General features: G+C 41.9%; 25 protein-coding genes across 25 annotated transcripts; 14 read left to right on the top strand and 11 right to left on the bottom strand.

Moving 5' to 3' along the window:
• Positions 1-11794: 11794 nt before the first annotated feature.
• On the top strand, positions 11795-14456 carry K441DRAFT_685699 (homoaconitase; the record flags this gene model as incomplete). The annotated part of the gene is made up of 7 exons (XM_067651915.1): positions 11795-11806; positions 11910-12453; positions 12507-12568; positions 12635-12911; positions 12962-13497; positions 13548-13905; positions 13963-14456. 7 exons carry the CDS (start codon positions 11795-11797, stop codon positions 14454-14456), a joined length of 2283 nt encoding a protein of 760 aa, XP_067506559.1.
• Positions 14457-18212: 3756 nt separating this feature from the next.
• Positions 18213-18650, top strand: K441DRAFT_549325 (uncharacterized protein; the record flags this gene model as incomplete). The annotated part of the gene is made up of 1 exon (XM_067642998.1): positions 18213-18650. One exon carries the CDS (start codon positions 18213-18215, stop codon positions 18648-18650), a length of 438 nt encoding a protein of 145 aa, XP_067506558.1.
• Positions 18651-19397: 747 nt separating this feature from the next.
• On the top strand, positions 19398-19601 carry K441DRAFT_550148 (uncharacterized protein; the record flags this gene model as incomplete). The annotated part of the gene is made up of 1 exon (XM_067643043.1): positions 19398-19601. A coding segment is annotated over one exon (204 nt), but the record flags the coding sequence as incomplete, so codon positions are not given.
• A 2007-nt stretch (positions 19602-21608) lies between these two features.
• Positions 21609-24031, bottom strand: K441DRAFT_631913 (uncharacterized protein). The gene is made up of 3 exons (XM_067646328.1): positions 23490-24031; positions 23156-23418; positions 21609-23067 (listed from the first exon to the last, which is right to left on the bottom strand). The coding sequence occupies exons 1-3, from the start codon at positions 23996-23998 to the stop codon at positions 21845-21847; spliced, it is 1995 nt and encodes a 664-aa protein (XP_067506556.1). The 5' UTR covers positions 23999-24031; the 3' UTR covers positions 21609-21844.
• A 16301-nt stretch (positions 24032-40332) lies between these two features.
• On the top strand, positions 40333-40990 carry K441DRAFT_656401 (uncharacterized protein). The gene is made up of 4 exons (XM_067648002.1): positions 40333-40471; positions 40502-40658; positions 40729-40768; positions 40826-40990. The coding sequence occupies exons 1-2, from the start codon at positions 40364-40366 to the stop codon at positions 40601-40603; spliced, it is 210 nt and encodes a 69-aa protein (XP_067506555.1). The 5' UTR covers positions 40333-40363; the 3' UTR covers positions 40604-40658; positions 40729-40768; positions 40826-40990.
• Positions 40991-44240: 3250 nt separating this feature from the next.
• K441DRAFT_549106 (uncharacterized protein) lies at positions 44241-46658 on the bottom strand (the record flags this gene model as incomplete). Its single annotated transcript, XM_067642988.1, has 3 exons — positions 44241-45501; positions 45550-46138; positions 46196-46658. The coding sequence occupies 3 exons, from the start codon at positions 46656-46658 to the stop codon at positions 44241-44243; spliced, it is 2313 nt and encodes a 770-aa protein (XP_067506554.1).
• Positions 46659-49106: 2448 nt separating this feature from the next.
• On the bottom strand, positions 49107-50357 carry K441DRAFT_675522 (uncharacterized protein; the record flags this gene model as incomplete). The annotated part of the gene is made up of 3 exons (XM_067650864.1): positions 49107-49776; positions 49837-50116; positions 50168-50357. 3 exons carry the CDS (start codon positions 50355-50357, stop codon positions 49107-49109), a joined length of 1140 nt encoding a protein of 379 aa, XP_067506553.1.
• Positions 50358-50672: 315 nt separating this feature from the next.
• On the top strand, positions 50673-51764 carry K441DRAFT_675521 (uncharacterized protein; the record flags this gene model as incomplete). Its single annotated transcript, XM_067650863.1, has 4 exons — positions 50673-50695; positions 50747-50785; positions 50839-51058; positions 51147-51764. 4 exons carry the CDS (start codon positions 50673-50675, stop codon positions 51762-51764), a joined length of 900 nt encoding a protein of 299 aa, XP_067506552.1.
• A 243-nt stretch (positions 51765-52007) lies between these two features.
• K441DRAFT_28390 (Sybindin-like protein) lies at positions 52008-52981 on the bottom strand. Its single transcript, XM_067640946.1, has 3 exons — positions 52818-52981; positions 52649-52771; positions 52008-52593 (listed from the first exon to the last, which is right to left on the bottom strand). Coding segments are annotated over exons 1-3 (468 nt in total). The 5' UTR covers positions 52820-52981; the 3' UTR covers positions 52008-52250.
• Positions 52982-53105: 124 nt separating this feature from the next.
• K441DRAFT_656395 (UBC-like protein) lies at positions 53106-55367 on the top strand. The gene is made up of 9 exons (XM_067648001.1): positions 53106-53303; positions 53357-53390; positions 53444-53538; positions 53591-53612; positions 53661-53757; positions 53828-53839; positions 53892-54060; positions 54112-54965; positions 55015-55367. Exons 1-9 carry the CDS (start codon positions 53271-53273, stop codon positions 55019-55021), a joined length of 1323 nt encoding a protein of 440 aa, XP_067506550.1. The 5' UTR covers positions 53106-53270; the 3' UTR covers positions 55022-55367.
• Positions 55368-55544: 177 nt separating this feature from the next.
• Positions 55545-56766, top strand: K441DRAFT_606689 (uncharacterized protein; the record flags this gene model as incomplete). Its single annotated transcript, XM_067645410.1, has 2 exons — positions 55545-56021; positions 56125-56766. 2 exons carry the CDS (start codon positions 55545-55547, stop codon positions 56764-56766), a joined length of 1119 nt encoding a protein of 372 aa, XP_067506549.1.
• A 318-nt stretch (positions 56767-57084) lies between these two features.
• On the top strand, positions 57085-59143 carry K441DRAFT_656394 (uncharacterized protein). Its single transcript, XM_067648000.1, has 3 exons — positions 57085-57943; positions 58344-58592; positions 58653-59143. The coding sequence occupies exons 1-3, from the start codon at positions 57131-57133 to the stop codon at positions 58935-58937; spliced, it is 1347 nt and encodes a 448-aa protein (XP_067506548.1). The 5' UTR covers positions 57085-57130; the 3' UTR covers positions 58938-59143.
• An 859-nt stretch (positions 59144-60002) lies between these two features.
• Positions 60003-62336, bottom strand: K441DRAFT_28302 (uncharacterized protein). The gene is made up of 3 exons (XM_067640939.1): positions 62321-62336; positions 61896-62210; positions 60003-61578 (listed from the first exon to the last, which is right to left on the bottom strand). The coding sequence occupies exons 2-3, from the start codon at positions 62117-62119 to the stop codon at positions 60144-60146; spliced, it is 1659 nt and encodes a 552-aa protein (XP_067506547.1). The 5' UTR covers positions 62120-62210; positions 62321-62336; the 3' UTR covers positions 60003-60143.
• Positions 62337-62380: 44 nt separating this feature from the next.
• K441DRAFT_712490 (uncharacterized protein) lies at positions 62381-62979 on the top strand (the record flags this gene model as incomplete). The annotated part of the gene is made up of 1 exon (XM_067653921.1): positions 62381-62979. A coding segment is annotated over one exon (599 nt), but the record flags the coding sequence as incomplete, so codon positions are not given.
• Positions 62980-64906: 1927 nt separating this feature from the next.
• K441DRAFT_549869 (uncharacterized protein) lies at positions 64907-67217 on the bottom strand (the record flags this gene model as incomplete). The annotated part of the gene is made up of 3 exons (XM_067643033.1): positions 64907-65355; positions 65462-66890; positions 66951-67217. The coding sequence occupies 3 exons, from the start codon at positions 67215-67217 to the stop codon at positions 64907-64909; spliced, it is 2145 nt and encodes a 714-aa protein (XP_067506545.1).
• A 730-nt stretch (positions 67218-67947) lies between these two features.
• Positions 67948-70185, bottom strand: K441DRAFT_28256 (uncharacterized protein). The gene is made up of 2 exons (XM_067640936.1): positions 69286-70185; positions 67948-69103 (listed from the first exon to the last, which is right to left on the bottom strand). The coding sequence occupies exons 1-2, from the start codon at positions 69954-69956 to the stop codon at positions 68053-68055; spliced, it is 1722 nt and encodes a 573-aa protein (XP_067506544.1). The 5' UTR covers positions 69957-70185; the 3' UTR covers positions 67948-68052.
• Positions 70186-74821: 4636 nt separating this feature from the next.
• Positions 74822-75193, bottom strand: K441DRAFT_490102 (uncharacterized protein; the record flags this gene model as incomplete). The annotated part of the gene is given in 2 exon segments (XM_067641973.1): positions 74822-74923; positions 74939-75193. Coding segments are annotated over 2 exon segments (357 nt in total), but the record flags the coding sequence as incomplete, so codon positions are not given.
• Positions 75194-79219: 4026 nt separating this feature from the next.
• Positions 79220-81422, top strand: K441DRAFT_656383 (MFS general substrate transporter). Its single transcript, XM_067647999.1, has 3 exons — positions 79220-79830; positions 79892-80426; positions 80477-81422. The coding sequence occupies exons 1-3, from the start codon at positions 79640-79642 to the stop codon at positions 81314-81316; spliced, it is 1566 nt and encodes a 521-aa protein (XP_067506542.1). The 5' UTR covers positions 79220-79639; the 3' UTR covers positions 81317-81422.
• A 589-nt stretch (positions 81423-82011) lies between these two features.
• Positions 82012-83874, top strand: K441DRAFT_549737 (uncharacterized protein; the record flags this gene model as incomplete). Its single annotated transcript, XM_067643024.1, has 3 exons — positions 82012-82320; positions 82383-83180; positions 83248-83874. 3 exons carry the CDS (start codon positions 82012-82014, stop codon positions 83872-83874), a joined length of 1734 nt encoding a protein of 577 aa, XP_067506541.1.
• Positions 83875-87094: 3220 nt separating this feature from the next.
• K441DRAFT_549696 (uncharacterized protein) lies at positions 87095-88841 on the bottom strand (the record flags this gene model as incomplete). Its single annotated transcript, XM_067643022.1, has 4 exons — positions 87095-87441; positions 87498-88332; positions 88367-88503; positions 88667-88841. 4 exons carry the CDS (start codon positions 88839-88841, stop codon positions 87095-87097), a joined length of 1494 nt encoding a protein of 497 aa, XP_067506540.1.
• Positions 88842-94209: 5368 nt separating this feature from the next.
• K441DRAFT_656376 (uncharacterized protein) lies at positions 94210-95683 on the top strand. Its single transcript, XM_067647998.1, has one exon. It carries the CDS (start codon positions 94237-94239, stop codon positions 95539-95541), a length of 1305 nt encoding a protein of 434 aa, XP_067506539.1. The 5' UTR covers positions 94210-94236; the 3' UTR covers positions 95542-95683.
• Positions 95684-96134: 451 nt separating this feature from the next.
• K441DRAFT_28058 (uncharacterized protein) lies at positions 96135-97601 on the bottom strand. The gene is made up of 3 exons (XM_067640926.1): positions 97132-97601; positions 96623-97008; positions 96135-96485 (listed from the first exon to the last, which is right to left on the bottom strand). The coding sequence occupies exons 1-3, from the start codon at positions 97353-97355 to the stop codon at positions 96469-96471; spliced, it is 627 nt and encodes a 208-aa protein (XP_067506538.1). The 5' UTR covers positions 97356-97601; the 3' UTR covers positions 96135-96468.
• A 300-nt stretch (positions 97602-97901) lies between these two features.
• On the top strand, positions 97902-100019 carry K441DRAFT_549610 (uncharacterized protein; the record flags this gene model as incomplete). Its single annotated transcript, XM_067643015.1, has 1 exon — positions 97902-100019. The coding sequence occupies one exon, from the start codon at positions 97902-97904 to the stop codon at positions 100017-100019; it is 2118 nt and encodes a 705-aa protein (XP_067506537.1).
• A 353-nt stretch (positions 100020-100372) lies between these two features.
• K441DRAFT_27947 (uncharacterized protein) lies at positions 100373-101452 on the top strand. Its single transcript, XM_067640922.1, has one exon. The coding sequence runs from the start codon at positions 100726-100728 to the stop codon at positions 101350-101352; it is 627 nt and encodes a 208-aa protein (XP_067506536.1). The 5' UTR covers positions 100373-100725; the 3' UTR covers positions 101353-101452.
• A 538-nt stretch (positions 101453-101990) lies between these two features.
• Positions 101991-103619, bottom strand: K441DRAFT_549457 (argininosuccinate lyase; the record flags this gene model as incomplete). The annotated part of the gene is made up of 3 exons (XM_067643006.1): positions 101991-102235; positions 102293-103201; positions 103346-103619. 3 exons carry the CDS (start codon positions 103617-103619, stop codon positions 101991-101993), a joined length of 1428 nt encoding a protein of 475 aa, XP_067506535.1.
• Between the last annotated feature and the right edge of the window lie 36046 nt (positions 103620-139665).

Raw genomic sequence — 139665 nt, 5'->3', positions numbered from 1 at the left:
ACAACCTATTAAAATACTAAAGAGACTATAGGAGGTTATATTATAGGACTTTATTATTAAGTTACTAAAGTTAAGAGATCCTATTACTGGACAAGATTATAATATAATCTTAGTAATAGTAAACAAGCTTATAAAGTAAGGATACTTTATAGCATATATAAAAGAAATTTTAGCGGAGGATATCGCTAGAATTTATGTTAAAGAAGTATTCGTAAGATATAAAGTACTAGGCAAGATTATATTAGATAAAGATCTAAGATTTATAGCAGCATTCTAGGAAGTGTTCTTAGTAGAGTAAGGAGTTAAAGTAGTAACTTTCACCGTATATTATCCGCAGATAGACAGTTAAATAGAAAGATTAAATTAGATACTAGAATAGTATTTAAGGTATTATATTAACTATACATAGAATAATTGGGTATTACTATTACTAGTTATATAGTTTGTATATAATATAACACCTTAAGAAGGAATAGGTATATTACTATTTAAAGCGAATTATAGATATAAGCTAAGAATATTGTTATTACTATAGTAAGCAAAGAAAACGAGTAGTATAGCTAAAAAAAGAATAAAGATACTAATAAATCTTTATATAGACCTTATAGAATTAGTAAAGAAAGTATAAAAGAGAATAAAAAAGTACTATAACGCTAAGAAATCTAAGGGACTAGATCTTAAGGAGGGAGATAAAGTATGGCTACTATATGAAAATTTTAAAAGTTAACGACTAAGTAAGAAGTTAGACTATATTAGACTAGAACCTTTCAAAATTATATAGAGAATTTTACTAGTTATATTTAAGTTAAACCTACTAGCTAAGATAAAGATCTACTCTATATAGTATATTGCAATACTAGAGCTAGCATATAGGAATATTAAGCCACTAGTTTATAAAGTAGATACGTATAGAGGATAGGAAGAAAATAAATAGTAAGTTTTAAAGATTATTAGTTATAAGGACACTAATAATAAAATATAGTATAAGGTTAAGTAGATAGGCTATAATAAGACTACTTAGGAGCTACTAGAGAATTTAAAAAATGCTATAGGAAAGGTATAGGAGTATTAAAAGAGATTAGGTTAGATAGCATTAATAAAGAAGGATTGCTAAAGAATAAGTTGCCTAAGGGGGACCTAAAAAGAGTAGTTGCTAAACTACTTAGATTTATTTTCTTCTCTATTAAAAGAGAATCCATTCTTTTATCGCCAAGTTCCTATAAACCTTATTCTATAAGTTTTTACTTCTTAAAACGGACCTTCTTATAAACCTTCTTAAGACGGAGTAACTAAGTAGACGCCGTAATGCGGGCTTTTAGGGCCTTTTACTTTAGGTTACAAGAATATTCTAACTTAGTAAGGGCTTAAGATAGTTTACTATCTAGCTATGCAGTAATAGATTAAATATAAGACCTTAAGATAAATTAATTAAGGAACTAGACAACTATTAAGAGTAATAGGTTATATATATTTAGTATTAGAGATAAAGCGAACGTTATAGGATAAATAAATATTTGCTTTAGTGCACTTTAAGTAAGAAAACGGTTATTGTAAAGATAGACTTACTAATATAATATAAACCAACCCCTCTTTGTTACGGACGCTTTAAGTACTATATTATAACTACTTAGAGAGAAGTTAGAAGAAGCTAGTTAGTTAATTCAAGCACGGTTTAGGATGGAACCGGTAGAACTATATAACGAGGAATAGTAACCGAGGTTATATAACATGCTACGTATTAAACAAAAGGAACGAGAGGAACTTACGTACCTTATATATAAGACGTATATTACGTATAAGAAGGATTTTATAGAAGTACGGTTGTGTATTTAAGGACCCTTAGTCCCTACCTAGATAGTTCCTTCCTTATAGTAATTCTTAGAATACAATTAGAGTTAATCTATTAGGCAACCACTCCACTAGTTATTATTACGTTGTTAACTACTATCTTTGCATTTCTTATACACCTAGCATATTAATAAGCCCATCGTAGTTCCTGCTACAAGGTTCCGTTACATAATTACTACCTAGTTACGGTATTAAATATAGAAGTCAAATAATATGCCACTAAAAGCAGCCACTATAACGCTATTGACGGCGGCAACTATGTTAAGGTTAGGGGGTGACACTAGTATAGCAGACACTAACTTGCAACAACCTATAACGATAGGATAATTATAAGAAATAGTTAACTAGTTAATAGAGAATAATATAGTACTTAAATAAAGGATTAATGGAATAGGCGTAGTAAAGGTTAAGTTACCATCGATTAAAAGATTCTTAGGAGAGAGATTAAAGCTTAAAGGATTCCTTACGTAAATGCACTTTAAGGTTATATAAGAGGGAGTAAAGCTAGCGATACTTATGGATTAAATAGCGTATGCAGAGTTATTTTTAACAGGAAGAGCACTTAAATGGTTTAAGCCTTACCTTATAGAGATATAAGTAAACGGAATAACAACTATAAACTAAGAGGTACGGTTTATGTTTTTAAGCTAGAACGGATTTATAGAGCGACTTATATAAATGTTTAGAGACCTAGAGGCAGTAACCACGGCGGAAAGAAAACTCCAAGATATTACGCAGTAAACCTTAGCAATTAAGTATATAACGCAGTTTTAAACATTAGTAATATAAGTTAAGTGGAATAATAAGGCGCTTATAGTATAGTATAAGTAAGGACTTAAGGCTAAAGTCTAGAACGTAATTATTCTAATAGAAGATGCGGATACCCTAAGGGATTTAATAGATTAAGCGATAAAGATTAACAATAAGATCTACTAAAGGGAACAGACTAAGAGAGGTTAGGATAGAGTTCTATAGTTATATAAGACGTAGAGTACGCAACAACTAAAGCTAAGTTAGAAACTATAGTATGGCGCAGAGCTAATAGACCTAAGCGGTACTAAAGAAGCCTATAAAAGATAGAGTAAGAAGCTATAGAAACCTAGAGGTTAAGGATTTAGTAATTATAGGACTAGGAAGTATAGGCTAAACTAAGGATCTTAGTAGCAGAAGACGTTTAGGCAGACTCTATAATAAAGTTAATAGTTTAGAGACGGAGCTTATATAAATTGCGGGAAATAGGGTTATTTTGCAAGGGATTGTAAAGATAGTTAGAGTTACTATATAATAAAGGGAACCTAACTAGCAGAAGACATACACGTATAGAGGGATAATAGTGTACTATAAGGAATAAAAGAGTGTTTAATTAGAAGTTTTGCGTTTTATTATAATAACGTATACTAAATTTATAAAGACACTAAGTATAGCGTAAGCTATTGGCTATAGGAGCTAGCACTTGTAGAATATAGAGGAACTAATAAACTAGTTCGCAGATCAGATATTAAGGACGATAAATTTAATATAGGCGAAATATTTTATAATAATAAGGCAACGGAAGCAGCTTACTAGGAGTATATAGACCTCGGAGATATTATACTAGAGGTAGAGGATAATTCCACTATAGAATAGGGAATATTAGTAGGGATTGAGACCCCACTAGATATAATGTCTATCGCTTTGTAAGACGCAAGAGAAGTAGGATAGTGAACCACTTTGGCACTTAATAAAGGCAAAAGGCCAAAGGCTTAAGATTCTTAAGACGAGATAAGAGACGACTAAGATTCTTAAAGTAAGATAAGGCATACCTAAGGACCTATAACGGACGAAAACCGATAGAGTAGGGCAGTAGCTTAGTTTAAAGATATATAAATAAGCTTGGGATAAGAGTTCCTAACAGTATAAGATTCTTAAGATAAGATAAGTAAGATTTAAGACTCTTAAGATGAGATAAGAACACTATAGACACCTAGTTAGACTAAGGCGGGAGCTAAGCTTAAGATAGAAGCGAGCTTAGGATTAAAGAATCTAAGGGATTAAGAATTTGGAGTGTAAATTAGAACACCTATAAGTAAGAGGTAAAGAGCTTCTTTATAGATTAGAGAATCTATAATATAAATAGCAGTTAGACTAGGAGATAAATATATAGACCCAGAAAACCTACCAGGGGAATATAGTGTTTGGCCTAAAGATTAAAAGTTTAATACTAAGATTAAGAAGCAAGAAGACTTTAAGGATCTACTTATAAGACGCGGAAAATAGGAAACTATAGAGGAATTTAGGGTAAGAATTACCTTATAGCAAGAACAGAAACTAGATAAGAGATCTAGTATATTAGGACGTATAAGGAATAGAGCGCTAGTATAAAGGATTACTAATAGACCTAGAATAGGCATACTAAGAGTTAAGTAGCTTACCGAACTAGAACAAAAAGAGGATTTAGGGATTCCTACTAGGTTCAAGGAACGACATACTAAAGGCTGTTACGATACAGCAATAAAGAGATATTTTGTAAGCTTTGCAGTGTGTGGGAATTGAACGAGCAACTTGATTATAAATCTATGGAAATCGAGTAGACTATATACAAGAAATAGGTGGCAAAAGGGTGTCGGCGAAGCCGACGACGATGTACCATTGCAGCTGAAACGATGTACAATTGCAGCTGAAAACAAGGGTGGTGAGTCATAAGGTAATGCGAGCCTCGGTAGTCGGTTACATATTTCCTTACGGATGAGCCGTATACACTTAAGTAGCTATACTAAAAGTGGTATAGGCAACGACGTAATAATAAGTGGGAAGATTTCTATATGTAGTTAGACGAAAAAGTTGTCCAAGACCACCTAATTATAAAAAAGGCTATAACCTATATTAAGGGAGCCTTAATTATAACATTAAAGGATCTAGAGGAGTAATTAGAGGACTAGAGAAGCAAAAGGCGAATCTTAGTACCTGCGAACGAAACTATAGCGCTTAGATTAATATAAGACAGGTTTAAACTTAAGGATAAAGACAAGCTAAGAGTTAACCTAAGATATTAAGTATATTATATACTATTGTGGATAGTATATGTGGATGATGTGTGCAATATATATAGAGCACTAAAGAATAAAAATTGGAAGTATCTAATAAGGATATATTAGATAACGGATGAGGCAAAGTATTGAAATGCTAAGTATATATATAGTTAGCACCCTATAGAAGTTTAAGAATAAAGGGACTTAACACTTTAACCAGGAAGATTCCTTACGGAAGAATGCCTAGATAGACGACAATAGTGGGAATATCTAGAAAACACCTGTCTATGGCATATTAAAGACAAAAAGCGAACTAAGTATTAGCTTAAGTTAGACTAAGTATAAACAGGATCTAGTAGCTAATAGTTGGGAAAAGTAGAGGCCTATAAAACCAAAGGGAGCTAGTAGTAAAGCCTTAGACCCTTAAAGGAATTTAAGGATAACACCTAAATTTATAAGTTAAATAGCAAGATTAACAGTTTAAGGCACTAATAGATAGTAGAGTAATAAGGAACCATATCTTACTAATAGCAGTTAAAAAAAATGGGATTATTACACAAACAGAAGGAACGTCCTTACCTATTAGTAACAATTTTAGGAGATCCGATAGCCTACGGAGGAGGTATTATTAATCTTAAAACAGGACCTATTTAGTTAACTATTAAGGGAAGATAAATTGAGATGTCTTTTAATATATTACTATTAGGGAATAATAAGGCAGTACTAGGAATGCCTTAGTTATAGGAATACAATTTAAAGATTAATTGGATTACAGGTTAGGTCGATATTAGGGATATTTAACGCCATAAAATGCAATAATAAGCTAAGTTGGTATAGTACTAAGTAGGAGCGACCTATAAAGAGATAGAAAAGGGACTAAGCTATATACTAAAAAGATACCACAAGTATAGCAAGAAATTATAGTTACTTAAGAGTAAAAAGCTATTAGAGTATATAGTATAGGACTATAAGATAGAATTAGAACCAGGAATAAGTTAAAGGTTCTTTCTAATTTATAAGCTTACCAAAGAAGAAGGTAGAGCATTAAAAGAGTTTATCTAAGAAAACTTACAAAAGGGATATATTAGACTATTGCAGTTATTAGCGGGTTATCCAGTACTGTTCGTACTAAAGAAAAATAGTAAACTAAGACTGTGTATTAACTATAGACAGTTAAACAGCATTATAAGAAAGGATAGGTATCCTTTACCCTTAATTAGCGAAATCTAAGACAGGATAGGCAATGCGCAAATCTTTATAAAGATAGATCTAAGATAGGCGTACCATTAAATTAGAATTAAGGAAGGCGACGAATAAAAGGCAGCTTTTAGGTTAAAGGAAGGACTATATAAACTATTAGTTATACAATTTAGGCTTATAAATACACTAGCAACGTTCTAAAAGCGTATTAACAATGTATTAGGAGAATACTTAGATAAATTTATTATAGTATATCTTAACGATATTATTATCTACTTAATAACTAAGGAAGAATATAGAGAATATGTTAAATAGGTCTTAAAGAGACTATAGGAAGAATAGATGCTAGTAGTAATTAAGAAATACAAGTTCTTTACTAGGAAGACCAATTTTGTAGAATTTATTATTAAACTAGGCCAACTCAGTATAGATCTAAAAAAGATTAAGGCTATAGTAAATTGGTAGGAACTAGAGAACGTTACGCAATTAAGATTATTCCTAGGGTTTTATAATTACTGCAGAAGGTTTATAGCGCAGTAGTTAAAGAATATTAAGCCATTTACGCGATTAATAAAGAAAGAAGAACTATAGGTATGGGGAAAAGAGTAATAAGAGCTATTTAAGGAAGTTAAAAGGTTATTTACCCAGGAGCCAGTTCTTAAGATCTATTAACTAGGACTAAAGACGGTTATAGAGATAGATATATTAGACTTTATACTAGGGGTATACTTTATGCAAAAACATCTAAATAGATAGCACCTAGTGGCATATTATAGTTGGAAGATAACACTACTAGAGTTAAACTATGATATTTATAATAAGGAGTTATTAGGTATAGTTACAGCACTAAGGGAATAGAGAGCATTCTTATAAGATATAGAGAAACTATTTATGGTTAAGACGGATTATAAGAACCTAATAGGATTTCTAACGATAAAGAAACTTAACTAAAGATAGGTTAGATAGGCAGAGATACTTATAGAATACCATTTCGAGATTTAGTATACTAAGGGTATAGACAACACACGAGTAGATACGTTAAGTCGAAAAGCTAAACTATAAAACAATAAGAAGCCATTAGGGGCTTTACTGCGAAAAGACACAGACGGATTAATTAAATACAATTACCCGAAAATTATAGTAACTTAGGAAGATAAATTAAAGGGAGTTTATAAGTCACTAGAAAGCTTTTAGGTATAAAGAATTCTAGAAGTACAGCTAGAAGATCTATAGTTGGATATATACGAAAACCGAGAAGTAAAGTACATCCTAAAGAGTATAGCTAAGCAATTTATAGAGGAATTCTATAAGGGATTAACTTAAGGATATAATAAAGCTACGGGCTTAGTGTTAAGACTCTAGGAGGAATACATTATTAACAGAATCTAGAGGATAGCTAGAAGGGTTACTAAGGAATGTTTAGATTGCTAAAGGAATAAACTAATAAGGCATAAGCTATATAGAGGGCTATAACCTGTTAAAATACTAGAGAGACTATAGGAGGTCATATTATAGGACTTTATTGTAAAGTTGCTAAAGTTAAGAGATCCTATTACTAGACAAGATTATAACGTAATCTTAGTAATAGTAGACAAGCTTATAAAGTGGGGATACTTTATAGCGTATATAGAAGAAATCTTAGCGGAAGATGTTACTAAAATTTATATTAAGGAAGTATTTGCAAGATATAGAGCATTAAGTAAAATTATATTGGATAGAGATTTAAGATTCGTAGCAGCATTCTAGGAGGTATTCTTAGCGGAGTAAGGAGTTTAAGCAGTAACTTCTACCGTATATTATNNNNAGANAGANGGTTAAANNGAAAGNTTAAANTAGACACTAGANTAGTATNTAAGNNATTANNTTAANNANNNACAGAATAATTAGGTATCGCTATTACTAGTTATATAGTTTATATATAATATAACACCTTAAGAAGGAATAGGTACGTTACTATTTAAGGCGAATTATAGATATAAGCTAAGAATATTATTATCGCTACGTTAAGTAAAGAAAATAAGTAGTAGAGCTAAGTAAAGAATAGAGACTTTAATAAATTTTTATATAAACCTTATAGAAATAGCTAAGGAAGTATAATAAAGGATAAAAAGGTACTACGACGCTAAGAGATCTAAAGGACCAGATCTTAAGGAGGGAGATAAAGTATAGCTACTATATAAAAATTTTAAGAGTTAACGACTAAGTAAGAAGTTGGACCACGTTAGACTAGGACCTTTTAAAATTATATAAAGGATTTTACCGGTTACGTTTAAGTTAAATCTACTAGCTAAGATAAAAATCTACCCTATATAGTATATTGCAATGCTAAAGCTAGTATACGGGAATATTAAGCCACTAGTTTACGAAGCAGATACGTATAAAGGGCGAGAAGAAGATAAATAGTAAGTTTTAGAGATTGTTAGTTATAAGGACGTTAACAATAAAATATAGTATAAGGTTAAGTAGATAGGCTACACTAAAACTACCTAGGAGCTACTAGAGAATTTAAAGAACGCTATAGAAAAGGTATAGGAGTATTAGAAGAGAATAAGTCAGGTAATATTAATAAGGAAGGATCGCTAAAGAATAAGTTACCTAAGGGGGACCTAGGAAGAGCGACTGCCGAACTACTTAGAGTTATTCCCTTTATTATAGGAAGAGAGTCAGTTCTCTTATTACTAAGTTCCTAAAGACCTTATTCTATAAGTTTTTACTCCTTAAAATAAACCTTCTTACAAACCTTTTTAAGGCGAAGTAATTAAGTAAATACCGTAATACGAGTATTTAAGGCCTTCTGTTCCGCATTATAAGAACGTTCTAACTTAGTAAGGGCTTAAGACAGTTTACTATCTAGCCGCGTAGTAGCAGATTAAATATAAAACCCTAAGACAAATTAATTAGGGAACCAGATGACTATTAAGAGTAATAGGTCGCGTATATTTAGCATTAAAGGTAGAGCAAATGTTACAGGACGAACGAATATTCGCTTTAGTGCACTCCAAGTAAGAGGACGGTTGTCGCGAAGAAGAACTCGCCAATGTAATATAAATTAACCCCTCTTTCGCACAACGAGAATATAGAGACGGCATAATCTTACTAAGAGATAATATCATAGTAATAGTGCGGGCACGACGTTGGGCGTGTAAAGAAGAAATTGCTTTAGGTATAATAAGTAATAATATTAACTAAATTAATTAGACGGATATTATACCTCTAGTAAACAACTTAGAGATATTTTAAATCTTTAAGGATAAAGATAAAGAAGAGGGAGATGGTGTTATAGACGCTTTAAGTACTATATTATGACTACTTAGAGAGAAGTCGGAAGAAGCTAGTTAGTTAATTTAAGCACGGTTTAGGATAGAACCGGTAGAACTATATAACGAGGAATAATAACCGAGGTTATATAACATGCTATATATTAAACAAGAGAAATAAGAGGAACTTATATACCTTATATATAAGACGTATATTATGTACAAGAAGGATTTTATAGGAGTACGGTTGTGTATTTAAGGACCCTTAGTCCCTACCTATATAGTTCCTTCCTTATAGTAATTTTCAGAATATAATTAGAGTTAATCTGTTAGGCAACCACTCCACCAGTTGTTATTACGTTGTTAACTACTATCTTTGCATTTCCTACACACCTAGCCTATTAACGAGCCCATCGTAGTTCCTGCTATAAGGTTCCGTTATACTCTTTTAAACAGCAAGAATACAGAGACGGTATAATCTCACTAAGAGATAGTATCGCAGTAATAATATGGGCACGACGTTGCGCCTACGAAGAAGAAGGAGCTTTAGGTATAATAAGTAACGATATTAACTAAATTAATTAGACAGATATTATACCTCTAGTAGATAACTTAGAGATATTAGGAATCTTTAAGGACAAAGATAAAGAGAAGGGAAATAATATTACGAACGCTTTAAGTACAATATTATAACTACTTAAAGAGGAGTTAGAAGAAGCTAGTTGGTTAATTTAGGTATAGTCTAGGATGGAGCTAATAGAGCTATATAACGAGGAATAGTAACTAAAGTTATATAACGTTATACGCAGTATACGTAGTGTATAAAGGGAACGCATGTATAATACGTATAATACGTATATTACATATAAGGAGGATTTTATAGGAGTACGGTTGTATATTTAAGGACCCTTAGTCCCTACCTAAATAGTTCCTTCCTTATAGTAATTCTTAGAATATAATTAAAGTTAATCTATTAGGCAACCACTCCACTAGTTATTATTACGTTGTTAACTTTAATTTATATTACCTATATACTTAGCCTATTAACGAGCCTATCGTAGTACTTGCTATAAGGTTCCGTTATAGTAGTATTTATTAGGTTTTTGTATTACCTTTTTTATAAATATCTTAGCGTCTTATATTTTAATTTTAATAGATAGTAGCTCTTCCGCTTACTTATCTATAGTTATATAGTTAATAAAGGATAAAATATTATTAGTATCTACCTTATTAAGGTCGTTATAATCTTTTAAGCCACTAGGCTTCCCCTTAGGGGTTAAGGCTAGGGCTAATAAGTTAAATTCTCCTAGAGTTAATTAGCGGCGTAGGTTAAGTATAAGTATTAAATTATTTTTTAGGTTTAATATAGTAGCTAATAAGGAATATTATTTTACTATTATAGGTTCCTTAAAAGTATAGAGTAGGGTAACTTATAGATACGCTGCTTTTAATAGCGCCTACGGTATTATAGAGATATAGAATTAATTGTAGGCTAAGTATTAGTAGTAAAAAAGGCGTAACGTAATGTTATGGGACGGGAGCAGTGGCTACAGAGTGTATGTATTCGAGGAGTCTATAAGACGTTGCGCGATCAATCGTAAGGGTCGAGGGCGTAAGGAGGTGATATACCTACGCGTAGCTGATATAAGCTGTACGCGAGGTATACGCGAGAGCACGGGGTTCTCCTATGGAGGCCCCTACGGTGGGGTTCCGTAACATAAGGAGGACAGTATTTATAAAAGTAGCGTTTCTTTATATAAGCCTTTTCTTCCTCTATTACCATATAAGTATATATATAAATTAAGAAGACTTATTTTAAGATATATGTTATATAAGTAATTAGGATTAAACCAGTATTAGCTTTAGTCTAAACACTACTTAAAAGGGCGAAAAGTATATTAACTTTAAAGGAATTATTATTATTAAAGTTTTTAGGGTAAATTTTACTAGTACTAGCTATATTTATAGCGTTATACAATAGGGGGTAAAGGTTTAGTTTTATAGTCAAAATTTTGCGGATATTTAGATGTTATTTAGATATTATCTAATATCCGGGCTATTCTTAAATAGGATTATTATCCGCCCGACCGGATAGGATAATCTATCCTCCGCAGGTCTAGCCCATATATAATTGGTGCGCACGGGCCACATTTTATAGGACGTTATTATCAGTGCAAGGGATAGCGACGTGCGTTACAAACGTCGGCTAAAGTGTCTCAGACCACAACGGCACAGATGGCCTAAACTGGTTTAGTGCCATCGGGCCGGATTTATCCGGCCTCCCATTGTGGGACAAGATAGTTCTAATAACAACCGTGTGATCAGCTGACCTGTTGATTACGTTACCGATAATGATCAGAATCCTGTGAGGATCACGTGACAGTGCGAAAATTCCTATGCCGACCATGGGCTCGTCCTCCCACTCCAAAATAGATTCTTCTGGCATGGCCCACGCCAAATTTCGGCTTTAAACTACCCATCATGGCTGTACCTGTATGTTCCTGTACCAGCAATTGATCGGCTCTTATAGGAAAGAAGCGGCCGTCGCCGTGTTCTCCCTTCTAACCTCCAAGAAACACCACTCACATGTCCTTAGTGGAGGCCCATTGCTTTCAATACCGTCACCGTCGTGCAGCTACACTCTCAGACCCTCATTACCCGCTCTCGATCGCTTTCCCTAGTTGCGTCCCAGTCCCGCGCCTACACCTCCACCCATCCACGATGGCAACACACCTTCCCCTCGCAGCTTGAGAGCACCCTCAATGCCACCGCTCCCCTCTCCTCTCAGAAGCCCGCCATCCCGGTCAATCCCCAGACCCTCACCGAAAAGATCGTCCAGCGATACTCTGTCGGCCTCGGCCCTGGTAAAATGGTCAAGGCCGGCGACTATGTTACACTTGCCCCTCACCATTGCATGACGCATGACAACAGTTGGCCAGTGGCTTTGAAATTCATGGATATTGGCGCCTCCAAGATCCTCGACAATCGCCAGGTCGTCATGACTCTCGACCACGATGTCCAGAACAAGTCTGAGGCCAACCTAAGGAAGTACCGCCAGATTGAAGAGTTTGCCGGCAAGCATGGTGTGGATTTTTACCCCGCTGGCAGGGGTATCGGCCATCAGATCATGATCGAGGAAGGTGAAGATTTCATCCACACTCACGATTGACGGGTGACGTTAACGGGTCGATAGGATACGCCTGGCCAGCAACACTCACCGTCGCGAGTGATAGCCACTCGAACATGTACGGGGGTGTGTCTAGTCTTTTAAGTTGCATCTATCGAAGCATTCCTGCTCCCGAGTACTAATTCGGTCTCTAGGGAACCCCTGTTGTACGAACCGACGCAGCTAGTATCTGGGCCACTGGCCATACCTGGTTTCAAAGCCCCCCTGTTGCCAAAATCACTTTCACTGGTATTCTCCCCTCTGGTGTCACTGGTAAGGATGTAATTGTCGCCCTCTGCGGTCTCTTTAACCAGGACGAGGTTCTCAACCATGCTATCGAATTTACCGGATCCGAAGAGACTATGGGAAGCATCCCCATTGACGACCGTTTGACCATTGCCAACATGACGACTGAGTGGGGTGCCTTGAGTGGTAGAACATTGATATATAAACACATATACAAACACTAATATATGACGTAGGACTATTCCCCGTTGATGAGATGCTCATCTCCTGGTACCGCGCTAAGGCCACTACCGCGGCCATGTTCGATAGTCCCTCTAAGGACCGCATCAACCACAAGCGAATTGACGAGATTGTAGAGAACCGGCTAGTCGCTGACCCTGGTGCTGCGTATGCCAAGGAGCTCTACCTCAACCTGTCCACTCTTTCCCCGTTCGTCGCCGGTCCCAACTCTGTCAAAGTCGCTACCCCTCTAAAGAGCCTCGAGGCTAGGAATATCCGTCTGGACAAAGCCTACCTCGTCTCCTGCACCAACTCGCGAGCTTCTGATATTGCTGCCGCCGCTCGTGTCTTCCGCGAGGCTGCCGAGGATAACAGGCCTGCTAAAATTCACCCTAGCGTTAACTTCTATATTGCTGCGGCCTCCATTCCTGAGCAACAAATTGCTGAGGAGGCCGGTGACTGGCAGGTCCTGCTTGACTCAGGTGCCCAACCCCTACCCGCGAGCTGCGGTCCCTGTATTGGTCTCGGTCTCGGTCTTCTTGAGCCCGGTGAAGTTGGTATAAGTGCTAGTAACCGGAACTTCACGGTCGTATGGGTGCCAAGTCCTCCAAGGCTTACCTCGCCAGCCCTGAAGTAGTTGCCGCAAGTGCTCTTCAGGGTAAGATTGCTGGTCCTGGCTGGTACCAGAAGCCCGAAGGTGTTGAGAAGGTTATTATCGGCGAAGGAAGCGGTGATCATATCACTGACAAGGCTCTGTCCATCGAGGATGCTCTCAACAAGGTCATTGGTGACGTTGAGAGCATGATTGCCACTGCTGAGGGCACTAGTAAGCAGCCGTCCAGCCCCACTACCGCTGAAGACGAAACCTTAACCAACATTCTCCCTGGCTTCCCCGAGAGGATTGAAGGTGAGATTGTTTTCTGTGATGGTGATAATATTAACACCGATGGCATCTACGCTGGTAAGTGAAACCCCTTCCTCTTCCTGGAATTCAAACTCTATACTGATTATCTAGTAGGCAAGTACACCTACCAGGATCACATTGGTAAGGAAAAAATGGCCGAGGTGTGCATGGAGAACTATGATCCAAAGTTCCGCACGATCGCCAAGGCTGGTGACATTCTCGTTACTGGCCATAACTTTGGTTGTGGCTCCTCCCGTGAGCAGGCTGCCACTGCTATCCTGGCCAAGCAGATTCCTCTCGTCGTTGCTGGTAGTTTCGGTAACATCTTCAGCCGTAACAGTATCAACAATGCCCTCTTGGGTCTTGAAGTGCCCCGTCTTGTACGACGTCTGCGCGAAGCTTACAAGGACGAGGCTGAGAGGCGCCTGACCCGTCGCACTGGTTGGAAGTTTCTCTGGGACGTCCGCCGCTCTAAGGTTGTCATTAAAGAGGCAGACGGCTCTACTTGGGAGCAGAAAGTCGGCGAGTTGCCTCCTAACGTGCAAGAGATTATCGTCTACGGTGGTTTTGAAAAGTGGGTTAAAGCTAAAATTAAAAATCATATGTAATAATATCATTTCAATTTAATAAAAGTTTGACATTTTCAAAGTCTGAGCAAACCTGAGCCAGGTCTGACGTGGAAGGAGGTATACCGCTTGAGCCGAGGCTGAGCACATTAGTTGGGGCCCCCAATTCTGGGACCCCGCATTTTGTCTAACGTGACCTCCAGCTCTCAAAGGTATGGCATTGTGATAAATATCAAAGCCTGGTATGTTGAAATCCTCGTATGCCACAGATGCCATACGTGATCGGCGCTGTTTAGTAAAGGACGGGATCCACTAGGCGTGCCAGCAGCTGACTCTCGTGACAGGAAGAGGTCACTCAGAGTCTCCCTTCCCCTTCGCTCGCTGAATAAAATCCTTCTTAGCCCGTGGCATAATTAATGGAGAGAGAGTCGGGAATGGAAGTAAAGCTATCCCTTAACCCGTCGTCTTTGGTCCTACGTTATCGATAAGGGACCAGCCCAATCAGAGAACTCGGTTCAATGCAAGTGCTCAATTAAATTCAGTAGCGAATTCTCTAAGGACCCCGACGGGTTAAGGGATAGCCGCAAGGACATAGAAAATATATGTTAGATAAGTTAGACCTGCCAGAACGTCTCATATGTTGAGGAAAAAGATGAGAAGAATAGGTTACTTATTTTTATGATGTACTGATCTCTGCTGTTAGCCACTTAACGAGGAGACTTTAGCTTTATCCCTTGCACAGATAACAACGCTCTATAAAATGCGGCCCGTGCGCACCAATTAAAGAGGTGCATGTATAGACGGTAAGTCGTTCTGCCGCATCGCCAAACCAAAACTCTTAAAAGTTTTGATGTTCTCCGCGCACGGACCACAAAATATAGCACCTTATCTGTGCAAGGGATAGCCTACTTTTAGTCTGTTGTCCTCTCTTTGGTCTATCTATGGACCTCTCTAATATAACACCCGAATAGTCTTTTCGATCTCTACAATTCCTCTTCTTCTCTAGACCAGAGAGACTGCTATTTATAGCTGTATAAGAATCGACGTGCCATGTTCTCATACTTGAAAGTAAATGGCAACCTAAAGAAAGATGAAAAGATTAGAGCTCTTAGCGAATTAATTATATTAGAAGAAAAATTCTCAGGCTGTAACAGTAAAGGAAATTGTATCAAAACATCGGACAAGAATTGGGCTGGCCGCTGAGAACGAGGCTAGCTGAGAACGAGGCTGGCCGCTCAGAAGTCGGCTGGCCTCCTTTAGCTCGGTTGGTCTCATTCTAAGCGGTTTGACGAGCTAAAAGAGACTAGTCGTCCAGGTTCGTCTAACCGCTCAGAATTAGGCTGACCTCTTTTATTAACTGCAATAGCCTTTTCTTTTTAAATGGTTATTTTAAGTGGATAAAAAGGTGTCTAGAAGTACATCCCTATAGATAATTACTATAAAATGCATTATAAAAAAGCTGTGACTTTATATTTTACGGCTATTAAAACACTTTTATAGAGTTTTAGAATAGGATTTCAACTCCGCGGACAACGCTAAGGTACTTAAGACTTATTAACTTCTGGTAGGTAAACAGTGTAACCAAGCGCTGTTTAATATCTTGAAAGACTTCGCTGATAGGAGTGACGTATATAAGGTAATTGTAATTGTCCATAGTACCGCCGATGACAACACTACCTAATTCGCCAAGGCTAGATAATACAAACGAACCAGAATCCCCTTTACGGGAGAAATCGTATTTATTTCCTAGAAAACACCATTCTACCGACTCGCCATCGGTGTTAGGTAGCATATAATGCGACCGTATAGTGTTGAAGGCGCCGGTAGTATAGCTGGTCGTATTTACGCCTTATAAGAGCGTCTGCACGGTTTATAGCGCCCGGTCTATATATAATTAAGAAGTTAAACTAAGATAGGATATCTACCTAGCGTGCCTGCTAAGCCGTAAGGGCCTTTATTGTTATAAAGTATTCTAGGGCCTTATAATTTAATACTACCTAGATAGGTTTAGGGGTCCCCTCTATATCACAGCGACTTAGTCAATCGAGGCACGAGCGCCGTTTAGAACGTATGTAAGCCTGTACAATTGGAATGTCTATGGACCCGGATATCAAGATGAGGAGTAGAAGAAGGTCGTGGAAAGGACACGTCTATATACATGNAGCTAAGACGTAAGCGAACCCCCCTAACTAGGCCTTATCCAGGTTACGCGCGTTAGTGCCGTAACACTCTAGCTATATACGCTAGTGCTAAAAGCTAGAGATAATAGCTAGCATTTCTTTATTATAGATATAGTAGTTTAGCTTAGTATCTATTATAGTCTTTAAATAGTATATATAAGCTTTTGCAGTGTAGGTATTAAATAAGCAACTTAATTATAAATCTATGGAAATTAAGTGTAATATATATATAAAAGTAGACCCCGAACTCTAAAGCCTATAACTCATTTTAACTATATCCGAGACATATAAGGGTAGTGCTAATGCTAGTGAAATAGGGTAATATACAAGGTCCGGTAGTTAGTTACATACCCCCCTAGATTTGACGGTGTAGTTAAAGCTATAGAAAGCAAAATAAAGGTAGAAACCGTACCAAAAATAGGAAATTTAGATACAAATTAGGAGTGGCACAGGGTAGGGTAATAGTAAGGCCGTTAGTAGAAGGTTTGGCCGAGATTTCATTGACACGTAGAGCTGTATTAGATACTCTATTAAACAGTTTTAGTAAACTACTTAGTTGTATAGAGGCAGCTTTAATTGTATTTAAGATATCGTCTTAAAGTCCTTATAGTGTAGTGTTTAATCTATACGGAGGTCGCTGTCTAAAGTTTTTGCATCTTCCTAATTAGGAAGTTATGCGAATGCGCACGCACAATCATAGGTGCGTAGCTATTAGCCTACCCTACGTAAATTTGGTCACGATCTCGCTATAAGTGCGTAATTTTTAGCACTAGTACGTAAGCCGCAATACTGGCTGCGTAAATTGTAGTACTAATAATTTTTAATAAATTTTAAGTTATAATAACTACTTTAATACTATTAATAATATTATACCTTTAATTTATAATTTATATAAAAATATAAAAATAAAAATATACTAATATATTAATAGAGTTAGTAAGTTAACTTCCTAATTAGGAAGGTGCAAAAACTTTAGACAGAGACCTCCGTAGTTAAGGTAGTTATTTAAGCTGTAATCGAGGTAGATCTTTGATCTGTAATCGAGGTAGATCTTTTAAAGCTATTCAATTGCATTAACGTGCTTATAAAGCTGCTTAATTGCATTGATATACTTTAGACGCTGCTGTTATTGTAGGGGATTCTAGTAACGTTAAGACGTCGTATTTGGTGATGTTGAGACGTCGTATATGGTGATGTTGCTGTTATCGCAACTGGTGCTTTGGAATTAAAATCAATTGTTCCGGTATCTGTTTCCTGGTTTTCTAAACGGTTATCGTACGGCTTTGGTGACGGTGGTTTCTCAATTGAATATTATTGACCTGTCACGGATTCCGGCCTGGCGGCCCTCACGTACGTAAGCCTAGCGAGCCTTGGCACCCTACAGTATATAGATCGCAGGTGCCTACGTACGGAGGACGGCCCAGAAAGAAATTTCCCCTTCCTATTTGGGAAAAGCGCGGTTTTAGTGCCAAGACCCCACCAAAATATACAGAATTTTTAACTTCGAGCTTTGTAAAAGCAACTCTACGCCAACTTTTTAATAGAATCTACTCACTTAATCGCTTATAATATCCTCTATATACCTTCTACTGTTTTCCCTACTATTTTTAAGCCCAAAATGCCTTACTACGGCCTTGCAACGAGGGCGCAGGCCATAGTAATAAAGGCTTTAGGTACACCCCTAAAACTAATCACTCAAATTACTGGGATTAGCGGTAGGCACATCCGTAACCTAGCAAAAAAGGCAGTAAAGAATAGTTGGAACGCAAATTGGGTCCTCCTTAATGACCACCTTAAGGATAAGCCCCGCATAGGGCGTACTAAAAAGATTACCCCCAATATCGAGCAGAGAGTCGTTAACGCCGTTATATGCGATTATTACGGGCGTAAAAAAAGCAGCAAAAAAATCGCTCGCGAAATAGGTATCTCTGCGGCGTCCGTTCAAATTATACTTAAAAAGCACGGCTTCCGTAAAATAAAGCCAATAAGGAAGCCTGGATTAACTGCAGCTATAAAGAACGAACGATATAGATTTACACTGGCTTATCATTATTAGACGTTAGAAGATTGGAAGGCTGTAATTTGGTCGGATAAGACAAGCGTCGTTTTAGGCCACCGTTGAGGGGGCTATTAAATATGGCGACGATCGAATAAAGCCTGCGTACGTAGCTGCGTACAAGAACGGTAGAAGGGGTACTCTGAGTTTATGTTTTGGGGTTGCTTTACATACGACTTTAAAGGCCCTTACTATATTTGGAAGCCCCAAATAAAGAAGGAATTTAACGAATTAAAATCTATTATTAAGATCTGGAATTAAGCTCTAGAGCTAGAGGCATATAAGGCCTAGAAAAAGAATTAAGCAGCTAAAAGGAGTTTATATAAACTACGTTATAAGAGGCGAATAGGCGGCGCTCCTACTAAATAGAAATTTACGGCGTTGTACGGAGCTTTAACTTAATTAGATAGAGGTAGAATCAACTAGTAGCGATATTTAACGAATATTTTAATACTAAAACTTTTTCCGTTTGCCTAGAGTCTTATATACTTAAATCCTAATATGATTATATAGGAAGATAAGGCTACTACTTATATTACAAAGATTTACTAAACCTACTTTAACGCCTGCGAGATTTAACGTTTTCTTTAGCTAGGTAATTCGCCTAATCTAAATACAATTAAGCCCTATTAGGGCTACCTAAAACGGATTACTACAAAAAGAGGCCCACTTACCTCCCGCGCAGCTACAGAGAAGGCTTGGCTTATAGCTTAGCAAGATCTTAAGTAGTGGCGAATTCAGCAGTAGATCGAGAGGATTCCTTACCATATTGAGAAGATTATAGAACTTAAAGGAGGTAATAATTATAGAGAGGGAGTAGATGAAAAGCAGCGAAGCCAGAAGCAGCTCCGTAAGGAAGCCAATCATAAGCTCTCTATAATTGTTAAGGTGCTTAAAACGGGCTACGAGATATTACGCAATCACTGTGGTCTACCTAACGCCTATCTATAATTCTTCCTACCTACGCAGAGCCGTAAGGAAATTAAGGAGATCACTAAGGAAGACTGGCAAAAATTAGCTGATTTGGTTGTCCTAAATCGACGTCAGAACACTTAAGGCTCTGGCTTAATTGCAGATCGACAGCTCTATAACCAGAGACTCCAAAGAAACGATCGCAATCAGGTAATTAAACGGGTAGAGAGCTAGGCAGTGAGCCAAGAACAACAGAGGCAACTAAGGCCTCAAAAACCTCGAAAGCCTGTAGAATATAAGGTGCGGTGGAACGAGGTCAATCAGGTAAATACTAGACACTAAAACACCACGTTTTAGAAGCTATATAGACAATATACTGGTATCAAAAGCTTCAATTAAGCTGATTGAGTTGATTTTGGTGGGGTCTTGGCACTAAAACCGCGCTTTTCCCAAATAGGAAGGGGAAATTTCTTTCTGGGCCGTCCTCCGTACCTCTTGCACCTCCGTGCAATATCCTGTCGTGTACTATAGTCAATGCTACGACGTTCACAGAGCCTCCTGACCTCGTTCCGTGACATGACCCGAGGTACGAGTGGTCTATATTTTCGGGTCCTAGATTTCAAAATTTGCCAAGCCAGGTCCTAATTAGTTAAAGAAAAAACTTGCGCGCGGTAAGTTATGGCAGAATCCACGTGACGAATATTAAAATATTATAAACATCAAAATATCCTAGTATTGCGCCTTCCTTTTTATTGACACCTCTATTAATACTACTATATATATAACAGATCCTGCTGTAATTAAGTATAGCAAGTGCTATATCCGTAGGCTACCTTAACTTTATTAAAGACGGCCCTTTAAAGAAGCTTTTAAAGCTATGCTAGTTATATTAGTTAAAGGCGCGTCTTCCCTATATACTACTTCTACTTCTACTTACTTTTCTAGGCCTCTAAATATAATTTAAATAAGCGGAAAGCTCTTATAGAGTTAGGTTCTACTACTAAGAATCGTCCTATAAGGCGCTAGCGAACTGCTCTACCTAAAAATGATACTAAGAATGCCTTCTTACCTCGCGGCCAGAATAGCCAAAATACCCCTAAAATAGCTTAACGGTAGAAGACAATTAAGGTAATATAATGGGAGCACCGCGTCCGTAATCGGCGGAGTTAAGCTTACTCGCCTACTCTTTTGCTATATACTATAGATAAAGCTCTAAATGGCCTAAATACGTCCTTGCTAGAACTAGCTCCTATACCTACTTTACCGCCAATACCTACTCCGACTACGGTCATACCACTACCCGTTTTAGCTGTTAATTAGGAGCGAATTGAGAAGTTTAGGAGTATACTATAGGCTAAATATATAGAGACGTGTAGTTGTTATAAGAAGCAGTGGTTCTAAATAGGCCTAGCTACAGAAGGTAATAATATAGGTGTATATAAAGCCTGTATTAAGGACGCTAATAGTCTTAAAGATCTAACCCTTTTTCTTCTATTTAGTGAAAGTAACGGGCTTAATCCGGGGCCTGTTCCTAGCTTCCTACCTATACTTACCGCGGTAGAGGAGCTTCTAATTGCGCGCGTATACGTTTATCTGCAAGTCGTGCGTATACGCGGCCAGTAATATCGCTATACTAGCTACGTCTGCTGATTTGGCCAGAACATACCAAAGACTTAGAGGCAGCTACTACGGCTACCTACTAAACTTAATATACTGGTTGTGAGGCCTATAGTAGTAGAGGGTGGCAAATATCTAAGTCGGCGGTTTACCAAACGGTATACCGTAAGGCGCTCTACTATATTACTATAGCTTTACTTTCTAAAGGTTAATTATCCTAATTATCGCGATATTAAAATATATAGCACCTAGCTTACCAGCTTACCCGAGAATAGCTCTATATTAGATTAGCTACCTTATATTAATAAGCTAGGGTCCAATTCTAGTGGCCTAATAGCTTCCCCATAGTGGTTCCACGCCAAAAGCACGTGAATACTCAGAATAAAAAGATACCTTCATTCCTAAAGATACTTAGAAATTTCCCAACACCTCCCGTACCCAATATTTTGCGTATCCAGGCGACATGTTACATATGCTCACGAACCTCCTCTAAATCATTTCTACCTCCGATAGCCTCAAGAGAAAACCCCGAGTACGCTCGGTGTAAAAGCCTTGCAGTCGAACCATGGCCTGTGCAAGCCTCAGGACGCTTTACCCAAAACAAGTCACCTCCTCTTGATAGACAATGCCGACCATTAGTCAATAAGGCCTAGTCTCGCTCAGCATTAGGCATGAACTAGCTCCGCCTGCCTGTCCGTAAAGCGTAGTTGAACTTTCAATGCCTCGGCTTTCTTAACCAGGCCATCTTCCGTCAACCCATGCTGCTTTACCTCCTCCAGCTCCTTTCTCCCAAGACCCAAAAACACCAATGCCAGCGGGTTCCCTCGCCATGTCTTTACTCTCGTACGACGAGTTTTCCAGGCGGTACCTATCAGGGTGGTGGTGCTGAGGAGCCAGAGCCCCACAGCCGGAATGATCCATATCCAGCTGACGGTAACTATTGGTTGGCCAACATAGGTATCTCCAATCGCCGAATTTGTTGTGAGATTGAATGAGTTGTCGCGAATGGTCTTCGTCATTCCCATTGCAAGACAGGTCATAGTACACGCGGCCCAATCCGACACCGGATTGCCAAAAACATCAAACCCGGAGCAAGGTTGATATATCGCTTGCATCGCATCTTGTGGACTAGCAGGTACGTTTTGGGTTCGATTGTCGGATAGAAACGACAGGATTTCAGTAACGTCGCCTCGAACAAACCCGTTAAGCAAGGCGTTGGTGTAGTATTTCAAACCTAGATATGTACCTTGGTTCATAAAGAATTTTATGGGGTCGTTTCTTGATATATTCAGAGGCACATCTATTGTAGGTCCGTTTAGTGGTGATTGGTGATTGCTATCGAAATTATAACTGTCCCAGATGGTATCCGCATATTCAAGAAAGAAAATTCCATTATACCCTACCCCTTTAAAAACGGGACTTGAATAAGCGGTCGAATTGGTATATTTCAGAACACAGGGAACCAAGGCGCATTCTGAGGCGTTTATAGGGGTCGTAGAATTAACGAAGAATGTATCGTAGGCCGTGATTGACTGAACAACCGCAATTGGCGATGTGTAGTTGGTATACACCAGGGGCTGGAAGCTAGTATTCATTGCCATGAGGTTATATCGAGAACCCTCAACGCCTCCTAGGTTAAACCCATTGGGCAAGGAAACGTCACAGCCCGTGACACCCGGCGGGTCAATCCCAGGTTTGGAAACGCAATTCTTCGTCAACCTGGAAGTAAGATCAGAACAGCGCGAGCATACACCAAGCGATGAATATCCTTCCCAAGTGCAGTTTCCCGTACTGCAAAAGTATGATGGTATGCTCCAGGATCCATAGGGGTCTGTAGCGTAGATGGCAGCCCAGATGTTTGCTTTCATTTCCGGGTCGACGTTGTAATCTTAAAGACGTCAGCGTTGATTCAAATCGATAGGTTAAGCATCTAGGAGCATCTGGCTCTCTGACGGTAAGGGACCATGTAGACCTACAAGGCGCATTCCCAGGAGTTACTGCTTGGTAGGTTGTCGCGTTCGCTATCCTTGCAGTTTGCAATTCAGGGGGGAGTGGAATACTCGAGCCATTCGAAAACCCCATTGTCCAATTCGCATATAGCTGGTCAGTGTTCGGAGGAAGGGGTTTATGCAAATTTGGGTCACTGGGGTACATGATTGGATAGGTAACAAGGTTCTGAGTGAAGAACGAGAAGCCTTGGGCTGCAATAACCGCCAACGCTCCCATCACTGCGAAGTGTCTGAGGGGGTATCCGGGGTTTTAGTATATCGCCTTTCCAAATTCCTAGAATAGGGGAAAGTGAGGGTTTACCTTGCCTTGAGACTCCAAATAAGTTTGACACTGTCAAGCAGACTCTGCCTCGATGCCGCTTCAAAATATATTAAGTCTGTGAGTGTTCTTTCCTTTTCCGCAAACCAAACCCACTTGAGCTGGCTGAGGCATCTTGTGATAGGAATTAGCAGACAAAGCCTAGCGGCGATGCTTATCGCCTCAATGATGGAATTGAGAGTTATGTGTGCTGATTTGTCCCGAAACCGAGCTATTTTCCCATGGTAAGTGTAAGACCAGCGAGGTAATGGACTTCTGTCGAATTCTTTGAGCAAAATACACAGGCCTGAAATTGCCAGAGCGGATCCCAGCACACCAAGAAGTTCCCAGATCCACCAGTCGTCAGCCTTGGAGGTCGATACAATATCGCCCTGCAATGGTGCGGCGCTGTCGTGAGTTCCCATCTGCTTACAGGGACTAGCAATCGGTTTATTATGCATGCCAGTGACCGGCTCCTTAGTCGGTAAGCTAGAAATCTGTTCTTTGGCCATCTTGGCGGCGTGGGATTAAAAAATTGAACTGTATAATTGTGATGAAATGAAGGGAATTGCAGCCTTGTAGGGCACTAGAAGGCTATATAGCAAGGTGTCGATCGGTAGTCCGTGCACCGATGAGTAAGTAAAGAATGAGGACTGTCTATTCAACTATGAAGAAAAGAAGCTATTTATACATGAGGTAGGTGTCTGAAATAGGAAAGGGAGGGGTAGTAGTACAACCGGAATAGGAACAAGGATAGGATAATAGGCTAAATCTAACCTGAATCGACACAAGGAATATCGGAACATATATACATAATTCTTAGTATTGCTGGGATGTAGCTCTCCTGGCATCAGGGTAGCTGAACAAAAAATCAAAGTGGAATGTATTAGTCGATGGCGTATATTACCGGCTAGATGTTAACTATGGCCCCCAATCGAGTGCATTGGTTAGACTTGCCACTAGAAGAGTCCGCAGTTGTTGAATGGTTCTATGCATACTAAGACTCCCTACCTAACGCATGGCCCCCACCTGACGCACGATTTCTCTCACCCTACTAAATCTATTTAATAGGCTAAACATTAATAAAAACTAATAAAATTTATATAGTATATGGATATTCTATCCCTTAGCACGGTACTTTACGTCCTACCGGTATCGATAAGAGCTAGCTAATAAAATCAATAGGATTAAGGCTCCGTGGCTATACGCGTACTTTTAATTCTAGTATTCGCGCACAGACTACTTAATTATAGGACGCTACCGTGCTAAGGGATAGGTAGTTAAGAATAAAAGCTTTTTTTTTTTAAAAAAAAAAAACCAGTAGTTGTTTAAATATTTAATTTTAAAATTTATAGTAGTTTTTATGTAAGGGGATCTTATAGACAGGGGGCTATAAGGACACGATTGGAACAAGATAGATTGGTAAGAGAGACGAATCCTTAAGGAGGTAAGACCTCTAGGATCATAGAGACTATATACTACGGGCACGTGCCTCCGGCACGTGACCGGCGACCATCTGAGGGGCGTCTGGGGGTTATCTTAAGGGCAACCTAAGGTGTCCACAATAATATCCCTTACATTGCCCCCCCCCTTCTTACGGTCAGCCCCCGATTACTATTACCTTACGGTAGGGAGATTATAAGGGCTTATCCCAGAAAAGGTTCGGAGAGATGTCGGAAAGGTATTAGCATGCCGCTGTATATTATCTATCTATCTAACCCCTACTTTAAACTCCTAAAAAACCTCAATAAGGAAAAAACATAACTAAAGAAAAGACGTAAGGATTGCTAGGAGACCTATTAGAAGCCTACTAGAAGTATGCCGGTGACTACCTAAGCTAACATAGGGATTTTTATACAACTCTGCTTCTAAGCCTTTATGCCGGTCTGTAATTAATTATAAGTATTATAGGTAATTTAGTGTTCTAGTATAGTTCCGTAGAACCTTTAGTATAGGATTTAATATATAAAGCCTTGGCTTGCCGTCGTCTTTAACTACTAAAATATAGTCTATAATCTTTTCTTATAATCCTTTTCTTGTAATCCCCTGCGTCACTAACGCATTACTCCTATATTTACCCTTAGGTTATTAAATGCGGTTAAGGTATTAATTAGTTAGTTAAAGAAACTTATCTCTTAAGATTTAGTATATGTGGTTTTAAATCTAGTAGTCCTATACTATATATTTAGCGTAGCTCTACTACCTAGTAAATAGGGACATTTTATAATAGCAATTATAGCTATTATGCGATTGTTAAAAACGTCTATAATGTTATTCTTTAATACTATAGTATCGTTTTAGGCCTAATTTAACCTATATATGTCTTTAATTTAACGTCTTAATTGCCTTCCCCCGGCCGCGTAGTCAGTTTTTATAAAGAGGTAATAGTTAAATAACTTATACGCGTGTTTCCTTCCTTTTAAATAGCGCTATTATAACGGAGTTATATTGGCAAGGTTACGGCTATTTACTAAAAGGGTATTAGAAGGTAAAGTATAAAGACACCTTATTTATTAAGCTGCTCCTTTTCTTAAACACCTTACTTCTCGCCATTAACTGTTATCTAATTTTAGACGTATCTTTAATATATCATTAAGATTTTCTTCTTTTTCATTAATAATTCAATATACCTCTTTATTCTCCTACTAACTGCTCTTCTAAGTAAATTCCACAGCGTATCCTAGCCCTACCTTTATATATAGAACCCTAACCCCTACTAACCCACAACTAGTGCTAGTCCTACCTAAATGATTTTGCCTATATATCTTTAAAAGACTAGAAATCTAATAACAGGATTCTAGAGGCTTATAATAAGACGCACTGCGTCAGATCTAATACCTTCAGTCCTTATAATCAATGCATGCGTACTAAAAGCGGCAGTTATATTAAAGTAAGTTTTTCTATCCTTAATAGATTTTCATTACTAACTTTAAGCTTCAATAATAGCCTAGGCCTAAGTAGCAACGTTCCTTTAATATCCTTAACTACTATATCGCCCGGGCTCTCTCTTATTCTAGCGCAAATACTAAACAACTTAGCCGAATTTAAGACTATACTACAGCTATCTATACTGCCCATAATTCCTAGCAAGCTAGCCAGCAACGCCTAATACAAAAGTAAGGTTAGTATACTAAGAATAAGATAAGGGATAGGGGTAATAAAAAGAAGGTTGCCGTTTACTATAAAAAAAAGTTCGCGTATATGCGTTAAGTTTTAAAAGAGTATAATATAATATGGTATTAGGTAGATTACCCTTCGGGTACCTAACGGATAGGTAACTAACAGTTGCTATAGCAAGGTCTCAGTAGTTCTAGACTATACCAGCCAGCTAATGTCTCTATTCATTCTGGGCTTAAGCGTATCTTTATTAACTATAAGCTTACGCCGTAAGAGCTTTGTTAGTATTGGTTTGGACCTAATATTAATATTAAGCGTTTAAGAGTCTCTACTCTAGCTACACCTTATTATCCTACCCCTATTTTTATGCCTACTTATACACCTACTAAGGCATCTAGATCCTATTCTCGTTAGTTATTACTTAATAGCCCAATGGATACTAATCCTACTCCTAATAATAATAGGGCGTAGTGGCTTTTTAGATTGGGCATTTATAGTTTAGACTTTTAGAATTTGTTCTTATATATAGTAGTAATTAAGGACCTTAATTAGGTGCTTAGGAAGGCCTTAAAAGGCTTTCAGGAAGGGCTTAGGAGCCCTAAAAACAATATTCCTAGTATAGATTAATGAATAGGAATGCAATTCTAGCAAAATACCCTATTAACTCTATGCTATATACATAAAAAGGCTAAGGACCTGTCCTACCTTAGGCTATATAGCCCTAATCCTTATAGTTTCCGGAGCTTATCCGTTCCATATCCGATTTAACCTATTTACTTTTTTCGCGAGCTTTCTTTATAGGTTGCGATAACACCATAGTATTAGAGCGCTTTCTATAATTTATAGATTGTAGACCTTAGTCCTAATATTCTTTTAGAATATCTTTATAATAATTAAAATAATTCTCTGGTTTTTATATAGAGTCCTTAGCGGGCTAGCCTAGCTATTTAACTTTAAATTAAAGCTTATTCTTAATAGACTTATAGCGTAGTATAGCTTTAACCTTGTACCGCTCGCCTACTACCTTAGGGTGTTTAATTAGGCCTAAACAGAAGTTCTTTTCCGGTGGTAGTCTATACTATAGCTCTAGTAGGTTTATATAAAACACTAGATGTATATGGGCTATAGATAGGGGTAGCTGGAGATAATAGGCTAGCTTGCTAATTTATTTCTTAACTTAGAAGGGACCTAGGTATCTTATATTGAGCTTCTTTAATAGTTAATAGGTCTTAATATTTGTTAAACGTAATAGAACCTTATCGCCTACTCCAAAATGCTTATCCTAGTGCTTATGGTTATACTAAAGTCTCTACTGCTCTTAGGCATCTTATAGGCTCTACTTCGCATACTTCTATTACTCCTCCTATTCCTAGAGGTATCCTTGTACTCTTTAGTAGATATCCTTAAACTTCCCGGTAGGATCCTATAACTAATTATACGGCCTTAGCCAATGATTATTAGGTATACTATTAAACCCAAATAGTTGGACGCTATAGGCAATTTAAATTAGTGCATACTTATATAATATATATTGCTTTAAATTATAAGCATACTCTATATACGGGAGTAGCTCGCACTAGTTGTCTTACTAGTAGTTTAAATATATCTATAGGTAAGACTCCAGTTCCTAGTTCTGGCGTTCCATTTACCTATCCGTCTATAGGTAGAAAGCTATACTATAACGGTGGTCTATCTTTAAATAGAAGTATAGATCCAACCAGTACTAGCTTATAAAGACGCTGCCCCTATTAGTAATAATAGAGTACGGCTAATTTACTTTAAAAAAGCATTTCTCCTTAATTAGGTTGGCGAGCTCTTATACGTTAATTATTTTGTTAACGGGAAGGTATTAGATATACTTTAAAAACCTATTAATAAGTATAAGGACTGAATTATATATTTATCCTTGGCTATCTTTAAATAGCAGGAGATCCGTAATAAAGTCTATGGCGTAATATTATTATAGCTTACTAGCGGGGGGAACTAATTTAAGTAGACCCTATGGCTTGTGCCTGCGGATCTTATATACTTAACACTTCTTACAATAGCTGATGTACTCCTTTACTTCCTAATTAAGCCTTAGCCAATAGTATTTACGCTAAAGTAATTCTACTATCTTTACTTAACTATAGTGGCCGCTTAAAGGATCATTGTAATTCTTTATAAGAATCTTCTATTATAGATTTGCTTCTTATAGCACCTAAACCTTACTACCTTTATATAGTAGGCCTATCGGGTCTAGTTCCTAATAGTGGCGCCTAGTAGCTTCCTTTCCGTTATATTTCCAGTCTACTTCCGCATTAAGAATAGTATAGAAAGCGTTTCTCTATTATACCTTACGGATAAGATCCGTTAACCCTTTAGATAGTTTCTGGGTAAAAGCTATTTTGTTTTATACTATTTTAAGTACAAGACTAGATAGTACTATAGATCTTATAACTCTTTAATACGCGTATATTAGGAAGGCCGCTATAAGGTTAAAGTCCTTTAGTTATTATAGGGCTCCAAGTTCTAATTACTCTATAGCTTTACTATTAGTTTAAGGGGATAGCTTAGTAATTAGGGATAGTATATCACTAGGTTCTAAGAATGTATTAGGGACGTCCTGTCTAGGTATATTCGGACCCTCATTAGCAACGGACCGGGTACTAGCCGGAATATTAGTGGAAACCGATGGGGCTTATACTACCTAAAACTTAGTATATAGAGCTATAGGTGTTTAAGCATCCTATACCCAGAGCTTATTCTATAATATAGGGAGTAAGATATCTATTATCTATTTTCCTTCTCCCGTTTTAAAGCCTTTAGTATAGTCTGGCTATTATAACGGTCCATTAGCAGGGTTGTTTTCCCCTAGCTTATATTTAATCTTAAAATCAAATCGCGTAAGCTCCTCTGCCTATTTGGCTTATTAAGGTATAAGCTCCTTTATAGTTATAAAGTAGCGTAGATTATAGTGATCTGAGAGTATATAAGTGGTATGGCTCGCGTGCTTAAGGTAATATCACTATTATTTAAAGCAGTCAACTATAGCCAGCAGTTCCTTATTATGGGTATAATACCTAACTTTAGGTCCCTAGAATTTTCTACTATAAAATGCTACTAGTCTTTAATGAAGCTAGGTAGCGTCCGGATGGCTATTGGGTTATAGTAGGATACTAATAAGGGCAAAATTTAATATATTAGTGATTATTATTAATGGCTAATCTAGGTCAAAATGCCGCAGTAATAGAGCTTCCGTAAACTTTACACGAAGTTCCTAAAAGGCCTCCTAAACCTTTCTAGGCTATAACTATAGCTTATACTATTTAGTTGGTCCCTTTTTAGTTTTCTTCCTTACCGCCTTTAAGCTTTTTACTCCTTAGGTTAGGTCTTAGGAAGCTTCCATAATATAGTTAGATAGGTATTAGGTAATGTCTGAGTAGTTATAGATAAAGCGCCTATAGAAATTAGTAAAGCCTAGAAACACTTAAATATCCCAGTAGCTCTTTAGCTTTGGCTACTCCTGGATTATCTGCGCCCGTACTAGGTCTATAACTACACCTATAGGCGTTATAATATAACCTAGGAACTTAACCTGCTTGGTGTTAAAGATATACTTTAACGCTTTAGTGTAGAGGCCCTAATTATCCAAATATTCCAGCACTTCGCGGACGTGTTACTCGTGTTAATCCTTATCTTCTAAGTAGATAAAAATATTATCTAAATAGATGACGTATATGCGGTTAACTAGTCCCCCTAAGGCTTTATAAATATATAATTGGAATATTATAGGCGTATTAGCTAGCCCAAAAGGCATTACTAGATACTTAAAGTAGCCGTATTAGGTCTTAAAAGCGGTCTTCTACTTATCCCCTTCTTTAATACGGAGCCTATAATAGGCGTCTTATAAATCCAACTTCGTAAAGATCTTCGCCCTAGATAGTTAATCTAGCATTTCACTAACTAGTAGTAGTAGGTAACGGTTCTTAATTATAATCTTATTAAGACCGCGATAGTCTATATATAGCCTTATAGTTCTATCTAGTTTTAGGATAAAGAGGATTAGTGCGCCTAACGGCAACTTATTAGGCTAGATCCATCCCTTTTCTAGTGAGCTATTAAGGTACTCCCGTAGGATCTTAAGCTCTTTACGTAAGAGGTTGTAGATAGGAAGGTTTAGTGGTTATTTACCTTCTTCTAGATTAATTACGTAATTATACTCTAAGTTCTATGGTAGGACTTTAGCTCTCCTACCTAAAAATACTCTTAGTAAATCCCTTAGGCCTGCTAGAATATTTAACAAATTAGGGTCGCGTTTATCCTTTATATTATTATTAGGTAGGTCCTAGAGCTCCCTTAGGATACTTACGGGCAGCGTTATGCGCTGTAGTAGTTGCTTATATATGGTTGCTACTATACGTTAAACCGTTTTATATAGTAGCCAATAGAGGGTAAGAAACTCCTTAACGCAGTGTTTAAAGTACCGTAGTATACTCTCCGCATATTACTTAAGCCAGAGTAACTTATAGCGGTTAAAGTATCTTATAAGATCCTTAAAATCGCCGCCTCCCTATAATATCTCCATAACCTATCCAGTAGTTCCCTATAGGGTCTCCATTATAGAGGGGTTGTTACCTATACTAAGCTTTATATCTATCTTGCCATCAAATAGGGGTTAGATTTAATACTCCTTTAGGTATAGAGCGTACACTGTTTTGCCTAGGGCTACATTCTTTAGGATATCCTTTAGGCTTATTAGTAATATACGCCCTTCCAAATCTTTATTGTTCCACTATTTAAAGGCTCCTGTTTTAAAGCGTATCTTAGGATCTACTTCTATAAGCTAAGGGTATCTAAGGATAAGGTTATAACCTATAAAGTTAGCCACCTAGAAGGGTTACGGGCCAACCGCCTTAGTGCGGTTGTGTATATTGGCTACTAACACTATAAGCTTATAGGTACTGTATAGCTTAATCCAATACTTATCTAGGAAGCCTATAATAGGTTTCCGCCACCTTTATAATAGGATGAGTTTATACTCTTTTACCAAATTATATTATATAAGATTAATTTCGGCGCCGCTATTATATAGTGCTTGGAATTATTATATCTTACCTATAGGGAGTATTATTTCTAGCTTAACAGCAATATAGAAAGTTTCTTCTTCCGTATCTTGCCCTAGTTATAGCCAAGAGAGGTCCGCAACTAGGGCTTTTCTTTTTTTAGATCGTTAGTGCAGTTATTACCCTGCTTATTTTTCTAATAAGATTTGCCTCTAGAGTTTTTTCTTAACTTCTTAGAGTGTTCCCGTAAAGGTGCTAGACGGGTATTAGGTTGGCCCTAGGAGTCTTTCCCGTTATTTAAAGTTCCTAACTTTAACCCTTTTAAAGTTCTCTTTAAGAACGGCTTCTTTAAAGGTTAGGTCTACCCTATATTACTACTAGAGTGCCCACGTTTTTAGTAACCCCCTAGCTTCTTACCGGAAGAGGTCTGGTTTCTTACCGTATCTTTAGCGTTTAGAACTACTCATTTAAAATCCGTATATATAGTAATCCGCGATAGGGCTCCTATACGCTTTATTTTGTTATAAATTACTAGTTTAATTTTAGCCTAAATAAACCTAATCTTCTCCTTTTTATAGATGCTACCGTCCTTATTTTTAAAGGGCTCTAGATCTATCTGTTAAGTATAAGTTTCCACAAAGTTTATAAACTAGCGGAAGTTATAGCGGTCCAGCTATATCCCATTCTAGAATAGCTCTGCATTATTATATTGTATAATATATAGATCTTAAGTCTATTTCTTTAGGAAGGTTTGTAGCTATGGCTATATAGTGATTTGCTCTTTATTAAGCTAATTAAGTGTGATCTAGTTTAGTAATCGGTCTTTAATCTTGCTAATAATCTAGCGTATACGCTCTTTAGTATTATCTCGTATTATTAGCATCTTAAAAAAGTTATCTACCTCACGAACCTAATCGTCTAACTATTAGGCGTTAGGTCTATAGCGGAGTTCTAAACTACTAGAGGCCTTAGCCAATTAGTCTATATCCTTTTTCCATTTATAGCATAGATAACTCTTTAAGTCTTTTATACCTTTTTAGGTAGGTACTAAGTAGCTTCTAGAAAGCCCTTAGCCTTAACTAGGTTATAAAAAAATTTGCCTAGCTTAGATTAGACCCTACTAGATCTAAATTTGCCCTTAGAGGGTTCTAATATATTTATTAGTAGCTTTCTCCTATATAGCTTCTAAGAGCCTTATAACAGCTTTCTAATATCCGTCTTAAAGGAGATTGGTATAGGGCTCTTAACCTTCTAAACTTGGGCCTAGGGAGGCTCCTGCTATAGAGGTAGTATTAGTACTAGTAGCTAGTGTAGGCTTCCCAACAAGGCTTAGGTCCTAAGTTAGTAATTGGCTTAGATTACCTAAAGGAGTAGGCCCGCTTAGCTCGTAAGCAGTCTATATACCGCCACTATACTAATTATAGGCCGGTGGTCTTTTAGGAGGGTTCTGGTTGGTTCCCTAGTTAAACGCGTTAGTATATTCCTCTGGCATTTCTGGCTTAGGGGAAGATCTTAGAGTTGCCTCTAGCGCTTAATCTTCTAATTGGCCTAGGTAGGGCTAGAGGGGTTCCAGTTGCTTTTTGGCAGCGTTGCGACCGTCATAAAGGGTATCTGCGTTTTCCTTAGCGGTAACTGTAGGTATATAAGAGTCTTTAAGCTCCTAGAGCATCTAGGTATTAGGGCTTATTCGGCCATCTTGCCCAAAGGGTTATATTATCGCAATCTTTTACTATTAGAGGGACCTTCCTGCCTTTACGCGACGGCTTTCCATAAGGTATCCGTAGGGTTTCTATTTAGGTCATCGCGAGATTTTTAAGGGAGGATAGTAGTTATAAATAAAAGATATAGATAAACAATCTGGTCCTTAGAGCCGACTACCCTTCTAAAAAAGAGTAGGAAGGATTTAAATGTAAGGGGATCTTGTAGATAGGGGGCTATAAGGACACAATTAGAACAGAATAGATTGGTAAGAGAGACAAATCCTTAAGGAGGTAAGACCTCTAGGATTGTAGAGACTATATACTACGGGCATATGCCTCTAGCACGTAACCGGCGACCATCTAAGGGGCGTCCGGGGGTTGTCCTGAGGGCAACCCGAGGTGTCCGCAATAATATCCCTTACATTTTGAAACTTTTAAATATAACTAAAGTATTACTATATATAATTTTATAATATTAATATATAAAGGCTTATAAAAGCTTATAAAATATAATAAAAGGTTTTTTTTAATCTAAAATGCTATTATAATAAAGTAATTAGCTTAAAGAAATACTAAATTTTAAAGTTTTAAAAAATTCTTATATTTTAATATAGCTGTATAAAATATATATTATTAAAATTTAAGTGTAAAAAGCTTTAATTTTTGTTAGTTATAGAGGTAGCCCTACTATAGAGGTGCGACGGGTGCTATTCGACATCAGTTTTAATGTGTATTATTACTCTCTAGGGACCCCTATAGGGGGTCAATTCTCTTATATATATTAGGGCTCTTAAAGCCACCTTAAATAAAACAGATTACTTATATAATTCTATATCTCTACCTACTAGCTAGCTTATATTATTTGTAATACCTACCTAGCTAAAAGTTATAAGCCTAGTAACCTTCTAAGCACTAGGGAGATCTTAGTAGCTAGACGAATACCACTAAGCCTCTTTAAGCATAGTTTGTTATAAAATATCGCGTGCTTTACACGTAAGCGCGTCTCTTTACGCAACCTTAAGAAAATAATAAAAGCCACTATAGCACCTACAACAACGGACTCTACTAATCCTCTTTTGCTGACCTAAAAGGACTGGCCTTTATGGTTTTAATTTATCTGCTAAGAAGTAAGTTTTACGAAGATCTAAGACTATATCGACCCAGATAAGACGGAAGACGAAATTAAGGAAAACACTAAGCTAAACATACCCTTAATAGCAGCAGCTCCTACAACACCCGCAATAGCTTTAGTAGCTCCTATAGCACTAGTAGCAGCTCCTATAGCACCTACAGTAGCTCTAGCAGCAACTCTATTATCTACTGGAATAGCTATACCGGGATATTAAGTTAACAAGGATAATAAACTTAGCAGTCTTTAGAGATATAAAGAATGCTCTTTAAGCTCTATAAGCTCTAATAATAAGACTATATAAAGCGGGAAGAGAAGCTCTATACCTTTATAGCACTGTTATATACTACTATAGGCACTAACTTCTCAGGATATCTTAAAAACCTTACTACACTATATTCGATTTTAAGGCAGCTAAAAAAGGTAGCAAAGCCATCTTAAGCTACATTATAGTAAATGGTATTAGACGATCTTAAGAAACGGAAATAAGGGCCTAAATGTTAGACTCTAGAATCTTAGCTTTAGCTTTATATTACTATTATATAAAACGGCGAAGAGCTAAAGAAAGGGTTAATAGAGGTAATAGAAGGCAGTGTTATATAAGCCTTTGTCTAGGACTATAAGGAGATCTATCCAGCTCTATATTATGCCTTTATTTAAAAGGTAGTAAAGAGGTTAAAGAAGCTTAAAATGGCGACGATAATTAAGGAATTTAACCTCCTCTATAAGTATCTAAATATAGAATATAACGCCTATACTATACTTTTAGGGCAGCCATCTATAGATTCTATAACGTCTATTATTCTAGTACCTTCTTAACCACCTAAGGTAAAGTGCTTTACTTATGGTTTACCCTATAAGCTAAAGAATTATAAGTAACTATTTTAGTCTCTTTAAGGTCTAAACTTTATACCGAATAACGAGTATTTAAGGAGGTATTAGGAATGGCTTAAGGTCCTAATAAACAAGCAGTATTATAATAAAAGGGTTAAGCAGATTAAGAGGGAAGGCCCTAAGTTAAGGACGTCTATGTTAGCTTCGTCTACTACTAAAAAGATTAAGGATCTAGACAGGCCCCAAGCTATAGCGGCTGCTATAATAATATCCTTTTTATTATTAATATTATTAAGGATTATCTAAATCTGTTTTTAATTAATACCTAGGGGTATAATACTACAGCAGACACCCACTTTTATAACGATATTAGATACTTCCGTAACTTTAAGCTAAGTATATCTATAGCAATAGCTAGAGATTCTGGGGCAGAAATTTATGGATACAATAATATTAACTTAGTAATTAAGGTAGGAAAATAACGCCTAACTTAGTATCTAATATTAAGGAACGTAGTATACACTCCCTATTTTTATACTAATCTAATATCCGTAGTAAAGCTCTATAGGGTTAGAGTAATTATTAACTAAGCTATAAACTATCTGCGCTATAAAGATAACGGAAGCCTATTTAGTAACCTTATAGAATATAGAGGTCTCTACCTTATTAATAATATCGCCTGCTTACTACCTACTCCTATTACCTATACTATATCTACTAGATTCTTTAAGACCTTAGCATATAATAAAGTATAGTATTAACGCTTACTACACTATAATATAGAGTTAGTAGATTATTTACTAACTGCGGTAAATGGGGTTAAAGTAGTTAAGACGAATAAAGGAAGAACTCTATATAGTATACTACTTTATAAACCATATATTCTTAAAAAGGTAATACAGCAGATATCTTATAGAATATCTATAAAGGGAACCTACTCTTTTAAACGTATTTACTTTAATGTTATTATAAAGGAAGACGGGTTTAATGGAGATATATATATAGCTTACTTTTGGTATAATTATATAAAGTACTATTATACTTTTCCTATTAAGAACTATAAGTAAGAGATACTGCTCCTACTATTTAAATTAATAATAGCATTTACAAAGAAATTTAATGCTTAAGGTATCTATATTTGGTATATAGATAAGGAGTAAGGTATAGGGGCTAGGGTAAAAAACCTTATTTAACTTAATAGAGGTGTTATTAAGCAATCAACGCTATATACCCTAGCTTAAAATGGACCTATAAAGAGGTTAGGGAGAGCTATTTCTAAATAAGTAAGGACTGCTGTTATTAAAGCAAAGTTACCCGTGGATTTATGGCCCGAGTTTATGCTTCTAGCAGTATTCCTACTTAATTAAACTCCTATTAAGTCTATTAACTAAAAGACCCTATTTAAGATGCTTTATAAACGGAAGATATAGCTAGCAGGACTTTATATAGCTGGATCTTTAACCTACGTACTTATTAAACACGGTATTCCTAGGAAGATAAAGTTTAAGCTATAAGCCTAGGTAGGTTATCTTGTTAGTATAGAAGCGTTAAATATCTATAGAATATAGATACTAACTACTAACCGTATTATCCGATCTTGTAATATATAAATTAATAAGTTAGGGAGATATTAATCTCCTATTATACCAGAACACCTTATTGTCTTATAGGCTTAAAAAGATTGTTTTTAACAAGTTTAGGACCTACTAGATAATCTTTAAGATAGTAGTAAGGACTAGATAGAGAACTTTAACAAAGAACTAGATATAAGACTACCGCATTTAGCAAATATTAACGTTACTCCTACGTTAAAAAGCATTTAGATCTTAATAAAAGAACTTTATTAGCTACCTACCCTAAAGCTAACTCCAGAACCGTCTATACTATTAGCGTCTTTAGCGCCTTAGTAATTACTATTTACTACGGCATCTACGCTATAGATACTATCTACTACTTAGTTATCTTCTAAAGTTACTAAACTACTATTTATAGATCCTACACCTTATTCCAAACCTTAGACGACAGCAGGCTTATTATTAGGGGGTAAAAGATATTTTAGCCGTAAAAAGCGGTTTATAGTAAAGAAGAAAGATATGCTAAATTAGGATCTATAACAACGAGCCTTTACGGTTTAAATTAATAATGGTAATATTATTAATCCAGATACAATACTATTGGCTTACGCTTTCTATACTACTGCTACAAAGATATACGGACATTGAAATGACTTTTTACCACCACTAGGGTTATAGAAAGAGATGCTTAATTATAAGTACGCTATAGAGTTTAGAGCAGCTACTTATACTAAGATAAAGGCCTTAACTAGAAAGCAGACCTAGGACAAGGTACGACTAATTAAAAAGGTCTATCGACTTCCTACTATATAGGTCTTTACGTATAAGGAAGATTTAGATAGCTTTATTATAAGATTTAAGGCTCATCTAGTCGTCTATAGAGACCTTTAGGCAGTCTTATAAGAGGAGGTTAAAGCTATAATAGCAGCCTATTAAACCTTTTATCTACTTTACGCTCTTATTGCTAGCTTTAACCTAGATATTATACAGATTGACGTCGTTAACGCCTTTATTAATGCCTTAGTTAATAATAAGGTCTACCTTATTCCCCCTAAGGGTATAGACCTACCACCTAGATTCTCTCTATTTAAGAAAGGCAATATACAGACTACAGAAATCTCCAAAATTATAGTTTTTAGAAATGTTTGCTACTCTACAAAGTATAAGTTTAAAAGCTATACCAGAAAAGCTATATCTCTATATACACCCTACCAAACCTATTTTTATATTCTTCTACGTTAACAATATCCTAATTATAGGACACCTGAGCTGTTAATAGTAGATAGAGGATATCCTAAAGTAGCTATAAGATTAATTTAAGATCCGCTAAATACCTTAATTTATATTATTCCTAAATACTCGTATTATATAAGATTAATAAAAGGGAAAGCTCTAGCTCTGTTTAGATTAATATCTTAAAAAGCTAGTCTTAATATACTATCTAGAATATCTAAAGCTATTAGCTACACTACTATCGGGCTAGAAATTAACGCCGTATAAGGGAGAAGCTACTCTAAATCAGACGAAAGGATATTAACGTTATATAGGTTCTGCAATATATCTAGCATCTACTATATAACCAGACGTTGCTTTTTTAGTTAATAGGCTAGCTAAATTCTTATAAAATCCGTCGCTAGCTTATCTTACAGAGATTAATAAATTACTTACCTATCTCTACAATACCAGATACCTCGCTCTTAAGTTCTTTATTATTATGCTATATAAGATTAAACCAGGTTCTAAAAGCTACTTTTAATACTAGCTTTATTAATAATGCTCTAACACGTTAGAGCTTATAGAGCTTCTTAATAAGCTTATTTAATGGGCCTATAGCATAGCAGGCAACTAGATAAAAGGTAGTTACTAAGTTTACTATAGAGGTAGAACTCCTAGCTCTCTTACACGTTAGTAAAAAGGTTGAGCATATAGTTCGGATTTTTAAAGCCATTAGATTTAATCCTAAATAGGATATTATTATTAATTATAACAATTAGTAGTTAGTACAGATTGTAATAAAAGAGACCTCTACAGTATCTACAAAACTCTAATATATAGATATCTATTAATTCTAGCTTCGCCAAGAAGTCTAAAACGGAAGCTTTATTATATAATGGGTACTAATAAGTAAGATAGCTATAAATAGACTAACTAAAGCTCTATTAAAGCAAAATCATTAAAAATTCGTTAATGTGGTAAGGCTCCGCAATATTAGATATCTGGTTAATTAACGCTCAGCAAAACTTACTACTAGTACGTCTCTCCCAACTACCTAATCCGGTAATTTAGCTAACATACTATGCCAGATTTAAGGGGGTGTGTTGGCCACGGAGGTAGCCCTACTATAGAGGTGCGACGGGTGCTATTTAACGTCAGTTTTAACGTGTATTATCACTCTCTAGGGACCCCTATAGGGGGTCAATTCTCTTATATATATTAGGGCTCTTAGAGCCACCTTAAATAAAACAAATTACTTATATAATTCTGTGTCTCTACCTACTAGCTAGCTTATATCATTTATAATACCTACCTAGCTGAAAATTTTATTTAGTATACATATAATATATTAGAAATTTAAAAACAATTCTAAAAGTAAGAGATTAGTAAACTAATATATTACTATTATGTAAATAAACTAAAATATTATTATTTATAGTTACTAATACTCATATAATACTATATATATAATAATAAAAATTTATAGCTATATTATAGAGTTTTTTATTATATAATAATATTTTAAGTATTTCTTAATTATTTTTTATAAATTATTTTTTATAAAAGCTTATATTAGATAACAAAATACTATCTATAGTATATATTTATATATATAAGGCTAAATATATTATTATATACTATTTATATATATTATTAAGCTTAATAGATAAGAGTGTTTTTAATATTCCACTTTTTGACTTAAAAAAGCATCTCTATCTTATATATATTAGTAATTTATAATATAATATAATATTTTTTAGTTATTAATAGTTATAAAATCTTTTAAATTTTTTTTTAAAAAAAACTATAATTAATTTACCTATAATAAGTATATATTAAATAGTTTTAAGTATATATAACTATTAGAGGTTATAAAACTTAAAAAATCAAATTCTAAATAGTTATTTTAATTTTTATTATAACTGCCTAAAGTTTTTATATATAAAAATTGTGCTATATATTAATATTTTCTATTAAGAAATATATAAGAAGCTTCTTATATATTATATCTATAGTATATTAAAATTTTAGCCTAATAGCTTATAGGGTTGTTATGTTATAGAGGGATAATAGGGTAGAAAAATCGTGCGTCAGGTGGGGGCCGTGCGTCAGGTGGGGAGTCTCAGTAGCAGGCTCTCAAGGTAGCGAATTCTCCGGATGTAAGCAATTGCTTGGCAGCCAACACAGCTCATCAATATAACGCAAAGATAGATTAATATACACCTAATTTTTACCCAAACCTGATCCTTTCTTAATATTTTCGATGCCCAATCCTCAAAAAAGGAAGCGCACGCGCTTTTTTACTCCACTACCTGTCGTCGCAGAGGATAGAGATGGCCACGCGCAGCTTAAGACCCCACAGCGCTCTGCTGTCTTTGCAGTCCTATACTTCTGCCAGTAGGAGGCTATACCTTGTTCTCTTAATAAACTAAAGGAGCACTTTAATATCCCTAGATCTACTGCCTCCGACGTCTTTAGAAGTAAGCGCGCTTATTATCTTTAGCACTTAGATAAACCGGACCTTCGCGGAGCACCTTATTAACTTATAAACTTAGACGCCAACGTAATCGTAACGTATATTAATTAGTGCCCATTTAAGGAGAAAGGAGACCTATAGCTAGAGCTTGCTTTTAAAGCTAGTGTAGACACTTTAGAGGGCAAGGAGAACCTCGTACGGTAGATAATTTAGTAGCGCGTTATAGAGGTTTCTGGCATTAAGACTTACACAGCTGCTATTAAAGAAGATTATCCGCCGCGTATAAGGGAGGAGTAAGTATAGTAGTGCGTTATTTAGTTAGAACTCTACCCTTACGGCGTATACTGGAGGAAGGTAATCTGGTGCGATAAGATCTATTAGGCTACTGGTCCTAAATATATACATAAAGTAAAAAGGAGGCCTGGTAAGGAGGAGAGGTAGAAGCCCTTAAATATTTAGTATAATAAGGATACGTACCCAGACCCAGAGAAATAGCAAAAGTTCCACATCTTCTGCGTCCTAGGCTATGATTTTATATAGGCAATTAAGTATAATATAGGCAACTTTAATGGCAAGATAAACTTAAAGATGTATATCTTTAAGATTCTTCTTAAGTTATAGAAGGAGATCCTAAGAAGAGAGCTTATCCTATAGTAGGACTGAGACTCTACTTACGTCTCTAAAAAGGTGCTTAATTAGATAGATAAACACGGCATGGATTATATTAAAGGGCCTCTAACCTCGCCAGATTTCTCTATAATGGAGACTTAGGTAAAGCTATTAAGGGAGAAGTTCTATTAAAGAAGAGTTATAACTGGGTAGGCTGGCGTTAAAAGGTTTTATTAGGTGTGGCGTAAATTAAAGCCTAAGAAAATTAATAAAACAATTAATAGCTATCTAGTAAGGCTATATAAGTGTATAGAGCGTACAGAAGGCCGTGCAATAAAATATTAGATGTAAATAAATAATTAAAATATCTTATTTGGCTGTAAAATAGGTGGTGTTAAGATACGCCAAGTATTTGCTTATATCCGGAGAATTCGCTACCTTTGAGAGGCAGGGCCCAAGAGAAGTTCACAATTCGAGCGGCCAAAAATTCAGCCGTTGCGCCCTCTCAGAAGCGTATCAAAAAGCCATCATAAAAGCCCACCGCTCCTTTTGATCATGCGGACTGCACAGCCCCTTCGTGCACCTTGTGGTTAGTGTGCAGAAGGCTTTTAGTTCTTTGCCTCTCGGGGAATTTGCTTCAAGCGGATGCAATTCTCAAAAGCATTTTTGACCGTGTTCTGGCCGCTTAGTGGCTGAACATGAAATGCGCCATGTTGCAGGTGCTAAGGCAAGCTGAATGTGTCGGCGTTTTCTTTTGCCCCGTCCTTGTGGCATGTAGGGGTTGCATACTGCTGATGCCTAAGAGGCTGAGCAGAGGGAAAAAGTGCGAGTGTGTAGAACGGTGATGAGCGGCCCCAGAACGTTTCAACTTTTCGTTTCTGCAATTAGGTAAGTCGTGTAGATGTTGACTTTGGGAAAGATGCTAATAAAGGCCTAGCGCCCGGAGAATAACCAAGCACGACATACTTGGCCTCGCTTGGGGAAAAGCTTGAGCCACCGCCTTGTTCTCTATGAACCATTTTTGGGGTTGAGGAGACTCCACATGTTATGGTCATGCAGCTGGCTATCATACATTTTATTGGTAAACCGAAATCGTACTGCATCTACTGGTTGGCGGCGAGGCTTTCGCCATCACCCAACCATACGAACAGTATTCTGAGTCGAGTTTGTTAACTAGACGCGGTATCAGGAGGTATTTGTAAAGCCCGTGTTCTGTCTCCACCATTCTGTGTCGGGCCCCACGGAATGTTCAATTTTTGCTAACATTTTCTTTGGAGGCCTCCAAAAACTTGTCTAAAGTGCTTATTCTATCAAACACCAAATGGATACATCTTATACGCTTCATTCTTGTTAAAGCACTTGATAACCTTTGTAACAAAATTCAAAAACGCTTCCAAAGCCGTACTGCCGGATGTCAGTAAAAGTCACCAAGACATCACCAAAAAACTGTCTTCCAATGCTCTCCACTTTTATTGACCCTTGCTCTTCCCCAAAACCACCCTCCCTACCCAACTGCCCACTAACTTCAAACCTTCCACAAAACTATTCCCCTGCCTCCTCCAGGCCCCGCCCTAAACTTCATCCAGCACACTCCCCTCGCCCCAACTCCCTATACTCCACATGCTGACCGCGGTACTCCTCATATTCATCTCTGGAGTTGAAGAAACTCTCGTCCGGAAATATCATCAGGAAGCCACCTTCTCTCTCGACATCCTCGCGCGCAGGCCAAGGTGGGGTTGACGGCGATGCGGTGCTCGGAGACGACGAAGCACCCTCGATTTCGCGAGGGCAGCCATGCAGTTGAGCAGCTATTTCTGTACTCACGGAGCCAAGGGTGAGGCGACGAGACCAGCGACCAACGCGGCTGGCTGATTTGGAGTTCGGTTTGCTGGGTTGAGTCAGCCGTTTTGTCGACTGGGCTTTGGTCTTGAGGGCCGGAGCGCGTGGGGTGCAGTGAAATGCTGCGAGCGAGAGAGAAGGATATACTACGTGTCTTCTGACGGCGGAGGTCGGCGTCGCTCATGATGGTGCTGGGGATGAATTGAAAAAGTATATTGATGAGCATATAGTTAGATGTGCACGCTCAAGATCGCACTCCTTGTATACTTTGATGCGTCTTTTACAAAGACCTTTTCCTTGCAAAGCAATAATTGAAACACTTGAGTGTGCAATTGGATGGTAATGCAAAGCCAAGAACGGCATACTTTGTTTAGACAAACTCTACTCATTGACTACGGGGGGCTGCAGGGATGGATGTCATTGTAGACAATTTCATCCACTCAAACGCAGGCCTAGGTGGAACTCGACCATGGAAATGTTGTCAAGATCATCTATTGATTGAGCAATTCATTGGCCGCAACTCGGTCCTTGCGGGTGCAGATAGCCTTAATCGGGCGAAGCAGAGGAGGCAACGAGAGTCAGTTCATGTGATTGGGGAGTCAAGCCGCGGACGCCCAGATAATTGCTGGACTGACCACAACGGGGATCCTAGAATATCAATAGCAAGTATTGATCAAAAAGATTATAATGGCACGAACGAGGGCCTTCCACCTAAGTTCACATTGCGAAAGAAGTGTATATTGAAGATTTGAGTGACGTTTTATTGCCCAGGCTCTCGAAGGGTGATATTCTAGTTTACATTCTTCTTCATCCTCAACTAGCCTCCCCTAGGATAGAAAAGAGATGGGTTGGAGTACCAGCGCCAAACGCAAAAAAACATGGAGGAAAACATGTTTTTGGGTTTTCTGATGAATGCGTGCCGCTCCCGACCAATGTCAAAAACGTCCAAAAGGCTTTCATATCCTAATCAATCAGACCCATAGTCTCAATCATCATACCCATAATCCATCCATCAAAGTGTCCCATTACTGCGTCATCTGAGCCATCACATAATGGCACAATAAAACGCTAAATGCTAAACAAGATGCAAATATTTGTAAATCCTCAACACAACGTATAGGGTGGAGGAAAGAAATAAAAAGACAACGAACAACAAAATCAGGAACGCGTGTATGTCGCGGCGCGTATAGATGAAAACATGCCAGTAGCAACTTTACTAGTGATGCTCAAAGCCACCCATCATATCATCAAAGTTTTGTTCATTGTAGAAAGGCTCGAATTGACCGCCACATTGTGTCAAATCCGGAAACCAATCAACGCCGGTGGCAGACATTATTCCCGCGTTTGAGTTTGAGTCATACAAGGTAAAGTCAGTAGTGGGCCGGCCGAATGTACCAAGGCCGTCCTCAAAGCCTTCATCAATCTGCATTGTGCCCAGGTGCGGCGAGAAGAGAGTGACATCCGCTTGAGCACCAGGAGAAAGGTGAGGAACGGCAGCGACGTTGCTAACATTGGTATTAACTGGGAAAGGGCGAGTGAAATCAAATGCATCAAAACCAACACTCATGGCAGGTGTCGGTTGTTGGATATTGGTAGCATTGAAGGTCGGGTTGAGGCTGTTGCTAAAGACATCATTGTGGTTGATCATGGGCTCCTCAGGAGTTACGGCATCCTCGAAGGAAGTGGGTTCATTTGGAGAATGACTGGAAGAATATGTCATTACTGAACCAGCCGTGGTTACTGAATCTCTGCGATAGTCTTCTTGGAAGTCTCCGATGCTCATGGCAGGAGTATAGCCATAGCCACCGAACTCGAAGTCTGGGTATTGCGGCAAGGAAGGAGACGGTGCGAATGGAGTCATCGGAGTAGCCAGGGCAGACACCGGCGTGTTGACGTAAGGGGTAAGTGGGGTTTCAGGGCTGCGCTCGCTCCCTGAGGTTGCTTTCTTCCGACCATTGCTCTTGGACCGAACATATTCCCAACCGTGTGCTTTTTCCATGTGTTGCTTGCAGTTAGACTCCCGCTTGGAAGCATACGTGCAAGGAGGATACAGACACTTGTACTGCGGTGGAGCAGCGGAGTGCTTGTCGTTGACATGCCTGTCACGTTCTTTCTCGGTTGGCCAACCCAAGTCGTAGTACTTGCATTTCTCTTCAGTGCACTTCCATGGACGAGAGTGGGTCTTCTCGTGTTTCGTCAGGTCACAAGGCCGCTTGAACTCTTTCTTGCAATCGCGGCACACGTGCAAAACATCTCCAGGCTTCTCTGACTTTCTCCGTCGTGCCATTGAACGTCTGACACCATCATCATCAGCATCTTCTTCGGATAAGGTCCTCTTGGCAGATGAAGATGGGCCATAGGCCTCATCTGAAGGGCTCCCCTCCACAATGGGAATGACCTTGCCGTCCTTCTCACGAACTAGTTCGGCTGGGCGGCCGTTATGGCTGAGACCACCTCGCAATGTTATCTTCTCGCCCCTGTAATGATGTGAGCTTGGCAACTGATATTGGGGAAGTGGATCGTACGGTGAATAATCCATCTCGTCCAATTCTTCTCCGTTGGCTTCTTTTTGTCGTGTAGCGGCCATAATTGCTGCGTACCGCCGAATCTGTTCAACAAGATCAAGAAAGTAGTTGTTAGTGTAAGGGCGGTCAGTCGGTAGGCGTTGATCTTGTTCCGAAAGGCAGTCGACAGTTGCGTGAAGCAGTTGAATCGATCGCTCGCAGAAGCGGAGGTACGAGGCTGGTGTTGCCGAGAACTCCTTTACGCAGCGAAGAATGCAATGAGCAATTGCACCTTCAGAATCATAAACAGTTTCACTCACCGGAGCCAAGAATATCAGTGTCTTCTCAAGATCACGCAAATTGGAAATGTTCTTATCTCCAATCCTTCGTGGAACGTCCTGGATGAGAGGGTGGAAGTCCTTCAGTGTATCCTCTGCAAGGATTGGTTTGATGATGTGGTCGTGAATTTGCTTGCACGCATATTCACCCAGTGTGTGCTTCTCCTCCGTGGAACCCAATGCCGAGAAGGATCTGGTAATGGCAGAATGGGTGCTGGTAACGGAGGTAGAGATGGAACCACGAGTGCCTGAGCGAGGGGCACCATGGTCGCCTTTATGTACATCAGTGGACTGAGGCTTGCATGAGTGAAGGGTGAATGGAGTCATACCGTATTTGGAGCCGCTGACACTTGAGCCAAGACCGCTGTCGGAAGCGTGCTGGTGGGGGCTACGTTCAACCGAAACGGACTTGGTGTCTACGTCCATAGGATCGGCGTTCAGGGTGGTGTGGTGGAGCATGAAGCTTGGGAGAGGGAGCACTTCGGGATCATGCAGAATACTGGCATCCAAGGCCGATGATGAGTGACCGGCCAGCGTCTTGTCGAAGCGCTCAAGTATGTTTGCTACACGACGTACGCCGGCGTCATTGAGTAGCTCTTCAAGGTTGTCGGTGTGGGAACGCTTGGGCATGAAGTGACGGTTGTCAAGGCCACATAGTTCCGATGAGATGTTGGTAGGGGAAGAGAATGTGCCGCTCTTGCGAAGGGACATGTTATGAGTGCTGAGGGGAGTCATTTGGGGACTCGTGGCCTTAAAAGCGCGACGACGGGGATGAGTCTGGGTGGAGGACATGTTGGTTCTGACTAGTCCGGGGGTACTATCGCTGCAAATGGTGGAACAATTAGCTGAGTTTCCAACGCTTCTGGCGTTTCCCTGTTTATGACTCACAAAATAGGCCGGATTGAGACTGATAGTTCAAGCGTGTTAATCGGACGAGAGCTAAGGGCGGGAGTCGGGATTTGGACCCGAATGCTCAAACACAGCCTTCCGGGAGAAAGTGGGCAAAAGGATGGGTGAAAGAGAGGCTGTGACCTGCTGCTGAAGTGGACGACTCAATCAGGCCCGAATGAATGCAAAGATTCTTCAGCAGGCCAGTTGATCAAGACCTCATCGAAGGTTGATAATGGAGGCGAAGAGAGTTGAGGAAGTGGAGCGAGGTGAGATGAGATGAGAATACAAGCTCTAGCGATGGGACTGAGGCCGGCAGGCAACAAGAAGGGCGCTGAAAGGAGAATGGTATGAAGGTTTGGACAGTAAGGGTATAAGAAGGGCGGCGCAGCAGTGTCCAAACGCAGGGCGGCGGTTAAAAAATGGTAGCAAATTAAGGCGGCACTGGTGAACAGAGTCCAAGAAACGGTGACGACGCCTGACGACGAGTACCTGACGAAGAGGATGAAGGGCAGGAGCGGTTGGTTTTGTCAATGGGGGACTCGGGGGGAACTTGGGGTGGGTTGAGGAGTCGCGTCGAAGTCTTTACGCTGTTGCCTAGAGGTGGAGTGAACTAAGCCATAGCACGGACCAGTGCGCGAGCTCAAATAGAGCTTGATGCCCCCGAGTCCGACCGTTCACCTTCATTTTCAAGTTATGCAGGAGGGCGTCAGGAGCATGGTAGCGGCGTGCGTCGATTCGCTGGCTATTCGCTCGCTGTGGGCAGGTGCGATTGTGGTGAACAAGTGTGCAATTCACCAGTCCGCCCTTTGCCCTCCAAACCGCCCCTCCAGCGCTGCAAACACGCTGGGGACCGGCGGTCAGATGTCATGCGACTCTAGCTTCACCGGGGCGGAACGACTCTTAACCCTGCAAGGGAGGTCTTGACCGGAAAGATAGAGGAACACAGCACTGGGAGCGGTGGGGGCCAAAACACCCCGAACCAAACCTCCATCTGCCAACCAGCGGCCATGAAGCCCTCCAGGGCCATCAGCTAAGCTCGTGGACCATTTCTAATCTCCACGCCTTCGGCTGCTTCGGGCTCAATTAACAATCATTTTCCTCGCCCGCGAGCGCGAAAACTCGTCGACTGGTTTCACCCTTTTCGCCGACTCGGACCTTGCTCAGGTCAGCAAGTTGTGCTCAAGCCTCAGGAGCACTGGGATGCGCATCCTCCGCAGCAATCAATCGCCCTATCAGCGGGCTTAGCTCGTACTGCTTGCACCTCCACAACAGCCCACAACCGCCTGCAACCCGCGCTTGTGGTGGCTCCCCCTCGCAACGATCCGCTTGGTCCGTTTTAGAGTATGCCCTGTGAGTCAGCCTTGCACATTGCACCCGGTGGGTCCCTCTCGCCACAATTCTCTGATCACGTTTGGGCGGCGATCACTATGTTTTTGCATATCGCATTGACTCTATTGGTCGTGTCTGAGCAGTCGGAGCTTTTCTATTGGATTTTAGTCGCTTGCGCGGTATTGACCTCTTTCTCCACGCCGCAAATCTCGCCAAGCCGCGGTGTGCATTTCTGGACAGGGCTGCGTCATTGCGTTTACGAACAACTCCTGTAGTTGCAGCTGCATGCCATCTTGGCGGTCTTAGAATAATATAAGACGGACGGCTCGTAACGATGCGGGGGATGATGGACGTTGACAGACGCCGAAGGAAGATGTTGTAGTATCGAACGCGTATGTGATGATGCCCCTCTTGCCAGTACAGAAAGCCACTTGAATGGGACATTTCTTGGTGCCTGGCACCCTCAACATCAAGCTCAACACGGGACTCGAGAGACCACGTCAACCATTTGATACCTCTTATCACGCCTGGAGGATTCGCTTTTCCACAAAATTCACCCTGGATGTTGGTGCTACTCGCCCATGTGACTGATCTTGCTACCGATCTGGGATGATCTTTTACTGATATGCACGATTTATTGATATTTTAAAACTAGCGCGACACGTTTACAACGAGAAGATTGCAGTTCTTTGTTGGAGAACCCATCCTGCCGTATTGCATAGTGGAACAGGACATTGTTTCAGACGTATGCAGAGAACGAATCCTTCGCGCCCGATTCATTTGGGAGGAAAACTTTTCCGGTATCCGACAGACTTTGGGACTAAAAAGGCCAGGTGTGCAAATGCATATTGCTATCAGGATGGAATGACTCCGTGAATTGAAAGATGCTGAATTCTGATTGGCTACGTCGCCCTTAGTGCAAACTCCATCCAGCTATGACTCCCTTTCGTCCCAGGAAACGCCGTATGTTCATCCCTCTTCATCCAAATTAATTGGTCAGAGATAACTGGTCAACATAAACTATCTTCTCGCTCTTAGAACCCTTCCTCCGGTACCTGTTGGTACCGCGTTTTCCCTAGCTGCTTTCGCTGCAGCAGCTTTTCTTCCTGCTGTCCCTGCTGCTACACCCTTTCCGGCCGCTGCCCTTGCTGCCCTTGCTACTAGTGCTTGGTCTGTGTTTTTCTTCGTGATAATCGTCGTACCGGCGCTAGAATCAGATGCACTGCTCCCATCACTTCCTCTCCCCCTGCCATCCACCTTTGTAATGGCAGTAGTACCCGCTGCAGCGGTGACGGTACCTTTACCTCGTCCAGTAGCCGCAGATGGAACAATAGTAGGTCCACCACGAGCCTGTCTACTGGCTGCCCGGCCTGTACGTGCCACTGGCTTCTCCACAGCTGGAATGACGGGAACAGATGGTTTAAGTGGGGAAGTTGGCCGCGCTAGGTACGATTTCGGAGGTGACATTGCGCCGGAAGACTTGAAAGGAGATCTTGGGAGAGTTCGCGAGTTGTTCGATTTGGGCGAGAGAACTTGCGAAGGCACAATCTTGCGTGACGCAGTCCTTGTTGCGCGACTATTTGCAGTCACTGGTCCTTGGGCTGCTGTAATGGTGGTTTTGGCACGTTTCTTAGGCATCATTAGGTCATGGTCGGTGTGCGTGTTTTCCTTGTCGGAGGCCATTTCGTTGCTGTGTTGGAGTATGTATTAGCTCCGTTGAATGTCTGAAATATAACGATTGATACTCTACCTTGATCGCTTGGTGCCTCGGAGGCGAGCTGGACTTGTCAATTCAGATGCGGGCTTATGCGCTATTGCTGGCCTCGCTGCTTCAGCAACATGGTGCTTAGAGGCAACAGGTGCTACTGGTCTAGTAGGATTGGCTTGTTCGGAGTATTTATTTATTAAATCCATGATATTAGTAGTCCGCAGGGCCTGAGGTATGCGATTTACGCGTATCTCGAGGCGCGACCTTAAACCTTGGGTGTGGAGACCGTACTGAGCTCGTAGTTTTCTTGCTCGTTCAGTGACTAAACACGTCATGAGCCTAAATCAGGAGTGGAGTGGTATCCAAGACTCACTCTCTAACCGTAGGTTATCTATAAGCGCCTGCTTCTGTGCTTGTGTTATTACTGCTTTCCGCCTTTTCGGGCTCCTATCTGGTGTTCTGAATGGGCTGGGCGACTTCATTGTCACGGTTTTTGATGGGATCGCGAAAGAAGATGCTTCTGGTTGTGGGGACTTTTGCTTTCGTGTTCGTAGCGGAGCCATTGTGGCATTCAAGATCGCAATCTAGATCGCGATATGAGCAGGTTATTGTCGAACTAATTTGGGAATGAAACGGGCTCTAAAAATGAAGTGTTGGTTAAAGTTAGGCATTCAATGTAAACAAACCGTTCTCTTGGCGCGGCGAGTGGGGAATATTGTTTTGCCGAAACGCCGTCCTAGGTCGTTCACTAGTCTTCGAATTAAGCTCATGCTCTAGCCTCTGCCTTTGCTCTTATTCATCTCATATTCTGTGATATCCGACTCTTTCCTCCTTAGTAAATACCTCTCAAACTTACGCTCCACTCCCCAACATTCAAGATGGCAGAAGCGACCATGATCGTGTACGTACAACTCCATAGCTTTCCGAAGCTTAATGGCTAATATCTCTGTAGGGTCGACAACAGTGAAAGTAGCAGGAACGGAGACTATGCGTAGGATTCTGTAACATATTTGAGTTTAACCGCCTCTGACAGACCACGCATAGACCCTCCCGATGGGAAGCCCAAGGCGATGTTGTCAAACTGGTCTTCTCCACAAAGACGGACGTAAATCCCGAGTCCTCGGTCGGGTTAATGAACATGGGCGGAAATACACCGGAAATTCTCACTACTTTAACGACGGATTTCGGCAAGATATTAGACGGTTTGCACAGGACGAAGATAAAAGGAAGCTCACATTTCTCAACGGGGATCAATGTTGCAGCGGTACAACGTCCTCCCTAGAAGCGACTTGAATATTTGTCTACCAAAGTTAAATTCTTGGAAGCTACAAACTAACTACCTACGAATATAGCTTGCGCTAAAGCACCGAGAAAATAAGTCTCAGAAGCAGCGCATCATCGTCTTTACCTGCAGTCCCATCGCCGAAGACGAGAAATCGCTCATTAAGCTCTCTAAACGCATGAAGAAGAACGGCATCAGTATAGATCTCATCGCTTTTGGCGAGCTTGGGGAGGACAACGTCAAGAAGCTAGAAGCATTCAACGAGAACTGCCAAAGCGCCGAGGGATCATATCTCGCCGTCATCCAACCAAGCTCGAATCTTCTTCGTGATTCTATTGTTACGACACCAATACTAGCTGGTGATGGTGTTGGTGGAGGTGCAGGTTTCGGAGGTGGTGAAGGCGGCGAAGGCGGCGCGAATCAGTTCGAATTTGGTGTGGACCCATCTCTAGATCCCGCACTAGCAATGGCCTTGAGGATAAGCCTCGAGGAGGAAAGAGCAAGGCAAGAACGTGAGGAGAAGAGAGCAAAAGAGGCCGAAGGTAAGACTGAGTTGGAGAAGATTCCAGAGGGCGACGAGAAGCAGCCCTTATTAGATAAGGATGGTGAGCCTGGTGGTAGTGGAAGCAAGGAGGGTGAGGGAGACGAGAAGAAAGATGACGATTCGGACAAGATGGACACGGCATAGGTTCGGTGTTAGCGGCGTTCCAATGCTCACGGGAACGATCTAGAAGCACTTCCGGCGTCATGTTGTATATTATATGCTCTTCTAGTGAGGAGTGCTTTAAGATCACATAATCTAGAAATATGTGAACCTTGATCGCCATCTATTCTCTATTACGCTCATAATAACAATCAGGTCTCGTCACAATCATAAACTATCCACGCATCTCCAAAGTTCCAATTCATGATCATTCAAGAGGTGACCCTTGCTTGCTCTTCTTCACCAACCCCCTATATTTGATTCCTTCAACTACGATATTGCCCCATCCCTTCTTTTGGAGAATCTCAAGACCGTGAATATCCTAGTAGCCGCAATACTTCAGCAAATCACCTCTACAAGTTCCTCGGAGCAAATCTTTCACATGAACCCTATCTACTTCGCCCAGTAAATGTTATTAAATAGCATGCAGCGCAATCCCCCATGTGTCTCTTAATCTAGCAACCTTCCATCCTAACTTCTCACCTTCACAAATCCATCCAATCCTCGATCAAATTTCTCGCAACGTATTGGCATCTCAACTGTGTAGAATGGATTCTTCATCACGAAGTCGGAGTACAACTCATAAATCCTCCGTATCATGGAGTCGATATTCGGCTGCTGTGGTTCTGTGAATAGCAGAAACTTGACACCTGTGAGCGTCTGAAAGCATTGCATGCGGAAATGTGTTGACTCGAGGAGTTCCAAGCCGCTAGGACGTGAGGCAAATGGGGAGGGAGCGAGAGAAGGTGCTGTGCTGGCTGGGTTGGCGGGGACGGGAGGGACGGGACAAAGTTGTTTGGTAATGGCGTGCATTCTAGTAATTGAAAGCTTAGTAGGGCGGCCTTGCATAATTTATGAGTGGATATTACCCGTGGAATGAACCGGCGAGCATGAGATAGTCGTTGCTGGTGAGTTTGGTAAGGCCAGAGTGGAACTCGCGGTTGTAGATGAGGCCACCCGCCTTGCTGATGATGAAGAGAGCAAAGACGACCCTGATATCAGTCAGTTGAAGAGATCCCAAGGCCTGAAATGTATGACATTTTGGTTTTAGGTATGCAGTGAAGATGAAGCGGGGAATGGTGGTGCTGGAGCCACAGAGTATCCTGAGCTCAGGCGGACATCTGTTAGGTTCATGGCCTCATTATGAATTGTGGTTTAACTTTCGTAGTGTGGTGAATCCGCAATGTCAAGCCTTATAAGAAGGATCACTCTAGGAACTCTCGCTCCCCACGACGCGACGTTTGATGATCCGCGGCTAGAGTCACCGCCTTCATTCGCTGTGGCTGAACGTGTCGTTTTCTGCCACCAGGCAAGCACCTCACTCTTCAAAGCCTGAGGAACGAGCCTCGTCCAACTGCCTAGAAAACTCAGCTGCAGGTCCACATCCATCCTGGCGACATAGATTTTCGCCCTTCTTATCTTAAATACCTCTGATTCTCAGCAGTTGCAGTCCAAATATTCTTGGCCGCTCTCGCTATCTAATCCGGACCCATGTCTAACCAGTCTATCCTACGTATTACTCGCGTATGCTAAAAGTTACCCTGCCTCTTTGTCTTAGAGTACTGACACTTTGACAGGAACTGAGCGAGATCCAGAAAGGACCTGACCTTTGTAAGAATATAGAAATAAATGGTCAAGAATAGCTGGCTGACTAGTTGCTGTAGCTCTCGCTGTAGCCTGTCGCGATATCGACGTCCGCTATGTCAGAGCCCTCATCATAGGGCCGCCAGATACGCCTTATGAGTTTGGATTCTTTGAGGTTCGACAACACCAATCCTTCCCTTGAATGCCAACTGACAACTACATCTTAGTTCATTGTGAAATTCGCTAGAGGTCAGATCATAGAATGACTCATTATCAACACCTTTTGACATCCCATAGATTACCCCACAAAAGCTCCAGCTGTGACAGCCATAACCACAAATGCTGGGCGGACTCGTTTTAACCCGAACATCTACGCACAAGGCAGAGTCTGCTTGTAAGTACCACTCGCTCGCTTCGTCCTATCATCCTACGTAGAGAGATAAGACTGATGTATTTTGTGACAGGTCAATTCTAGGGTCCGGGGAATCTTTCTCTCATATTCGCGGAGATTTACTGATGTGGCAGCAGCACTTGGCGAGGCGAGCGAGGCGAAGAATGGTCATCCGCCCAAGGCCTCGAATCTATACTTATATCTATTCAGAGTCTGATGTCTCAGAATCCATATGAGAATGAGCCAGGTTTTGAGGACGCCAAAACAGACTATGACAAGAAAAATCAGGAGGCATATGTTGCAAAGGTAAGTGCTTCAGGAGGAGCTTTTGATGGCTTGAGTACTAAATATATTTAGATCCGGCATGAGACTTTAAGGATATCTATCATAGAGCGACTTGAAGACTATCTAGGAATTGGTAGAGAGAAAGTACCAGGCGTTACGGTCTACAATGCTGAAGAGGACTATCAATCTAACGCATCGGACGCACCGTTTGAGCCATTCAAGGATCTGTGTAAACGACGATTCCTATGGTACTATGATTCGTATCTTCTAGCCATCGAGAGAGAGTCTGAAAAATATAAAGATGGACAGCGATTTGAGAAGATGCCGTTCGAAGGACCGGGCAATATTATGGACGGCAACTTCCAATATTCTTCTTTGAAATTACGCCTTCAAGCTATCTACGAAAGATTGAACAAAGAGGCGGAGGTGTGGGCCGAGGAGGGCAAGATTGCAGTCCAGAAGGAGATGAGTATTGCAAGCAATCTCCAACGACAGTTTGAGCAAATTGTCGAAAACTACAAGAAAAATGACAGCGTCACCTTAGACTTGGAACTCGTAGACAAAAACCCGTTCGTTTGGCAACTCGTTCTTTTCGGTAGGCCGATGACAAACCTTGACGGTGGTATGTTTCGTATTAAGATATACTTGAGCCCCAAATTCCCGGATGTTCTACCGCGTATCAAATTTGAGACGCCAATCTTTCATCACCGCGTGTCAAAGGATGGTATTTTATGTTACGATCCGACCCGCAAAGATGATCTCAAATCGCACATAGAGGCAATTATTGAGGCTGTTGAAGAAGAATCGCCTGCGTACGATCCACGAACGTTAGTTAATCCAGATGCTGCAAAACTCTTCTGGGGTACGCCAGAAGAGAAGAAGCTCTACAATCGCAAGCTGCGGAGGTCTGTTCAAGAAAGCACAGAGTAAGTTGGACCGATCACTTATATCACAGCTCGCTGATCTGCTATTTAGATACTGACCGCTCTCCAAAATTCTCATATGGTCTTCTTCGGCGTCACAAATATTACTGGAGACGCGGCAGTTCATATGGCGCATTCTTTCGCGTCCGAGCTTTTTTGATACCCATATCCTGCTAACACATCCATACATTCAAGTTGCACACATACATGGCCGGAGTTCCGTGGCTCGGTAGGGGGAAAACCATGGGTATTTCATCTTTTATGCATCTGCAATTTGCTCACTTAGATGTTTGACGATGGCGACTCCTCCCTTTGCAAGCATGGTGTTGGTGCGTGATTTAGTTCTGCAGTTTGTCCAGTTATGAGATGCATTAAAATTGAGAACCAAATTTAATGGTAGTTGCAATATTCAAACCTAGTGAATAAGATGCTGGTGATCTTCCTGAAGTCTTGAGGATATATACCCTGTTCGGGTGGTGGATAAATTCCAGGGTCCAAGCTTCATTTGACGGATTTTGGCGACCAACTCTACCCAAGCTCCATACACTCACTACTCTCGAGATTCCTCGATTGAACCTCACGATGTCTGCTTCTAATGCCCCGGTGAAATCTCTGGGACACGTCCTCATAACGGGCGGTTGCGGCTTTCTTGGCCACCACATTGTCAACCTCCTTCTAGAGCGCCACCCCTCAACTCGCGTCTCCGTCCTCGACCTCCGCACGACCCACAATCGAAATTCAAGCCCCAACGTCTCCTATTACGAGAGCGATGTTACAGACTCCGAGGCCACCAAGACTCTTTTTGCCAAGCTTAAACCCGACGTTGTCATACATACAGCCGGTTCGCCTCTAATCGCAAAGAATGAAATACATTACAAAGTGAACGTGGAGGGGACGAAGAATATTCTGAGCACGGCGCAAGAGAATGGAGTCAAGGCATTTGTGTACACAAGCTCGGCGAGCGTTATATATGACCCGAAGTCAGAGCTCATTAATGCGAACGAGACATATCCGCTTATAACGGGAGACGCGCAGCCCGAGTATTATACTACAACGAAAGTAGGTCGGAGATATGTATCCCATAAGTTCTGCAGTCTTTGCGGAACTTAATTATCCACTCCTCTTCTCTAACGAATTACCAATTATGCTGACGCTTGCCTAGGCCTACGCCGAATCTGCCGTGCTCTCCGCCAACCGCCAGCGTTCAAACTTTTTAACATGCGCGATTCGCCCTGCTGGTATCTTCGGCGAAGGCGACGTCCAATTACTACCTAAAATGGTGACAGCTTTCCGAAAAGGTCAGACCAAATTCCAGATCGGCTCAAATAACAACCTTTTCGACTTTTCCTACGTCCGGAATGTTGCACACGGCCACCTCCTTGCTGTAAACGCGCTGCTCCAAACCTATAAGATGATGCCAATTGTTCCCCCGGACTCTAAAAGGGTGGATGGTGAGGCTTTCTTTATCACCAATGGCCAGCCTGTCTACTTCTGGGACTTTGCCAGGGCGGTATGGCGGGAGGCAGGTGACACACTACCGATGTCTTCAGTGTGGCATTTGGGAGAGGACTTTGCGTTTGCTGTGGGCGGAACTTTGGAGTGGTTGTTCTGGGCAATGGGCAAGACGCCAAATTTGACGAGGCAGCAAGTCAAATATTCCTGCATGACAAGGTATTACTCCATTGATAAGGCGAGGAGGAGGCTAGGGTATTGGCCTATCGTGGATTTGGATGAGGGAATCAGAAGGGGCGTAAGATATATTCTGGAGCAGGAGAAGAGAGACGCGGAGAAGAAGGGTCAGTAATAGCCTGTGGTGCTGTATTGATATTCTTGAATGTTCGATTTGGTCTTTGATAGATCCTAGGGTTGTATGGGTTGTAATGGATGTATGGACGTGTCAGCGAATTGTAAATATTTCACTGAGTACGGCTTCTGTCTTTTTATAACAGAGCTAGGGGGCTTCTCAAATACCGGGTCTTCTCACGTATTATACATATTTTGACGAGAGATAATTTGTTTTGCGTGAAGGGATACCCAAAAGCGGAGCTCCGATTAGTCACCCACTTTTATATCCGCTCGCGAAGCTCAACGCGTTCCTCTGAAAACTTCCTCTACCAAAACCCCACTATGGACTTCGCACCTCTCGTTCACCGCCACATCCTCACATCATGCCCAATATTTCACTCCCTCCGTCCGCCTTCGAAGCGCTAGAGCTCCCACTCGACTCAATATCTGCCCTGACCTCTAATTCACCCTTAACCGCAAGCTCCAGTGACGTCCCGTCATCCAGCTCTCAAGCTCTCCAAGCACCCTCCACTTCCACCTCCCTCGACCTACCCCGCAACGCGACCTCCATCACACTCTACGCCGAGCTCCTCCTCAACATCCGTACCGTCACGCTCTTCGCCTCCTTGCGCACCGTGCACAGCCGCGAAACCAAAGCCGAGCTCTCAGCCGACGGATCGTCCATCACCGTCTCGCATGAAGGCGAGAGCGCGAGCATCCGGCTGCCAACGCGCATGCAGGGCGGCGGGGACGCGGGGTTGTATCTCCCCGCTGAGCCGCCAAGCAAAGAGCTGACGCTGCGACTGCGCCTTGCGGAGAAGGATGGGCAGAGGTTGCTGCGGGGTCCGGATGGCGGGTTGCACGAGCGAGAAGGGAATTGGGTTCCGTGGGGTGCGAGTGAGCTTAATGGCGTGGCGGACGCGAAGGTCGTTTGTAGAGCGTGTGAGGGCGAGTTGGTGGGGGGTGGGAAGGTGAGGGAGTGGAAGGACCTACCGAATGAGAATTGGGCTGAGATGATGGATTTCTGGCACTGTCATAAGCCGAGTGAGCACAGCCATCATGGACACGNGCATGGCGAGGAGATAGGTAAGACGAAGGGATACGCCGCCTCCAATCGGCTGAGAGCTGTGCAAGGGACCGGCTTTGTGGATTTGGGTGCGTTTTTAGTGAAAGAGGAGGATTGCAAGAATATAAAGGTGAGGATTATTTTTGCTCCTTTGGTCCCCTTAGATCGTTCGTATTTATCGAATTCTCCCCAAACCGCACGCGTTAATTTTTATCTCGACGCCTTTCACTGCTATATCTCTCGCTATGGGCGACAAGAAGGTGGCCTCCGCCGTACCCCATGGCTAGGTCATCGATACAATCGCCCCAGATCAATAGTCCCGTACACCTGCAGCGCACCTCTGCGTACCTTCCTCACGGTTGACGGGTTGCGAGGTGTTCGCTGGACAGGGGCGGCTTGAGGAGTTTCACCGCCTGTTACCCCGAGGTCCTTGGGACTGGCGGGATAATCTTCAAAGCTACATATTTACCCGTTCCACGAATTCATACTGCATGTTTTCCTCACATGTGATACGATCTGACCTCTTACAGGCTGTAGTCCAGAAGGAGAGTCAGCCGTGTAGATTGGTTTGTGGTTCCTGCAACGCAGAGGTTGGTATAGTAGATGATCGAGCAGAGGGATGGAGAATTTGGAAATGGAGTGTAGCAATATCGTCTCCGAGGAAGGTAGAGACGTTTAGCATGCAGAAGTGGATATCAGCGCACTTCTTCGCTTTGATCGAGAATCAAGGCGTAAGGAAATTCAGTGTCCGGCCTGATGAGGAAGAACCATCGCTGCTAGTAGGCCTCCCACTTCTTAACGGTTTCGCCCGTAGTCGTGCTGATAGCAGCTGCAACTAGCTCTGGATTTTCACGCCGGATCTCAGTTTCTCTAGCTCCGCTGCTCGCCCCAGCCGAGAAGATCCTACACGCGCCATGAAAGTGTTCTGGCAGCCGGCTGCCTCTTCTGAGGATTCTTCAGAGCAGCAAAGCTTCTCGGTGGAGGAGGTAGCGTTCCCCACACCTATGTACCGGGCATTGGACGAGGCGCTGAGAGAAAGTGGGGAGTTGCTCCCTGCAAGCGCGAGGAAGTTTCAGGGATGGAATGTTGGGCTACTGGAGAGGTTCGAGCTAGCGAATACATAAACTTTGTTCTATCCCGTCTTCGTTTTATTGAGCCACGACGCATGTTTCAGAGATTGGAGGAGAGGAGCTGCAGTTGTCACGCCAGATGCGGCCTTTGTATATGAGTTTGCTGCTTGGCTGAGAGACAGCATCAATGTTGCTGGAGGATTGCTTTTAAATATCGGGTTTTGCCGTCGTAGAGCAGCAATGTAGACAGGCCTCCGGCCCAAAGCCTATTGGATCAGCGATGGGCATGCGAGTGATAGCCCATATAGGAAATCGTCTAAAACTCTATGTTCGGGTACCGAGAACTTGCACACACGTGCTTCCGTTTTGCGCAACCGATGTCGGCGCGCACATCTGGTTGGAGGATCGGAGCTGTCAAAATCTGAGACCGGCCTTTTCTTTTCGCTAGGTTCCATGAAAAAGGGCAGCCATGATCGTCGTCACTGCTCCAACGAGTTTGAGACAAGGTAGCACGGATAGTGGCTTATTGAATGTTTCTCTTGTATATTACTTTTACAGCGCTTGAGGCAATGATAACCTGCATATCAACCGTTGAAGCCAACTAATCGCGGTGAACAAGATGCTAAAGTTTCTCGAAAACAGGCAGTGCATCAATAGCATCTTGAATTCCAACGCTACAACCGCCGAATTATGCATATTAGGCCTCCCCCTCAACAAACACGCATCGATGGCTGTCTGTTGTTGAACAGCTGAACTATTGTACTCCAGCAATGCCTCCCATCCGGTACCTATACGCAATGTCTCGCGTTTCGACTACAGGGAAAATGCCGCTCATAGCCCCTATGATGAAAGTGAAATTGGCTGAGAATACGCCTTTCCCAGCACAAGGCAGAAAATAAGCAAAATAAGCAATACAGCAAAACTCCCCCCTTTCGCCCTGGCTTCGCCCCCTCCCAAGTGCAAAGGTCTGCCATGACATAATGTAGAGGATATTTAGTTTCCCTGTTCGTGCAAAAGCACGCCCGGAAAAATAGTAAAACGCCCGCTAGAAGTGCAGCAAAATAGGATTAAAACATAAAGCAAGTGAGAACACTTCCCGGTCATGCAATTCATCAATCACCCTTGGGTAAACTAGTGGGGAGTCCGCATCCATAAAAAAGCAAATAACCTCAAACTCCGTTCTCCTCGCTTTTTGCTTCCCTATGCTGAAAGAAAAGAGGTCCAATCTGAGATCCGAATTCGAAAGAGCTGAAAGTGGTCTCACGCCCTTTGAAGCGTCTTCACTTTCTTCAGGAACCTACTCACAAATCCCTTGTGGTTGTGAGATTTGACGGCAAATGCGCCTCTCGTGCCTGTCATGTCGTCTGATAAGTTCAGCTCTTCGAGAGCTAATGGATCATCTCTTCCTCCTTTTTGTCCTTGCCAACCATATAGCGCGTCCTCATCCGCACGTAGATCCGGTCGCGTGAGCGTCATGCGTAACGTCATTTCACGATTCCCTGTCATGGCCTGCGCATACAAATCTTGCGTCTTTGATCGCCCGTGCATTGAATGCATGGATGGCAGGCCCGCGGAATCGAGAGAGGAGAAATTGGATGACGGGAGTCGTGCTGTATTATAGCGAAAGGGGAGGGGGGGGTCGGAAGGGGTGATAGGCGAGTCGAGCTCTCCCATTGATTCGTCATCTGTTTCTGGCGCCTCCTCGAGAAGTGAAACTTTGTCGTCTTTCAGGAATGTTTGGACATCGTGGCTGATTTTGCGGGAGTCGGTGGCTGGTCTGGTGGTGTCCATTGAGGTGACATTGGTGGGGCCACTTGTCGCTGGGAAACCAAATTCGATGGCCTCGTCAAATTTCTGTGGAGACGCTAGGTATAGTCGTAACTTCATTCGGGCCTCGGGATCTTGGTAGTGCTTGGCTTCTGGGTCGATGATAGGCATTGACGGCTCGCCAGAATATCGCGGCGCTGAATGAGAAGCAGCACGTGGCCTCCATGGTTGTTGAGACACTGAGAAGAGTGGAGGTGCTGAAATTGGTGGTGCCGAAGAAGTCGAGTGACGACCAAAGGGGATAGCCGTGAGAGATAGTGTTCTTCGAAACGACGAACGCCTAGAGCGGTGACCCCGCGAGGTCTCTGGAGGCGGCATCTCGTCAAAGTGTATAAAATTTTCCTCAACCACCTTGTCGGAGTCGTCCTGACTGTGGTTTAGCACCGAGTCGTGCGAGAATGACCTCCGCCTTGACCTGCCACGGATAGGCGAACTGTCCTGGTCCTTGTCGTCGTAGAACTCTGGCTGGTGCTCCTCCTCGAGGTATGCTTGCACAGGGTAGGCAGCGTCTGTCTGTTCGTGGTGGTAGAACTGCTCGTCTGCAGGGTCGAGAATGTAGGTCTCACACCGTCCAGCCAAGAGCACCTGCTCTTCCCGTGAAAAATGACGCCGTCGTACTTTTTCCGGTAGAGAAAGGAACCATTGAGCTTCCGCCTGAGATATATTGTACTCCTGTCGTATTGATTGCTGTTTCCTTAGTCGACGGCGAGCACGAGTCCCGGACCTCTGCGGACCATTTGTTGCACCCAAAGCAGCGCGTAAGGGAGGAGCGTGATGAGACTGTCCCAGGATGCTATTCCGGCGAGGCTGCTTGACGGCGGAGTTTTCAGCAATTCGAAGTCGCTCAAGGGACGAGAAATATTTTCTCCTGAGGGAGTAAACGGTTAGCGAAGGGGTCGGGAAGGTTTGCATGTGCGTTGTCAGGTACGGTTTGCAGGGCGCGTGTGGGGCAGTTGTTACAGGTACACGCAGGTGCATGTCGGTTGCCTTTTTGCAGTGTCTTGGGAGGACCAATGCGGGCAGATCATGCAGGAGTTGGTGCTGTGAGACGACCTATTGACCGCCTGTTTGGCCAACGCCCTGGACCACTTAGGGCCGGTGGATGGAGGACAGGAATGGCCAAATTACTCGAGACAATAGATGCGATTGTGACGGGATTGAACGAGACGCATTGCCTTGACTTACTGCACGGAGACGGGGAGAGCCCCGTACTCAGCTTCGGACAGCAATGGCGGCTTCATGACGCTGGCGTGGGAGGAGGATGTCGGCGAATGAGGCGGCTTGGGGGAGATCGCCCCTGCTGTCGACCGGAGGGAATTGAACCTTTGTGCTGAAAGAAACAGCAGCGACGACGGAGCGGCAGTCGGCATTATAGAGGGAGGAGCGGCCCTCAAAACGGGCGCAGGCATGTTGGCCTTGCAGGACGCAGATGTTGTGTTCAACCTGTAGCCATGAACTGGCCGGGGGGGTGGGGGTGGATTTGCTTTCAGGCGGTGCGGACTGGTAGCGAATAATTAGGGCGGGTTTAAAGCTGCCTTGTGAAGTGTGAAGTAGTAGGCCCTGTCAGCCACGCTTATCAAGGGCAGCGAGTCTATGTCCAGTAGACGTACATTTTTCTAATTCTTCTTAGTGCTAAGCTTGGGGACTTGGGAATGCGAGCTGTCTCTGCCTCGCGAGCCGTTCCTGGCGTCGTTGCACGCTGTTTGGCGGGCACCTTTGCACGGCCCCCGGCTCGTTAGCATGGAAGATCATTGGAGCGCGGGGGAGCTTGGGCGGCAAGGACGCACCAGCGGGCAAGGAGAAAGCGGCGGCTTGGTTGGGGATGGCCACAGCAGCCCTTGCACGAATGCGCCCACTGCACGTTCACCTGCTGTCGAATGAAGACAGCCAAACTTCTGTGCTGAGCTCACGCTTTGCAGAGCTCACGCTTTGCATCCGTCAAGGCATGATGGATGCGGAATGCGAAGACGGGCAACTGAAGGACGTGCAGAGGCTGATGGAAGAACAGGAGAGAGCAAGTCCGGAGGGCAGTCTAGAGGCTACGCTGAGCCCATTGATGGGCAGGCTCGTTGCTGGTGGTGACGAGCCTTCCGATGTTGAAGAAACCCCTAACAAACGGGCTCCCGTTAAGCTTAGCTTCGTGAGCGACATAGCCGCTGGCTCAAGGGAATCCTTGGTAGCGTCCACCCCCCAGGCAGCCTTGCCTGCAGGCATGCCAAAATCTATGCCGTGGCGCCCCTTACTGCACGCAGAACAGAAAGCAAAGTGAGATGGCAGTTGGCAATTGACAGTTGGCAGTTGGCAGATGGCAGATGGCTCCGTTCCTGTTAGAACATGCAGCAGCCGCCACGACCTCATCCTCTTAGCCGTGGAGGCACAAGCGATATAATATAAAGCTCTTGGAGAACCTTTAACCTTCGGATGGCAGAACGGGGGTCGTCAGTGATAACCAGCGCGGTGCAGCTTCGCCCAGGCACAGCATGACCGGCACGCTAGCGGAGCCATCTTGCAGTGGCCAACAAAAGACACCCACACACCAATCTCATCCCTCTTGCGGGATGCTCAGGTGACTAGCCGCTCTCTCAACGCCCAAACAGTGCGAATCTCCAACCGTTCCACCGCAAAAAGAAACCAGATGGGGACATGGCGCCAGCCCAGCGAATAGAAGCGTTTGGCCCTTTTCTTTAGAACAACGGTAACGGCTAAATTCTCCGCCCGCAGAACTTGTTGCACACGTCGAAGAAGCCTGCAAGAGAAGAAATTATCCATGAGCCATCTGGACCCCTTCTGCAAAACATCATGACTCTCCCTACCGCCCCATTTCCTCATAAGCCGCCATCCCTATGCTCGCGTGCCTCATGACCAGCGATCAAACGTCCACCACCACCACCGCCACCACCTCTCGTCCCTACTCGCTACGCCTCGCCCACCGCCCAGCAGTTCTAACTAGAGCAAGTCCCGTTCCTGTGTCTTGCAAGGTCCTCCCTATAATCTACCGCACTACGCAACCCTCTGCTCGGTTTCAGCAAGCATGTTTGGCGACTCGCACCCGCAAGGACCCTCTCCGCAGGAGCCTCTCTCGAGCCCGGGTGTGACGCCCAGCGAAAATCCACTGGGATCAAGCCTGATTCTCTCTCAATCTCATCTTCTAGCCTTCCATTCAAGTCCAAGCCTTTTCGGCTTTCTAGACGTTTAAAATCCTGCCATCACCATAGCCTCGCCAGGGTTTTTCCAGTTACAACCAATCCGAAAATTCGTCCAACATCTCATCACACCATCTCCAAAAGAAATTTCCACAAAGCCCGATAGTAGATCAACAAGGCGCCGATTTCATACCGTCTGATAAGCCTGATTGCCTGCGAGTCAGAATTCAGGCGTGCACGTCGGAGATGACACCGTCGAGCGGGATGCCCCGCCCATTTGCACCTCTTGTCCCTGCTACTCCCGTGCGTTTGAGATGATATACATCGAGATAGCTATCGGCTATATTTAGCTGTGGCCGAGCTACAATACCATGTATTGCAGCTGCACCTCAAAGTTCAACCCTAGTCTCCCGATTTTCAACTCTACTTGGAAAATATGTGTCTGCTTATCTGGCAAAAACAGACTGCATGGCCTGCAACTGCTCTTACACACTCTGTACCGTGCAGCTCTCTAAAAGTAGGCCGTGAGCTCGTTTCAACCCCTTGTATAACGGTACAACAAGCCTAGATAATTGACGCATTGGGTTCTGTGGATAAGCCGGGGGGTATCTCTGAAATCAAATACATCTCTCTTCCTCTCTTGCCGCCACTTCGAATAAATAGTCTTCCTGAACCCAAAATACCAAATTCCTAACACGACAACCCAAACTCCTCCTTACATTCCTTTTCCAGCATGTCGTCGGCGCCCGAGGAAATCGAGTATTAATCCAGCCATGTAAACTAATCGTCCGTCCCAACCGACAGATCCCTTGCATCTCTTGACTCTCCCTGCATCGATTCGGTACTACACAAACTGCCCCCTCAAAGCCCAAGCCCGCGTCCCTAATTTTCCGAGCTGGCGGGCGCCAAATCAAACTCGTCCATCAGTCGCATTAATTTCTGCTCGCCTCAACTCCGTACGAGGCCACGAACGTCTCCGGCTTCGCTTCACACCCAGCCCCTTTCGTCAATCCCGGCCTCTTCAAACCTCCGCTTCTATCTCTCCCAACTGCCTCACACTCCCGCCTCCATGCCTCCAATATCATAGTAATATTCCTCATCTAGCTCCTCCCTCCCGGGCAAGACGGGCTCCTCCATGCCCACATCCTCAAACCTGACGTTCAGCAACCGAATCTTCAGCCCATAGCTACCGATTAGGTTAACCAGCTTATTCGTATCAGCCGTGATCGGCTGCTGGTTCAGCAGCATCAGCAGGCCATCGAGCCACTCGGACGCCAGCGTGTGCGTCTGCGGGTGCAGCTGGAGGAGCACCGACTCCTTTTGGCCCGAGCCGGACGAGTCGGAGCGCGAGTGCGCGTTCTGCGCCGAGGGCAGGTAGCCGTGGATGGTGATCTTGGTGCTGGTGGAGGCTGGGAGCGTCCTCAGAGTGCTGTCTGAAGACGAGGTTGAAGGGGCGGACGCGGAGACATTGCTGACGACCGAGGAGACTATGGAGAGGTCGACTGTATCGGATATTAGTAGGTGTTCTTGTTTATATTGCCGGTTCTTGAAGGGACGGTCGGCGTAGGTCTAACGGTAAGGCGAGGCACGGTGGAGGGATGGACTCACTCTTCTCCTGCAAAGTATCTAGCCTGGGCTCCTGATCCGTCTTCGCGTCGAAATCCGCGTAGTGTAGATATCTTCGATTATGCGAAAGACGAACATAGCGCCATGATGAAGGAACGTTGCGGTTGAGGCTTTTGTTAGTAATTGGCCCTGCATCCGCCGCATAGTTCATGGCTTGTGGGAACCAGGCGCCTTGGAGCAGACACCGGATGCGCTGTTCCTTGACGAATTGAAGTGCTTCGTGGTTGAGCTCATCGCGAACTTGCCTGGAAGATGTTAGTTTGCTCCTTGCACTGCAAATTAGAGACATATGGACGTACCGTAGATGGTGACCCCATGCGTCTTCGTAGGTCAGCTCAAGCAGCTCCATCTGTAACTCCCGAAGTCTCTGGCAATCAAAATCCGCAATCTCCTCTTCCACGTCCTTTATCTCTTTGACACGAGGCGCCTGCCCTACTACCTGCTCGATCAGAATTCTGACCAGTTCTTCGATTTTCTCGAAGTCTTCAACCCCGGCCTCAGCAGCCTTCCATAATCTAATGAAGGCATTGAGGCCACTTGTGTGCAATCGTGACCAGTGCAGTAACAGTGGCCTGAAAGCTCTGTCAAAGTTCGACCGTGATTCTAGGACCACGTATCTCTGTGAATCCCGATCGTCAGACTTATCGACTTCAAAGTGCTCGTATAATACTGAAGTGACAGCCAAACTAGCACGAGCAATAGGACATCTCTGCTCAAGAGGCTCCGCAGACTGTTCCAGCAACAGCTTCTGAAAACCGTCCTCGTTCTTGTAAACGAAATCCGTGAAGTCCATAAGCCCTAGGAAGCCCGTAGCATCAAACTCCCAAGCTGGCGACTCGGTATCGAACCCCAACCGTCTCCACTTCTCCGGATGATGTTTGTTGCTCCCCTTCGCATTGTCTACTCCCATCCCTGGCTTCTCGGGGCTACTGGCCACGTGTAATCCCCGAATCGCTCTCCGATGATCGGGCTTCTCCAGATCGACTTTCTCCTCTCGCCACTTCCTCAGCAGCACCTTCGTCAATGACTGGAACTCCAACAGCGGATGCGCTAGATCCTGTACTGCGCTGCTTTGCATCAACCCGTACACGCTTTTTATTACCCCAAGCTCCTGCAACTGCTTTATGAACTTCGGCCACTCGGTGTCCTCCTCGCTGGAAATCACGTCCCGCATCAGCGAATTGATCAGTTGGAGCGAATTGGCGCATAGCGCATGGTCAGCCGACGTGATCTTCTCGACAAGCATAGGCAGGAATTGCGGGTGTGCGTCGACGGCGGGCCGCAGCCGCTGGAATCCGGTCACCCCTGGCTGCGAATTGCGGTGGTGAGGATGGCCTATGATGGCTGCAAGGACGGACATGGCGCCGCGGTTTACGTTCACCAGGGGTTGGGCGACGACGAGCTCGACGACCTAGGAGGAGGCTTGTTAGATAGCGACACGGACTAGGAATCTGCGCGATTGCTGCCGTACCCGTTTTATGAGGTCATCCGTGACATGATCCCACCCCTTATCCAGTTCCAGCAGCCTCGAGAATGAGGTTAAACAATATGCCAGCGTATTGCCCGTCGAGTGAAGCGCGAGAAATCGCAGCTTGGGTAGCCCACCCTCGTAGATGAAGACGTCCGCGAAGGATGGGTCACCGATTGCAGATTGCAGCTTGAACACTGCCATCTTTCGTATGGACTCCTCATCGCTGCTCAACCGCTCCACGAGCTCCGAGACGCTGATGTTGTCCATGTCCGTCCGCAACGCGACCCGGCTCGCGGGGTTGGGAGAAGACGTGCAGTCGTGTTGAGTAGAGTTCGATATTATCACTGTGGCATGTAGGAATGCAAGAAGGGCCGCGCGCGTGCAGATTAGTGGGGAATGGAGTCGTCTAAAAGTCTCTGTTATGTAGAGTCGTTCTTTTGAATGAAACCGTTCTTGGCCTGCTGCAGGAACCAGAAAGCAAACGAGCCGACCCAAAACTGGAGAAATATGATCGCTCACATTTCTACTCTATTTCAACTTACCACACATCCTGCGCCAATCATTGGTAATAGGAAAGGACTACCAAATACTCATTAAACCAATCAGAGGAAAATAAAAGGCAGTGAGCGTAATGCTGTCAAGCGTGATTCTATCAGCTACAGTTGTGCAGCTTCATTTCGAGGCATCTAAGCGGGCTTCATAAACTCCAGAAAGATGGGCCCTTTGAAGCTAGTTAAAGGGCTTAATGGATCAAAATCTGCCTGCACGTTTTATAATCAATCTAATTGATCCTGTAAGCTTCGAGCGTAGATTGCAAACGTATCTTAGCTCCGGTCACTCGTTTGAAAGCAATCTTGGAAAGTTACAATTTTCTATTTTACTCAGTAGTTAACCTTCAGCTTTCAAGCCGAGTTTTGAATCTCCATTGGTCCCATAAAGCCAGATGCACGCAGAAGCCCGAGATCCCAACCATTCCTAAACACCAGGTATTTCCCCATGCTGAGCCGTGGCCGTAGAATCTTCGCAGGCAATAAGGAAACCCTCCTAAAGCAAATACAACCACCCATACGATCCCATATCAGACAATCCTAAAATCGAATTATTATTTCCTCCATCCAACATTCCAAATAACATGCGCGATATCCCTAGCTGTATTTACAGTGTCAACAACTCTTCCGATGATGCCTGGTGCTCCAGGCTCATCGTCATCTTCTTCATAGGGCATAAACATGCCCGATGCGGTCCGGCGTAGGCTTGTTGATCCTTCTCCACTGTCCTCGTCAGATTTGTTAGATATCCTATCCATTGTCACAGAAACGCTATCTCGACGATTGTTAAATGCTCCTGACGGCTCCCACGATATGTCGTCATCGTCGTCATCTTCAGGCAGGAGGAAATTGGTGGATGGATTAGCCGGACGAAGCGTCTCCTGCGATGGAGATGGTGAGAGTCGACCCGACCGCCAGAAGCCTAAAGAATGTGTGGAAGGCTGATCGGGGGTATTCGGAGAGTCGGTACGGTATTTTAGTGTCGTTGAAGGTAATTTTGCAATTGTCTTACTTTCGCCACTGAAGCTGCCTCTCGAGTTATTGCGAGAAAGCTGTTTTTTCTTTTGAGACCTTTTCATCATAACAACCCCGTCATCTGATGAATCGTCATCATCATGTAAGGCCCAATTGTCGTTATCGTCATCATCATATTCACCATCTTTGCAATCTACCGCTATGCATTGCTCTACTTTGTCGTCAAATCGAATGTGTTTTCGCTCACCCTGGTCCGGGGTCTGTAAGCCTGAGGTTGATCGGGAAGAAAAGTAATCTGTCGGATCTCGACTAATAGTTCGGGAAGGTATTGAGCAAGTAACAAAATCTGACACAGCCCGGCCCAAAATAGGACGGTCTGGTATTCGATCCGACTTGCTGTTTGCTTGTTGCGCTTGGACTGCTGCCGCGGCCTGCTTTACCAGCGACGAGGCTGATATCGACTTTTGAAGCATTACTTCTGACATACTTCTTTTCTTCAGAATGGGTTTTTTGTTCAAAAATGAATTGTTCTTCGATAACCTGCTGACAGGTTCCGAAGCATGAGAGTACGACCGGTTTGATGCAGTTTGCAACGGCCCGTAGAGCCAAGTTACGTCGCAATCTTTTAGCCTGTGGGACCTTTAGTATTTGATAAACAATGGCAGCAGAAATGTGTGACCCGAACAATAATCGGAAGCAAGACGTTTCCCGCTGGATACGCCTGGAAATGTCTCAAAGCTTGAGGCCAAAACGCGACTCATGACCAGTTGACTCTCGCAATCGACCGTAATATAAGAGAAAGCACGACTAACCAATTGAGCGTCTCTGGAGTGACTGTCTTTAACTTATATTTCGATTTGGCCCATGTCCGCCACGAAGCATTTTCTAGCCTTGATCGCTCTCCATATATTCTGCGTTTGGAGACGATATGTCGCCACGATGACCAGATATCTTCCTCCTCCCATTCGTGCGAAAGATAATCGACGTGTTGAGAGGGCTCGTGCCGTATTGCGGTGTCGTCCTCTGATACTGGCAACGGGTCTGGGCTTGATGTGGTTGGAGATATGGCATCATCGTCGATGGGAGACGGGGTAATAACGGTATTGTAGCTACTTGGACTCGACGGAGGGTCGAACTCTCTATCTCGGTCAAAGCTACGACTGTCTGAATAGCCAGGGAAAGCTATTTCGTCATCCTCATCGTCTGCATCGAGTTTGGTCTCCGGAGAAATACTGCTGGCTGGTGTTGATTGGAACGAAGAAGCTTGTGAGAGATTCGTGGATGATGCTCGCGGCGAAGAAGGTGCGGAGGACGAGAGGGAGCTGGATCTGTGTTCCGAGTGTGTGTAGTTGGAGCGTCGGCTGGAAGAATAGGATGGTGGCGAGCCCACGAAGGAAGAATGCGAAGCTGAAGAACGACGCAGCGGTGAATTTGAGAAATATGACTGCCCGTCTGGCAGTTGAGCAGGAAGAACTTCCGTCATTGCTGTTCAACAGGTGCGCGCGGTAGAATTTCACGATGCGGTGTCCGGGAGGCGAAAACACGGCACAAAACCCTCCTCCGCTAATTCTCCTAGTACTTTTTCGCCTAGCCTCCACATGCGGCCTCAGAGTCGGTGAGGCAGCAAATTCGGGAGTGTGTGGGTAATTCTCTCGCAGTAGAAAGAGCTGACGCCGTGGTAGGTTGTGTTAGTCGATGGGTTGATGATGTCGGCGAACCAGGAATGAAGAAGGCAAATGGTCAGGCGGCTGGCGCAGGAGAATTAAAAGAGAGGTCTTGGGATTCGTGGGCGCGGGGAAAAGACAAGGAGACAAAACGTTCTAACGCTTTGGCCAAAAGGCTTGACGAGCGATTTGAAAGGTTTCGAGGTGGATGAGGCAGGCGGCGAGGATTAGTGGATAATGGGATAATGGATCAGTGGGAAGGCAATGCGGGGACAGCCTATGAGGGCTTAAGGTGCTCCAATTGGGCAATAGGCGGTGCCAGTGGTTTTGAGTGAATCGGGCGTGGTAGACAGACGCTATTATTTATTATCTGAAGGGCCTCGTTGCTAGCTGTCTGGAAAAGTGGAGGCGTTGAGAGAGCAAACTCATCGGTGCTGGCTGGCTCGCTGGGAAGGACCTCGACTCTCTCGGCTAGCCATGATCAGCGGGCATGGGGTGCTCAAAAACGGCTAAGCACTCGGTCCGCGAGATCCCACGCTGCTGGAGTGCAGCGCACCTGGCCAAAGCACTTTGCAAAGTCCTCCCTTGTTCCCCTGACCTGCCCACCCTAACGCCCACCAGTGCCCACCTTTCCGCGCAGCCTGTAAGGTTCTGGCTGCGAGAAACGGGTTGAGATGGCTGTGATGGACGACTCGCCGCTCTCACGCCTCACGCAACGGTCGCTAATGCTCCGGTTGGAGGAATAACGGGCTGCAGAGCCCTTCCACCCATCCACCCCTCCAGACGCCCACCCCATCCACATATCCACACTTCAAACGTGGATATCTGCAAGTCTGTATATGGCGTTCACCTTTCAGATAGCAAGGCGCGATAAGGCGCGGTCAATCCATGCACGCCGGATGATCGGCCAAGGCCCCATCTCTGTGGCCGCATGGGCCCAACAACCAGCTCCTGGTCCACTCCAACGGTTGGCTCCTCTTTGCGGTTGGTGTGCGACTAGATTTGTCTCGTGTGTGGAAGCCTCTGCGATGGTGTTGAACGAGAGCGAGCTGACTCTTAAAGCTACTGTCACAACGACAACAGGAAATCACTTGAGTAACCAAATTGCCATTCTTCTCTTTTCGGGTATTACTGAGGCTGAAAAATGTGACAGCCTGGCATTAGTTGGTATCAAAACATCATGCTTCCAAGGCTGGGACGACCCAGGCCACACGGATACTTTAGCAAACGTATTCCTATTCCCTATTCGATTTAATCGAGGCTAGATGCGGACTGTCAAGATTTGCGGAACCGCTCCCCGCATGTCGCCATAGCCACCATTTCTGCTAGCTCCTGACTCTGAAGCCATAACCATACACTTCACGATCGAGACAATTAACTAGACTGCGTACATATCCGAGATTCGGACTTCAAACCAAATGCTCACCCGCCCGCTGTCGGGACGACCCGCTTATTATAAGCCCACTTTATGCCATGTTTCAAGCACGATGCGTTCAGGTTGCAAGTAATAGTTGCATGCTCCACGTTCCACGTTGTCGCGAAGCTTCCTCCCGTTTGACGGAGCCTATCTTGGCTCCTTCGCCCAACGAATGGAGAACCCGTTAATAATAGGCCTGGGCATCAAGTGGAGACACTCCGGAATCAATCGCCTCAGAATGCAGGCGCCTTTGATGCAGCGTTCAATTGAGTTAATTCCCACGGAGGGTGTTGAAGCTCAGCAGCCGCTCACCTATTTATCTGTTATCATTTATCGCCCCCGGGTTACCCTTCGCGGCATATCGTGACGACAGTCTTACGCAGAATGATAAGGACCTTCCCGTGCAAGCTCTTCGTAATGACAGACGGGCATTTCAAGGCCTTACCACAAGCAGATGAGCCTTCAACGGGCGAGATCTTTCCCATGCTTGTTCCAGGTTCGTATGCCGACAGTTGCCGTATTCTATCCAATTGCATTGGATGCTCCAGGCTGCACTCTCAACCCCCACAAAGAGCTGCAAGCCACGCATGTTGCAGCGACAGTTTGAACCCTAAATCCCAGCCTTGTCCATCGCTAAAGCAAGGTTAACGGCCAATTGTGCACGACTGCTAGGTCATACCAGCCACACAATCAACTTCTACTCTGGCTCGAACGTGAGTGTTACGAGTTAGCATTGTTCGAACCTCCGCAACGTCACCGGATCACTCCCACCAGCGTGTCGACCCCTCGATCCATTACCCCGTCTCCACGAGCACGACACATCCCGTCTTTATCCGGGCTTCCTACTAACCCCGGCGTGAGCGCTTTGCTGAGCTGTTGCTGTCCGGCCGCGGTTTGCTCCAGATGCGAACCCCAGAAAGCTGGAGCGCGCTTTCCCTGTTGGGGCAAGCCGACCAGGCCCTGAATGTCGCTTGCTTCTCGCCGTCACAAACGGTTCAGCATCAACAAAACATTGCATCACCAGGCACGGCCACTAAAAGCGCCCTAACTACAGCTTCCCGCTCCCCGAACGTCGCAAGTGTGGGCTCGGAACCATGCGCTTTGCATATAAGGAGAGATTGAACCCACATTTTCCCCTGCACGCGCTTTCCATTCCATCACTGCTCGCTGCTTCGGCGCATAGAAAAGAATACACTCACATGAAAGTCACTCGCGAGCACGGAATGGAGATAGAGGAGCTTGATAGCTTGCAAGGGCAACATGCAAGCCCCTATTGCTTCTTGCTATCACGTCACAGCAGAGCTAGGCTTGACCGAGGAACGTATTGCATTTGGCCTTGGATCCTCACCACCTATGATACCTCCCGAATCTGTACGGCTCCCAAGGTAGTGTCTTAGCTCAGATGATGAAAACTCCTGCCCATCAAAGGACAATGTTCTAGCCCAACCTTCTTGGAGAGTCTAGGATAGAGTTTCTTTCTCCACTTTCATTTGCCTCTTTACATATACAGTCTCCGACAGAAAGCCTCATCGATGGCCCGATACGAGGCATGGATAGTAGCCGCATCTGTAAGTATGGCTTGCAGCATTGCGATACCGATATCAAGAACCTCATCCGAGCTGACGAACGCATTCATGCACTTCTGGCTTTGCCATTCGCCCGTTTCGTGCATATCAACCGCCACTTATTCCCTCCCCTCGCAGATCCCACAGTAATTGCGCCTTTCGGAAACGGCAACCCCTCCGCCCCACAAAGGTTCACAACTGACTTTCCATGTGAGGATGCTATACGAACACAATCATCACACACTGGTACATCAGATGCAAAACATCGAGATCCCTTGTCGGCCTGCGAGTTTCTATTACTTTAGTCTCGGGAACTCCCTTGGTATTGCCACTTCGTCCCATTCAAGTACCTCTTATGTCTGCATGTTTGTTAAAGTTAATGCATAGTAGAGGGGTTAGAACATCTGACACATCCTTCAACCCTTTCAAGGATTCTGCGCCCTCTCCGAGCGCATTGCCTTTTTCCTGCTTCCACCATTCAGATGTCTCAGCAAAGTTGCAGAACACTCCTACCAGAGAGCGACAATCGTTCATTAAAATTCTAGAACGCTCAAGCCCTTTTCTGCAAAATCCGATTTTTCCGCTGAGAGGATCCAGCTCCTCACTTCCCCGGCAATAAAGAGGTCTGCATGACCCCTTTCTAATCTTATCAGCGCCAATTCAAACGATTATTCCCGCTGTGGGACTTCTATTTCCGTGTCAGCTATATTGCTTAACTTATCGCTTTGCGAGCTATAGGATCTGCTTCATGGTTCAGAATTCACGGGCTAGAACCGTTCGGCTTATTCAATCACCAAGCATTGGCTAATCAAGTATTTAGAGTCTACATATCCGACACAGTTCCGAACATATCACCCCATCTGCTTACTTTTTTCTAACAGTGTTAAGCGAAATGGATGCCGCTCCCTGCCAACGAATGCGCCATCAACCCGGCTCGGCCTTGCCGTTTTGCCGTTTCGTCCACTGTCGTACCTTACCAGGGGCAAGTCGCCTCGGCTTTTCACCGGCTTGTTTGAAATTTTTCTTTAAGCTCAATTGTAGTTCATATGTATTTAATGGTTGCAGTGAAAAGAAAAAGGCCTTCGTCTCACAAAAGTATCAACCTTATCTAGAGATACACCTTAAACCCGGGAACAATTTGGCACCACTGAATCCAGGTGACGTAAAAAATTGTTTGATGAGATGTAAACTTCATTCGGCCGCACGTCGCCACCAAAAGCGACTTCAGATTGGATTGAGAAACTAACTAAGTGACTCCCGATATCATTCTTGATTCATATAGCATTATCTCAGCGGCCACAAGAAAGTGTACCACCGGATTGGTGACGACCGATGCTTGGGCAGAGGGAACCAATAGCCTTAACATCAAGACATTCAGAAGTAGTACACTATCATTCAACACAACAACGTAAAGCACTCCAACCCAATAACAAGAAAGAAAGCAAAAATTATGAACCGTTAGACGATACCTTCATTAGGCGCTTAAGTTTCTCAGCTCCAGGAAAAATCCCGAACCATAAATTCAACACAAGCCCCGGCACCGTCGGCTAGATTAACCGTTGCATTTATCAAACCGCCTCAACTATATCGTTACCATGGCCAGCATAGCATAAAACTTCCGTTAAAGCCCCGTGGTTATAAAATTCAATGCCATAACTGACTCCCCAATCACAACTCTCAACGGCGCTGGAACTCTCAGCCACTCCTTCAGCTCACCTAACCACGTTTCAACCCTCCAGCTCATCTTCATCTCCCTGCTCACCTTCTTCCAAAACTGTTCATACGTCTCTCGATCGTGTAAGTACTAGTCAAAATTCACATAGTGCATATCGAACGCCTTTTTGGCCCCGGGCTGGGATCCGATGATCGTCGCACCTGGGCAAGGCGTGGTTAGGGATATAAGGGACTTTGCGGTGGCTAACTGCTTTGGGTAGTCAAACAGATGCATGACATGACATACATACACTACGTCGAAGGTGCCTCTTAGGGGAGCCAAAGTCGAGGCTTCGATGTTGAGGATATCTGCAATCATAAAATCCGCATTGAACTTTTTCCTGTCCCGGAACAAGTCGAATCGACTTCCCAAATGCCATCCAAGACATCCGAGCCGTATAGCTGCTTTGGGGTTGTGGCTGCGCTGTCATTCTTGTAATCATGAACTGGAGAAAGGCCCAAAGTCCAACACAAGGGTAGGCGCCGACGGACCAGGCTTTGTCACGCTGATGCTGTTTTAGCTCTGAACTGATTATGTAGGGCTATGACCTAGAGGTAGTGAGGTTCACTATGGCGTGGACGTGCGTCTCTACATCTCCAGGCGGGATACCACTATAAGTTTCCAGGAATTGGCGAATCTATCGACTGTCTGGACGCTGCTTGTACGCGAATGTTGGTTTTTGGAGAATACTTGACTTGAGGTGTAAGATTGGCCCCAATTTCTCTCTTGTAATATGGGACGTCTTTGGAAGATGTCGGGCTTTTCCGGTGGGGTCACCTTGGATCGATCCGTCAGGCATGACGGCATTGGGGATATGCTTTGATAGAAATTTTAAATCTTTGACAAATTACAGAGCAATATTTGCGGCTACAAAGCTGATCAACGAACATACAAGATTGAGGGAAATCTGGCCAAGAAAGATCGTTCCAGCTTCGCCGGATAAACAAAGTATGGGGCATGAGAAACGCAAGATGAAGGATGACGTATTTAAGACTAAAGTTTGTCACAGCACTTTGCGCAACTTACGCCCTATCGTGTAAATTCACGAGTAGTACTAGCAAAATATATATCTATCGGCCGTAGAGACCAGAATTCGTATGTTTTTGAATTTGACCTAGAGCAATCACGAATGAAGCGCAAGCAGCAGGCAGCCGGCATCTGGAAATATAACACCGTATAAAGCATCCCTTCCCTCGACCGACATGCTGGCGTCATCTTGCCTAGGCCGAACTACTTAAAGGCTACACTGGAGAGACAGAGACTCCGACAGATTCCTCGAGTCCGCATGCATCACTCTAAGTCAAAGGGCTTGGGGAGAAACTCGGGATCAGTTAAGTCCTCACAATGACACACCAGAGCAGATAAGATGAATAAAGCACAATTGAATCATCGAAGGTGGGGGTAGAGGGTCGGGACAGCATACAGGTTAGGGGGGCCGTTCGGTTGCAACTTCATATCCAATACGGAGCTCAAATCTGAATATGAGGTCGTCGTTCGGTAAATCTGACGACTTTTGAATATGGAGCTCCTCCACATCGGTAAGCGCGTCAAATTTGTAAGCTATACTATATACGGTAGTTGAAATGAGGTTCTTGGCACCGTTTCAATGTAGCCTTCGAACCTCCGTTCCATATTCCATACCAATCTGGAGCTCTCGTATACCCGCCAAAGTAACGACTTCTTACGATATAGCGACTCCACATATCCCGATCGCGATACTGCTGTCGCATTTGTAAGCCTTATATAATATTATCTTAACCTTCGTGGTCACAATAAACTTGTTTCTAGGGCGCGTCGCCGTAGCTCTACTACAGCCCCTACGGGAGGTAGGAGGAGGCTCCATTACTACACCAAAGTAGGGAGTCGCGATAGAGGTCTGGTGGCAGAAAGGAGCTCACCGAACGTCAATCGCATTGTGCGAAGCCAAATCTGGAGCCTCATACGGAGGCTTACCGAACGATCGACTCAATTACAGATTCAAATGAGCTACGGTAGTAGCCTTAACCCGCCGGCGTCCTACGAAGCTGGTCCGTGCTTGAACACTAGAATGAAAATAACATTGTATAGCTAATTACTATTAACAATGCCTTCCAATCGTACTTGTAATGATATAGGCCTTGTCCAACCGACTCAGTATAGCGTTCGGCCGAATCGATATGCTAAAAAGCCACCACCGAAGCCATGGCCGCTGCCCGATTTTACTCCTACGACGATTCGATTTGGTTGATCTGATTGGCTAGTCCTTATCGATAACGGTAGGACGCATTCCGGCGGGTTAAGGGATAAATTAATTAATTAGATATCTATAATCTATATTTTATAGATTTTACTTATACCTTTAATAAAACACGCTAAAGTGCCTGAGAGGTGATTTTGCGAGAAGGAAGACGGTCCGGCTGTTGTTCTGACGCTGGCTAAAAAATCACGTCTAAGCTCGATGAGGTAAATTCTAGCAAGCCAGCTTACTTATTCCCATCTCTAGCAATAAGCAGACCCATCAACGGCACACCAAGTAATCCCCTCCTGCAAATTTAAAGATGGCACGTTAGCACCCCTATGACTAAACACTGATAGTTATAAGGGCCATGTACTTACACACTCGCACATGTTGGTAGGGGGGGACATCCACAGGAGCTTCTTGAGATCACGTGATTGCTTCGCCTGTTGTATATATTCATGTTGGTAGGGGGGGACATCCACAGGAGCTTCTTGAGATCACGTGATTGCTTCGCCTGTTGTATATATTCTCATCCTTCGTGACTGCTCCACCTTATGGAGTCCTCACACACCATACACCTGCATTCCCGTGTGACAGCACATCCCGTCACAAGGTAGCCAGGTGTTTCCTTTACATTCACACCAGTAGCTCGTTTGACACTAATAGTTTAAGATACGTATTAGCACTTTCCCCTAAGAGCACTGTTACTCCGCTGAGTATAATTCTAAAGTTGTGTACTTACTAGTTGCTTTTTCACCAAGGCTATAGCTGCTGGGTTTGGGACTGCATACGCAGCAGCAACGAGCATACCAAGGACTAAGAGCTTTATTGTTAATGCTTTACTTAAATATCTTCCTAGAAACGCCTTTAGTAGAAAGAATTAATGAGCTTTGATTAACGACCGTGCCGCTTACTATATTGCGTTCTACTCTCTGTAAGGAGATCACCTACTTTTATATTCTTTGCTCGTTGTCGTATTATAAAAAGGTCTTCTATTCATTACCAGAGTTTAACAGAATATTTGATCCATTTGCCGTTAAATATAACTTATCTCTAGATCGCTAATAAACGTGAATCTGAGAAGCCGGCGGTAGCGAGACGGGTCTGTTCTGCCTAATACCGGTACACAGCTCGTTTTGTAATATTTCTGCCTCATTCCGGAACAAAGTCGTCCTTAAAGAGGAACGAGTCGTGTATCGCTTTTGGCGGCTTTATTCTAGGTTAATTGCTTTATTCTAAAAGATATCTTTTAAAGATTAGGCTAATTGTAAGGTAGTATATCTAGTTAAGGCTTACTAACGCTATATCTATACCGCTAATTACGAAGTTAGTTTAAATAGTTGCGTTATATACTTAATTTTTATTTTATTAATTATTTAAAATATAAAAAAACTCTTAAAAGCTATATAATTAAGCTGCTAAAAATGAACCTAGTAGAATACCTAATAATATAGGCAGAATTCTGCCGGCTGGCTTGGCGGTAAAGACTTTTAAAAGGCATCTCCGGATATCTAATACGCAATATTCGTAACGCAGCGGAGCTTGCCTACGGCATGGATTTGTCTACGGGCCATATCTTAAAAAGTCCGCGCTGCCTTAACACGGCATTGGCAGCTAACGTATTAGCTACCTAAACGAGCTAGCTACCTAAGCAAGCTACCCGAAATTACACCAAAATCAGCTATCTTTATATATTAATAACTCTACTACCACTTAACATATAATTTTTTTTTAAAAAAAAAAAAATACTTATATACTTATACTACTAATATAACAACTCTTTTAGTGTAATTATTATTATTTTTATTAAAGTTATACTTCTACTATTAAAAAATTAAAAACTTTAAACTAAAAGTTAAATAATTAAGTTTTTAATATTAAAAACTTATAAATTAGCTCAAATACTCAAACACTTAATTTTATAATTATTTATTAAGTGGTAGTAGAGTTATTAATATATAAAGATAGCTGATTTTGGTGTAATTTCGGGTGGCTCGCTTGGGTGGCTGGCTCGTTCGGGTGGCTAATACGTTACTCTTAAAGTGTGGGCGGTCAGGCGTCTTCGTATCGCTGATTTGCTGCGCGCCCTGATCTTGCACTGTCACGTGGATGACAGAAAAAGTGACCCTGCAAACCACGGAGAACGTCAAAAGTCGCTCAACTCCACGGATTTATTAAGCCATAATAAAGTAAGTTTTTTAATTCCCAAACAGATAAAAGTGTTAAGGCGCCTTAAAACATTAAATATATTTTTATTACCCGCGTGGGCTGTTTCGCATTGGCTCGGGTCCCGGTGTCGTCCGAACTGGGGTGACCCCCGTTCATTTCGTCTCTCCTCTCATGATGGTTCGTCCTTCACCCTCTTCATCCTCTGTCTCGAGGCCCTGTTGAGCTTGTCTCTCTCTTGATCGTCCTTGGACTTTCTTGTCACTCCTTAAATCCAACTTTCATTGGTCTCTTGGCCATTACTCTCTTTATACCTCTTAGTTATTCAATTGATTCGCGCCGGTCGCGGAACCCCACTGTGACTCCCTCGTCAGTACTGTATACCGTTGGCCGTATATCAAAACTTTCAGAAGCCAGGAGCTATGTTGGGATTCCATAGGCGGACGCGTTCGTTGATTCCCGTAAAGGATTTGGGAAAATATGATAAGGTGGAGATGATTGAGGAGGAACGGGGGCTGGACGACGAGGTAGATTGTGAGATGGGCATGGAGGCGCCCGCCAAGACACATCAGAAGCAACTGACTCTGATTTATATCATTTTTCTTGCGGAAGCGTAAGTCTTGCGCAATATAACTTTGATTAGATTTTTGCTGATACGTATTGCACTGGAACAGTATCATGGTCTCGAGTCTGCAACCTCAGCTCAAGATGCTCATCTCCAACGACGATTTTTGCGGCAACCTATCCACCTCGTACCTACGCAGCGTTCTCGATTGCGCATATGCGCTTGGTGGCACTGCTGGAATCTTTTGGGGTTATCTTGCGGACCGCGTTGGTCGCCGACCCGTAGCGCTAATGGGACTGTTCGGAATGTCTACATGCTGTCTCAGTATGGGCTTTGCAACGGATGTCGTCAGCTGCACGATATTCCGTTTCATTGCTGGCCTCGTGAGCTCGACTGTTATGGTCACTACACTGACAATGATTGGGGACATTAGTGTCAGCCATACCGAAAGAGCGAGGAATGTCGCTAGACTACCTCTTATTGCTCTCTGCGGTTCGGTCGGTCCAATTATTCAGGGAATGGTTGCAGGCAGCATCAAAGCTTCGGGAGCGATCTGGCAGAGATTTCCAACACTCAGCAGTCAGATTGCTTGTGGCAGCTTGGTGTTGGTCATTGCCGTCACTACCTGCGTCATGTTGGAGGAGGTGAGAATAGCAGGTCATTCTAAAAGAATATGGGAATTAACTAGTAACAGACTCTTCCAATGCAATCGCAAAGCTCTTCTAATACAGTCGACATTGACTCCGAAAAAGCGGCCTTCCTGAACGCCGGACACCTCAACGAGCCATGCATCCGTGTTGTCGACTTCGTTCGCCCTGAACCTATCTCAATCAACCAGTTTATTCAAGCGCCCTCTCTCCTTGTCCTACTCTCATCCTTCTCCCTTCTCTCGCTCCACGCTTCGACCTTTGACGTATTGCTCCCGCATCTTGGCCACAGCAGCACTCAGCATGGCGGAATGGGAATCCCTTGCAGCTGGCTAGGGTTCATCGTTCTTGTCGTCCGTGGCATTGCGGGAGTGGTTATACTCCGCACCATTCCTCAGGCCGTGGAGAAGGTCGGTCTTCTCCGACCGTACCGCTCCATCTCCTTGCTCTTCCCGAGCCTCTACTCCATTACACCACTTCTAGCTGCCCTCGTCGCATGCTCACCGATATTTACCGCATTAATTTCGACCGTTGCGATTTTTGTCAAGCACGCTCTAACTGGCGGTGCGTCCGTGCTTGTTGCACTACTCATGCTCAACGCAACGCCAGACGCTTTCTCGGCGGGCACAGTCATTGGGCTCATGCAAGTCGCAAGTCTGTTTAAAGCTCTAGCAGTAGCAGTCAGCGGGGCAAGCTTCTACCTCAGCAGCGACTTTAGCGTCGCAACAACTAATTATGCGCTCTGGACTATCTTAGCTCTCTTTGGAGCCGTGGGTGCGGCATTGGCGTGGTTTGTGAGGGAGAGACCTAGTGTTGAGAGGGACTTCCCTAGCGAGGTTCTGTGCTGGGAGACGTGCTTTGATGCTGAGAGGAACCTAGAGGCGTGATCGAAGTAACTTTGCTAGCCGTAGGGCTAAGCCATGATGCGGAATGAGTTTTCAGGGGAGGAAGGGTGATCGAGTCATTTAGTTGGTGGTGTTGGGAAGCTTTTGCAGTCGTGGATGAATTTCTTATGTCTTTTGTTTAGTCGTAGTCGTGTTGTGTGCCCCCTGGCGATAGCCATCTCCTAGCTGAAGTATTTTTGAACTATGGTATTATTCGATTGGCTATGCGGACATGTGAAACAGCACCCTGGCATTGTGGTGAAATTGTGGCTAATCAGGCGGATTGTTTGGAAGCCAAGCGGCGTGGATGTTTCCTTTGTTCCAGAAGTGCGTAGATTGCACTAAATGAAATGATGAAGCTCCTTGGCCGGGGCTCAGCAACGTCAAGTGTCAACACAAGAAAAGCTCCGCTTGGATGCCCCTGCATAACGCTGCGTCACGTCCTTCCCCAGGAACTCTCCACCGGCCGATTCTACACATATTTCGCTTCCTTGTTTCACCAGGAAGCCGCATTCCTTTCGACAACACTCCCTTTTCTGTTTACCTTTTCTTCCGTCCAACTACCCAGCTACTCAACTACTCTCAACTTTTACTTTTCCCCACCAAACCCATTATTCTACCACCAGCACACCAAGCAGCCTTCTGATTCGATACTTGTCCTTCACCCAATATACTTTTACAGCCTCGCGCGTCGCATCATGTCGCTCAGCGCGAAATATCAGCAGTTCTTAGCCAATCCCTCCACAGCTGTGCTTGCGGAAAAGGCGTCTATACACTACATCACGACGCTTACGACTATAAATGAACCCACAGCCATTATCAAGCACCTCTCAGCGCAAGCGAAGCAGCTGGAAAAGAAGAGCGAGAAGCTCTTAAGCGCGATTGAGAGCAGCAATGGCCTTTGCCTGGACGTGGAGACAACTCTAGAATTCACCTCTGGTGGCGGCGCTTTTTTGCCAGGACTAGACGACAACTTTCTTGCTGACAGGACTGTAACCTTCCCGGTGGTACGTTTGACAGACGTAGCTTGAACTCTAGGGGAACAATCTAACAGCCTCAATCCTGACAGGTCCACATCGTCCAGTTCGACGACCAGCAGAAAATCACCCAAGTCCGTCTCTACTGGGACCAAGGCTCTCTCCTCAAGCAGATCGATGTGATCGGTGCGCGCGCGCGCAATTGGCCGATTCGCGACGGCAAGGACCAGGCGCGTCTCATTGCTTCCAGCTCGTCATTTATGACACACCCTCCTTCCACCACATCATCGCGACGATCCACAGCGTCCCGCGATCCAAATGAGGCCATCACCACGGGTCGTCCGACTTCCAGCAGGAGCTCGATCAGTGCCACAGGTGACCCGCACGCAAGCCTGTCATTGTTCCAACCGCGCGACATCAACCAAGAAACCTCCTTCTCCCGGCCCATTGCACCCCGCGCACAGTCAGCGAAACCACCGCCACGAGACTACTCGGAGCTCTTCGCGGGTGAGGGCCCAGGGTCACCTACGCCTTCTGTCGCTAGCCCATCTCCACAGAAGAATGGTATACCTATGAAAGCGGGAGGCGGCAAGAATTTCATTAGCAACCGGTTGTTCGAGGAGACTGAGGAAGAGGAGCCGCTGAAATCTCCCGCCAGCGTTAAGACAAATGCAAAGAAGTACAATCACTTTGAGTTCGGTGACGGGAACGATGGTCAGCATACACCCAAAGTACAGGAGACGGCGCACTCGACAAAGTCTAAGCACATGTCGCAATGGGACTTTGAAGACTTCGCCACGCCCAAGAAGCCTGGCACGAAGGTGCTTGGGCAGGCCGTCCGACACTTTGGGTGGAGCGACGACGAGGTCGGTCCTTATGTTCATTTCGAGGTTTCTTCTCTTCTCTTCTATCCCCTCTAGGAATGGCCGAAGGCTAACTTGTGTTTTCCATTTATAGGATGAAGGCTCTCCCGTCCACCGTCCCATTGTGCATCAAGCTCGTCCAGACGCGGATACCCACTTTGAATTTGTTGACGATGGCACGCCGGCGGCGGATCGCAAGAAGAATGTCCCTGCCAAAGGTCGTCTGCACAACGCCGGCCTAGGTCTTTATAAAGATCACATCCTGCATTCCACCTCAGACGACGAGAACGAGAGTGAAGCTCTAAAGGGCGATGACAAGCGTCCTCTAGGCAATGTCACTATGGCCATCAATAATGAGAACCGCAAGAAGAATTTCGGCAGTCAGTGGGAGATGACGGATGCGAGCCCCAACCCAGCAAGAACTGCGAACAGCGGCGACGAAAACGGAAACGGCAATGCCAAACATATCCCCGAAGACCGCAAGAAAGTCCTCAAAGCGCTTGACCCGCACTGGGCTCTCTATGAAAACTCCCCCGAGCAGTCAAAGAAGGAGAACGTGAACGGAGGTAGGGGCATCAAGACTAGCGGAGACGGCATGGGTGGACGCAAGGGCGCAGCCGAAGGTTGGAGTATCGGGAACGAGGGCGATGATTATGAGGGCGTACGGCCCAAGGGTGGTGCTAAAGAACCCGAGAGCAAAGGCGGTTTCTGGGATTTCTGAGTCCAGGGAATAGGATAGTAAGAGTGTTGACGATATCCTTTCACGAGTCATGNGTGTTATGACTGAGCTAAGTCTTTGTTTCTACGACATCTCCTTTTCCAAATTGTTTTCTTTCTACTTACCTACTTTCTTGGCGGTCCTGTTGCGTTATATTTAGCGGCGACCTCTCCTCACATGGAGACCGGACAAATATACCCTGTGTGAATGGATAGCGGGGCACTTTGTATCTTTTTGGAGAGAATCGTGACGGGGCTCGCTGGGTTTAGGGTTAATTGACTCCGCTCGGCCACGCAGGGATCTCGTTCTTGTAGCTCTTTCCCATTAATTCCTATGGGTTGTTGGATCAGATTTACGCCGTTACGGCTCCTCGCTTCCCTTCTAAGCTTCGTGTATATTCCTTTGTAGCGAGCACTTTGGTTTTAGATGTACTTCTTGCAGTGGTTTATGTGATTGACAGCAGACCACTCACTTATCCTCGGTAGCACGGACACTGTTGCAAAACTCGATACCCTTAGCACTGTTTCTTTGGCAGTACAGGCAGATGACCATCGTTGTACCTCGTCCTTGTCTTCAATTCATAGACTTCAAATGCCCCCCCGCTATTCTGATATTTTTTGGCTTACCTACTCCATCCGTATATAAATTTGGCCAGGCCGCCTACCGCGGCCTAAATGCGTACGGTAAATGGGACGAAGAATGAGAAGTAATAGAAGGGGGAATGATAGATGAAGGGATCTAGAAGCAGGAGTCGGAATAGAGGCAAGCGGAACAACAGCAGTTGGATAAGAAGCAGCTAGGGAAGCAGGAGGAATATATAAAGAAATAGATGATAGAAAAGGAGATGAAGAACAAAGGGGAGAAGGATATAGAGGCTAATGGAATTACTAGGTACTTTTTCACACGAACCAAAGGAAACTCAAAAACTTTAGAAAAAGACATTTTCTAAATTATAATTCAACATTGCCATTACAAACCTCCTGAAGAATTGCAGTCCATCTCCCGATCGTCGCTCCACGGAACATGTTGGATGTTAGTGCTTGGAACCGCGCTGAAGGAGAACCTTCAATCCAGATCCCAGGCTTTCCAAATGCAAGAAAATGAAAATGAAAATGAAACAACTAAATAGAAGCTTAAAATCTAATAGATATGAGGGGGCGCGAAGAGTGATTTGGTTTCCTGTTTTTACAAGACACATTTGATATGCCTGTGAAGATTATCAGAAAACCCTCACTGGACACAATCCCGCACAACCTCCCAGTCTACCGGGCTCCCAGCACCCCCATCAGTCGTAGACTCCGCCACATCACAAAGACTCTTCGCAGAAGACCTGTTCTGCCTTTGCCTAAAATCTCTTGAGTTTTGCAAATGAGAACGATGACATGAATTTACCGTAGCCAGGAGGTTCGAAGCGAGCTAACACCTGGCGTTAATATATCTCATATAGCAATTAGATCAGTCGGCGCCTTGCTAGACATGCAAGTTCTCATCCTTCATGTCTAAACATCCGCCTTAATTGTTCACTCGACAGACGTCTGCATGTGGCATCCAGCAATAGATCTCTAAAGGGCCTAGGTCGGCCGCTGAGACTCCAGTACTACGAGTGAGCTGAGGATATATAACTTCCTGCTGGTGCCCTAACTGACTGTTCATCGTATTCTGGTATTACACCTCTAATTATCGCATGCGCCCCAACCTCCTGCGTGCCATAATGGCGGGTCGTCAATAAACTTAAAGCGCCGGTATATCGGAGAATGAAATAGGCTTATGGGCGGTCCGCCAAAGTGTGGTTCTCTGTTATGTTTAGCTAACCCGCGACTTGGAACATTTGGGCAAAACTTTTGCCATGAGTTTTCATCCTATTAGCCCTTGGGACTCCAGAGGCGATACCGTGTAAATGCACTGCTGCTACAGTTCTAATTCATGTAATAGGGTTAGAGCTGACGGGATGTGTGGCGGTGAAATCTTTGCATTGCCGCCTAAAGCGTTGTGAGATCTAAACCCCCGCACTCACTACGACTTTAGCGTCTTCGAGGCGTTGAGCGACGCCTCGTAAATTGTGTTGTTGGAGTTACTGCCAGCAAATGCTATACAAATAATAGGCATCTGAATCACGGCTTTGTCAATTGTGCTGGCTAATTCTCCGGGGTTCTACTCTACGAAGTTTGCCGAGATTGATAGTACCAGTCCTTAGAGTAGGACGTCAAGGATCCGCTATTTGGAATACTTGTCCGGTCTTTCTTCTCTACGGGAAAGAGAAGCAGAAGTAGATAATATCCATTATCGCGATCGTTGAAGACCACCTGCATGACGATTCACTATGTTAGCACGGACCTATCCAGGGTCAAAACAGTGTGGCTGAGGGAAGACAACTTACGTTTTAAACATCTGGGCTTAAACAAAAAGAACAGGGAAGAGTAGCCAGCTAATCCTTGGCTAACGAAACGGTAGACGTGAAACTAGCAATGAAACAGTTTTAGTAACAGTAAAAAATAGTAAAAGCCTAGATTTGTTGGATTAAGGCGCCATGGGAGTCTCCAGCCGCCTGCCACCAGAGCTACCTACTAGGGGTACATGAGTGAAGCATACTTTTTGATCTCAAGCAGAAGAAGGGCTATGGTCAGCCGTGTATCCATCCCTCCACCCACCCGCCCACCCATCCATTCACTCCCTCAATCCGCCCTTCCACCCTTACGCAGTAAGGTATAATGGGTACACGTAAGACTTTAGAAATCAGCAACGAGCATTGCAGCCAAAAACAGGAAACGACAAGGAGAAATCGAGGCTGTAGCAGCAAAGCGCCAGTGGCCACGACATGATGTAGACATGAAAGGGCACGCAACGAGCTGAAATCTGAACCCGTGTTGGTATCCAGGCGCGCCGGCGAGGAATGTGCAACCGTGAACAAAATCCCTCCATCCCGCAGCCACAAACCCCTCGCCTCAGGGTTATGATGAGAGACGAAGGAAATATCATGCAAGCAAAATCTCGACGAGGCCGCCAAGATTGGATATAAGCGCAGCAACCGAGATACCGTTCGTGATACAAGGAAAAAATTATCGCCGTATCGGACATGTGAGATCTTTTGCGGAGGAATATGTATGTAAAGGGCTGGTGTAGGTTCGTCAAACATGTGGAAGCAGAAGCCGATACTGTTAGTGTACAGAAAAGTCCCGGAAGGACCTCTGGGACGCCCCAGAATGTTTCAGAATCTGTAAGACGCTTAGCGATGATCGTAGGGCCGTGCCCCCGCGAATTCGACTCCCTGCATTGTAGCCGAGGGCGGAGGTGGCACCCATTGCGTTGGCTGTTGGAGAGGAGGTAAAATGTTGGTCGCATTCGTCGGTGTTTGTGCATGTTGCTGAGCGAGCATACCAGTCATACTACCATAAATGTGTGGGCTGTTAGGTTCGGCACGTCTGAGATGTTGCCACACGGCATGCAATTCGCTGCGGAGGAGCTCATTTTCTTCCTGGGCCCTCCTGCAGAATTCGGCGTCTGGTCGAAGACGAGCATTCTCCGTTCGGGCAGCCTCGTGAGCCCTCCCAAGGGTCTTGATGTATTCAATGGCTGCAAAAAGACCTGTTAGCACCCGTGATAACGCTACGAGTCATGTAGTAACGTACACTTGGTTAGGATCTCCCACTTGCTGGACTTGCTACCAGGCGAATTTGGCAGTATCCCGTTCAACTCGTCGAATAGTTGTTTCATCTCACTTCTCCGCTTCCTCTCAGCCATTTTGTGGCTGACGCGCAGTTCTGGAGTTCTACTATAATTCCCACTTCCAGGCGTCGCCGGGTGTTCACCGCTCTGGAGACTTGTGACGTTACGATGTTGCATGGAATGATGATGAGTAGTGGGTATGTCTGAATGAGCGTCAGTGCTGAATTCGTTGAACTGAAATTCGGGAGACGTGCCGTCGTCGAATCTTTTCTGACCAGATGGTAGGCCAGACTCTGCGAAAATGCTACTGTTGACTGACGTGGCGAAGCTGTTCTGGCGAGACGGAATCGATCGCTCAATACTTGAGCCTCCACTGCTTGATCCTCGCCTATCTTCAGGGTCCGCCTCGGCTGGAAACGCCCATGCAAAACCTTTCGTCGGGGCAGCAGCCATAGGATCGGGCATTCCAGATACACTTCTTGGATTTGGATTGATGACTGGCGCCCTTCGAGGTGGGTGGTTAGCTCGAGAACCTGCTCTCGGACCCAATGGAGATAGTGGTGATGTTCCATTGGGTCGCTGTTCATTGGTGATACCGCGCTGCTGTTGGAGGTTTGATACGAGGGACACCCTAGAGGCATTTTGGCTGTCATAAGGAGAGGATGGGCTGATGGCTAGGTGACCCATCCCTGCGTTCATACGGCTGTCAACACTGCTTCGACGGGAATCGAAATGAGAAGTATTCTCGAGGCTGACACGGTTGTCAAATCCTTGATTGAGCGAAGGTAGTGCATTTCCCTGAGTTTGGTATTAGTCTTGTGAATTCTACTACAGTCAGGCCGTGTACCTGTTGGGTGGGGTATCTCGCTGACTGCGGTGTGTCAGGGACGGCGTTTCGGGATGGACAATCTTCAGCATTTAGTATAGTTTGTAACTGAAGGCCCATGGTATTTGAGACACCCGATGAGTCTATTACAGGAAATGTTAACATGGAAATCTACAGTATTTGAAATGGATGGTGAAGATAAAGAAAGCAGTGAGGGTCTTGAGATTTTGTTCTGAAGTCTCACGTTGCATAGCATTTAACAAATAGTAGTGAATATGAGCGAGATAATAGGGGGAGCGGGCTTACGTTTACTCTGAGGTATCGACCAATTGCCCGAGTCTCGTGCCTCTGATGGCTGTCTTAATCGGACTGGTGACTGTTCTGGATGGGCCAAGGCTCCAGTCAAGGAGGCAATTGAGGGGAGCGCTTGGCTTTGAGACGAGGGCGCTGGGGGCCGCCGGTCTTGGGAAACAACATCCATCTTGGCTGGTAAAAATTCGTTGCCCACCTTTGCGTTACGGAATGGCCGGCTGGAGTTTTTCGGTGAGAAGCAACGGGGGTGGTTTTGGCTTGCGCTGGACGCAGGAAAAACCTGAAAACGAAACACCAATCACGCTTTACGATGAAGATTCCACAAACTAGTCCTCAATCTCGTGAATCGTGGCGAGTGAACCTAAGACTTTAGAGAACACGGTGAAGAGAATGAGTATCGTAGACTGACAATTATCATTAGCCTTGGGATAAACAAGTTTAAGGACGGCCAGACGAAAATCTGATAAAAACTTGACCAAAAAAGGATATGCGGCACGGGTTGCTACTAAGGCAAGAACTCACGTACTAGGTGGGGCATGAAATGTGAAATGCCAAGAATCTCTACTTTTTAAGGCCAATCGCACGAGAACTCAGATGACTAGATGTTTTTTCTTTTATGAGAGGCGGTTGCTTGAAGCTTGCGGTAGCAGATCAGGTCAGAAGAAAGAAAGCCAGGAAACCTCCTAATACAAGCATCGAAGTAAAGAGTGGACCTAGCAGCCAAAACGGGAGTGGCTGCAGTCTTCTCAAGAGCGAGCGCGGCCTGAACGGGGGAGTGCGCAGGGCTGGCGTATGCTCGATGATTAACAGGAGTACAGCGCTGCTGGTGGTGGTGATGGTCCTGGCTGTCGTCGACCTAGGGCAGAAGGCAAACTTTCCTCGGCGAATAAGGCGCAGAGTGAGGCGCGTCAGTAGCTAATACGTAGGAATTGACCTAAGAGGATGCGAAAAAAAATTAGGTCGAGCAGCTTTGGCGTGGCACCTCGACGGTTGCAAGTCGACAGAGCCAGAACAGCGGGCACGGGCAACGTGCCTTTGGAAGGGCTTCGGCAGGGTCGTGGGCGATGGCAGGTCTGGGAGGCAAGTAGCAGTCAGCGGAGCAGCGACACAGAGGACATCCGCGTCGAGGACATGATCTGTCGAACGTTGGCTAGAGGGACGGCCGGTCGCAGTCTTTTCTTCGCTCGCAGGCCGGCTGAATCGAGCAAACGGGCGGGCGTGCCTTGCATAGACGACTAAGAGTGACCCGAGTGAGCGGATGGGAGGACAATTGATGGGTGGAGCGGTGGTTGAGTCGAGCGTGTCGGGCTGGACGTGGGTGTAACTATTTTTCAGCGTCCAAGGGTTCGACGTTGTTCAGGTTGTCCGTCGAGGTTGAGAGTCGGATTTGCAGCCGCGGCGCCCTGGTTCGAGTACAGACTAATTGGCAGGGAAGCCGGCCAGAAGCAAACCATCTCCCGTCGTCAGCACGTGGGAAATCGTTCAATCAAGGTTTCGTGTATCTTAGTGAGGGTTAGGCGATCTGCCAATTAACGCGACACATGGCAGCTGTCGCCCTGCAAAAAGGCTACAAAGACCTCATGGCAATGCTGCCCACTGCTACTGCTGCTGCTGCTGCTGCTGCTGCTGCTGCTGCTGCTCGCTGAACGCCCTCACGCGCTGCCCGTCCCAAGACCCCAGAGTTCCCGTGCTGCACTGTGCTGTCCGCTCCTAGCCCTCCAGCCCGCCACGCCCTGCCAGCCTGGCCTCGCGCGGTTCCCTGCCTTTAGCCATCTTCACATCGCTGTTCCGCCCCTCGCCATGCACGCCATTTCGACCACCGAAGGATCCCCGGTCCGGGTTTTTGCCTTCGTGCGCCCCAGCCCATCCTGCCAGGGTTGGACCCCGGGGCAGCGCAATTCGTTGGCCGCTAAGACGTGCCGTTCAAAGCCTTTCTGTCCTGGCTCGGACGCCTCGTGGCTCCCGCCCGCTACAGGTCTCACACATGCGGAGCACCCGCTTCCTTGCCTGCCTGTTTGGCCGTGGTGGAGTGTCGTAGCTATATCGCAGCCGATCGTCATCAAACGCCTGGTTTTTTCCCGTCGTATCGTGCTGCTGCACTGCCCCTTCGCACCAGCCCACCAGAGCGGAAGCTCGATACTCGATGGCCAGCGACTTCCCCATCGACCATCGACTCCCCACACACCCCCCTGAGCCTCCCAGCATGGCCGGGAGTTTATCTGACCGGACTTTTGCCAAAACTGACCTGGACACACAGCCTCTTTTGCCCTACCATTACCCTCAGGGTTTAATGCCATGGGCCTGTGGACACCGCTTGCCCAGCTGGGCCACGCGGCAATTGGGTTGCTTGTCGGAAGGCTGCTGACTCTGGACAAAGCCCTGTGCACATGTGTATTGGAAGCCATCTCCATCGCGGCCATGGGGTAGCAGATGGGCCAGCAGCAACCCTCGCCTAAAGTTTCACTCTCTCACCGAGCCGCTGTCTTTGTGTTTTGTTTAGACGACACAGCTGCCCCGCGCCCGGTTCCACCAATCGCACATGACTCGACCACCACCGCCGCACGGAAGGGAGCGAACGACTCGCACAATCTGGTGTCGCCGTGGCGTAGCAACAGCAGCTATTCTACGAGTCCGTCGCCTTGCCGACTAGCCGCCACCTCCATGCCAGAGAGGGAGAGTACCGCAGTTTCTCAACTCACTGGACGTGACACTGCAGGCGTAAATAGGCGCACACCAGCCGCCCGCCCTCAAGCCCGCTCAAGCTGGGCGGTTCCGACAATATTCATGCCTTCAAGTCTTACCGTCCTGAGGTCGTCCCTAATCACCACAGCACCCAATCGGAAACAGCTGGGAAGGTCGAGTTGCACAGACGCAGACCGTCGCGTACCGTCGCTTCTCACCATCTTCTTGGTTAGCTGCCGCTGCATGCCATTCCTAAATCCTCTCGCCTTGCCCCAGGTCTCAAGCACTCCTGAATACAAAGAATCTTGGTGCTCGCAGAGTGTCTCTCACAGATCTTGGTGCAATGGGGTTGTGCCGCTTCCAAGAGTCGCCGCTCAAATTGACACATTGTGGCTTCTTTCACGCGACTTTCCATAATCATAACCATGATCCCCAGTTGCCGGTCAATGTCAGCATCCGCGCGTATGATGACGAAGATCCGTTAACATTTGCTCCTCGGACTTCAGGCATTACGGGGCGTCGTTTATCAGTACGGTAGACATACCTCAGGGAAGAATGAAAAGCAATTACCTCGCTTCAAACCCCAGCCCCTTCAAGCCACTATCGGTTGCACAAGGCACGTCTCCCTTTTAGTCAGAGCAGCATAACGATAAAAACCGCATATCGCTCGCCCCATTTCATCCCCACAAGCAGGAAGGAATTAAACCTCTGCATTTCCACGTTAGTCGCTCATCTCCACCATCGTACCCTCCCAGGCCCCGCTCCGGCCGATCTGCGCCACTATACCGCAACGCACATGGCTTGTCGGGCACACTACCAGCTTCGAGCGATCCATTCGGGCCGAGGCGTGCCACCAATCCCGATAACCCGGGTTGCGAATAGAATGGTGTTGCGTTAGGCGCCAGAGGGGTCTGTTTCCGTCAAAATTATGCAGCGTGGCCTCTCATCTCGCGATTCACCGCACGGTACCGAAATTAATTCCCGCATCTAGCTTTGTCTATTTATGAAGTAATACCTTCCAATGTTGTCTTTTGCGTATGAAACCTATCTTGATACTATTATGCCACTGCCGTCGATCGCTATTGAAGTGTTTGGCAAGACCCAGGCATGGAGAAACGCGAGGTTGTGGAGCTCATTTTTGCCAGTGCTGAATTGGTAACCGTACTATGAATATCCCATTTCCTGTACACCCTGTGGCTTGGCACCGGGTTCGGCGCATTTCGAGCCCGCGTGGATATTTCTATATCCCGCCAATGGTGCCTGTTATTGCACACGAGCGTTCCCGTGCTGCATGAGCTCGCGACGCCAAAATTTCAAATTAAAAGGACTATCTCTTAACCCGTCAGCGCCCATCTCTTATCGATAAATATTCGCTATTATTATTGATTGGGATATTTTATATTTATCCAACCACTCCGATTGGTCTAATTTTTATCGATAAGAGAAGGACCAATTTTGACGGGTTAAGGGATAACCGCGTTTGTCTCAACATGCTTTTGGTTCAATGGATACATAGATTTTTGAACGCCTCCAAGAATGCATGGACAACTCCTGACTCTGATTTCTCATCGAAAAAAATATCACCCACTTTGGTGGCTAGTTCTGTTCAACCAATCCTTATCACAAACTCACGTTCACCTCGACTTCTAGGTAACGCCAGTACCCTGAGCAATTTAACCTCTATTCAGGCAGAATTGCTATTCTTTGTCGTTATAGCACTGTTAATATAGCATGTTGCTGTACTACTTTTCAATGGTCGCTCGTCGCCTGGCTGGCACCCTCACGCAAGCAACTACCATGCTGTTCTGTAGCCAGATGCTGACGCAGAGTTCACACCTGGTGGATAATGGTGTCTGCCGTGTTTCCACTCAATCGGAAGACGCTCTTTGGCGTTGCTTCGAGGGACCTTGCTGATCCCATGCCGCCATGCATGACACTAACCTCCAGGCAAACTAGCTAGGAGGCATTCGCTTACCTAGTGGACGTCTTTAGGCACGCATGTCCTGTTTTCTAGTATTTGAAGCCTTACGCTAACTATGGGAGATGCTCGCCCCATCTAGATACTGCAAATAATTTATGATCGGGGTTCCATAATCCCAATCGCATGTCGTTGAAAACTCGTTAGGGTTCATGTAGATGCTACATACAAGCTGTGATCCCCTATATTCTGGTTTATGTAAACAGAACTCCCAATTGCGACCTACATTGTAACTCGATAGGCCGATTGGCTAAAGATCCCGCCCTACGCAAGGACCTACCAGATAGAGAGCAGATCTCACCATACAATAGAAATATATGTGAGAATGGATTATGTTTCGACGCCAATTTTCCGTAATTTTATTGGGAGTGTTCCTAAAAGATGACCTTCAAAGCTTACATTGCTGATCTTCAGCGTAGGTTCGGCATCACCGAGATAACTGAGACATAGCCTGTGAGCTGACTCCTGAAGGATTTCCACTCCGCAACTAAAAACCCCCAAAATATTCCAGTTCTGCGGGTCGTAGAGGCCTGAACTCGTCTCGGAGATCTCGGTTCAGCAGGTGCTTTCGGAGGTGGATTAAAATAGGGAGCACTAGATGGATGGGGTACTAACAACCTTCGAAGTTAACAGAAAGGGAAAGGCAAGCCACTGATATGTTCGGCACAACATTTCGAAGACGTTTACAGAAGACCAAGACTCAATGCATGTGTCGTGAGGGGAGGGATTGTTATTGTCTACTGCAATTCTGCATTGGGAAATCCGAAATGCCGTTAAGGCCCGTGCACTGCGGGGCTGTTCTTTGGCGTCAGGCACCGAAAATATCACCTCCAAAACCACAAGCGACCATTCGCTCTAGAGTTAACGCTGTTCTCTCTTCATAGCCCATGAACCCTATCGATAAATGTCTCCGGAAGTCTTACTGGAAGCCCAATCTCCGCCTCCCTCTATATCACCTTCACCCTTCCTCGCCCTCCCCCGCGAACTGCGCGATCAGATATACAACCATGTCTTCAACATCCCAAATAATCGCCCCTCCCATGCTCTGCGGATTGAACGTCCCAATATTGAGCACTTCAATGCAACCCCTGCCTCCATTCTCGCCATTCTACACCATGGATATATTCTGCTTAACCGTTCCATAGCAGCGGAAGCCCTTGAAGCGCTCTTCAAAAATCACACAGTCTTCTTCAGCTGTGGGCCATATGTGCTCAAGGAAATACTCGGTCGGATATTAGCCGGGGGTAATGGAGAAGGCAAAAGATGGTTCACCTGGCTGAAGAGGGTCGAAATAGATTGGGTCACTCTTCCAATAGCATTACGAAGACCGCCTCCACGTCGACGTAGAACACCTCCCTGGCGTCAGGACTATAGGCCGCAGATCGAGGAGGGCGATTATGACTACATGCCAGACTATGAAAACTCTAGGGACTCAGAAGACTGCGGAGGCTCCGATTCCAACACCTACGGCCCTGCTAGCAGATATTTATGGCAAGGACAAGACCATACCAATGTGTCTTCATCCTCCAATGACCCTTTTGGCTTCTCGTCCCATTATCCTTTCTTAGACGACCTCTCCGAGGACTTCGTCAACGACTTCTCAGACACCCCCTTCACCGATCCCCTCGCCGATCCCTCTAGCTACCCATATGCTTTCGATAACCACCGTTGGAGCGCCTACGAAGCGCTTTCTCGGCTTGAGCACACCGAAATTAAGCCGTTGTTCAACTTTCTTTCCACAGCTCCGTTGAATCTCACCAAAATAACGCTTCCGCTCTACTTCCTCTCTCAATGGAGTGCACGCTGGCAGTCTCGTTTCCAGCGCCGGGCTTCCGAAGCGTCTGCAATTCCACCCGACATCAACTACTGGGTCAGGATGTGCATACATGGTGTGCTTATGCTGCTCAAGGAGCCATCTACATTACAGGAGCTCTGTATCCGCTATATGCCGTATGATATCTGGGCCTCGCTCGAGCCGACTGATGATCTAGCTAAGATAGAGAAGAATGGATTCTGGAGTAGTGATGACGGGACGGAGGGAGAGCGCGAAGCTTTCAAAGCCGTGCTAGCCGGGTTAGTAGAGAGAGGAGTGGAGTTAAGACCTGAGGATGTGGATGTGAATCTAAGGCTTGTGAAGTGGACGGCTGAGGAGACAGGTGGGGAGCAGATAGGGGATGAGCTAGAGGTTTTGATGAGATGGAGGCAGTAAGGGATGGAGACATGTAGATAATTGTTGAATGGCCATGGATGAGTGCGTGAAATTCTACAATCTGAAGGGCGCAAGGTTGTCTGCTTTGGGAGGACGATGTGAGTTTGTAAGATCTATGACTAGAGGCTAGGCAAGAATCGGTATAAAAATTCTATCAACCTCAAATCCTTAGAGCAACAGTAATATGAGGTTTCTGTAGCCGCTGCATATGTAGGAGATTGTTGCACTGTGCTAAAATGAAGCAAGCTCGACCCAAATGCAACAACACAACTCAACAGGTTCCGGTCAAGCATCCCTGGACTTTCTCTTAAGGAAACGCTCTCATACCGTTGGTTAGGCGAGAGGAAGGTCTTCAGGCTTAGTAACAGATTTATTTACTAGCATTCGCAAAAGTTTCCATTCCCTAGGCCGGAAGATGACCCTGCACCATGCCGCGAACCTTCAGAGCCGAGGGTTTTGGCTGGTGACGAACTCCAAACCTGGAGCCTCTCTTTAGCCCTACGTATCAGAGCCCGTTCTTGGTTTTAGTGAGATTGGTTGACTAATATTAGCCATCCAGGCGGATTCTCTCATTACCCCGCGTTCAAACATATGCCGCCGCTGTTGAGACATTCCCAAGGTCAAGATCGCTGAGAAGCATGGTATCATCTATCGAAAACAAATTCTTCAATTCTCCATTGTTTAAACATCCTGGCTAACTATCGGCGCTAGGTTAAAGGGCTCATGTAAACAATTTCGAAAAAGCGCGATGTGTTTGCGCTGGTTTATTACATCATGCCCGCAGAGCCACTACTTATCTCAACTCATTGTTAAGGCCACCGCCATCTACATGGACCCTTGCCGTTTTTGCTGCGGTCATGGTCGTGCCGGGAGGTGCGGGTTTGATCATCGTAGTCCACGAACCATCATTCACTCCTGGTATATTAATCATCTTTTGTGGTGACCTTGTGAGTGGTTGCATATTTGACTGCCCAGTTATGCCTAAGAAAGAAGTGAGATCAATAGATGAAAGGGTTTCCTGTGGATAGTACGTCAGCTGAGTTGTTAAAACCCTCTCTTTTAACGGGCTGACTCACCGAACCGGTCCAAAAATATGAGCAAACAGCGTACCCTACGATGTTCGACTCAGCAGCAGTCGTTCGCTTGCAAGATATATTCCCGTTGTACTGGCACTCGGAAAAAAGCGAATATACGGGAGGCTGACATACGCATGATGCATATGATAAGCTGGAAGTGGGCATATATTTCAGCGAGCATTTATTGGTCTCATAATCACCGCTGATGCAACTTTTCTGTAACCGAGCGCAGGCCCCGAAATCATATGATGCTGTAATTGTAGGAAGGGCAGGCGTAGTCATAGAAGAGCTGATGCGTTGGTCGCAGGTCGAGTGCCACTGCCTGATCTTGTTGTCGAACTGAGGGTCGAACATGTGGGTTTCGAGACATTGCCTTACGTCCTTTTCACAGCTGAGGGAAGAAGTCAGCCTATTTTTCTCTTTGCACAAATCGAAGCATCTTTCAGCTGTCATTTCTGTTGCTCCACGATCTGAGAACAAGACGAGGCTGAACTGATAGGAGAAGGCAGTTTACTCGTAGAATGAGGAGAGCATCTCCTGGGTGCAATAGCAATCGAGCTTCTCCTCGTCTGAGCTCTTTCCTCCACATTCATCCTCCTTGTCAGTCATCGCAATGCATCCTGAAAGCTCCTTCAGGTGGGCCGACGGGAGACACCATTCAGCCGGGGGGACGAATCCCGCCTTCGCGACAGTACAGAGAGTGGTGAGTAACAAAAGATACACGCGAAAAGATATCATCGTAAAAATACTCTTGAGCGAGATGCCTTCTCAATCACCTAGTAAGGGGAAAGATAGGGTCAAGTTTTATGATCTTCCCATCTACTCACGTATACCAAGGCTGCTTCTTATCGAAACCCGCAAATTCTTTTGCAATGCTGAAGCGATGCACTGCCTTGGCTGAGACATCTGGGCATGCTGGGCAATAGGCTACGCAAACAAAACAGAAGGTTCATTGGCTTACACCCAGGGCCAGAACCGGGTGATTCGACTGGTCCTGCACCGCGCTCAAAACGGCGACCTTTCCTTCACGTCCCTTCCCAGCACTCCCATTCGTAAGGCGTTTTCACCGGATGCAATGCCCCATTATGACCCCACCGTGGAAAGCAAAATCCAACGCCTTCTCCTCAATTTGATGCCGACCCACGGGAATGTCGCCAAGGCTGCCTGGGACCCTAAGGCCACAAATCTAAGAGTTATTAATGCGTCTGCCTGGATATGTCACTGCTGGTCTCTGAAATACCGCTTTCCCGAGTTTTCACGTTGGTCAGGCTTTTGAGATTCGAAATGGCTCACAATGATCCTAATGGATTGAGGCGAAATAGTTCCAATTCAGGATCTTATGGCTTATCCCCACCAGTAACACCCCAGCCTTCTGCAAGAACGCCGCTGCAGCCGTCGGGGAGCTCCAACCCAAATTACCTCTCGATCAGCACTACCGATGGCGTTTCAAATGGTTCCGTGGCATCATTCGAAAGTTCTGCCCCACTGCTAAGAACTCAACCAACAGCGTCAAATCCGGGCATCGAGCTGATACCAGTTACGCCGCCTGTTGCTTCGCCGCCTGTTGCTTCGCCTCCTCTATCTACCGCTCCTCCACCAGCAATAGAAAATGAAGGGCAGCCAAACCGAATAAGGCCATCTCAAACAAGCACGAATCTCCAATCCCAGCCAACACCCCCAGCGGCTCAAAATCTGTGGAAAGAATGGAGATCCAGCAAAATTCAATGGCGCTGGTTATCAATATTGCTATGCATAGTCATATCATTCATTGCTGTTATAGCTGCTCTTGAAGTTGTCTCTAGAAGGAGATCGGGATTCGTCCGGCAGGGCAAGGCCCCAGCATTCTTAGCCGCTCATCCAGCGCTAGAGAAAGCTCTCTGGGAACAAGGCATTCTGTATACTGCATTCCCTGCCTTTATCATGACAATATACCGAACAATGTGGGAGTCGACAGTCATGGCTTTCGCAGACAGACAGCCCTATGTAGACCTGAAAAAGGAAGGAGGGCGACCTCCGCGGTCTACGATTATGTTAGATTACAAAGCCGAGTCGTTTTTTCACGGCTGGATAGCAGCCATCCAGAATAAGCATCTCCTCTTGGCTGCATGCATGCTCTCCTCAGTAGTTCTGACCCTTTTCATCGTACCGCTAACATCATTCCTTTTCACCACTTCTTCTTTTACATCAAATACTACGTTTCCGTTGCATTTCGAAACTGTCTTTAATTCGAATATTCTAGAAAAATTTCCCAATGTCCCAGATTTGCGTCTTCCTATGAACGCTGCTGCTGTAATGCGTATTCAAGATGCGGGTCGCCTGCCGTGGACCGATGGCGAGTATGCGTTTCCAAAATTCACTCCTCAAGTGAATATTGGAGAGGGCAATGCAACGCTGGAGACTACAGCATATTCGGCTCGTGCTGACTGCATAACGATTCCCGAATCACAATACCGAAAGACTATTCTCACACCAGGTGATACTGGTATCCCGGCTTTCTTCATTACCATAACCGCAGACGACCGTGGCTGTTCGATCTCAAATGCTATTTATCTAGCAGTTAACTCGGATCATACGGAAATCATTCTGAGGATCTGGCCGACCGTAGTATGTAGCGCGGACGCTGGTTGGAGCCGTTTTAGCATCATGACTGGACTGTACATGAAAGAATCGGGCAGCCTAACCAATTTCAGCCTAATCTCATGTATTCCCTCATACTGGGTCACTCCAGGTACATTGGTCGCGACACTTGACTCCTTATCAGCACCACTCTTGAGGTCCTTCACCCCATACCCATCAGGCACTTCCGAATTCAGGCCAGAGAGTTTGTGGTCATTCTTTGAAACAGGGATCCTCGAGCCTAATTGTGTCGAGCCAGCGAGCAATATGGATGCCAATGAGTTTGGGCGATATGCATACAGAATTGCAAGCAAGATTAACCCAGTGTCACCTCTACACCCGGAAGCCATGGCATCCGCTGCCCAAATGCTGTTCAATACAACATTTGCTGTATTCGCCAGTACAGTTCTTTTTAAACCAGCAAGTTCCCCGCTGAATAGCACCGGAATCTACTCGACGGATGAGATACGACTGATTGTGGTATCGCCTGTTGCGTATGTTATCTTGGGTGTACTTGGCACGGTTGCTCTCTTGAATATATTTCTCTTCTATTACGCACGTCAGGAGTCAATCCTGTACGAAGAGCCCGCGGGGTTGCTTAGCATGGCTGGGATTCTGCATAAAAGCGATGTGAACACTATGATTGAAAGTATCGCGCTGAAAGCCGACTTTAACGGGAAGACGACAGAGGCGGTGCTGAAGAAGGAAGGCAAGCTCGACGAGCAACGATATTATTTTGAGGAAAGCAAAAAGAAAATTGTTCAGTTGATTCCTTCGCAACCATAGCATATGGTTGCTTAGGGATCGACTCTCATTCCAATTCGGGGAACCTGAGTAGTCTCCCGACTGCGGCGAGGCACTACCTTCACCTCCGTGAGGCCGCGCGCTAAGGCTATTTCTCCGAGCTGCGACAAAGCCCAAGGAGAATGAAAATATCCGCAAGAAATTCTCGAATTAACCAGGTCAGTGCGTCAAAAAAATGTAGCTATGCTATGTATAACTGGTGCGGGTACTGAACGGATGACTCAATTAGCTCTCCGGCGGAGGCTAGCGACATTTCAGTATAAGTTTAGCAACCCACGGAGATGCAAATAGAGCCCTGGGTCCTATTCCAAAGAAGCATTAATTTCGGAGATTATCTTCAGTCCGGTGGGCACGAAAAGAGGAATCAGGAACTAGTGTTGACGGGACGATTCGGAATGAGAACTCTGGTTCATTGAGAGCGGCTCTTGAGCCTCTATATATACAATCAAGATCAGCTGCCAAGACACCCCTGATCTAGATCGACGCCAGGCCGACAGTAGCCGAAAGTAACCGTCACTCAGTCGACAACCGGACATGTGTATCGCAGAAGGGGTTTTTACTGGGGATTTGTTCCTCCTAAAGTGCCCGTTAAAGGAAAGAGTTATGAACAGTGTATTATTGCGTTTTCGGTCAGAAGAACGTGTGGCACCAAAAGCCTTCCTTCACGGTTGTCCGGGACAAGGCAAGCATGGAAATCAGCAATTTGATTTTCTATGCTTTCCACCCTTCTCGATTCTTTTATCCCCACCCAATGTTCACTAGTATCTACAATGATCCGATCCGGAACGCCTTCTACGAACTTTCTGGTTTAGGCTCATTGGATGTCAGCTATTTTGTGCGGATATCCTTGCAGCAGCATGACCACGGGCCGATACGGGATCACCTGGTGAGGCTGTTTGTCTATCGTGGAAGGGAGAAGAAAACCGGAGAGATTTTCCCTGCGGGAACCGTAGAAATTCTGTTCTCATGTTTCCTAGGACTCTCACCAAAGGAAATCCAAAAGGCCAAGGAAAATAACACAAGTGTCCTTCATGAGATGGTAATAGCAATCGGGGCAAAGGGTCGCGCTTCCCAAGAAGCCGCTGGAGACCTCCATCGCCGAAACAGTCTTGCTATCCGTAGAGCCGGTGGATTCGAAGAACTCGAACGGGACCGGGCTACTCAGAGAGCCGCGGGATGGCCAACACTCAAGAGGGGTCGAGATACACATAAAGCCTCTGGATGGTTCAGGCTAACAAAAGGTCGAGCTACTAAATCAGCCATGGCCCAGGACATTCGCGATGCCAAATTCGAAGCTCTAAGAAAATCCGATTAGTATCGTAAGATATTAGAGACAGATAAGATTCGGAAGGCACAGTTCCAAGAGCATTCAACAAGCTACAAAGGAGCATCGACTGGGGAATTTCTCCGAAAACAAGCTTACTGGTACGGCAGGGACAAGTGCCCTAATGGTCTGAGGTATAATGGGGATGGTGGTCCAGAACTTGACAGTGAGGCTTGGGAGGCCTATTACGTTCAAGAAGATATCCCAGGAATTGTCCCTATGCGAGTGAACTCAAAGCAATTGAAGACAGACAGGTATCTTGAAGAATTCAGAGCTAGAGAAGCGACGGCGACGGCAAGTAGGCAGTGAGGCCTGCGGAGACTCCCAAGCCAAAGCGCGCTAGCAAGCAGGCTTCGAAGCGATAGAAAATGGGGGGGTCTGATAGGCGCAGAAACGCGTGGTCCGAGCACTTGGAGGGCGAGTTTGGGCATTGGAATCAGCCGTCAAATTACATTTATAGGCGTGCAGGTAGATGCAAGCGTTTGGCCTGGTTGTGTAACGCCACGTCACCGGGGCAGCGAGGCCTTCTTATGACGTATCGTAACATGCAGCTCGCGGCGTTGGGAACAAAAATATAATAATTTGGTGGCGTTATGAATGCTTCGCGTCAATCCAAGTAATAGAAAATATCAACCCCCCAGTGTCTTCTTTAGTGCTTCCAGCTGCTCCAAGACCGCACGGCGGCTGGTCCCGCCGGTGGCATCCTTCAGCTCCACAGAGCGCTCGTAGTCGAACACGCTTAGCACGTCGTCGCCAAACCTCTTGTCAATACCTTGAAACTGCTCGATAGTGAGTTCGTCCATCCCTTTATTCTCATCTTCGGCAAGTGCGACCATCTTGCCCGCCAAGTGGTGCGTCTCACGGAATGGTACACCTGCGCTGAGATTAGCAAGAGAGGTTATAAAAGATCTAATGTATAGAACCAGCTTACCCTTCCTGACCAGATACTCAGCAAGATCTGTTGCCAGCATGTCTGGGCTCAGTGCAGCACGCATCTTATCTGGATAAACCGTCGCCGTGGCCAGCAACCTCGCCGCAATCTGGAGACCGTCCCTCAAGGTCTTGACAGTATCCAACATCGGCTGCACGCTCTCCTGCAGGTCTTTGTTATACGTGGATGGGATACCTTTGATGCTCATCATCAAGCCAGTCATTGCTCCAAATATTCTCCCAGACTTGCCACGCAGGAGCTCAAGGGAGTCGCTGTTCTTCTTCTGTGGCATCAAGGAGCTACCAGTGGTATATGCGTCTGCCAGCTTAACGTAACTGAATTCCAAGGTGCTGTAGATGATAAGGTCCTCCGACCAGCGCGATAGGTGACTGCCGATAGTGGAGGCGCATTGTAGCATCTCGACGACGAAGTCTCGGTCTCCGACCGCGGACATGCTATTCATAATGAGACCCTCGAAGCCTAGTTCTTTCGCCATCTGCATCCTATCAATGCCAAAGGCATTGCCAGCAACGGCACCGCTGCCAAGAGGGAGTTTGTTGATGTTCTTCTTCGTGAACCGCAGGCGCTCGAGGTCGGATTGGAATGCTATGGCATAGCTGAGAAGCCAGTGGCTCCATCGGATAGGTTGTGCCCTTTGAAGATGCGTGTAGCTCGGCATAATGTAGTCGATATCCTGCTTGGCACGTTGGGCAATGACCTTAAGGAGATCGACAAGGTGCTCCTCAATCAGATCCAGCTCATCACGGAGCCACATGCGCATGTCGGTCGCTATTTGGTCGTTGCGGCTGCGGCCTGTATGTAGCTTTCCCGCTACGTTTGTTCCGATAACTTCGCCTAGGCGGCGCTCGTTTGCAGTGTGAATGTATAAGGGTACACTTAGCAGCTGATCTCTGGAAAGGGAATTTTGATAACATTAGAGCCCACTTGGTACCCCGCCAACTGGTTTAATATATCGAGGCGCCACTTGAGTGGCATTTGGATAAGTACCAACAAGGCGGAAGTACAAATGGATGTGTACCGGAGCTTGCTCACCTTCATCTCCGGGTGCTGGCTGGAACTTGCCCTCGTCCCACTCCTGGAGAACTTTCTTAAGTCCCTCCTCAAGCTTCTCAAACTCCTCCTGGGTGAGAATGCCGGTCTTAACGTTTGCCCTGGCGTAGGCTATTGAGCCTTTGATGTCCTGGGCATAGAAGATGCGATCGAGTGACAAGCTTTCGTTGTATTGGTTCATCAGGGGGTCCATTTCTCCTGTGAACCTGCCACCCCATAGCCGAATCGGGTTCTCATTTTTGGCCGGTTGAGCCATTCTGGAGATTTTAAGGAGTTAAAATATGGGGGAGAAGTTGATTGGAATCTAGTAGGAAGTTGGAGATGATAGTAAAGAGATCCAATGGTCCGCAGATAAATCTACATATAGGGTAGTTAAAGGACTGGGAAATTTTTGGAAAAATTTGCGATGCCGCATGTGATCCAGGTCGAAGTATCGTAACGTATTGCGGCACCTAGTAAGGCTGGTTCCCAGACGTTATTATCACGTGTTTATTGCATCACGGGTAGATAACATAAGCTTGGATAATGAAGGTCTAAGTTATCTCATAAATCAGACCCCCGGTGGACCGTTGGTACGTGCACTACGCGCACGTGCGGGCATACTGCTCCTTATTAACCAACGAATTCTCCACCGAGGGTCTGAGAGCGTTATGGTCGCAAAATCAACCACCAAACTTGCTACACTACCAAATCACTGCCAAACCTTACTACCTTCCCCACGTCTAATTACTTTAAAAATACTACGAGGTATAAGCTCTCCGTTTTCTCTATCTCCTCTACATAGTAGCTATATCGTAGCTATATTATATCAAAAGTTAGATATAGGTGATCGGTCTAAAATTTACGAAGATTCCTTTTAAAATTTAACTCCCCGTCTGCAACGCTGTATCTCGTGCCTTAATACAACAAATATAGGGCTCTAATATATCTAGGGAGGGAGATAATTACTTAGAGATTCTAATACATTAAACAAACCTACTATAACTATCGTGGTTGGGCTATCCCTTGCACCAATAATAACGTCCTATAAAATGTGGCCCGTGCGCACCAATTATATATAGGCGGTAAGTCGTTTTGCCGTATTACTAGGACTGCAAAAACACGTAAGATGCCCGCACCTACCCTAAATTTATATGCGCACGCATAAATGCACCTATTACCACTATATCTCCCCTATATACTCCTTAAAATAACAACTAAATTAATTACTATAAGCCGTATAAGTGCATGTATGCGTACGCATAAATGCACTTATACGGCTTATAGTAATTAATTTAGTTATTATTTTAAGGAGTATATAGGGGAGATATAGTGGTAATAGGTGCATTCATGCGTGCGTATATAAATTTGGGGTAGATACGGGCATCTCGCGTATTTTCGCAGTCCTGGTAATACGGTAGAACGACTTACCGCCCATATATAATTGGTGCGCACGGGCCACATTTTATAGGACGTTATTATCGGTGCAAGGGATAGTCTACAAAAAGCGATAAAAATTAATTCTTAAAACATTTATTTTACACCAAAGCGACGCCCATAAGCTCTCAGACGCTCCGTTTTAGAATTTTAAAATATAAGGAGCAGATATAAGTAATTTTCTACCCTACCTGCCCCGTAACTATGCACGTGCTAATCTAACTGAATTCGGCTAAAATTCTACTACGGAGCGTCTGATTTATGAGATAAGGTCTAAGAGTAAATACATCGGGAAAATATTCGCAGGATGAGATTTAAGTAGACTTTGGTTTTCGCGTTTCGCGTAATTAACATGCAATTTAACCAACTCGACACGTAATTAACTAACTTAACACACAATTAACCAACTTAACATATAATTTAACTAACTTAACACGTAGTTGACCTACTTAATATGCAATTTAACTAACTTAATATATAGTTGACCTACTTAATATATAATTTAACTAACTTAATACGTAGTTAACCTACTTAATATATAATTTAACTAACTCAACACGTAGTTAACCTACTTAATATATAATTTAACTAACTTAATACGTAGTTAACCTACTTAATATACAATTTAATTAACTTAATATATAATTAACCTACTTAATATATAATTTAACTAACTTAATATATAGTTAACCTACTTAATAACTTTAAAAGCTAACTGTATATTTCTTAACGTATAATTAAGGTAAAGTTATATACTATATATTTAACTATTATATATAATCCTATATAATCTTATATAATCTTATACAATCTTATAGTCTTATTACTTAGAGGCTCTGCACGAGGCTCTATACAAAGCTCTGCGTACAGAGGCTCTGCATGAAGCTCTGCGCATAGAGGCTCTGCATAAAGCTCTGCACGAAGCTTCGCATAAGGCTCTTTATGAGGCTCTACACGAAGCTCTGCGTATAGAGGCTCTGTACGAAGCTCTACACGAAGCTCTGCACGAAGCTCTGCACGAGGCTCTGCACAAGGCTCTGCGCGAGGCTCTGCGCGAAGCTCTGCGTATAGAGGCTCTGCACGAGGCTCTGCGAGAAGCTCTGCGTACAAAGGCTCTGCATAAGGCTCTGCGCGAAGCTCTGCGTACAGAGGCTCTACACGAAGCTCTGTATTAGGTCCCCGCTATATTCCCGATAGCCTCTACACATACCTCTACCCTATATAACCACCTTATTTTTTACCCTTCCTTCCTTCTTTATATCCTCCCTACCTAGGGAGGCACCAGAACGGCAGCTAGTAGAGGACCGTTGCTAGAACTAGATAACCGTCGCCAGAACTAAATAACCGTTACCAGAACTAGACAACTATCGCCAGCCAGACGACCGTCGCCAGAACTAGACGACTGTCGCTAGAACCAGACGACTGTCGCCAGCCAGACAACCGTTACTAGAACCAGACGACCGTTGCCAGAGCCAGACGACCGTCGCCAGCTAGACGACCGTTACCAGAACCAGACGACCGTTGCCAGAGCCAGACGACCGTCGCCAGAACCAGACGACCGTCGCCAGCTAGACAACCGTTACTAGAACCAGACAACCGTTGCCAGAGCCAGACAACCGTCGCCAGAACCAGACGACCGTTGCTAGAGCCAGACAATAACAACTAGCCAGCCAACACTATAAACGATTCAATCGATTGATTGAATTAAGGTAGTACAGACAGGTAGGCACAAACAGGTAGATATTAACGGGTAGGTAGATGTAGACAGGTAGGTAGATGCAGATAGGTAAGCAGATATAGATAGGTAGGCAGATATAGATAGGTAAGTAAATATAGATAGGCAAGCAGATGTAGATAGGTAGGTAGATGCTAACGGGTAGGTAGATATAAACAAGTAGGTAGATATAGACAAGTAGATATAGATAGGTAGGTAAATGCAGATAGGTAAGTAGATGCTAACGGGTAGGTAAATATAGATAGGTAGGCAGATACAGATAGGTAGGTAAATGTAAACAGGTAGATGTAGATAGGTAGGCGATGCAGATAGGTAGGTAAATATAGATAAGTAGGCGATATAGGCAGGTAGATAAGTTAATAGGTATAATAGATAGGTAGAAGAGAACTATCGCTATATTATATTAAATTATTTAAAATAATAATATTTATTTTACTAGCCTTATAAATAGCTTTAAAATAGCTTTTATTTATTTAAAATATATTATTAGTATAAAAGAGGTAAATATAATTATAGTTGCCAAATGCGCAGATTGCGTGTTAAAAAAACACGATATAGGCTAGTCGGTCGAGTTGCCAAATGCCCTTAACTGCGCGCTAATTGCGTCAACCGCCGACCATTGAGGCCATTGAAAGGGTACTATATTTTGCCGATGTACCCTAACGTAACTCACTGTGTTATGACGGACCACCTAGTTATGACGGAAATCTAACCGCCTTTGGAACACCAAAATACTGCCAAATGCCGATTTGCAGGCAAATCGCTAGCAAAAACCATCGCAAAGCATTATTTTATTATTGAACTTAAATGAAGCCTTAAATATATATAGGAGAGAGTCTATATCGACTTTTTACAGTGTATTAGGCAGCTGATTGCTTAGAAGGCTTATGTAACCGCGAGTTGGCGGATCAAAGTCCTTATCTAAGGCCTCATCGTCGCTCGAGGCGCTGTCTTCCTCATCATCCTCCTCATCGGGCAGCTTGTCTGGTTGAGTAGCTGCCTCCTTAATCCTCTTTAAGATCGCAATAAGCTCCTTATAGTGTGCTGAAGCAGTAGAGGCAGTATTAAGTAACACCTTAGCTTGTTTTTGAAGCTGTTTAGTAGTAACTTGCGTAGATGCTGTATCTTTAGCTGCCTGAGTTACTGCTTGTAAAGCGTCCTCGGTGAGCTTCTTTCTATATATACTGGCTGCAGTCTAAGAGGCCTTCTGTGCCTTCTTTACCGCCTTTCCTACCTTACTAGCCTCCCTCTGGTGTTAATTAGCAACCTTTTTAAGCTTTATAGTAGTAATATAAGCCTTTTTCCTAACTTTAACTTACTCCTTAGCAATTATAGCAGTAGCCTAGCGGCCTCTTTTAGCTTACTCTCGCGTAATCTTAGCATGTTTTTTAAGCTCTTTAGTAGCCTTTTTAGTAGCAATAACTGCCCTTATTGTCTTAGTAGTGAGCACTAATTTAGGAGAAAGTATAGTATACTTCCTCTGCTTCCTCTTGTTCCTCTCTATAGTATAGTTATAAAGGTTAGTAGCCTTAACCTCTATTAACTCTATACCCTCCTCTAATAATTATAGCCGCCTTATTAGCTTTCTAACGACGATCTTAGCCGCCTTAGGTATAGTTTTAGGGTAAAGAATTATATAGGCGTATTAAGCTTGATTAGTATAAGTTTAGGGCGTATAAGGATGTAAAGGAGAGGATAAAAGCGTTACTAGTATTGTGAGGGGAACTTATAGACAGGGGGCTATAAGGACACGATTGTAAAATAGGATAAATTAGTGAGAGAGATAAATCCTTAAGGAGGTAAGGCCTCTAGGATTGTAGAGACTATATACTACGGGCACGTACCTCTGGCACGTAACCGGCGACCATCTAAGGGGCGTCTAGGGGTTATCCTAAGGGCAACTTAAGGTGTCCGCAATAATATCCCTTATATTACCCCCCCCCCCCCTTCTTACGGTTGGCCCCCAATCGCTATTACCTTACAGTAGGGAGATTATAAGGGCTCGTCCTAAAAGGGGTTTAGAGAGATATTGGTATACCGCTATATATTATCTATCTATCTAACCCCTACTTTAAACTCTTAAAAAACCTTAATAAGGAAAAAACATAACTGGAGAAAAGATATAAGAATTGCTAGGAGACCTATTAGAAGCCTATTAAAAGCATACTAGTAACTACCTAGGCTAATATAGGGATTTTTATACAACTCTACTTCTAAACCTTTATACCGGTCTATAATTAATCATAAGTATTATAGGCAATTTGGTATTCTAGTATGGTTCTATAGAACCTTTTAGTATAGGATTTAATATATAGAGCCTTAGCTTGCCATTATCTTTAACTACTAAGATATAGTCTATAATCCTTTCTTATAATCCTTTTCTTATAATCCTCTACGTCACTAACGTATTACTCCTACATTTGCCCTTAGGCTATTAGATGCGGTTAAGGTATTAATTAATTATTTAAAGAGACTTATTTCTTAAGATTTAGTATATATGTTTTTAAATCTGGTAGTCCTATACTATATTTTTTATTTTATATATTTTTAATATCTATTGTATTGTACTACGTATAATACTGCGCGTGCAGCCTCTAGGCTATAGCGCTATAGTTCTATATATATATAAATCCTTTCTAGGCAGCTTAATATGTATTAGTAGCTATATCCTAGTAGTTTATAAACCTCTAGACTAGAGGTTTACCGCTCCCTAGTAAAATACTAGGTTACGACAACTATTAGGTAGTATTAAAACAGTAGAAAAACGGTAAAAGAATCCTAACGCCTGCCCCTGTACATTTTATAGTTTATTTCTGTCCTTTTGCTTACTACTGTCTATTTACTAGAAGTTTAGTAGGAGTTACCTCCTTCTAAAGCTTCTGCTTCCATTAGCCACTTTCTAGTAGCTATTTTTGTCTTACTTAGGAATAGGAAAAGCGCCCTTCTTCCTTTCTCTGTATAAAAGAGCTTCTCTAAGGAGAGAGAAGAGCTTAGTTATCTTTGCATTTCTTTTCTCTCTTCCTAGTATAGTCTGCATTCTAGTAATAGGTGCTTAGGAGTCTGTATAGCTCTATAGTCCTTAAAGCATCTACCTTCTTTATCCTTCCCTATTGTCTTAGAGAAGGATTTAAAGAAGCCTTTTCCTAGTTTTAGTTGAAAGAAAGCTAATTATAACCTTTTAGGATATTTATCCTTAGGGGCTTTAAGAGATAAAGAGTAGTTTCCTCTAGAGATCCTAGTATAGTGTTTTCCTTTATTTTTTTCTGTTGCCAGTTGCTTTTCCACTGTCCTAGTATTTTTTCTCTTGCTGCTATACTATATATTTAGCGTAGCTCTACTACTTAGCAAATAGGGACATTTTATAATAGCAATTATAGCTATTATACAATTGTCAAGAATATCTATAACGTTATTCTTTAATACTATAGTATTGTTTTAGGTCTAATTTAACCTATATACATCTTTAATTTAACGTCTTAATTACCTTCCCCTGGCCGCGTAGTTAGTTTTTATAAGGAAGTAATAGTTAAATAATTTATACGCGTGTTTCCTTCCTTTTAAATAGCGCTATTATAACGGAGTTATATTGGTAAGGTTGCGGCTATTTACTAAAAGGGTATTAGACGGTGAAGTATAAAGACACTTTACTTATTAAGCTTAATCCTTTTCCTTAACACCTTACTTCCCATTATTAACCTTTATCCAATTTAGACGTATCTTTAATATAATATTAAGATTTTCTTCTTTTTTATCATTAATTTAATATACCTCTTTATTCTCTTACTAACTGCTTTTTTAAGCAAATTCCATAGTATATCCTAGCCCTACCTTTGTATATAAAACCCTAACCCCTACTAACCCGTAACTGGTACTAGTCCTACCTAAATAATTTTGCTTATACGTCTTTAAAAAACCAGAAATCTAATAATAGAATTCTAGAGGCTTGTAATAAGACGTACTATATTAAATCCAATACCTTTAGTCCTTATAATCGATGCATGCGTACCAAGAGCGGTAGTTATATTAAGGTAAGCTTTTCTATCCTTAATAGATTTCCGTTACTAACTTTAAGCTTTAATAGCCTAGGCCTAAGTAGTGGCGATCCTTTAATACTATATTACCTAGGCTTTATCTTATTCTAGCGCTAATACTAAACGTCTTAATTGAATTTAAGACTATACTACAGCCATTTATACCGCCTATAATTCCTAGCAAGCTAGCTAGTAACGCCTAATACAAGAGTAAGGTTAGTATACTAAGAATAGGGTAAGGGATAGGGGTAATAAGAAGAAGGTTGCTATCTACTATAGGAAGGAGTTCGCGTATACGCGTTAAGTTTTAAAAGAGCATAATATAATACGCTATTAGGTAGGTTACCATTTAGATACCTAGCAAATAGGTAACTAACAGTTGCTATAGCAAGGTCTCGGTAGTTCTAGACTATACTAGCTAGCTAACATCTCTATTTATTCTAGGCTTAAGCGTGTCTTTATTAACTATAAGCTTACGCCGTAAGAGCTTCATTAGTATTAGTTTAGACTTAATATTAGTATTAAGCGTTTAAGGATCTCTGCCCTAGCTACACCTCATTATCCTACCCCTATTTTTATACCTACTCGTACCCCTACTAAAGGGTCTAAATCCTATTCTTGTTAGCTATCGCTTAGTGGCCTAATAGATACTAACCCTACTCCTAAGGATGAGGTATAGTAGCTTTTCAGATTGGACATTTATGGTTTAGACTTTTAGGATTCGTTCTTATACATAGTAGCAATTAAGAACCTTAATTAGGTGCTTAAAAAGGCCTTATAAGGCTTTTGGAAAGGGCTTAGAAGCCCTAAAAACAATATTCCTAGTATAGATTAATAAATAGGAATACAATTCTAGCAAAATGCCCTATTAACTCTATACTATATACGTGAAAAGGCTAAGAATTTATCCTGCCTTAGGCTATAGCCCTATTCCTATGGTTTTTGGAGCTTGTCTATACTATATCCAATTTAACCTATTTACTCTTTGGGGCCTTTTATGGCCTACTATAAGCTTTCTTTATAGGTCGCGATAATACCATAGTATTAGAGCGCTTTTTGTAATTTGTAAATTATAGACCTTAGTCCTAATATTCTTTTAGAATATCTTTGTAATAATTAAGGTAATTCTCTAATTCCTATATAGAGTCCTTAGCGGGCTAGCCTAGCTATTTAACTTTATATTAAAGCTTATTCTTAATAGACTTATAGCGTAGTATAGCTTTAACCTTATACCGCTCNCCTACNACCTTAGGGTGTTTAATTNGNCCTANANAGAAGTTCTTTTCNAGTNGTGGTCTATGCTATAGCTCTAGTAGGTTTATATAAAACACTAAATATATATAGGCTATAGATGGGGGTAGCTAGAGATAATAGGCTAGCTTACTAATTTATTCCTTAACTTAAAAGGGACCTAGGTATCTTATATTAAGCTTCTTTAATAGTTAATAGGTCTTAATATTCGTTAAATATAATAGGACCTTATTACCTACTCTAAAATACTTATTCTAGTGCTTATAGTTATACTAAAGTCTCTGCTACTCTTGGGCATCTTATAGGCTCTACTTTGTATATTTCTATTACTCCTCCCATTTCTAGAGGTATCCTTATACTCTTTAGTAGATATCCTTAGACTTCCTAGTAGGATCCTATAACTAATTATGCGGCCTTAGCTAGTAATTATTAGGTATACCATTAAACCCAGATAGTTAAACGCTATAGGCAATCTAGATTAGTGCATACTTATATAATATGTGTTAACGTATTCTACCACCGAGCCGGCAGAACCACCGAGCCGGCAAGTCCATTTCCCCACCAAAAATCGTAAAAATCACAATATAATATCTTAACAACCACTTAATAATAAATTCTAATAATTTAGATTTAGACTTTTATATACACTCTGCAGCTTCTATTAAAGTTGCATAGTATATAGGTTAGTAGTTTTTAAGATATTAAAATTTGGGGGCCAAAATATGGCCAAATTACTATATCTTAAAAACTACTAACCTATATACTATGCAACTTTAATAGAAGCTGCAGAGTGTATATGAAAGTCTAAATCTAAATTATTAGAATTTATTATTAAGTGGTTGTTGAGATATTATATTATGATTTTTACGATTTTTGGTAGGGAAATGGACTTGCCGGCTCGGTGGTTCTGCCGGCTCGGTGGTGGAATACGTTACTTTAAATTATAAGCGTACTCTATATATAGAAGTAGCTTATACCAGTTATCTTACTAGTAGTTTAAATATATTCGTAGGTAGGACTCCAGTTCCTAGTTCTAGCGTTCTATTTACCTATCCGTTTATAAATAAAAAGCTATACTATAATGGTGGTCTATCTTTAAATAGAAGTATAGGTCCGACTAGTACTAGCTTATAAAGACGCTGCCCCTATTAGTAATAATAGAGTGCGGCTAATCTACTTTAAGAAAGTATTTCTCCTTAATTAGGTTAGCTAACGCTTATATATTAATCGTCTTATTAATAGAAAGGTATTAGACGTACTTTAAAAACCTATTAATAAGTATAAGGACTAAATTATATATTTGTCCTTAGCTATCTTTAGATAGCGGGAGATCCGTAATAAAGTTTATAGCGTAATATTGCTATAGCTTACTAGCGGGGGGAACTAATTTAAGTAGACCCTATAGCTTGTGCCTGCAGATCTTATATACTTAATACTTCTTATAATAGCTAATATACTCCTTTACTTCCTAATTAAGCCTTAGCTAATAGTATTTACGCTAAAGTAATTCTACTGTCTTTATTTAACTATAGTGGCCGCCTAAAGGATTATTGTAATTTTTTATAAGAATCTTCTATCGTAGATTTACTTCTTATAGCACCCAAACCTTACCACCTCTACGTAGTAGGCCTATTGGGTTTAGTTCCTAATAGTAGCGCGTAGTAGCTTCCTTTCTATTACATTTCCGGTCTACTTCTATATTAAGGATGGCATAGAAAGCGTCCCTCCGTTATACCTTATAGATAAAATCCATTAACCTTTTAGATAGTTCCTAGGTAAAAGCCATTTTATTTTATACTACTTTAAGTATAAGACTAAATGGTACTATAGATCTTACAACTCTTTAATACGCGTATATTAGGAAGGCCACTATAAGGTTAAAGTCCTTTAGTTATTATAGGGCTCCGAGTTCCGATTACTCTATAGCTTCGCTATTAGTTTAAGGGGATAGCTTAGTAATTAGGGATAGTATATTACTAGGTTCTAAGAATATATTAGGGACGTCCTATCTAGGAATATTTAAACCCTTATTAGTAACAAACTGGGTACTAGCTAGAACGTTAGTAGAAACTAATAGGGCTTATATTACCTAAGACTTGGTATATAGAGCTATAGGTACTTAAGCATCTTATACCTAGAGCTTATTCTATAATATAGGGAGTAAGATATCTATTACCTATTTTCCTTCTCCTGTTTTAAAGCCTTTAGTATAGTCTAGCCATTATAACGGTCTATTAGTAGGGTTATTTTCCCCTAGCTTATATTTAATCTTAAAATTAAATTATATAAGCTCCTCTACCTATCTAGCTTGTCGAGGTATAAGCTCCTTTATAGTTATAAAGTAGCGTAGATTATAGTGATCTAAGAGTATATAAGTAGTATAGCTCGCGTGCTTAAGGTAGTATTGCCACTATTTAAAGTAGTTAACTATAGCTAGCAGTTCCTTATTGTGGGTATAATACTTAACTTTAGGTCCCTAGAATTTTCTGCTATAAAATATTACTAGTCTCTAGTAGAGCTGGGTAGCGTCTAAATCCCTATTAGGTTATAATAGGATACTAGTAAGGGTAAAGTTTAATATATTAGTAATTATTATTAATAGCTAATCTAGGTTGAAATGCCGCAGCAATAAAGCTTTTATAAACTTTACGTGTAGTTTTTAAAAGGCCTCCTAAACCTTTCTAGGCCATAACTATAGTTTATACTATTTAGTTAGTCCCTTCTTAGTTTTCTTTCTTACTACCTTTAAGCTTTTTACTTCTTAGGTTGGGTTTTGGGAAGCTTCTGTAATATAGTTAAATAGGTATTAGGTAACGTCTAAGTAGTCGTAAATAAAGCACCTATAGAAATTGGCAAAGCTTAAAAATACTTAAACATTCTAGTAGCTCTCTAGCTCCGGCCACTCCTAAATTATCTATACCCGTACTAGGTCTATAACTATAACTATAGGCGTTATAATATAACCCAGGAACTTAACCTGCTTAGTATTAAAGATATACTTTAACGCCTTAGTGTAGAGGCCCTAATTATCTAAACGTTTTAGCACTTCGCGGATATATTACTTATGTTAATTCTCGTCTTCTAAGTAGATTAAAATGTTATCTAAATAAATAACGTATATACGGTTAACTAGTCCCTTTAAGGCTCTATAAATATATAATTGGAATGTCGTAGGCGTATTAGCTAGCCTAAAAGGCATTACTAAATACTTAAAGTGGCTGTATCGGGTCTTAAAAGCGGTCTTTTATTTATCCCCTTCTTTAATATAAAGCCTATAATAGGCGTCTTATAGATCTAGCTTTATAAAGATCTTCGCTCTAAATAGTCTATCTAGCATTTTACTAACTAGTAGTAATAGGTAACGGTTCTTAATTATAATCTTATTAAGACCGCGATAGTCTATATATAGCCTTATAGTTCTATCTAGTTTTAGAATAAAGAGGATTGGTACGCTTGCTGGCGACTTACTAGGCTAAATCCACCCCTTTTTTAGTAAACCATTAAGGTACTCCTGTAGGATCTTAAGCTCTTTATAAGAGAGGTTATAGATAGGAAGGTTTAGTAGTTATTTGCCTTCTTTTAGATTAATTGTATAATTGTACTCTAAGTTCTATAGTAGGACTTTAGCTCTCCTACCTAAAAATACCCTTAGTAAGTCCCTTAGGCCTACTAGAATATTTAATAAATTAGGGTTATATTCGTCCTCTACGTTATTATTAGGTAGGTCTTAAAGCTCCCTTAAAATACTCACGGGCAGCGTTACGCGCTATAGTAGTTACTCGTATATGGTTGCTACTATACGTTATACTGTTTTATATAGTAGCTAGTAGAGGGTAGAGAATTCTTTAACATAGCGTTTAAGGTGCCGTAGTATATTCTCTGTATATTGCTTAAGCTAGAGTAACCTATAACGGTTAAAGTATCTTATAAGATCCTTAAGATCGCCGCCTCCCTATAATATCTCTATAACCTATCTAGTAGTTCCCTATAGGGTCTCTATTATAGAGGGGTTATTACCTATATTAGGCTTTATACCCATCTTACTATTAAATAGGGGTTAGATTTAATACTCCTTTGGGTATAAAGCGTATACTATTTTACCTAGGGCTATATTCTCTAGAATGTCCTTTAGGCTTATTAGTAATATACACCCTTCTAAATCTTTATTGTTCTACTATTTAAAGGCTCTAGTCTTAAAGCGTATTTTAGGATCTGCTTCTATAAGCTAAGGGTATCTAAGGATAAGGTTATAACCTATAAAGTTAGCCGCCTAGAAGGGTTGCGGGCTAACTACCTTAGTGCGGTTATATATGTCGGCTACTAATACTATAAGCTTATAGGCACTATATAGTTTAATCTAATACTTATTTAGGAAGCCTATAATAGGTTTCTGCTACCTTTATAATAGAATAAGTTTATACTCTTTTACTAAATTATATTATATAAGATTAATTTCGGCGCCGCTATTATATTGTGCTTAGAACTAACGCACCTCACCTATAGAAAGTGTTATTTTTAGCTTAATAGTAATACGGAGAGTTTCTCCTTTTATATCTTGCCCTAGTTATAGTTAGGAGAGGTCCGTAACTAGGGCTTTTTTTTAGATCATTAGTACGGTTATTACCCTACTTATTTTTCTAATAGGATCTACCTCTAGAGTTTTCTCTTACCTTCTTAGAGTGTTTCCGTAAAGGTGCTAGACGGGTATTAGGTTGGCCCTAAGAGTCCTTTCCGTTATTTAAGGTTCCTAACTTTAACCCTTTTAAAGTTCTTTTTAAGAACGGCTTCTTTAAAGGTTAGGCCTGCTGTAACGGAACCTTGTAGCAAGAACTACGATGGGCTCGTTATTGGGCTAGGTGTGTAGGAAATATAAGTACAAAAGTTAACAACGTACTAACAACTGGTGGAGTGGTTGCCTAATAGATTAACTCTAATTATATTCTAAGAATCACTATAAGGAAGGAACTATCTAGGTAGGGACTAAGGGTCCTTAAATACACAACCGTACTCCTATAAAATTCTTCTTATATATAATATACGTGTGCTCTGTTTACTCTGTTATAGATTATATAGATTACACAGATTATATAGATTACATTATGTAACCTTAGTTACTATTCCTCGTTATATAGTTCTATTGGCTCTATCCTAGACCGTGCCTGTATTAACTAACTAGCTTCTTCCGTCTCTTTTCTAAGTAGTTGTAATATTGTACTTAAAGCGTCCGTAACACTATCTCCCTCCTTTTTATCTTTGTCCTTAAAGATTTAAAATATCTCCAAGTTGTTTACTAGAGGTGTAATGTCCGTCTAATTAATTTGGTTAATATTATTGCTTATTATACCTAAAGCAATTTCTTCTTCCTTAACTGCTCGTCGTGCTCGCACTATTACTGTAATATTATCTCTTAGTAAGATTATACCGTCTTCGTATTCTCGCTGTTTAAAAAAGGGGTTGGTTTATGTTGCGTTAGCGAACCCATCTTCGCGATAACCGTCCTCTTGCTCGGAGTGTACTAAAGTGAATATTTATTCGTCCTGTGACGTTCGCTCTACTTCTAATGCTAAATATACGCAATCTATTACCCTTAATAGTCGTCTAGTTCCCTAATTAATTTGTCTTAGGGTCTTATATTTAATCTGCTACTACGCGGCTAGATAATAAACTGTCTATTGCTCTTACTAAATTGCGCCGATCTTAGGACGCTGAACAGGAGGCTGCTAATACTCAGCAACGGGCTCTTAAGTCTCGTTTAGCGGCGTCCGCTTAACTAATCCGTCTTAAGAAGGTGTATAAGAAGGTTTGTTTTAAGGAGTGGAAACTTATAGAATAAGGTTTATAGAAACTAGGTAATAAAAGAACGGATTCTCCTCTAATAGAGAAGGAAATAGATCTAAGTAGCTCAGCAACTACTTTTCTTGGGTCCCCCTTAGGTAACTTATTCTTTGGCGATCCTTTTTTGTTAATACTACCTAACCTAATCTCTTCTAATACTCCTATACCTTTCCTATAGCGTTTTTTAAATTCTTTAGTAGCTCCTAGGTAGTCTTAGTATAGCCTATCCACTTAACCTTATACTATATTTCGTCGTTAATATCCTTATAATTAACGATCTTTAAAACTTACTATTTGTCTTCTTCTTATCCTCTATACGTGTCTGCTTTATAGACTAGTAGCTTAATATTCTTATATGCTGGCTTTAGTATTGCGATGTGCTGTATAGGGTAGATCTTTATTTTAGCTGGTAGGTTTAACTTAAACGTAACTAATGAAATCCTCTACGTAATTTTAAAAGGTCCTAGTCTGATATGGTCTAACTTCTTGCTTAGTTATTAACTCTTAAAATTTTTATATAGTAGCTATACTTTATCTCCCTCCTTAAGATCTAGTCCCTTAGATCTCTTAGTATTATAGTACTTTTTTATTCTTTTTTGTACTTTCTTTACTAATTCTATAAGGTCTATATAAAGATTTATTAAATCCTTTATTCTCTTTTTAGCTGTACTACTTATTTTCTTTGCTTATTATAGTGATAACAATATTCTTAACTTATATCTGTAATTTGCCTTAAATAGTAATATGCCTATTCCTTCTTAAGGTGTTATATTATATATAAACTATATAACTGGTAATAGCAATACCTAATTATTCTATGCATAATTAATATAATGCCTTAGATACTATTCTAGTGTTTAATTTAATCTTTCTATTTAACCGTCTGTCTGTAGATAATATACGGTAGAAGTTACTACTTAAACTCCTTACTCTGCTAAGAATACTTCCTAGAATACTGCTATAAATCTTAGATCTCTATCTAATATAATCTTGCTTAGTGCTCTATATCTTATAAATACTTCTTTTATATAAATTCTAGCAATATCTTCTGCTGAGATTTCTTCTGTATATGCTATAAAGTATCCCTACTTTATAAGCTTATCCACTATTACTAAGATTGCGTTATGATCTTGTCCGGTAATAGGATTTTTTAATTTTAGCAACTTAATAATAAAGTCCTATAATATAACCTCCTATAGTCTCTCTAGTATTTTAATAGGTTATAGCCCTCTATATGGCTTATACCTTATTAGTTTATTCCTTTAGTAATCTAGATATTCCTTTATAACTTTTCTAGCTATTCTTTAGATTCTGTTAATAATATACTCCTTTTAGAGTCTTAACACTAAGCTCGTAGCTCTATTGTGTCCTTAAGTTAGTCCCTTATGGAAGTCTTCTATAAACTGTTCTGCTATGCTTCTTAGGATATACTTCGCTTCTTAATTTTTGTATATATCCATCTATAGATCTTTTAGCTATACTTTTAGAATTCTTTATACCTAAAAGCTTTCTAGTGTCTTATAGACTTTCTTTAATTTATTATCTTCTTAAGTTGCTATAATTTTCGGATAATTATACCTAATTAATTTGTTTGTATCTTTTCGTAATAAAGCCCCTAATAGCTTTTCCTTATTTTATAGTTTAGCTTTATGGCTTAGAGCATCTGCCCGCATATTGTCTGTATCTTTAGTGTGCTAAATCTTAAAATAGTATTCTATAAGTATCTCTGCCCATCTAACCTGTCTTTAGTTAAGTTCCTTTATTATTAGAAATCCTATTAGGTTCTTATAATCCGTCTTAACTATAAATAGTTTCTCTATACCTTATAAGAATACTCTTTATTCCTTTAATACTATAACTATACCTAATAACTCCTTGTTATAGATGTCATAGTTTAACTCTAGTAGTATTATCTTCCAACTATAGTATACTACTAGGTGCTATCTATCTTAATATCTTTATATAAAGTACGCCCTTAATATATAGTCTAATACATCTATCTCTATAACCGTCTCTAGTCCTAGTTAATAAATCTTAAGAACTGGCTCCTAGGTAAATAACTCTTTAGTTTTCTTAAAGAGTTCTCTTTACTCTTTTCCCTATACCTATAGTTCTTCTTTCTTTATTAACTGCGTAAATAGCTTAATATTCTTTAACTACTGTGCTATAAACCTTTTACAGTAATTGCAAAACCCTAGAAATAATCTTAACTGTATAACGTTCTTTGGTTCCTGCTAATTTACTATAGCCTTAATCTTCTTTAGATCTATACTAAGTTGGCCTAGTTTAATAATAAATTTAATGAAATTGGTCTTCCTGGTAAAGAACTTGTATTTCTTAATTACTACTAGCATCTATTCTTCTTATAGTCTCTTTAAGACCTATTTAACGTGTTCCCCGTATTCTTCCTTAGTTATTAAGTAGATAATAATATTGTTAAGATATGCTATAATAAATTTGTCCAAGTATTCTCCTAATATATTATTAATACGCTTTTAGAATGTTGCTAGTGTGTTTATAAGCCTAAATTGTATAACTAATAGTTTATATAGTTCTTCCTTTAACCTAAAGGCTGCCTTCTATTCGTCGCCTTCCTTAATTCTAATTTAATGGTACGCCTATCTTAGATCTATCTTTATAAAGATTTGCGTATTGCCTATTCTATCTTAGATTTTGCTAATTAAGGGTAAAGGATACCTATCCTTCCTAGTAATACTATTTAACTATCTATAGTTAATATACAGCCTTAGTTTGCCATTTTTCTTTAGTATGAATAGTACTGAATAACCCGCTAATAACTGCGATGGTCTAATATATCCCTTTTATAAATTTTCCTGGATAAACTCTTTTAACGCTCTACCTTCTTCTTTGGTAAGCTTATAGATTAGAAAGAACTTTAGACTTATTCCTAGTTCTAACTTTATCTTATAGTTCTATACTATATATTTTAATAGCTTTTTACTTTTCGGTAACTATAGTTTCTTACCGTACTTATAGTATCTTTTTAGTATATAACTTAGTCCTTTTTCTGTTTCTTTATAGGTTGCTCCTACTTAGTACTATACTAACTTAGCTTATTGTTATATCTTGTGGCGTTAAGTATCTCTAATATCGACCTATCCTATAATCTAGTTGATTTTTAGATTGTATTCCTATAACTAAGGTATACCTAATACTGCCTTATCCCGTCCTAATAGTAGAATATTAAAAGACATCTTAATTTATCTTCCTTTAATAGTTATCTAAATAGGTCCTGTTTTAAGATTAATAATTTCTCCTTTATAGGTTATTAGATTTCCTAAAATCGTAACTAATAGGTAAGGTTGCTCCTTTTATTTATAAGGTAGTCCTATTCTCTTAACTGCTACTAGTGAGATATAGTTTTATATTACTCTACTATCTATTAGCGCTTTGAACTGCTAATCTTACTACTTAATTTATAAATTTAGGTATTATCCTTAAATTCCTTTAAGGGTCTAAGGCTCTACTACTAGCTTCCTTTAGTCCCGTAGGCCTCTACTTTTTCTAACTATTAGCTACTTAATCCTAGTGCACTTAGCTTACTTTTTAGCTAATGCCTAGTTCGCTTTTTATCTTTAATATACTATAGATACATATTTTCTAGGTATTCCCACCACTATTATCTGTCTAAGTATTCTTCTATAAGGAATCTTTCTGGTTAAAGTACTAAACTTCCTTCCTTTTAGACCTCTACTAGATGCTATCTATGTATATATTTAGCATTTCTGTACTATTATTTGTCTATTATCTAGTATATCCTTATAGGGTATTTCCAATTCTTTTCCTTTGGATTTTTATGTATTTTGTATATGTCGTCTATATACGTAATCTATAATAACATATAGTATACTAGGTGCTTTAGGTTAACTCTTAGCTTATCTTTATCCCTAAGTTTAAACCTTTATTATACTAATTTAAATATTATAACTTTATTTATAGGTACTAAGATATATCTCTTACTTCTCTAGTCCTTTAAACGTTCCTTTAGATCCTTTAACGTTATAATTAAGGCTCCTTTAATATGCGTTATGGCCTTCTCTATAATTAGGTGGTTTTAGATAACTTTTTTATCTAACTATATATAGAAATCTTTCCACTTATTATTGTGCCTTTGTCTATACCACTTTTGGTATAGCTGCTAGAGTATATACGGTCTGTCCGTAAGGAAGTATCTTCTTATTACTGCATTATAATAGCCCTTTATATATTGTTCTTTAAACCTAGTTAGAATCTCTAGATCCTCTTTATTTTCTAGTTTAGTAAGCTACTTAGCTCTTAATATGCCTGCTCTCGGCCTATTAATGATTCTTTATACTAGTGCTCTATCCTTTATATGTTTTAATGTGCTAGATCTCTTATCTAGTTTCTATTCTTACTATATAATAATTCTTTGTCTAAACTCTTCTATAGTTTCTTTTGGTTTACGCCTTGCGCTCTAATCCTTAAAGTCGTCTTGCTTCTTAATCCTAGTATTAAACTTTTAATCTTTAGGCTAAATACTGCGTTCCTCTGGTAAGTCTTCTAGGTTTATATATCTATCTCCTAGTCTAACTACTATTTATATTATAGATTTTCTAATCTATAAAGAAGCTCTTTACCTCTTATTTATAGGTGTCCTTATTTATACTCCGAAATCTTAGCCCCTTAAATTCTTTAATCCTAAGCTTACTTCTAACTTAAGCTTAGCTCCCGCTTTAATTTAACTAGGCGTTTATAGTGTTCTTATCTCGTCTTAAGAGTCTTAAATCTTACTTATCTTATCTTAAGAATCTTATGCTGTAGGAAACTCTTATCCCAAGCTTATTTATATGTTTTTAAACTAAGCTGTTACCCTGCTCTATCGGTTTTCGTCTATTATAGGTCCTTAGGTATGCCTTATTTTATCTTAAGAATCTTAGTTATCTCTTATCTTATCTTAAGAATCTTATGCTGTAGGAAACTCTTATCCCAAGCTTATTTATATGTTTTTAAACTAAGCTGTTACCCTGCTCTATCGGTTTTCGTCTATTATAGGTCCTTAGGTATGCCTTATTTTATCTTAAGAATCTTAGTTATCTCTTATCTTATCTTAAGAATCTTAAGCCTTTAGCTTTTTACCTTTATTAAGTGCCGAAGTAGTTTACTGTCCTACTTCTCTTACATCTTATAAAGCGACAGACATTATGTCTAGTAGGGTCTTAATCCCTACTAATGTTCCCTATTCTATAGTGGAATTATTCTCTACCTCTAGTATAACATCTCTAAGGTTTACTTACTCCTAGTAAGCGGCCCTTATTACCTTATTATCACGGAATGTTTTACCTACGTTAAATTTATTGTCCTTAATATCTAATCTATAAACTAGTTTATTAGTTCCTCTATATTCTGTAGGTACTAGCTCTTATAGCTAATAACTTACGCCATACTTAGCGTCCTTATAAATTTGGCATGCGTTATTATAACAAAATATAAAACTTCTAATTAAATATTCCTTTGTTCCTTATAGCATATTATTATCCCTCTATATATATATGTCGTCTGCTAGTCTTATACCTTTTACTATATAGTAACTCTGCCCACTTCTATAGTCTTTAATATAATAACCCTATTTTCCGTAATTTATATAAGCTCCTTTTTTAAACTATTTCTCTTACTATAGAGTCCGCCTAAATATCTTCTGCTATTAAGATCCCTAATTTAGCCTCTGCTCCTTAGACCTTTAATTATTTAATTCTTATCCTCTGGGTTTCTATAGTTTACTCCATTTCTTATAGGCTTCTTTAGTACTACTTAGGTCTATTAGCTCTGCGCCATACTATATTTTCTAACTTAGCTTTTATCATTACGTACTCTACGCCTTATATAACTATAGAACTCTATCTTAGCCTTTCTTAGCCTATTCCCTTTAGAAGATCCTATTATTAATCTTAATCGCTTAATCTATTAATTCCCTTAGGGTGTCCATATCTTTTATTAGGATAATTACGTCCTAGACTTTAGCCTTAAGTCCCTATTTATACTATACTATAAGCGCCCTATTATTCCACTCTACTTATATTGCTAGTGTCTGGAATTATATTATATACTTAATTGCTAAAGTTTATTGTATAAGGTTCTAGAGTTTCCTTTCCGCTATAGTTATTTCTTTTAGGTCTCTAAATATCTACGTAAGTTATTCTGCGAATCCTTCCTAACTTAAGAATATAAATTGCACGTCTTGGTTAGTAGTCGTTATTCCATTCGCCTATATCTCCATAAGGTAAGGTTTAAACTACTTAAGTGCTTTTTCTAATAAGAATAGTCCTATATAGGCTATCCGATCTATAGGTATAGGTAACTTTACTCCCTCTTATAAAACCTTAAAGTGCATCTATATAAGGAATTCTTTAAGCTTTAACCTCTCTCCTATAAATCTCTTAATTAATAGTAGCTTAATCTTTGCTGCTCCTATCCTGTTAAGTCTTTCTTCTAATACTATATTATTAGCTATTAGCTAGTTAACTATTTCCTATAGCTATTTAACCGTCACAGGTTGCTATAAGTTAGTATCTGCTATACTAATATCACCTCCTGTTTTTGGAGTAGTTGCTGCCGTTAATGGCGTTGTGGTGGCTGCTTTTGGTGGCATATTGTTTAACTTCTTATATTAATACCGTAACTAGGTAGTAATTGTATAACGGAACCTTATAGCAAGAACTACGATAGGCTTATTATTAGGCTAGGTGTATAGGAAATGTAAGTATAAAAGTTAATAACGTACTAATAACTAGTAGAGTGGTTGCCTAATAGATTAACTCTAATTATATTCTGAGAATTACTATAAGGAAGGAACTATCTAGGTAGGGACTAAGGGTCCTTAAATACACAACCGTACTCCTATAAAATCCTTCTTATACGTGATATATGTGTGCTTTATCTGCTCTATTATAGATTATATAGATTATATAGATTATACAGATCATATTATATGACCTTGGTTACCATTCCTCGTTATATAGTTCTATCGGCTCTATCCTAGACCGTGCCTATATTAACTAACTAGCTTCTTCCGTCTCTTTTCTAAGTAGTCGTAACATTGTACTTAAAGCGTCCGTAACACCTGCCCTATATTATTACTAAAGTGCCTGCGCTTTTAGTAACCCCCCAGCTTCCTACTAGAAGAGGTCTAATTCTTTACTATATCTTTAGCGTTTAGAACTGCTTATTTAAAATCCGTATATACGGTAATCCGCGATAGGGCTCCTACGCGCTTTATTTCGTCACAAATTACTAGCTTAATTTTAGCCTAGATAAACCCAATCTTCTCCTTTTTATAGATACTACCGTTTTTGTTTTTAAAGGGCTTTAAATCTATCTATTAAGTATAAGTTTCCATAAAGTTTATAAACTAGCGGAAGTTATAGCGGTTAAGCTATATCCTGTCACGGCTTAAATAAATGCCTCTAAACCAAAGCTTAAACAAATGCTATATTATAAAGATACTAAGCTAAAGAGAAGGAAAAGGGGTCGCTAGGACCGATGTAAACAAATATATAGGGTAAGCCGCTAAGGCGCTAGCTTTAGGCGGGCCAATTATAGGTCGGTAAAATATGGCAGAATTTAGCAGGTAATATGCGATAGCGCTGTTACATCACCCCCCTCTTTAAAGAAAGCTTACCTTTAGGCTTAGTTAGAAATAGGGTAGCACTAGGCTTATAAATATAAGATTATAAAATATAAGATAGGGAGATAAAGGGGATATAAGTATATCTAGACTAAGTATAAAGGGCAATTATAGGCTAAGTGGAAGCACTAGGCTAGAAAGAGTAGCCACTAAAAGTCTTAGTACGGATCTAACTAATTAGATAACTTTAACCGGCGGTTAAAGTTCCTAGATATCTGATATTTTACGGTACTAGCAGAAAACGGCAGAATATAGCAGAATTTAGTAGATAGCTGTATTAGGGCTCTAGGGCGTTTTTATCCCTATGTTCTTCCGGTAACTTATTATCTTTATTATACTAGTATTCTATCTATTTGTCTAGGTACTTTAGGGGTCTAGGCGTATTAGGGTATTAGTTATAGAATTCTTTAAGCTTTTAGGGGCAGCCTATAAAGTTCTATATAGGGTACTAGGTTGGGTTAGGATTATAGCCCTTCTATTAAATATGGTATTTTAGCGTTCCCTATACTATCTTATAGGCCAGTATTTTATTAACCTCCTATTTACTATCACCGTTTACTTAAACTAGTAGGGGAGGCTCGTTCTTTTATCTAGGCAATAGGTTATTTATAGCTTTCTGTAACTTATCCGGTAAGAAAATAGGGTAAACCCTAATTAAATTTAGGAGCTTTATTTTATATAAGTTGCCTATCTTCTTAAAAACCTTATACGGTCCTACTATTTAATAGTCCAGCTTATAGCTAGGTCGTTCGGTCTTCTAATTCCTTATTATAACCTAGACTATATTACTAGGGGTAAAATTGGGCTCTTAATAGTATTTATTCGCTTACTATTCTATTAACCTCTAAGCTTTTTTTAGGTTCTTATAGGCTACCATCCAGGCCTCCTCTAATTATTTAGCGTACTATTAGGCCTTAGTATAGAATAGCTTCTCTTATATAGTCTAGGGTTCTTCTAGCCTTTTCTAGTTAAAGCTTATATAGGGTAAGTATCCCATTTCTAGCTAAATCGGAGCAAACCCTATAGAGTTATAGGGTAGGGTTACTTGCGCGTAGTCTATTAAGGGTAGTAGTTTAGACCAGTTGTCCTAGAAATAGTTAATAAAGGGCCTAAGCCTCTAGTTTAGGTACTAATTTACAATCTCTGTCTAACCGTCTATCTAGGGGTAATAAGCCGTAGAAAGCTTTAGCTTAATACTTAGGATCTAGGTAAACTTATTCTAGAAGGCTAATATAAACTATAGCCTATAATTAGACACAATAGTATCTAGTAGTCTATAGATTTAGTAGACGTAATAGATATATAGCCAGGCTACCTCTTTAGCATCAATATTCTTATAATAGGGAATTAAGAACGGGCGTTTACTAAAGCGGTTGACTATAACTATAACTATATTATATCCGTTACGGTCCTTAGGTAGTTTATAAAAGTCTATAAAGATATACTACTAAGGGCGCTCTAGTATTAGGAGTGGCTTAAGTAGCCCTAGGGTCTTATCCTATGGGATTATAGCTCTCTAGCAGTCTTCGCAGTTCCGTATATATTAATTAATATCCACAACTATTCTTAGCCAGTAATAGCGGCAGTTAATAATTTTACGGGTCTTATTCTTGCTAGGGTATACTATAAAGACTTAGCAATAAGCTTCGCGGATTAGTTTAGTCCATAAATTATTAATATTAGGGACTATAAGCCGCTCCTAGTATAGGAGCAATCCTTCCTCCATCTTAAAATTGGGGTTTCCTTTTACGGCTTATTCGCGGAGGACCCTTAAGGCATTAGCTATACGGTTTACAATTAAAAGGCGGTTAATTAGCCCTATTAGCTTATCTAAGAACTCCTCTATTAGTACTAGCTCGTTTTACTAGAAGTTTAGCTCCTTAAGAATCCGCGGGTTAAGCTATTCTAGATAAAAAAGGGCGCGCGTTTAATATTAGGTCTTTAGCTTATCCTAGGGTCCTATATCTTATTCTCTTTAGGTTAAGGTATTAGCCTTAGAGTTTTACTTACTAGAATAATATATAATTATAAAAAAGAATTAAGAGAGTATTTTAGCCTACTAGGCTTATTATTTAATAAGCTGCTTTATAATTATAAAGTACTTTAGGACTTTATAATCTATATATATCTTAATCCAGGAGTTTATACCTTTAAGCTCTACATACTATTAGAAAAGTAATTAAATAATAGCTAGCATTTCTTTATTATATACTTCGTAGTTATACTTAGCCAGGTCTATTATCTTTAAGAAAAAAGCCATAGGGTACCATTCGCTATTTAGATATAACTATAATAGGATTCCCACTACGACCCTATTAGAGGCGTCCGTTTCTAGCATTAATTTAAGGTCCGGGTTATAGTAATAAAAAATTAGGGAAGAGATAAGCCAATCCTTTATATAGCTATTATTAAAGATAAAAGGCGTATCCTTCCTGGTTAGTTGTATAAAAGGTTTTACTATAATTCTATAGTTATAGATAAACTAGTCATAGAAGTTATAAAAGCTAAGAAAGGATTAGATTTCTTTTACTATATAAGGGGGCTTTTAGTTACAGATTACCTCTACCTTCTTAGGGTTAACCTTAATTCCTTCTATAGTTATAATAAACCTAAGGTATTTTATACGTTTTACCCTAAACTTGCATTTCTTAATATTAACTTATAAGCCTACGTTCCGTAGTCTCTCTAAGACCTTCTTAATATAAACTTAATGCTTAAGTTTATTATCTAAGTATATAAGAATATCGTCTAGGTATGCCGTATAGAATTCGTTAAGGTAATTAAAAAGAACGTCATTTATATACCTTTAGTACGTAGCCAGTCCGTTTATTAGTCTAAAAGGAAAAACTTTATATTTATAGAAACTATAATAGGTATAGAACGTTATTAAATCTTCGGATATAAGGTCTATCCTAATTTAGTAGAAAGCTTAGTAGATATTAAATTTAGTAAAGATCTTTGCCTAGCTTAGATATATAAGGATCTTATTAATTAAAGAAATAAAATACCGGTCCTTTTAAGTAATAGCGTTTAGCTTTTAATAGTTAATATAAAAATAAAGGCCTTTATTAGGCTTTTTTACAAATAGGATAGGGGAAGTAAAAGGGGCTTAACTTAGCTTAATAAAACCTTTATCTAGGTTATTAATTAAGTACTACTTTATTACTTTTAGCTTATCTATTAATTAATAGTAGAGGGGGCTATAGCCTAGTAAGTTATTAGCTTCTAATTAAATCTTATAATTATATATCTAGTAGGGGGGTAACTTATTTAAGGCCGCCTTTAAGAATACATCCTTATAGTTTATATAAATAATAAAAAGGAGGCGTTTAACTAGTTCTTTATTAGTTTCCTTAGCTAGCCTTTTCTCTCTATTATTAATAATTTAGTTAATTTTATATAGGCTTATTATAAAGACCTTATTATCCTTCCGGTATATATTAAAGTAGAACGCTATAGCGCTAATTATAGTAATATTTATAGTAGGGGGGTTGCCTAATAATAGGGGTATATATAACTTTAGGGACTTCTAGGGTACTAGCGTTATTATTACTCCTTTTAGCTTCTATTGCATTTTTTAAATATTATCCCTTATATCCTATTAATACGTTCTTTTCCATACCAGTTAGATTTATATGATTTAAATATTATCTATATATAGAGTCCTCTTTAAATATAACGCTTTAGGAAAGTATCTTTATTAGTATAGAGTTCTTTCCAGCTTTACGGCGGGCGTTTTTTTAGGTAAAGGCTAGGTTACGGGCCTAGATATCCTACTAATAGGTAGGGTCAGCCCTTACGGCTAGTATCTTATAGTTAGTTTAAATCTCCCTACTAAAAGAGGGCAACCTTAGTCTATTCTCCAGCTAGATAAACTGTCTTTATTATATATTTAACCAAATATTAAAATAGGACATCTATTTTCGTTTAAGGATTATATTATAAAACCCTAGGTCTAGGATATAAAAGGGGATACTATATTAGTGTCGTCCGTTAAGAGTAATATATAACTTTAAGACGTAGGTAATAGGCCAACTAGCTTAGCCGTTATAGCCTTTTACCTAAATAGGCTTCTTTAGTTAGATAGCTTCTGCATTTAGAAACTTAGCAATATTATTTATATAGGCAGTATTTATAAAGGCGAAGCCATTTGCTCTAGTATTAATAAGAGCGGTTATATTAACTCTATATCCATTTTAAGATACTATATATAGAAACATAAAATACTTTCCACCTATTAACTAACTAAGATTAATCTCTTTATAGGGTACCCTAGGGGAGAGTCTTTCCCTAGGGTTCTTCTTTTCCCAACTTATTAAACATTTCTCCTTCCTCTATCTCTTTAATATTGCCTATATCCTTTAGCTCCGGGCAGGATAAAGTAAAATAACCCTATTTATTATAGTTAAAGCACGTAGCCAAGGTAGGGTTAATTAGAGTATTACAGCGAATACTAGTTAATAGCGTAGTACGTAACTAGTTAGGTAAGGCTTACTAGTATATAGTTATAACCGCCTTTAGTAAAAGAGCAGTTATAACATATCTTTCTACTCTAGCTCTTATAGGTATAGCTAGCAAGTTCCAATTATTATAGAGTTGCTTCTACTAATTAGGGCAGGCGTTAATCCGCTTTAGTTTTAAGTCTAATAATAGGTAATAAGCTATAAGTCTTTTATAGGTTAGCAGGTTATCTAAGGTTATAGTAATTTTTTCTTATAGCTAGATTATTAGCTTATTATATAGGTCTAATTAGTAGTTTTTAAGGGGAACCTAGCCTTTTTCTATAAGGTATAGAAATTAAGTCTAGAATTTAGCAAAGGGTTAGTTTAGTTTTATTATTAGGTAATTATAGTTATAACGGGCATTCTATACTTTATTTAGGTTAACGTAAATAACCGCTAGGTATTATATTATCTTATTAATGGATATAAATTAGATAGGGAAGTCGTCCTTAAACTTAGCTTAAAGGTGCCGTTAGGCGTCCCTAGTGGTTTAACTAAAGAGGTAGAGTATTTTAGCTTCTTTAAAAAGGAAATAGTTATAGTTAACACGGAGCTTTCCTTATACTTAAATCCTCTAATTCTTAAAGGTAGGGTCTATCCTATTAAATAGTAATAAGGGGTTAGGGAGCTTAACAGACTTTAATTACTTTATTATTGTATCCGTACTCCCTAGTATATTATATTTAGTGGAGTAAATAGGTTAGCTAGGGCTTTAAAAAGGGGAAGCTGGGCTATTTTATAAGGCTGTAAGGCTTTCTAGGATCTCTTATAGGGTCTCTTATATATTTCTTACTTTAAAACAATTGGCTTCCTAGCTAGCTGTAAAGGCGCGAATCTACTCGCGTACGTCTATAATATTATTATTATCTTTAATTTCTAATCCTAATTAGATCTTAGGTTTCTCTTAGGTAAAAATAGCTCTCTTAAATAAGCTTACTTTAAGTGCCATTATTAGCTTCTTAAGGTTTATTAGTATTATACGCTTTAGTTTTAATTTTAGGGGTATAGGTCTAGTCCTCTCTAGCTTATAAGGTGGGATATTATCTAGGCCTTCCCAGGTAATATAGAGTTATTTTAGTGTCTAAGTATAGCGCGTTAATACGTCGTTACAGATAAAGTTTCTTTAGGGTGGGATATTATTAAGGCCTTCCCAGGCAAGGTAGGGAGAGCTTAGTATAATATTACGGCTTAAATAAATGCCTTTAAACTAAAGCTTAAACGAATACTATATTACGAAGATACTAAGCTAAAGAGAAGGAAAAGGGGTCGCTAGGACTAATGTAAACAAATATATAAGGTAAGCCGCCAAGGCGCTAGCTTTAGGCGGGCCAATCGCGGGTCGGCAGAATATAGCAGAATTTGGCAGGTAATGTGCGATAGCGCCGTTACATATCCCATTCTAAAATAGCTTTATATTATTATATTATATAATATACAGATCTTAAGTCCATTTCTTTAGGAAGGTTTACAGCTATAGCTATATAGTAATTTGCTCTTAATTAAGCTAATTAAGCGTGATCTAGTTTAGCAATCGGTTTTTAATCTTACTAATAATCTAGCGTATACGCTCTTTAGTATTATCTCGTATTATTAGCATCTTAAAGAAGTTATCTACCTTATAAACCCAATTATCTAACTACTAGGCATTAGGTTTACAGCAAAGTTCTAAACTATTAGAGGCCTTAGCCAGTTAGTCTATATTCTTTTTCTATTTATAGCGTAGGTAACTCTCTAAGTCTTCTACACCTCCTTAGGTAGGTACTAGGTAGCCCTTAGGAAGCCCTTAACCTTAGCTAGGTTATAAAAATTTTTATCTAGCCTAGATTAAGCTTTACTAGATCTAAACCTACCCCTAGAGATTTCTAATATATTTATTAGTAGCTCCTTTCCGCATAGCTTTTAAGAGCCTTACTATAGCTTCCTAATACCTATCTTAAAGAATATTGGTTTAGGGCTCTTAACTTTCTAACTTTAGCCTTAGGGAAGCTCTAGCTATAGAGGTAGTATAAGTACTAGTAGCTAGTATAAATTTCCCTATAAGGCTTAAGTCTTAAGTTAATAGTTAGTTTAGATTACCTAAAGGGGTAGGCCCACTTAGCTCGTAAACAGTCTATATACCGCCACTATGCTAATTATAGGCCGGTAGTCTTCTGGGAGGGTTCTAGTTGGTTCCCTAGTTAAACGCGTTAGTATATTCTTCTAGCATTTCTAGCTTAGGGGAAGATCTTAAAGTTACCTCTAGCGCTTAATCTTTTAATTAGCCTAGATAGGGCTAGAGGGGTTCTAGTTGCTTTTTAGCAGCGTTGTAACCGTTATAGAGGGTATCTATATTTTCCTTAGCGGTAACTATAGGTGTGTAAGAGTCTTTAAGCTCCTAAAGCATCTGGGTATTAAGGCTTATTTAGCCGTCTTACCTAGAGGGTTATATTATCGCAATCTCTCGCTATTAGAGGGACCTTTCTGCCTTTACGCGACGGCTTTCTATAAGGTATTTATAGAGTTTCCATTTAGGTCGTCGCGAGATTTTAAGGAAAAATAGTAGTTATAAATAAAATATATAAATAAATAATCTAGTCCTTAAAGCTAACTACCCTTCTAAAAAGGAGTAGGAAGGATTTAAATATAAGGGGACTTTATAAATAGGGGGCTATAAGGCACGATTATAGGAATAGGATAGATTAGTAAGAGAGATAAATCCTTAAGGAGGTAAGGCCTCTANNATTNTNGAGANTATATACTACNNGNANNTGCCTCTNGTACGTNACCGGCGACCATNNNANGGGCGTCTANGGGTTGTCCTAAGGGCAACCCAAGGTGTCCGCAATAATATCCCTTACACTATTAATATAAAATCTAGGTTAGCAGCGCGGTTTAACTCCTAAATTAGACAGCGTTATCTTCTAACCACTTTAGCGTCTTAAGTTATATATCTATATTAGCGAGTAGAGCTACCTAACGTATTATAAGCTATAAGGATAAAGCCTAAGCAAAGTCTTTTTATAGGTATAGCAATTATATAATCTAGACTTTTTAATAGTAGCACTACTATATAGTATAGGGAGTGCTAGGGAGTAAGTATAGACAACCCGTTTCTACTATAGACTATAAAATAAAATAGCAAAATTTAAGCAACCCCTTAAAGCTATCCTATACCTAAGGCCATTGGCTAAATCGCTATAATAGTACCGTAAGGCGCTAAGATAAGAATTTTCTCCTAGGTTGCAGCAGATTTTGTGCCTTATTATATTAAGGTAAGCGGGGTTAATAGCTAGTGTATTAAGGCTAGAATCTAAACTAGTCTATAAGCTAATAAGTTTTAAAACAGCTAGGTTTTAGTATAATAGAGTCTCTCTAATAGTAGAGTAAGTTCTTAAAGAATCCTAAGGTAGCAGGCTTAATTAGGCGATAATTAAATAGGTAGTAGACGTGTTAATAATATAGCAATTATACTAGAGAGGTCCGCTTAACGCCATTAGGCCTAACTATATAACAATAAAGTGGGTAGTAGGCGTGTTAGTTACATAGCAATCTCTAAAGAGCCCTACTTACTACTATTAAGTCTAATTATATAATAATAAAGTGGGCGGTAGGCGAGTTAATTCTATAGTAGTTATACTAGAGAGCCCCGCTTACTACTATAGATATAGCATCCTTTATTTATATATCGCTAACTTTTAGGTATATAGGTGACCTAATATATAGAGCTAGAAGCATCTATAAGACTCTAGTCGCTACTTATCCGCCACTAGCACACGCTATATAAATATTAACTTAATAGTAGATCTGCGAGCTAGAGCGCTAGGTCTAAGGGATACTTAAGCTATATAATAGACTGCAGTATATAGAATTAAATTTAAACCCGGTATATAGCGCCTTTACCTCTATAATATTTTACTTAGATAATAAATATCGCTACTAATATGCTTATTTTTAAAGTATAAGTGTTAGTGGCTAGAGGCTACACGTAGCATCTAGCAAGTCTATCCGTATTAGTAAGCCTTAAAAAGGTAATTCTAAACTATTACCCCAGACTATAAAATATAAAGCTTCTGCTTTCGCTAGCAGTTTTTAAGTATTACCCCCTCGCAGTATACATCTTTTATTTACCAGAATGTATTCTATACTAAAGTCTAGGACTATAAGCCCCGATTATATATTTAATACTATAAGTTAGGCCTAAAAACCCTAACCCCTGCCCTAACCTATAAACTATATATTAATAACTTTATAAAGGCCCTTATAAATATATAAAGTAAAAGTCTTAATTATCCCGCCTCTAATCCTAATAGTGAGACTAATAGTCTTAATTTACCAGAATGTAGTAGCCTAGGGACTATAGTTGGATCTAATAATAATAATCCTCCTAAAATAAAGCAAGAACTATAGTTAAAGAAGTTCGCTAAGCTTAACCCTTTAATCTATCCTAAGGAGACAACTTTACAATATCTAATAAATGCTAAGCTTTATTTATTACCTAACGCTCTATCTTCTCGCTCTTTAGTAGAGCTAATAATTATATAAGAATATTTAACTTAGGCCGGAACTATTATTATTAAAAATTAAATATACAACTAGTACCTCTTACCTATAGAAAACTATCTAGCCTTATTACACGGAAGCTCTCTACCTATATTATCCTAAAAACCAATTTCCTATTTATGCGCATTATTGGGTTCTTATTTACCCGCATCTTCCTAATTATTAGGTTTACCCCAACAAATAAAATAAGTATTTATAAAAAAGGGTAATAACAAGCTAATTCTGTTAAGGAGCAATAATGTTTAGTAAAAGGATATTATAAAGAAATTCCTAGGTTAAACCTAGGCAAGTTTACAGGTTCACTATTACGCTTAGTTAATAGAGAAGGTAAAAAAGGCTAAGGATGTTAAGGGGCCTAATATATCTAATATTAAAGAGGTAATACAGTAGTAACTGTTTATAGTTATACCCTAGTATCCGCGAAATAAATACACCTTTTTTTAACCAATTAATGCTATATTTTAATAACCTGGCTCCATTTAGTTATAGGCCTTTAATAGAGTTATGTCTCTTAGCGCTATCTAATTCCCAGCTAAAGTATTTAACTAAAGTACTCTATAAATAATAAAATACTTTAGCGGTAACTCTACCCGCACTAGTATATTATCCTCTTTTATATTGCTATATATTTAACCGTCCAATCCCTTATATACTATATTAATAGTATTTATATCAACTTAATGATACAGGTAAGTCATATCCAGGGGCACGAAATACGTATAGTATCGTATGCTCTTTTGGATGGTGGTGACTGTCTTCTATATTAAAGCAGACTATGAGGTCTATATACTAATGCGCCTCCCCCTAATTAGTTAGTGCTTCGTAAATAAGTGGTTAGTGCACTAACGCGTAAATAGTAGTTGGTGCACCAACGCGTAAATACGTACTTGGTGTACCAAACGCGTAGGCACGCGGTTGGTATAACAGGTGCTATAATTATACACTGGCGGTACTTGAAAAATGAAACCACCTGTGTATAGCCTCCGTAATTGCTTTAATACAACTGTAGGACACAAAAGAAAATACATAAGAAATCTCCTCTAAGGTGCCGTCTAGGCTGCTTTTCAAACGGTGCTTTAAGCTAGTTGTAAGTCCTGCTTACGGTCCGTAAAATGAACCGTACAGTCTTCTAACGGGCCGTAGATGAACCATATAGCCTTCCGACGGGCCATAAATAAACCATAAGTGCTCCGTTAGTCTCGTTCCACCCATTCTATAACCTCTAGATTAAGCTTATTTATATTAATTAGGGTTCTAAGAGCTTAACACGGCTTTGCCTTAGTCATAGCGTCTGCTAGGTTGTTTCCACCACTAATCCATTTAACCTCCGTAATCTCGCGTCGTTTATAGGCCTAACGTAAGCACATAAGGTCGACTATAAGCCTCTTCTCCTATGTTATACCTAGCTTAACTAAGCAGTCGTAAAGGGACTTTAAATTAGTGCATAAGACCAGGGGTAACTGCTCTAGTTATAGGATCTTCTAGACTATTAATTTGATTGCGGCTGCTATATTAAAGCCATAGGCTAGTGTATATAGTTTAGAAGCTAGTACACTTTAGGTTACTTATTTGCACTTAATTAAAGACTAGTACAGTATATTTGCGTTCTAATTATGGTCCGTAAGTACAAGTACAAAGCCGATTTACGATGATAGGTCCTTGTTATTGGCAAAGGATGCGTCCGTAAATACTAGTAAGCTAAGGGAATTCAGGTTTAGTGGTACGAAAGTAAGTCCCCTTGCTATATTGTTAATTTGCTACTAAATGCGCTTATTAAGCTGCTTGATATTTTCTTCTTATAGGTCTACTGCTTGGGCCGCAAAGGACAAATTATAGGCAGATTTAGGTTAACAGACTGTGGCAATGTAGGCGCCTCTTACGCGCTAGGTAACGTATTAGTCCTTCATATTTATAGTCTTACGGGTCTCTCCGCGGGAGCTAGTAAGGTCCGTAGGCTTTATTATAACAGGCTTTAGGTTTTAGGCTTGGCGTTCCTAAGTCAGCTTAATTAGGTTACCCTTTTAGGTAATTAGGCCTCCATTAAACTTAATCGGATTCTGCTTAGTTAACTATTCTTACAGCTTTACCAAGAACTTAGCCTCCTTTAGTTCCGTTTCTTTAGCGTCCGCAAAGGTCTAATTTACTAGGAAGAGGGTATCGTCTATTTAGAGCCCGACGATGCTAAGGCCATTTAATTAGGTGTATAGGAGGTAGGGGTCGTAGGTCGACTGTTTTATTTTAAGTCTGCTAACGTGGTGCTAGTAGTATATCTTAAACCAATAGTTTCTAGCTTCTAGTACTCCGTATAGGGGTTTTATAACCCATAGAATTGTTTCTGGTTATAGGTTAAGCTTACGGGGTGGTCGTATAAAGATGTCCCTACTTAGGTAGGTATTGGACTGCATATAGGCTTATAAGATGTCCCGTAGGTAAAGGGCTATAGGTTTAGTTTGCTGTAGGCTAGGCGTAAGTGCAAGTATAATCCGTTGGCTAACTTATTAAATTATAGGCGATTGCGTAAGGACTAAGTTCTTCCCTTAGTTGTTATAAGCTTGTACAACAAGCCTTAATTTTTTAAAGGCTTTATTAGTACTAGGGTGCTTAATTTTATTAATGAAGCGTAAGTTAAATATACGGACGCCTTGCGGAATATCTCTCTCCGTTATAACCGTAAAGATACCCTTTTTAAGTAGTCCGTTAATTTCTTTACGTCGTAAGTCTATAAACGGGGCTTCCTATACTAGAACTAATATATCCGCATACGGAGATTGCCTTGCGGATATTCCTATAGAGCTTGCGGATATGCCTATAGGGCTTACGGATATATAGTTCTCCATTATAGGGTTCTTAGTTACAGGGTGCTTTCGGGGGCGTCCTTAACTACGCTTTATAGGTTTAACGGGTTTAGTAAGTTCCTAGGGGACTTTTAAGGTAGGCAGGGGTGCTTTTAGTTTGTTTAGTTTAGCAGGTGCTTCCAGTTCGTCTAGTTTAACAGGTGTTTCCAGTTCGTCTAGCTTAACATTATGGTTATCTTTAGGCCGAAAGTAGGGTTTTACGGACGTGCTTTTAAAGCTAGTTAGCCCGCTAGGGAGTTATACACAGCACGTCTCGTTTTCTACAGCCAGTAGACGATAAGGTCCATTCCAATTGCCGCTTTCACGCCATACGAGGACTTTAGAGTTAAGTAGGAGGTCGTATACTGGGGTCGTATTAGGTCCGTTGCGGTAATATAGGGCGTTATTAATAGTTTGTTTGGCCCGTAGCTTAACTATCTCGGCCATCGCCTTCCGTATTGCAGTTGCTCGTTCCGTAATAGACGGCAAAAGAATCTAGGTTACTTATCCTTAGGTAGGCTCCGTAGACTAAAAGGGTAGGTACTAGTCCGTCTGGGCCAGTAGTGTTATTAACAGCTTTTACGGCCATCTGTAGAGTTAGTTCCTTTTAAATGCCCTTACACTTATCTGTAATAATCTGGTAAGCTCTCTATAAGGCTAAGTAAGCTCATTTAATAAGCCCAACGGACTAATACGCCTTAACTGGAACAGCTTTTGTTAATATAGCCATGGCTATAGCATACTACTAAAATTCCTTACTAATAAAGTTCCTACCGGTGTCGTGGGTAATATACTTAGGGGGTCTAATGTATATGTTAATCTAGCAGGCCCGTAAGGTATCCTAGGTATGTTTTGCGGATATACTTTACAACTAACGGGCGGCTTAGTAGCGGGTTGCCTTATCAATTATATATAGTACTAGGCTGCCGTTAATATACATAATGTCTACGTACACTAAGTGGTTAAAGTTAAGATCCTTATAAAGGGTGAACTTAAATTAGCCTAGGGAACGTCCGTATTTCTAGTAGTAGGAGCAGTATTTAGTTAGGTAGTCAATTGCCTTCCTGTTAATATCATTATGTCTAGAATATTTAAGGACTCTATATAGTTTCTTAGCTAATAGGTAGCCAAAGCGGCGGTATAGGCGGTGCATTTCCGTGCTAGTGAGGTAGCACGGGTTATGGTTAAAAGACTCTTAAATATACGTCCGTAAGGTCTCTCCCTATATAAGGAACGGGTGTCCAAATTATTGTGTAATTAGCAGGGTAATATACTTGCCTTTTAGGGTAGTTGTAGGGCTAATTAGGGTGTCCATAACATTATTGTAGTATACTTATAACCTATCTATATCTACAAAATAGAGTAGGAAGGGGGTGTCTACTTTTACCACATGGAAGTTAACTAGGCTAATTAGAGTCTTAACTTTAACTAATCTAATTAATGCGGTTAAGCCAATGCCGAACTAGACGTTTACGGCCCTAGTCTGCGTAGTATCAATATCCGTATTATTATTTGTGGTGGCCTTATATGCAAAGTATTATCCGTAGCCTACGGTAGACTTCTTAGAGGCACCTATGTCAATTATAACACCGTAGAATTCCTTAGGGGTATAGCGTTCTATGGTAATATATACAAATAGGTCCTGTTTATGGTCTATAATAGGGGTGCTTGCAAAATAGTTTTTGGGCGTAACTAAGTGTATAAAGGAACGGTCGGCTAATACAGTCGTAATATTAAAGGCTTGGCTGTCCGTAAAAGGTCTAAAAGTAGTTAGGAACGTCTCTAAGGTCTCCTATTCCTAAGCGTCTAAGTTAAAGTTAATTATAAGGGCTTCCATTAACTCGTCAAGAGACTCCTCTACTTCCTCTCCTTTATACTCTAAGATAAACTGGTTGATCTATTTATTAAATCTCTTCTTAGACCTATCGCGTTCTTCCTGGGTATGCCTTATAAACCAACATCCTTCCTTGCCGCACACGAAGCACTTCTGGCTAGTTTATTTACAGGGGTATATTTTCATACGGGGGTTGCCGCGGGGGTTACGGGGACTTAGTTAATACGTATACTGCTGGCGATAGCGGCGGTCCATAAAGTAGGCGTCTAAGTCTATTTACGGATATTACGGATATTAAATATCCGTAGTAAAGGCTTAAGTGCTGCCTGGTGGGTTTAAGACTTTATATATTATAATAAAAGACCATAGGTCGTTAATAAGGCCGGCTAAGGTATCTATAGGCTTGTAGTAGGCGTATTTACAAGGCTCTACTTCCTAGCAAGCTATAATAAGTTTATTGTATAGGAAGTCGTCTGTTTGGAGCTTAATATTAAGGCCATACTGTAGATGCCAAAGGTCCTTAATAAGGATTTGCAGACACTCTATAGTCGATTTTTCGGTATTCTTGTTAATTACGGTCCGTAGCTTGGTCGCATTCCATTAGGTAAGGATATTACGCTTATATTCTGGTCCTTTAAAGTAGTTACGTATAGCTTCACATA

Source organism: Cenococcum geophilum (assembly GCF_001692895.1).
Source record: "Cenococcum geophilum 1.58 unplaced genomic scaffold K441scaffold_11, whole genome shotgun sequence".
In the NCBI taxonomy this organism is placed as follows: Eukaryota; Fungi; Ascomycota; class Dothideomycetes; order Gloniales; family Gloniaceae; genus Cenococcum; species Cenococcum geophilum.
Note: the sequence above shows the minus strand (reverse complement) of the source record. Positions and strands in the feature narration are given on the sequence as shown.

What these genes read in the sequence shown, in the direction of transcription:
- K441DRAFT_656401 (XM_067648002.1), top strand. Translation starts at nt 40,364, where the DNA reads ATGCCCAATCCTCAAAAAAGGAAGCGCACGCGCTTTTTTACTCCACTA. An exon ending in AGACCCCACAGCGCTCTGCT is followed by an intron (nt 40,472 to 40,501) that starts GTCTTTGCAGTC and finishes TTCTGCCAGTAG; the next exon opens with GAGGCTATACCTTGTTCTCT.
- K441DRAFT_28058 (XM_067640926.1), bottom strand. Translation starts at nt 97,355, where the DNA reads ATGATATCTTTTCGCGTGTATCTTTTGTTACTCACCACTCTCTGTACT. An exon ending in ATGCTCTCCTCATTCTACGA is followed by an intron (nt 97,009 to 97,131) that starts GTAAACTGCCTT and finishes TTCTTCCCTCAG; the next exon opens with CTGTGAAAAGGACGTAAGGC.
- K441DRAFT_656376 (XM_067647998.1), top strand. Translation starts at nt 94,237, where the DNA reads ATGTCTCCGGAAGTCTTACTGGAAGCCCAATCTCCGCCTCCCTCTATA.
- K441DRAFT_27947 (XM_067640922.1), top strand. Translation starts at nt 100,726, where the DNA reads ATGGAAATCAGCAATTTGATTTTCTATGCTTTCCACCCTTCTCGATTC.
- K441DRAFT_656395 (XM_067648001.1), top strand. Translation starts at nt 53,271, where the DNA reads ATGTCTAACCAGTCTATCCTACGTATTACTCGC. An exon ending in CCAGAAAGGACCTGACCTTT is followed by an intron (nt 53,391 to 53,443) that starts GTAAGAATATAG and finishes TAGTTGCTGTAG; the next exon opens with CTCTCGCTGTAGCCTGTCGC. An exon ending in AGGAGGCATATGTTGCAAAG is followed by an intron (nt 54,061 to 54,111) that starts GTAAGTGCTTCA and finishes AAATATATTTAG; the next exon opens with ATCCGGCATGAGACTTTAAG.
- K441DRAFT_656383 (XM_067647999.1), top strand. Translation starts at nt 79,640, where the DNA reads ATGTTGGGATTCCATAGGCGGACGCGTTCGTTGATTCCCGTAAAGGAT. An exon ending in ATCATTTTTCTTGCGGAAGC is followed by an intron (nt 79,831 to 79,891) that starts GTAAGTCTTGCG and finishes GCACTGGAACAG; the next exon opens with TATCATGGTCTCGAGTCTGC. An exon ending in CCTGCGTCATGTTGGAGGAG is followed by an intron (nt 80,427 to 80,476) that starts GTGAGAATAGCA and finishes AACTAGTAACAG; the next exon opens with ACTCTTCCAATGCAATCGCA.
- K441DRAFT_28302 (XM_067640939.1), bottom strand. Translation starts at nt 62,119, where the DNA reads ATGCCTGCGCCCGTTTTGAGGGCCGCTCCTCCCTCTATAATGCCGACT. An exon ending in GCTCTCCCCGTCTCCGTGCA is followed by an intron (nt 61,579 to 61,895) that starts GTAAGTCAAGGC and finishes TTACTCCCTCAG; the next exon opens with GAGAAAATATTTCTCGTCCC.
- K441DRAFT_631913 (XM_067646328.1), bottom strand. Translation starts at nt 23,998, where the DNA reads ATGGCCAAAGAACAGATTTCTAGCTTACCGACTAAGGAGCCGGTCACT. An exon ending in ATTTGGAGTCTCAAGGCAAG is followed by an intron (nt 23,419 to 23,489) that starts GTAAACCCTCAC and finishes ATACCCCCTCAG; the next exon opens with ACACTTCGCAGTGATGGGAG. An exon ending in AACTCCTGGGAATGCGCCTT is followed by an intron (nt 23,068 to 23,155) that starts GTAGGTCTACAT and finishes GACGTCTTTAAG; the next exon opens with ATTACAACGTCGACCCGGAA.
- K441DRAFT_28390 (XM_067640946.1), bottom strand. An exon ending in CTCGCCGGTTCATTCCACGG is followed by an intron (nt 52,594 to 52,648) that starts GTAATATCCACT and finishes TTCAATTACTAG; the next exon opens with AATGCACGCCATTACCAAAC.
- K441DRAFT_28256 (XM_067640936.1), bottom strand. Translation starts at nt 69,956, where the DNA reads ATGACGGAAGTTCTTCCTGCTCAACTGCCAGACGGGCAGTCATATTTC. An exon ending in ACTCCAGAGACGCTCAATTG is followed by an intron (nt 69,104 to 69,285) that starts GTTAGTCGTGCT and finishes AAGGTCCCACAG; the next exon opens with GCTAAAAGATTGCGACGTAA.